A 141,828-nucleotide genomic window follows, 5' to 3' on the forward strand; every position below is an offset into this window, starting at 1 on the left:
CAAACTTCTAACTACTAAACATCTGCTCTTCTTATCATCCTGCAAAGAAACTTTGAAGTCTCCAAGGCTCCTCACCTCATCCTTAGCTCAGAATGCCATATCTACCTCATTTTAACTCTGTCTTTGAACCGCTCAGGTATGTGAGGGTCTCTGATTCTTTCATGTATGTGAGGTTCCCATACATATGTAAGTAATTAAATTCGGTTATTTTCTTTTGATAATCTGTCTCATGTCTACTTGATTATTAGACCAGCCAAAAGCACCTTGAGGGTAGAGGGAAGTTTCTTCCTCCCCCACAAATTATGACAAGGATTATATGATAAAATGTATATGAAACTTTTAAAAGTACCTAGGACATAGTAACTGCTCAGATGTAATATTAGTAATTGTGGTTGCTGGGACAATGGCAGTGATCATTGTAGGGCCATGGTTATTGTTCATGTTGTTACACCAAAGAGAGTCGCCTATAGCTAAACCAAGGCAGGCTACATGCCCATTTTACAGATGGCAAAACTGAGGCCCAAAGAATCTGAGAAATATCTCAAGATCACACAAAAGTCTGATACAAAGTTGTTAATTAAAAGTATATATATACTAATACAGAACTTGTATTGTGGTCCCTGGATGCCTGGTGGCTAATTGCTTTGCCTAGGTCAACAGAGCTATCAGAAATATGCTCTCCACCTTCAGGGCATTTGAGCCCTTTGTAAAAGGCAAAGGAAATGGGTAAAACTTTCAGTTCTGTCTGAAAAAGCAAGACTAATTTTCCTGGTGGTTCCTATTAACTTGAAAAGAGCAGATCTGCCCATCAAATGGCATTTTACCAGCTGATCAATTTGGTGTCATTCTCATTGAATTAAATCAAATTGAAATGTAATTCCCTTCCCGGAACAAATCCCCCTACAGGGACTCGCTGCGCAGAAGTGTTTGACCTTGTGCTGGCTGCCTAGAGGGCTCTCCAGAAAGCGGAGGGTACAAGTGGAGTCTACAGAGCTCATGCCCCGGCTGGCACAACCTTCTCAGCTGACGTTCGGGCTTGTCTGCTGCACACTCCTGGGTCCACAGCGATGCCCAGATAGCTTCTGTTGACCCCTGCAGGGGCATGATCAAGTGCCTGAAGGTGGGTTTATGCCTCAGAAAGTGAGTTGGCATACACAAAGGAGCAAGGAAGAGTCACAACTGGAGAGCTCCTGATACACAGGGAGCCTCTGTACAAAATAGGAAAAGACTCCCCCTCCAGGTAGAGGAATTATAAAATGGCACCCCTCGTGGTTGGGAGAAAATGCTCCTTCCTGCAGACTATGGCATCCGCAAACCACAGTGCAAAGGTTGGTGAGTGGGAAGTTCAGCTCCTCACACCCACTCAGATTCAACCTACGCAACCACAGGCAATAGTGTTAGTCAGCTACCCACTGGGGCCACCATACCACGTTTCCCCGAAAAGACCTAGCTGGACCATCAGCTCTAATGCGTCTTTTGAAGCAAAAATTAATGTAAGACCCATTAATTAATATAATATAATATAATATAGTTAATATAATACCAGGTCTTATATTAATTTTTGCTCTAAAAGATGCATTAGAGCTGATAGTCCGGCTAAGTCTTATTTTCGGGGAAACATGGTAATAGGCTCACTTCTGAGAGTTTCCTGCAGCAGAGGCTCAGCTCTGGCAGAACATGGGTACAACTCAAAGTATCCAGTGGCTACTAGCTGAACTGGCTGCAATTGTCCCCGCCAAATCCTGGGAGATCCTATGAAAAGGCCCACAAAACATTCTCTCCGCAGAGCTCCCCATGGAACCTGAAATTGTACGACTCTGACCCGTGGCCTGCCTGCCCTTTATTCATCCCTCCACTCCCTGCCTGGGGAGCCAGAAGACCTGGCATCAAATCTCGGCTCTCCTGACCAGATGACCTTGAGCCAGTGACTTAACCTCTTTGAGCTTCAGCAGAGCAGTAATAATACCTGTCAGCAGCCCCTGGAAGTAAGTGTGAAACCTGGAAACAAAGATGTCTTCTGCGTTAGGTTAGTAAAATCCATGCAGAAGGATGAGCTATGCCATCTGTTGGCATGAACCAAGAGATGGCCTGGAAATGTGACTGAAGAATTTGGGAAGACCCCAAACGCCAATCAGGGTATGGTCACAGTGAGACAAGACTGAGGGGTGATGGCAATTGAGTAAGCAGAAACGTAATTAACTAAATCAGTTGGCAAGACTGTATGAACAGAGAAAGCATGCCTAGCCTGGAGCAGGGATAAGGGGAGCCCAAGGAGCTAGAAACTGGCCATATTTATTCTGCGATAAATTCACAAAGTTGATGCCAAGCTCAGAGGCCTCTTAGCAGCCAACCACTCAGTCTTCTCTTGGAGAATTTCGACCTCTCATCAACCCTTTCAAGCTGCAACAATCCTTAGTCCCAGGGTTGTTATAAGGATTAAATAGCAAAGTGCCTGGCACATAGCAGGTGGCAAATGAAATAACATTCCCTTCTCACTCGGTTCCCTTTTATCCTAGAATAATAACCCATGTCAAGTCTTTCTGGCCACATAAGCATTTCCTCCTGGATTCTCCTGACATCCCTGCTCTTTCCTCCTCTGGTGGAACAACCCTCCCCAATATGCATCCATCATATTCCTTTCCTCTATGCCCAGTGGAGTGTCACTGTTATTGCCAACGAACTGCCCTCTGTTCCAAAGTGAAAGGGAAAGGCAAAATGAATGAAATAAGCACGTAAATATCATGAATATCAACTTGTAACTGACGAGTGCTATGAAGGAGAGGTGAGTACACACGCAGTGAACGCTGTGGTGTGCCTCTAGACCTCTCTTCAGGGCTGAGGCACTCACTCCCCCAACTGCCAGGAGTGTTGGATGGAGAGCAGACAGCTCTCCCTTGAGTCTTCCCCAGGAATTGCACTCAGCCTTTAAAAGCCACCTCTACAAAGGTCACACTCTCCCCTGGAGGCAACCCCCGCCAATGACTGGTCCTTGCATCCCTATTGCCTCAAGGTGGCAACTCTGAAGGACCGTCCCAGCTCCCCACTCCTGGAATGGACTAGGGCCTGTTATCTCAGAATCAAACCTCAGCTCCTTCAATGCCCGCCCCCCTCCCCATGGGTATTGATCCCATAGATACTCCCCAATAAACTTCCTGCGCACAATTCTCTGTCTTGGGATCTGGTTCCCAAGGAACCCACCTACGACGACATATCACAGGAGGACTGATCTAGTTAGAGGGGTGGTGGCAGTGAGGGAGGGTGTGAGGGTCACAGAAAGCTTTCCTAACTAAGGTACATTTGAGCTGAAATCTGAAGAATAAGGAGTTGTCTGGAGAAGAATGTCCTAAGCAGAGGGGACAGAATGTGCAAAGACCCTGAGAAAAGAAGCAAGTTTAAGGCCAGCTTGGATGCACTACTGAGAGTGAGCAGGTGGCATCAGGAAAGCGAGACATTAGGATGGAAACGTCGGCATGGCCAGAGCAAGCAGAGACTCACAGGCCAAGTTAGGTTATGGTCTAACCAAAAAGAAAACTTTCTGATTCATGAGTGCATTAGTCAGCTTGGGCTGTCGTACAAAATAAACAGCCTCCCAGAGGCTGGGCTCCTTAAACAACAGAAATGTGTTTTCCCCCAGTTCTGGAGGCTGGAAGTCCAAGATCAAGGTTGGGCAGGGTTGGTTTCCTCTGACGCCTCTCTCCTTAGCTTATAGGAGGCTGCCTTCTTGCTGCCGTGGTCAAACCTCTATGCACAAGCATCCCTGGTGTCTCTCCTTTGTGTCCAGCTTCCTCTCTTACCACTCGGATGGGGTGAGCGCTCACCCTAATGACGTCATGTTAATTCAATCACCTCTTCCAAGGCCTTATCTCCAAATACGGCCACACTCTGAGGTACTACGGATTAGGGCTTCAACATACGAATTTGGGGAGGACACAACTCAGCCCTTCACACTGATGTTTTCTGTATGCAGCATCCTACAATGCATAAAACCTAAATTTCAACAAATGGATAATTTAAGTAACCACCTTTGTTGAAAATGAAAAATAACGTTATATTGGACCCGCCCCGGGAAATACGAAATGTATGGTCGCCATATATGTAAGTCATTTCAACCACATCCTCACCAGCACCCTCCACTGCCCCTGAAGCTGCTATCCCCCCACATTTTATTCACAGATCCTTCCTTCCCCTCTGCTCCCATCCCAGGCCAGTTGTCTGCCAAGTACTGCTGGAGAAACTCCAATAAGTGTGTTGATCCACTCCAGTACAAATCAGAGTGTCCAGCTTCTGCTGGGCTCTCCGCTGCCCTGCAATCCTCCTGTTTATTCCTGGTCTAGTGCACGTCCTGTTCTGTTCAGCAGTTTTGCTAACCTTCCCATCCTCTATCAGCCTTGTTGACCAACCCCCACCCCGCACTCTCAGAAGACCGTTTGCCCTCCCTTGCAGAGAAAGAAAAAGCCAGTTTCTTTTCTCACCCCCTCCCAATCTTCCCAAAGCTAACTAGAGGAAGGCGTATGGTGTGGAAGACAGAGAACAAGGTTTGGCTCCAGCCAGAGAGTCTATCATGTAAGACTTTCATTCTTGGGCAAGTTCACCTCCTTGCTGTTCAGTTATCTGTGAGAGAAGGGTCACTGCCGCAAGATGGCACCGTATCACACTTGGAATAAAATCCAAATTCCTTACCATGGTCAGCAACACTGGCCCTGTGTGACCTGACCTGTTACTTCTCTGCTACCCCTCTCTCCCAGGCTGAGCTGCTCCATCATCATTACCTTTTGGCTATTCTTGGAACACACCAAGCCCATCCCCACCGCAGGGCCTTTGCACATGCTGTTCCCTCTGCAGGGTCTTGGCATGGCTCATTCCCGCACAGGCAGTTCTCTTCAGATAGGCCTTCCCTGATTACCCCATATAAACTAGTACCTCCCCCCATCTTTTCTAATCTTTTTACTCTACCTTACTTTTTTTGGTTTCACTTACCACTTACTCCCTGAAATTATAGTTCTTTATTTATTGTCTGTCTTCCTCACAAAACTGTAAGCTCCAGGATGCAGGAACTGTGCCTTGGTGATAGTAACCTGCAATGGTAAAACAATGCCTGGCACATAGCAAATTTTGTTCAATGAACATCAGAAAAGACCTAAGATGGTTGCCTAGGGACATTTCTGTGCACCAATACCGACACCACCAACCATTCCTCCGAAGAACAATTACACCGAAATTCACATCCCAGTTTTCACATTTGGTGGAATGGGAGCTACCAGCCACCTTCTGACATGACCTTCCCCTTGGCCAGTGATTGTCAAGAAGTAGGCACGGGACTTGGTCTGAACCAATTAGAGTCCTTTCCTAGGATATTTTACACTACAGCCAGAAAAGAGTAAAATTTCCCTGGAGAGACAGAATGGCGAGGCGGAGAGCAGTTGGTGATCTTTTCCCACACAGCATGAAGAAGAGAGTCCTAATGCCCTGTCAACACAGCCCTTCCTGTAATTTAGACACCTGAGCCAATAATCGCCTCATTGTCTAATCCAGTTTGCATTGTGATTCTGTCACTTGCAACCAAAGAATGCTGCTGCGATAAATGAATCGATGTATGCCAAACGCCTGGACCAGTGCCTGGGTCACAGCAGACGCGCAGTGTTGTTAATTCCCTTCAGGCTACCCCTGTGATTTCAGCCTTCTTTGCCTTCTCCCTTCCCATCTCAGGCAGAGATGTCCTTCCTCCTGGCAAGGCCACCTCCACTCCCCTCCACTCAGAACCCTGCTCCTTCACATCCAGAGGTCGTGCTCATCTTGTAGGAAATAAGGAACCTCTACAAACAAGGTCTATGCTGACTCATCTCTGTGCTCAGCACCCAGTATGTGCCCAAAATGCCTGTCTTGGTGGCAGAGTCAGAGCTGAATAGAATGAAGCTTAAGGCTCCTTATAAACTGAAGGGAACTCCATAAAACGTGTAAAAAGGGAAGGGTTGCCTGTATGTAAGGGATTGTGATTGTGGTTTTATTAGCCAAATAGATAACCCTCATCATGAAAGGAGCCTTTCTGGAGTGATGGATGGCTCTGAGGCCCCAGAGGGACGTGGGTATTTCTCAAGGCCTCCAGTCAAACAAGTTAACTGCATAACATTTTTCTCTCCATAGCAACTGGCCGGGCCTCCTCTGCCGGCCCCAGCACCTGTGCCTCTGGAAGACCATCAGCCTTCTGCAGCCCGCCATCTGCTGGGCATATTCACTCACACTGCCCAACCCCATCTTCAGGACGAGAAAGGACCAGCTTGGAAAGTGGCATGAGGGGGAATCCACAGTCCACAAATGGGCCAGACCATGGGCCTCCTGCAGCACTCTGCTCAGCACTGCCTGGCCTCTGTCATCCTCCAGCAGACCCAGGGAGTGGGCTCCCCCAGTGAGACCGAGGAAGAGGGTGTGGGAGCCTCCTCAGTACCAGATGCTGAGAACTGTCATTGTCACAATGATGCAAAGGCAGGTCATCTCCGCCCCGTTGTGCAGATGAGAAAACTGAGAGGGTCAATGAGGCGAACGGACCAACCCAAAGTCACAGTCTAGCAAGTGGCAGGGTCCCCCGGACTTGTCTGCTGCCCCAGCCTGTGTTCTTCCATCCTCATGATCCTACTTCCTTTCCAGCTCCCTACATCATGGATGAACATAGCAGGACTAGAAGCAAGAGTGGTGGGGGCTGGGCATCCCACAGGGAGGGAGGGGTCTCAGCAGGTCCCTCCTTCTGTTCCTAGGCTCCATCTAAAGAATGACCATGGAGCCTGGGACGACAGACACCCTAACCCCACAGAAGGCCTCCATGGGTTGGCAACCAAGAACTGCAATAGAAACAATCTTGCAACAACCATTATTCTGCTGGTTTTATGCAAGAGGAACTTGAGGCACTGAGAGGTCACCTGAGGCCTAAGCAATTTGATTCACTCCTCCACATCACGCCAGGGTGATGACCTCAGCTGCCGCCAGGACCCGGGCCTATAAGATAAGCAGGTCAAGCAGGCTGGACATAAATGCCAGGTATATGGATTGTGAATAGAGGAGACCACGGCAAATGGAAAGGATGGCTGTCTAAGGGGAGCAGTCATCAGTGGCCAACCACTTTGCTACCACGCCCAGGAAGCTGGGAATGAGGGCCTAAGCTTGCCAGATCTTCCAGTTTTGCAAGAGAAATTAGGATCCAGACTTTTAAGCAAAACCTGATTTTTGGAAACAGACTCAAATTTTTAAAAAATGTTATCAGGCTAAATAAAACATTGGCTGCCCAAATCTGGCCCGTTAGTTACCAGTCTGCCTCCACCCTACCATATATGGTATTTCTACTTTTCTCATTAAATCCACAGACCAGCTCCTATAAGGCAAATAATCAACATCCCCATTTAACAGACTCAAAGGAAGGAAAGAGACTTGCCCACAGTCATTCAGCTGATAAGTACCAAAACTGGAATCTGTGCTTTCTGCCAGGCCGTGAACCAGCCAGTCAATGCCAGATTGCTCACCCAGATGGTGAAAGCCTGACATGGGTGGTTTCCCATATCCCTGGTGTTGTCATTCAGTTCTGCATGTGGGGTAAGTGCTGAAGCTCTGATGTAGCACCCAGAGATGCTACTCCCCAGCGTGGTTCCTTCAGCACCGGATTTCACTCCTACTTAGGCTCAGCTGATTTTGTCAGCCGTTTCCCCAGGGCCGTCACTGACTGATGGGGGAGACAGTAACCTCGGGGAGCCTGAAGTCAGGGTCACTGAGAAAATGGTAAGTACACCAGGTGGCCAAGTGCCCCAGTTAAAACAGAAACAATGGGAGCCCAATTCTCCATCCAGAACCCGAGCTTCTGCTTCTGAGAATGGTTCCCCTTGACTGAGCCTGGATGTTAAAACCATCTGGTCCAACTTTGTTTTATGAACTTTATTATAAACTTACAAGAGGATGTGAGCTGAATGCTAGTTCAATTAGGAGAATTTGTAACTTGTTGAACCCGGTGATCAAACCTGAAAGAAGGTCTCTGGCGACCAGCCGCAGTTCTGGCCTCAACTTTGACCTGTACAATATTTTTATTAATGACCTAGTTGAAAATATAAAATGCCTGTTTACCAAATTTGTAGTTGAATTTAAAAAAACAAAAAAAAAAGATAGACAGATTGCAAAAACATCAACAGGAACCAGATGGCTCTAGACAGGCTGGACTGATGGGCTGAAGCTAATAAGATAAAAGAAAACAGAGATAAATGTCAGGTCCTGAACTTGGCTTCAAAACAATAACTGCTCAAGGACAGGACTGAGGTGGGCAGGACAGTAATGGAACCTAGTAGCAGCAGGTGTTAATAAAATTTAGAGCTTTACTCAACACAATCAACACGGCTATCGCACTAAAAAAAGAGCCCAGGATGTTCATTACAGAATTATTTATAATAGCGTAGTGTTGGAAACAATCGAATTGTCTAGTTGGTATGGTTCATCTGTACAACTGACAACTATATACCCATTAAAAATAATGATGGCCTAAGACCATATGGAATGGATGCGAAAATATTATTAAATGAAAAATAGTAGGTTATACAGCAGTATGTGTTTGAGCCAATTCTTACGTTTAAAAAGGGATTCTTTGGGGTGCAGGGGGGAATATTGGAGAACAGTGTGTTTTCCCAGGACCCATCAGCTCCAAGTCAAGTGATTGTTTTCAATCTAGTTGTGGAGGGCACAGCTCACTGGCCCTTGTGGGGATTGAAACGGCAACCTTGGTGTTATGAGCACTGCGCTCTAACCAACAGAGCCAACCGGCTGCCCTAAAAAGGGATTTTTCAAAAAGCTGTGGAAATACACACACTAAAATGTGAACCTGGCAATTTCCGGGTGGTCTTAAGGGTTACTTGGGTGAGGGAGGAGGAGGAAGATCTCAGTAAGTGTGTAAAGTTTAGAAAGGTTTTAGAAAGCTAAGGCAATAGATATGCAGAATTCTAGCGTCTAAACAGTTGGAGAAAGAGGTCCTTCTGTCACATGGCACAACCTGGGGGCTTGAGCCTCGCTCCAGGTGCCTCCCTTTACAAAGGACAACTTAGGTGATAGATGGTGAAAGCAAACATTTTGAGTCCTTACCACGTGCCTGGAAGTGTGTTAAGTTCTTTTCATCAGTTATCTCATTCAGTAGTTCTACCAGTGTTTTCTCCATTTTACAGATGAGGTTCCGGGAGGCCAAGAAACTTGCCCAAGGTCACACAGTGAACAGCAGCACCAGAGTTTGCTGGGGACCTTAGACCCAAGGAAAGGAGGCTGCAAAGAAACAGACAGCTCCCCTGTAGATATTGTTAGAGCTGCCAAGCTCCCTGGGAATCCTCAATGGCAGGGCAGGCCAGCAGGGGTCCCTCGTCTTCTTAGGAGAAATTGGGAAGGCACCATGGGAGCTGAATGTTGGGGCCTTTGGGACTGAATTTCAGAACCCCAGACTCTGGAATTATGATCCTCAACTCATAGGTGAAGAAGGTTCAACTCTCAGGTTTGGAGAAACCAAAGAATATGATATTGGGTTGGGAGAGAAAACTAGGAAAGTTTAGAACTGGATGATGTAAAAAAATTAGTCACATCCCCCACCTCAACCCCGCCCGGCCCCTAGGAGACTCGGTTTCAGCTCCTTATCAAGAAACAGAGGACCTAAAAGATCTGTACCTCCTTGGGTGCCAGCCCATATTAGGTCAGCCAAAGGGTCTGACATACCTTAGGAAAATCTCCATTTGGGGAGGAAAGCCTGTGGCAGCTGGCCAGAGAGCAGATCAGCAGAGCAAGGCCACCTGCAGTCCTAGGAGAGGGGCAGGCAGCTCTAAGCACACCTTTCCCCCGGGAAAGCAAGCACGCTGGGATGGGGGCTTTTAAATACCCGCTCCCTTCTTGAAAACACATGGGTTTTCTGGAGGAGGGAGAGACCTGTTCAACATGAACCCAGAGGGCAGAGCCAGCTTTTGTGTCAAAGGAACAAAAGAGGCACATGCACATGGCAGCTCCCAGCCGCTGATGTCCTGCAATGGAGTAGCACTGACTCAGAAATCTGAGTGATTTCTGAGTGGTGGTCTCCCTGGGGCAGATCTCCCAGTGGACATTGCATGGTCACTGGAGGGGCTTATACCCGAAACTTTGAAGGTATTGAGGGTCAGAACTTTGGGTTGGCTCGACATTTTTCTCCAGGTCCTTAGCACATACCTGTACTATAGTACACGCTCAAAAAAAAATTATCTATTGAATTAATTAACTAATCAGTGAGATGAAGGTTAGACCTGATTACCACTAAGGGCACTTTGGCAAAATGAATCTACAGTCTATGGAGAATTTGTAACCAATGTCGATCGGGTCCTGATTATTTTCATCATGACTCATTTTTTCCTATGTCCGTGCCCTCATTGAACCCACTGCAGTGCCAGTGGGCAGAGCACCCTGTACCCTTTTCAGGCCATGACATCTAACCCTGGTTGCTCCATCTTGAGGCCCCACGTAGCACCCCATGATGCCACCATGCCACTAGGCCACTTCACCAAGGCCTAGAAGTTGTTCATTTGGTTTTTTTCAAAATTTTACATTTACAATTGTAGGTAGCTTCAAACTCAAGTATTCAAATATTTGTTCATTTTCCTTCTTGGTTATTTCCTCGGAGTCTACTTTGCAAAAGGAAATCATTTGATGTCTTTGCCCAGTTGGTGACTAGCTCCTTTGACAGATTTGGGGCCTTAAACTCGAGTTCTTCCAGCCACTATGCATTATAATGATTTCCTCGTCCCACAGCAAGCGGACAATGGACCAAGAACCTTCTAATTCAGACACGTAGTTGTACTAGAACATCCCAGAGATGCCTTAGGATGGAAGATCCACAGGGTTGTTCTTCAACTCATTTCTATCATATCTGAGTCACAAGAGCCAGGACAGATGTCCTCCCCCTTCACACATCCTTTCCTGAAGCTCTTCCAATATAACACCACAGTCTGGGAGATGTCTCCTGGCACAAATCAGTTCTCCTGCAGTCCATTGTTTATTTCCTTCCTCCTTATAGTTTGTCAGCGGTGGGAGGATGTGGGAAGATTGTAAAACAAGACACGCAGGCATTTGGACTTCTGTGAGAGGGCTCAGTTCAGATAGTGATGTGTATAGACCTCAGACACCTCATCGGGAAAAGTGAGCATAAAACTGTCATGTCTGGGTTTCCTAGCCCACTGCAGTCACACCTGACTCTGCCCAGCAGAGTAACTTGGCCAAAAACCTAACCGGTTTCCTGGCACTTCCAAGCCCTCTGGCAAGACAGACCGATTTCTAGGACCACCAGCAGGGTGCGCATGCGTGCCCCTCCTTCCCCAGCTACCCAAAGTCAGCTAGTAGCATGGCCTTTCTTGCTTGCTAGTTTAAAGGCCGCATAATAGAACCCACAAGGTGCCGGAATGTGCTGTGCGGGCGTCTGTGTACTGATGGATTGCGTGCATTTCCCAGCAGATGGGATCGTTACACATGGGGACAGACCCCCCTCCACGCTGAGGCAGTGAGCTCACGGTGCTACTCATGCCCTGCCTTCCCCTTCATGATACCTTCTCAGGTATTTTGCTTCATTACAATTTGTCACGCAAAAGGTTTTTCTTGCAGTATATTCTGGGCTAATTTTAGAAATTTGTTTTCACCTTCCGACATTGATTCCTGGGGCAGCTTGCAAGCTGCCTGGAACGAAAAATCAATGGTGACAGCTGCGGAGTGGGACCGGTTCTTCATTAACCTGGAGTTCCAAGCAGCCCCAGCCCTGTCTCCTCCCTCAGGGCTAGCCCTAGGCGAAACTGGGTAGCCAGTAAGTTTTTCTTTGGTGGCCTTGGCCTTTCTGTTCTGAGCCCTTTCGATCTGCCTGCTCTCCCTTTCTCCTTTCCCAATACTTACCCCACCAAGAGGGGGAGGAGAGAAGAAGTCAGCAAGATCCACTGAGTGTTGCACATACACCAGGCACGAGGCAAGGCAGTTTACGTGCGTGATCCCATAGAAGCCTACCGATCACTCTCAGAGGCTGGTATCACCCCCACTTCACAGAAGAGGAAACTGAAGCACAAAGGGATCAAGAAACAAGCCTAGTGTCACATAGCTAACAAGGAGGACCTGGGACCAGAGCCTCTGTGACTCCAAGGCCCATATTATAGCCATTGCGAGCCATTACGCGGATCACCACCACAGAGCGGAAATCTAAGAGCAGGTGTTTGGGGAGCAGCATCCCCCAGGGACACAGCAAGTGTACTTTGCCCTGCATCCTGCCACCCCTGCTCAGCTGAAGGCTCTGCTGAGTTCTACACACAGGAACTGGCCCTAATGAAGTCTCCAGGGACATCAGGCTGTGGTCCTGAGCCCAACTCCACCCCAGGGAGGTGGCAGAAGGGGCCAAGGAAGTTCTAATTGAGAATTCACAGATCCCAAAGTTCTGGACCAAAGGTCATCCACAAGATGTGCAGCAAAAAGTAGATGCTGGAGACCTTTGAAATGAGTTTTTAAAAAAATCAAGGCAGAAACAGAGGCAGTACATTCTTGAGTGGAGATGGAGGTAATGCTAAAGAAAGTGTAGATCAGTCGTGTGGGCACAAGTACAGTGCAAGCCACATATCTAATGGTCAATTTCCTACCAGTCACATTTTTAAAGGTAAAACGAAACAGGTGAAAATTAATATTAATAATATATTTATTTATCCCAACAGATTTCAAATGTTATGTCAGCAGGGGATCAATATAAAAATTTATTAATGAGATGTTTACCCTTTTTCTTGTATGAATGCTTTGAAGTCCCATGTGTATTTTACACTTATAGGACATCTGAGTTTGGACTGGCCAATTTTAGGTACTCGATAGTCACATGTGACTTAGTAGCTACTATATTGTATAGTGTAAGGCTAGATCCACGGTTTTTTAAGTATGTTCCATGGAACTTAGCACTCCTCAGAGATGTTCCAAGGGTTCCCTAAATGTTTGCTTGTCGTTTCATTTATATGGATTTTAATTCTTTAAATTAATAATATACATTTTTAAAAAATCACACTTAGATGTCCCATCTCAAATTTTAACACATTGAAGGGGATCCATAGGAAACCTTGTATTTATATTTGAAATAAAATATTAATTCATCTTCTTATAGAATAAGCTTGTAGTAAGAAAACATCTTTTGGTCTGTTTTAAATATTAGTAATACGTTAGATTTCAATGAATAACAATAACAACCAACATTTATTACACCATATGCTAAGTGCTTTTATACAGGTATCAGCTCCTCAAATTCTCACAACAGTCTCACGACAGGTAACATTATTCCCTTCATTTGCACAGGAAGGTACCAAGACTGGGTTGTTCAACAACTTGCTCAAGGTGGCAAAAGGTAATGTCAAGATTCAAACTTAAAGGTGGCCAGTTAGCTCAGTTGGCTAGAGGTGGTGCTAATAACACCAAGGTTGCCGGTTTGATCCCCACATGGGCCACTGTGAGCTGCACCCTTCTTAAACAAAACAAAACAACAACAACAAAAAAGAGATTCAAATCCAACACTGGCTGTCTAACTTCTGAATCAAAGTTCTTTAAGAATAAGCTACAATTAAAAACAAAACAAGATTTTCCAGTCAAGTTGGTGGAGTAGGTAAACACTGTGCTTACCTCCTCTCATGACCACATCAAAATTACAACTAAACTACAGAACAACCATCACTGAGAATCACCTGAAGTCTAGCTGAACTGAAGTCCTACAACTAAGGACATATAGAAGAAGCCACCTTGAGACTGTTAGGAGGGGCAGAGACACAGAATAGGCTGGTCCCACACCTGTGTGTGCCCATTAAAAATTGGAAGGGATATCATGGCTGTGGAGGTCCTCCCTCCCCCAGGAGGGAGGATCCCCAGGCCAGGGTTCCAGTGCCAGGGAGAGAAGTCCCCATAACTTCTGGTTGTGAAAACCAATGGAGATTGTGGCTGAGTGAGATGGAGGGCAGCAGGAGTCCCAGGCGCTCCTACTAAAGGGCCCATGCATGGACTTACTCACTGATGGACTCACTCACTCTGAGCTCCAGCACTGGGGCAGCAGCTAGAAAAGCACCAGGGACATATGGGGAGGAACTGAGTTATCTGGCCTCAGGATGAGGGCTGAAGGGGCAGCTTTCTCTTGGACAGATGAGCTGGCAAAAGCAAGTTTCTTTGTTGAGCCCTCCCTGCTCCCAGCATGCATACATAAGTGATCACCATATCTGAGTCTCCATCAGCCTTGCTAACACCATTGGCTCTGCCCTGGTGATTCTGAGACCACACCCCACCCAACTTTTGGGCATACCCAAGCAGTTTCCAGTGGCTTTTTCATACAAACCGCCTGCCTTGGCTCATGCTGCAGACTTTCCTAAAGTCTCTCAAATATTCACAAAACCCAGACAAAGAGCATCTGGCTTCAGCATATTCCATACCTCTGGCTGAGCAGCCCCAAGTGCGGCACCAACGACAGCCAGCCTTGGTTTACAGCGTGGCCTTTCAAGGCACCTCCAAGCACAATGCAGGCAGTGGCCATCAGCAGATTGCTTTGTGGCTCATGCCAGGAGGCCCCAAGCAGGGCCTCCTGACAGGCTGCAGCTGAACTCGGACTGCAGTGGGTCCCCTCCTAGGTGGCTCTGGGGCTGGCACACCCAGTGGCCAGCTTTGACTGAGCCAGAGCATCACCAGGGCACCTCCAAGGACAACACACTCAAAGGGCAGACTGGGCAAGCACCAGAGCCCTGCTAAAGTGAATCCTTCTCCATAGGGTCAGCCCCTGCAGTACAGTTCCTCCATTGTTGTCACAGCCACTCCTCACAACCAATGAGCCTGAGGGTCAGTCCCTCCCATTGACATGCAACCAGCAATCAAGGCTCAACTACAACAGGAGAGCACACACAACCCACAGAAGGGACAAACCCAGAGCATACAGCTTTGGTGACCAGAGAGAGTGAGTGACTGGGACCCACAGGACACCTTCTACATAAGGCCACTCTACCAATACTGAGAGACATAGCAGCCCTACCTAATACATACACAAGGAGGCAAACAAAATGGGGAGATAAAGAAACATGTCCCAAATTTAAAAAAAAAACAAAAAAAAAAAAAACAGAACAAAGCTTTAGAAAAGAACTAAACAAAATGAAGACAAGCAATTTACCAGAAGCAGAGTTCAAAACACTGGTTATAAGGATGCTCAGTGATCTCAGGGAGAATTTCAACAAAGAGAAAGGAAATATGAAAACGGAGATAGAAAACATAAAAAAGAACCAGTTAGAAATAAAGAATACAATAACTGAAATGAAGACTACATTACAGGGAATCAATAGATTAGATGGAGCAGAGGATCGAATCAATGATTTAGAAGATAAGGTAGCAGAAAACACCCAAACAGAATAGCAGAAAGAATCCAAAATATAAGGACAATTTAGGGGCCTCTGGGATAATATCAAAAGTATCAATATTCGCATTATAGGGTTACGAGAAGGTGAAAAGAGAGTGCAAGGAATTGAAAACCTACTTGAAGAAATAATGACAGAAAACTTCCCTAACCTGGCAAAGGAAATAGATATTCAAGCCCAGAAAGTGCAGAGTCCCAAAAAAGATGAACCCAAAGAGGCCCACACCAAGACATAGCATAATTAAACTGGCAAAAGTTAAAGACAAAGAAAGACTCTTAAAAGCAGCAAGAGAAAAGCAATTAGTTACCTACAAGGGAGTTCCCATAACTATCAGCTGATTTCTCAACAGTAACTTTGCAGGCCAGAGGGATTGGCAGGAAATATTCAAAGTGATGAAAATCAAGGAACTACAACCAAGATTACCTAGCAAAGCTATCATTCAGAATCGAAGGGCATATAAAGAGCTTCCCAGACAAGAAAAGGCTAAAGAAGTTTATCGTCAACAAACCAGTATTACGAGGAATTTTAGGGGATTTCTTTAAGATGAAAAAAATTAAAAGTATGAATAATAAAATGGCAATAACTACATATCTATCAACAATTATTTTCAATGTAAATGGATTAAATGTTCCAATCAAAAGATATAGGGTGGCTGAATGGATAAGAAAACAAGACCCATACATATGCTGCCTATAAGAGACTCACTTCAGATTGAAAGACACACACAGACTGAAAGTAAAGGAATAGAAAAAGTTATTTCATGAAAATGGAAACAAAAGGAAAATCTGGTGTAGCAATACTTATACCAGACAAAATAGACTTTAAACAAAGGCTATAACAAAAGACAAAGAAGAACCTAGTAATCCCACTTCTGGGTATTTATCCAAAGATTTTCAAATACTACTTTAAGGGGATATGTGCATGCATATGTTCATTGCAGCATTATCTACAATAGCCAAGATATGAAGGCAACCTGGGTGTCTCTGAATGGATGAATGGATAAAGAAGAGGTGGTACATATATGCAATGGAATATTACTCAGCCATAAAAAAGAATAAAATCTTGCCATCTGCAACAACACTGATGGACCTAGAGGGTATTGTTCTGAGTGTAGTAAGTCAGACAGAGAAAGACAAATTCCAGAGTGGACACGTGGCTCAGTTGGTTAGAACAGGAGCTCTGGGCAACGGGGCTGCCGATTCAATTCCCACGTGGGCCAGCGAGCTGCACCCTCCGCAACTAGAATGAAGTCAATGACCTCCCACTCAGCTCCCGGGTGACCAGATGGCTCAGTTGGCACGGGTTCTCAACCCCAAGGTTGCCGGTTCGACTCCCGCAAGAGATGGTAGGCTGTGCCCCCTGCAACTAACAACAGCAACTAGACCTGGAGCTGAGCTGTGCATGCCACAGCTAAGATTGAAAGGATAACAATTTGACTTGGAAAAGTCCTGAAAGTACACACTGTTCCCCAATAAAGTCCTATTCCCCTTCCCCAATAAAATCTTTAAAAGAAAGAAAGAAAGAAAAAGAGAGAGAGAAAAGACAAATGCCATATGATTTCACTTATAAGTGAAATCTAAAGAATAAAATAAACAAACAAACAAACAGGATAAAAGCAAACTCATAGATGCAGAGAACATTTTGATGATTGCTGGATGGGAGGGGTGTTGGGAGGGTGGAAGGGGAAGGGATTAAGAAGTGCAAATTGGTTGTTGCAGAGTAGCCATGGGGATGTAGGGTATAGCATAAGGAATATAGTCAGTAATGTTGTAATGACTGTCAGTTGTATTGGGTGGGAACTAGATTTATCAAGGTGATAGATGGAATTGGGGCTGGAGACAGGGTGAAAAAGGTGAAGGGATTAAGTACTAATTGATAGTTAGTACTTAAAATACAAAATAGTCATGGAGATGTCAAGTAAAGCATAGGGAATATAGTCAATGATATGGTGATAACTATGTATAGTGCCAGGTGGGTACTAGACTACTCAGGGGGATCACATCTTAAATTATGTAAATGTCTAACACTTTACACCTGAAATTAAGATAAAATAATATTGAATTTCAACTGTAATTGAAAATTTTTTAAATGTAGGGGAAGGTGAAGGGGAATAAGAGGTCAAATTTTCCAGGTATAAAACAAATAAGTCATGGGGATGCTATGCACAGCATAGGGAATACAGTCAATAATATTGTGATAGCATGGTAAGGTGTCAGATGGTTGCTGGACTTATCATGGTGACCACTCCTTTAGGTATATAAACGTTGAATAACTATGGTGTATACCTGAAACTAATATAATATTGTATGTTAGCTATATTTTAATAAAAATCTTAAAAAAAAAAAACACCATGTCAGTATAAATCCTGAGCCTTATCAAACTTCAGGCTACCTCCTATTGACTCCCCCTGCACCCTGACTCACAGCCTACATCACCCACCATTTCGTTGGACTCTTACACACATGCAAGCACACCACAGAGCATTCTGTTTAATTCAACATTTACTGACACTACTATGTATCAGTATTAGCTGTGTTCCCTTTATAGCCAAGATAATGCTCTTTAAATCCTGCTTAGCCCCCAACCATGGTGGGGAGGTTGAATTTTATCCTGTGAATCATATGGGTTTAAGCAAAGGAGGTGACAAGAAACATCAGATTTGCATTTTAGAAAGCTCATTCTGGTAGCTGCAGTGAAGGTAGTTTGGAGGGTTTTGGGACTGGAGAAAGGGTACCAGTTAGAAAACTGTTAGAAAACTGAGTAAATATGAAAGGGGGCCATGTATGAGAAAAGGAGACTGGGTCTTAGTGGTTGAGTAAATCACTGAGTGGGGGCAACACAGAGAAAGTTGAGGATGCTTCTGGTTTCTGGTTAAAGTAGTTGAGATAATGGTGGGACCATTAGCTAAAAGAGAAAGTACAAGAGGAAGATGTGGGTTAAAGGGAGGAAGTAGACGTGATGAGTTTAGATTTTTATATTGGGGTGACATTGTAATTTACTGCCCAACATCCTTTTAACCTCTCTTGCATCTGCCACGAAAATGGAGTCTAAGGAAGTCATTCTAGATCAAGGATGGGTCCTGACCCATATAAGTCAATCATGATAAGCCCAAAACACTTGCCAATAACTGGTTTGGAGCATGGATCTAAGCTCATGAGCATATAGCATTCACCTTGTGACTTTATTGATGTAGAGGCTATGTATAAGTTGACCCACTCAGACCATGGGAAAGCATCTTTCTTCAGCAGTTTTGGGAGAGGAACGCTCTCCCAATGAGAACAAAAACAGTCGTCCTGATTTCTACTGACAGCACTTCTCCAACTCAGGAGGCTGGGAATAGCAATTCTGAGAAAAGAGTATAATGGAGAGATTTAACAACCTGGACCCTAGATGAATTCATTGAGCCACTGGACCAAGACAGCCAGAAGCTCAGTCTATCCTCCTTTGTGAGTCAATACACTTCCTTATTGCTTAAGCCACTTTGAGTTGGGTTTTCTGCTACATACCTCTGTTACATAGCCACAAGCCTCCTAACTAATATGGATAAGTTGAATTGAAGTGACCCCGTACATGGAACTCCCTGGAGTTGCGCAAGGCAGCATCCCCAGGGTAACCTGTGGGACACTAAAAAAGAGGTACCCATGACTGATGACCCAGACTCTTCAATCTGAAGCTCAGGAAAGAGGCCAAGCTGGAGATACAGATCTGGTGTCATCAGATGGGATGTCAACTAAGAATGTAGATGAGACTGACCAAGGAAAAACCATGGAATGTGGAGAGAGGAGATGAGCAAGATCAAGGACAGAACCTTGGGAAATGCTAGCGCTGAAAGGGCTCTAAAGAAAACAAAGGAGAAGAAAAGTTCTGGCTATGGGGAGGAGACTGAAAGAATATGGCCACAGAAGTAGGGAAAGAAGAAAAATAAAGGAAGAAATGAGAGCGGAGGGATGAGGCAACTGCTAAATAGTGAAGAACACTATGGAAAGAGACATAGATAGGGACAAACGGGCAAATTAATTAAGGGGCAGGCTATGCTGCTTTAAGAATGAGACTATAAATTTGGTGGCTTAAATAAAATTGGAGTTCATTTGTCTCCCACATGACAGTTCAGAAGGAGAGACGGTCCAGAGCAGTAGAAAGTTCTTTTCCACTGGTCTCAAGGGATGCTGGTTTCTTCTGTCTGATTGCTCAGCCATTTCATAATGCCTTGCCTTTGTCCATACCATGTTTCCCTGAAAATAAGACCTAGCCGGACAATCAGCTCTAATGCATCTTTTGGAGCAAAAATTAATATAAGACCCAGTATTATATTATATTATATTATATTATATTATATTATTATATTAATCGGGTCTTATAGTAAAATAAGATTGGGTCTTATATTAATTTTTGCTCCAAAATATGCATTAGAGCTGATTGTCTGGCTAGGTCTTATTTCAGGGAAACACGGTATAACCACAGCTGGTTCATCACTGGCACTTCCAAGTTCCAGCCCATGGAAAAGAGTTTCCCTTTCCAGTGTTCAGTGCGAACAGCTTCCATATATGGAAGTGATCTGGATAGAAGTTGCACACATCCTTTTGGCAAGAAACACATGGCCACACATAGCTGCAAGGGAGGCTGAGAGAATTCAGACATTTGGGGACACTTAGCAAGCTCTGGCACTGGGTTCTAGGAAGTTGTTGCAGGTATTACAGGCAACTAGCCCTCTACTCCTCAAGTTTGTCACCTCGGCTTATCTGTATTAATACCATAATCAAGTCAAATGGACGATCTTATCAAAAAGGTCTGAGAATCTAATGTATGCATGGTGACTATAGTTGATAGTACTGTACTGTATAATTAAATTTGCTAAGACAGTAGCTCTTAAACATTCTCATTAAAAAGGTAAATACGTGAGGTGATGGCTGTGTTAATTAACTCCATTAAGGGAATCTTTTCACAATATATTCACACATCAAATCACATTGTACACTTTATAGTATCATTTTATTTGCCAATTATACCTTGATAAAGTTGGGAGGGAAACTTAGAAGGGGTAAGAAGAAAATTTTTAAACTATAATTCAGAGGGAGAAAATGGATCATCTTAAGACTACCGTGAAGAATTTCAGGCTCACAGCACTATAGCCGCCACTCCTTTGCCCACTAAGCAGACGACCTTGCAGCCCAGCCATTCCTGCACGACCTGCAGGCTCTGTCCAGCCCCTCCCTGCTTAGCTCTGGGAATGTACACTGGACCCAGGCAGAAAGGGACATTGTCACAGTCAGGTGCTTGGCATTATGTAGGTCATGATTCCCCTTTTTATTTTTAATCTCCTGACCACTGACTCTCTCCTCAAAATTCCTTCCCTTGGACTGGCCTCCACTTAAAACTATCCCTTTGTTTCTCTCCCTTTCACCTATACAACCATCCACTTGTTGAAACCCCCTGCAATCTGACATCTACCCCTTCACTCAGCTGAACCCGTCACTGAGGTTATTTAATGGTTTTTTTTCCTCAGCCCTCTTCCTCCTCCACCTGGCTCGGTCTCATTAGACACAATTGACCACCCCTTCCTTGAAACTCTACTTCTCTTGTCTGCTATGAAGTGTCACTCCACACACCTGCCCTCCACCTTCTCCATCTCTTAGTCCTGGCTCAGTGTCTTTACTTCTGTGACTCCTCAAAGACAGACAAAGATTGATGTAACTTCTATATAGAGAAGTCACCCTGCTAGCTTGGTATAGTGGGAAAGAACTAATCTGGGCTCAAATCTCAGATTTGCCACTTATTTGCTCTGTGACTTTGGCAAGTTACTTAACATCTGAGTTTGTTTCCTCCCAGGAAAAACAGGGATACAAATACCCCTCTTTTAGGCTTTGTACTATCAGGAAAGGCAACTGCTTAATAAACAACTCTCCAAAACTCAGTGGCTTAACAAACATGATGTTACAGTCCAGTGAAGGGGTGGCGGGGGCTACTATACAAAATTATGTAGGAATTCGGTCCAGTGGCTCCACCATCCCCTAAGGCTCAGAGTCCCCCACTAGATTTTCTGTTTCAGCAGACCACATGGGAAAAGAGTAAGCAAGTCTATAGAAGATTGTGTGTGATATTTTTAGGGGACAGACATAAAAGTGGCATTTATTACTCTTACCCACATTCCATTGGCCAGAACTCAGTCACATGACTCAACCTAATAGCAAAGGAGGTTGGGAAATGTAGTTCCAGAAGAAAGGAGAACGGTCATTTGATGAACATATAGTATCCTCTCTATTACAGGATTGCTGTGAAGATGGAAATAATAGAAGTGACTCCTGTGAACTTTCTGGAACATAGTAGATTCTATATGAATAGTAGCCATTAATGGCGATTTTTGTACTGTTTGCAAACTTTCCCAAATGTTTAAGTCTGTACAAAGGCTGAGATAAATAGGGACTGAAGGAGCAGACAGAAACAAGGAGGGAAGCAACGGTGGTAGACAGAAATGGAAGTGCAGGCCAGGTCTGGGGTATAGAGTTGTAGTAAGAGCAGGCAAGGGTGGGCAGGGGGCTCCACAGGAAACAGGGTCCCAGTGGGCTGAGCGGTACCTCTGATTTCCTGACCAGCCCTGGCTCCCACCTGAGCCAGAACCAGCTTACAAAGATCTGAGTTTCCTTGGAAACCATTTCTCTGGCCCTCTGCACGATATCAGCCAAGTTGGTTGTAATCAAACCCCCACGGGGCAGAGATGAGCTCTCAAACTGCCATCCTGGGGTTCTATCCAAATTGCTTGCATTCCTATTTAAATTGGTAATTTCCCCATGAGTGCTCCCTCTGCCCATCCTGAGATGTGTTGGGAAGAGGAAGTTCTGGACACGCACCCAGACACAGGCAGGGTCCCTGGGAGTGCCTCCAAGCAGTCCTGAGTCCTCTGGCAAACCTAGGCCCAGGACAGCCACACCAGGCCAGGCCCCTGTCCTGGGCCCCTCAGGACCTCAGAGGGAACAGCGCAGACATTAGCAGTGGAGAAGGGCCTACACGGGCCGCAGTGCGGGACTCCAGGGGTAGTGGGCACAGCTGTCCAGACTGAATCTGGGGGAGGCGGAATGACGGTTGTATCTTTTGCGGATACACACTTTCCAAGGAAAAGGAATGGAGGCTGGGCCAGGGAACCAATCTTAAAGTACTCAGAGCCAAGGCAACAGGAGTAGGGAGAGTGGGGCAGTCCCAGAGTGTTAGGCAGAAAGATTCCAGGAAGTTCTGAAGCCATTCACCTCCACTGTCTTGGTCAACAGCCAGCCCAGTCCCCCAGTGGGACAACCGAAAAGGAGACTGGACCCTGGTCCTCTTTACTTGCAGTACGCGCAAAAGGACAAACACTCACAGACATACGCTAGCTAGCTACATACACACATTTGTACACACGTACATACGTATTGGAGATATCTGTGTGTATCTATATAGATAGACACATACGTGTGTACAGAAATGTCATGCGTCCTGAGCCCTCCAGGCACAGCAAGCGCGCTCATGCTCAGGGTGGACGTAGGGTCAGGCTGCAGCACACCGTGCACAACTACATGTGGATGGCCTCTGTGCACACTGGCACAGTCCCACCCCCATTACGGCACGATCACTGACCCACGTGTGTCTTCAGACACATACATGTGAGACTAAGAAGAAGGGAGAACCACCGTTAGATGGACCCTGCTTCACAGGGGCAGTTTTAGATTGCAAATTACTAGATAGATTCAAGGACATGTGACTACACTGAGTCTAATCCAACTGCACCTGAAAGTCTAATCTGGACATGGATACAAAAGCAGGTGGGGAGCACCTGGGTGGGACAAGGTGGGACCTTCCTGGGTGAAGCAGGTTCCCAGACTGCAGTAGGGATCAGCAGCCAGGAACTGCCGCTGGGGCAGGGGGCCTTACTGCCAAAGGTGAAGCTGGATGTCAAGGCCTTATCCCAGTGGAGAAGAACAGATAAAACCAGGAACCAGTCATGGGCCTGGGCACCTACATTTGGGGGAGTGACTGGGCTTGTGAGCCTGGGTGCCCAGGGTCCCCCACTCTCAGATACTGTATTCAGGGAAGCACAACTGTACCCCACCCCTGCTATGCTGGGCTCCTCACTCAGAGCCAGGCTGCTCAGGGTGAGCTCAGGGGACTCAACAGGCAGGGTCTGCAGGCTCTATCCGGATCTAGAGCTGAGGAGACTGGGGGAAGACAGACCCCAACTTCGAGCCAGCCAGACCCCAGACTCTTATTCCCTATGCTGCCAAGAAGATAACTAGAAGACCCGTCCTCCACCTCCAGAAGCTGCCCTCAGGGCCTTACCTCCACCCACCTATAAGGTCTTGGTCACGCACGCTCCTGGTCTCTCCTCCCACTGCTGGGAGCTGGGAGCTGAGCTGCACAACTGAGGGATGGGGAGCAGGTGTTGTGTTCTGACGCCCTGAGTGGCTGTCCCCACCACTTTTCCTCTAGCCCCCAGCACTGAGAAGAGTCCCACAGAACTTCACAGCCCACCCGCTCCTTTCTAAGAAGACAGGAGTCGGGAGAAGAAATGAGAACTCCAGCAGGGAGGGCACAACCAGCTCTTTGCAGCTGCCACTCTCTATATCTTCTGGCAGTCTGCTACTGGGAGAAAAGACAGGCAGGTGAAATTTCAGACACTCGGAGTTTCCTACCGCTCAGACTTTCTCTCTCTCTCTCTCTCTCCCTTTCCCTCCCTTCCCTCTGCTACTCTCTCTACTCTCTCTGACTGGAACATCCTTCCACCTCCTTGTTTCTCAGAAAACTCTTATTTAACGTTTAAAACCCTGTTCAGGTAGCCCCTCTTCTATGAAATCTTTCCCTGGCACTTGCCCTGTCTGACGAATAATTCATTCCTTCCTCTGGGCTACCTGCATCATAGCATGTGTTACGTTATTCATATCGGGGTGTCTGTCTCCTACTTGACTATGACCTCCTTGAGGGTAGGAGCTGTGTGCTACTTGTCTCTGTATCCCCAGCACCACCTCAGGGGCTGACACAACACGTCCAGGAGAAACAATGTAATCTAACAGTAAAGACAGTGGGCCCTGGAAATAAGCCATACCTGAGTCTGAATCCCAACTCTACCTCTTTTAGCTGTGGGACTTGGACAAGTTGTTTCAACTCTCTAAGCCTCAGTTGGCCTGAATGCGAAATGGGAAAAAATAATCACTATCTCATGGATTATCATGAATAAGTGATATAATGAAAATTGAGACATTATGAGCCCAGAACCAGGCACATTAATTCCCTGTGTTATTATCCCATGAGCACCTACCCAGTCGACTCTTCGCTGAAAGGTCGTAATGACTCTTATACAGCTCTTTCCTCTAGAAAATCTCACCAGCAAATGAACACAATTAAGTGTGGTGAGTTCCATGACAGGATAGTGGTGCTCTGGAACCCAGAGAAGGAACTACTGATTTTAGTGGCCATGTATGTGTTCCAGGGGTTACATTCATTGGCTTTGGTGTCAGAAAGTCCCAAGTTCAAATCCTGCCTCTGACAGTAACTAGCTGTGTGAACTTAGGGAAGTAATTTAAACACTCAGAAACTCTGAAATGTATGGAAATTTAATTCTACAATAATACAAAATGATATTTGTCAGGGGATGAGCAGGAAGACTTCCCAGAGAAGGTGACATCAGACCTTGACAAATGCATAAGAGTTTTCTAGGTGGAAAAGGGAAGACAGGGCATTTCCAAAAGAAGGAGCAGCAAGTTCAAAAGCTCATGAGCCCAAAGGGGCAACAGGCAGTGTGGTGATTCTAGATCACATTGTACGAAGGGAAAGTGGCAGAAGAGGACCTAGAAAGAAAGGCAAGAGCCAGGTTGGGACAGACATGGAAAGTCATGCTGAGTGGTTCCTCCCAATGACAAGAGTCCCTCATCTACGATGTGTCTCACATGTCCCCAGGGGCTCAACAGACAATTATAGGGAAGACAAATAAATGAGTTAGTGGCACCGAGACCCTGACCTCACCCCTTCCTCTCTGCTGGAACTCCAATTCTGCCGTGAATTAGCTACAAGGTCTTGGGCAACTCACATAACCTCTCTGAGCCTTGTTTTCATCTGAAAATTGGAAAGAGGCCAGGCAGAGTCATCATGCCCTCTCAGGAGGTTGTCCTGAGGGATAAATGAGTACTTGCCATCAGTGCTTGCCACAGTGGGCTCTCAAGTTCTTGGTCATGATTTCTCTCTCTGAAAGTAACTCTTGAAAACGAATGACTTACTCCATCACAACATCTTCATGCCAAACCCCATTCTAGGAAACTCTCATAGATTATTATTATTTCATTTGGTCTTCCAATATTCCCATTAGGAAGACTTTCTGATCCCATTTACAGGTAACAAGCTCAACGAGGTTACGTGATGTGCCCACCTGTGTACCTAAGTCACACAGCTAGTCAGAGTCAGAGCCAGGACCAGAACCCCAGCTTTTCTCACTCCAAAACTTGCCACCGCATTGAAGATTTTTTTGAAGCCATAAAAAAAATTTTCTTTTTTTTTTTTAATAAAACATGACACTGATGGAAACCCAAATTTATAAAACAATGAAAAGCAAAGCTTCTCTTGATAAAGCGGGAGCAGGGGTGCAGTATCCCCGGCTCACTTTTCTTGGTGCCCCACTCACCCACCCAGCCACCCACGTCCCACTGATCCCTGGTGCTCCAAGGAGCACAGCCTCAAACCAGGGCACTCCACTCCCTCCCATCGAAGCCCACAGCCACGAATTTACACAAAACTTAAACCCACCGATAGGTCCAACATCAGAAAACAACTCCTGTGCTCTGCAGCTCATAGAATAAAAATATTCCTTCTGATCCCCCTCCAGTCTCCTGAAAAGGCAGGGTTACAAATCTTAATATTACTCCTGCTAAGGTGCCTGAAGTTCCCTCGATGTCTGTTCCAGCCTGCTAGTCTTTTGAACTTGAGACGTTCTAAGCACCCCGTAGTCAACTTAATAATTCGGGGAGACGTGAAAGGTGATCAGGCAGGAGTCAGCCAGCTCTCCTCCACAGAAAATCTGGATGGGCTGGACGCTCTCCCCAAGGGCTCCTCTCTAGGGATGGCTGCTTGAATCAAAGAGTTAGGGGTCGTGGAAAATTCATTTGCAGCCACAATAGGATCCTGTTAGCAAGCTGTCCTGGGGATGGGAGGTGGAGCAGCCCACCTATATCTCTATCAGAAGCTGTGTCCTTGGCTACTTAATAACCAGCTCTGCTTGGCTTAGCACTATCAGAGCTTGGAATTGAGTTTTGTCTCAAGGCTTCATGGCTCAAAAACCGTGTCAGAAACAGGCTGCTCCCCTGCCCTCTAGCTGAGGACAAACCACTGCAGTTGGAGCTTAAGCAAGTCCCTACTGCCCTCTGGCCTTCTTGTGGCCCTGCCTCCCTTCCTGAGAAGACGGAGGAGCCAGAGGAGGGCTCACCCTCCCTCCACTGGACAATCCCCACAGCCTCACCTCCATATCAGAGAAGAACGGGCCCTCCTCCCGCCCAAGGGCAGCATTGCAGTCTAGTTCCAACCTCTTCACACCTCCTCAAGGATGTGCCCCAAAACCTCTCCCTTGACTCTGGCACAGAACAGGCTCAAGATTGCCCCATGCTAACAGCAGCCCTCCCAGGGTGGCCCCCAGTTTGCACCAGGGAGATCTGCATTCAAGTTCAGGCTTTGTCATTACCAGCGGTGTGACCTTGAGCCAGTCATTTCATCTCTGCATCTCAGTTTCCACATCTGTAAAGTCGAAATGCTAGTCCTTGTCCAGAGAAAGGAATGTTGTTAAAATGAGACAGTTGTGCCTGGAAAGTGCTTAGCACAGTGCCTGTCCCTTCATCACTCAAGGAAATGTAGCCGTTATTGTAAGTATTAGCTCACTAGCCCATCAAGATAAGGGTCTAGCTCTCTTCTTCCCTGCACTAGCAGACTTCTTATAATTCCGAAGCACTCAACACCCCTCTACACCTTAGCCCATTTCAGACAGTGCCCTGTCCTCATACCTCTCACCCAGGTCCCCAATGATGCCTGGTGACCTCATTCAATGGCTTCTTCCCAGCTGCTAATTGAGACACTTATTGCTAGTGCTACCTGTCTTTTGTCCTCAAATTCTCTCCTCCTTTGGCGTCACAGTTCACTCTCGTGATTCTCCTCCAACCTTTATGAACATGCCCTCCTTTCTGACCCCCCTAGATCAATGACTGCACGTGAGAATCATCTGGGAAGTTTAAAATACCAGTCCCTGGCCCTACCCTCCGATGACTGTCATTCAATTGGTCTTGGGAAGGCCCAAGTGTTGTAAGTACAACTGGCTTGAGAACCACAGCCCTGAAGGAAGAATATGCCCTGGGCCTTTCCTTTTGTTGATATTTTCAGCTTACAGAAAAAGAAAGAAACTAACAGTTCATGTGTCTTGCAGGAATAGGCTTTACCGGTCCAAAGGAGTTTGGCAGCTCCACAGATATCAGGACTCAGCTCATGCTACGGCTCATGGCACAAAACAGTTGCTTGGCCTTCACATCCTCATTCCAGCAAGCAGGAAGGAGAAAGGAGCAACGAGTGGTAACGGCATGCAGGGATCACTTCCCCTCCGTCCTCACCAAACGCCACGTAGCACATGGCCACACCCAACCTCGTGGGAGGTTGGGAAGTATAGCCTTATTCCAGGTGGCTGTGTCCAGCTAAAAGTGGGCGATTCTGATTACTGAGGATGAAGAGAGTGGCTTTCTGTGTTGCCCTCTTCGCTCTCCACATCCTATCGTAGAGCAATCCTAACCTTAACCACTGCACCTGAGCATTCTCCCCCCAGCCCCAACAGGGGCCCCACAGATGCATTATGTTCAATGAGAACTCGTCTTAGTAGACACATGAGGCGACAGGGGCTCTTGAGATTAAAGACCTGGCTGTAACACTCGAGTGACCATGGATACATGCCTTAGCCTTGTGAGCCTTTGTTTCTTATCTGTAAAATAAGGTAAGGAACATAATTTACAAGTTGTTGGGAAGATCAAACAGTTGGCTTACTTGAAACACCTGGTATAGTGCCTTATATACAATAGGAGCTCAGTACACATTGATTTCCTTTTTTTCCTTTTTTCTTCCTACTCTAGAACCATTCCCTTCTCCATTCTGTGCTGCCTCCCTCCCCCCACTGAACTGGTATATATTTGACCATCGACCCTGAGGACAAAACCCCAGATGTGGCACTGATCTTATATCTCCTTGTCAGGATCATATGTCAGATGGGGGAGGGGGGAAGAAGAGAGGAAGGAGGAGAAATGTCCTCTACAGAAACGGAGCTGATTTTCCTATCCATTCACTTCCCAGGAAATAGGACCATTCCTCAAGAACTAACCAACCTAGTGGCTTGAAATCCTTCTATCTGATCTGCACCCCCGCCTTTACCTCAGGGAAAATCTTTTCTCCTCACTCTTTTGTTAGGACTCATGGCTGTAAGGTTGGAGGACAGATGCTGTGTCGGCCAAAGTCAAAGTATAGCCAACATATAGGTCACAGTTCTCCCGGTTTGAACGGCCCAATATCCTCAACTTTGACTGAGCCTGGACGCAGTCACAGATCATTCCAGACCCAGCCACAGACTGCCGTAGGTGAACTTCCCTCCACCTTTGCTACTCAAAGTGTCGGACCCAGTAGCATCGCTATGACCTGGAAACTTGTGGGAAATGCAGAATCCCTGGCCCTCCTTGAGACACACTAAATCCGAATCTGTATTAATACCTTAAAAATACGTGTGTCTTAGGTACAGGTAGAGCCACAGCACACTTAAACTTCCAGGTCTTATCTCCTCTCCTTTCAGGAGAGAAATAATTGACACGAATGGAGGGGCGTTCTGCCCTGCATCTCCCCTTTCCTTCATCTCACCTTCCCAGTAACCCAGCATCCACGAGGTGACCCCTGGTGTCCTCAGCAGGACTCTGAGCTCCTGTTCTCCCAGTCATAACTTACTCCATCCGCTGAGCCAGTCTCCTCCAACTGGCATGCCTGGCAATGAGCACAGCTGGTGTGGAAGCATTTGAATGACATGTTGTAAGTTTATTAGGAGGACTGGAAAGAAAGCATGTAAAATATCTTCTTCAGGGATGGTCAAGATCATACATCTGGTAATAATAATACTACCGTTTATTGGCTATGTGCCACGTTTCAGGTACCCTGAGCATACCGGAGCCTCCGTTTCATCACCAACACCTGACATACAGCTCCAGCATAGAGTGGGTCTTACAATGTGAGTTCAACCTGATTCTCAACTCAGTGGAAGGAAAGATGATCAAGTCCAGAATTGGCCAATGAAGAGAGGAGAGTAGAGACAGGGGCTATGAGCCCAGATATAAGGACAGGTAAACCAGGACCAGTTTGATGAACAAGGGAAGATACCAGGTTGGCATGAACAGAAGACATGCAGAGAAGTGGATGACACGACAGAAGGATGGGGGAGGCCAGTGGTGGACCTTGAAGGCCAAGCTAAGAAGTTTGGGTTTATGCTGAAGGCAATAGGAAACCACGGCGGCTTTGGATCAGGAAGTATTATGTTAGTGCAAACGTAATTGCGGTTTTTCATATTTTAACCTTTTAAACCGCAATACTCTTGCACAAACTAATAGAAGAGAGGCACAAAGTACAGGAAAAGACTAATCGAGGGCAGTCCTGCAATAGGAAAGAGGAGGGAATGGATCAAGAGGTATTGCTGGCGTAAAATGTATAGCACTTGTTGACCAAAGGGATGTGAAAAGAAGGACGATGAAGGATCAGTTTGACAATAATGATGGTGAAATCAGGTGACAGGCAAGGCAGCCCAAAGGTGGCATCTTCGTCCAAGTAAGAAGTGATGGGTTTTGGCTTAGAACTCCATTCCTTCATCCAATCAGTATTTCTTGAGTGTCTGTGCTAAATACTGCATGGGGCTCTGAGTATATCATGGTGTGCCAAGCAGTTGTCTGTCCCTATGAAAGGTACAGCCTGTGGATAGAATGACGCTGAGGATCTATGGGACATCCAGGCTAGAGATATCCAGGAGGCAATTCGGAGAGAAGCCAGGGCTGGAGAAGGTTTTGGAATCATTCATTCTCCCAACTGCCCTGGACATACATTTAGAAAGTGTCAGAGCTGGAGACATCATCAGGAGCTTTCTTCAGGCCCAGATTTCAACCTTGCATTTCCCCAGATATCCAGCCAAAGCCACTGCCACATCCGCTTCCTTCTGGCAGGGCTCTGCTCCAAGGTAAGTGTGGCAGAGGCAGCTCCCTTGGAGATGGATACCTTGCCCAGTGGACTGGGGCTCTGGCCTCTTGTTACATGCTGGTGGGAGTCGCATGATGGCAATCATCTGATCAGGGATCATGCTCTCAGCAGGGCTGAGCAGAGACACAGGCCAAAGAATCTGGACCAGGTAGACTAGTCTTAGTTATACTGTGATGTAGGTGAGGTTTGTCCTCAGCACTGCCCACCTTCACCCTCACACTTCCCTCCTTCTGTATATTCTGTTCCCTGCACTTCTCCAGAACTCCCCACTGTGCTAACTGGTCTCCATTGCCTCCACCCTTCTAAACTCAGACTCTTATCTCCCTCTCTACCCCCAACCAGCCCCTGTCTTCCAGCTCCCCACCCCCAGACTCACCAACACACTCCTGGCCTGTAAGCCCAATTAAGTCAACAATCCAGTTAATTAAATATGAACACTTAGTATAAGGATATATCATTTGGAGGTAAATTGCATGAATGATACTATGGGATTATATTTTTGTGTGCTCTAATTGTGTGGGTACAACTTATAATTTACTGTGGCTTTTCTGTGGTCAGTGGGTAATGGATGTTTTATCTCCTTTACAGAATTCAAAGGCTAATATAGTAGTATAATGATGTAGAAGTTTAAGGCCATCTCTCTCTTTTCTGACATTGGATAGTTAGAATTGCGATCTCCTGGCATTCATTTTTTGGGCAGAAGCAATCCCTAGGTAATACAGCACTCCACTGTAGAAACACAATCTTCTTTGTTGCCATCTGTTCTGTGATGTGGTTTCCAGGAATACACCATGGGAGGGACTCCCTTTCCTTCAAACCTACTCCTCCAGCGATTTTGTCAGCCTGATCAAAAGCCTTAAAAATATGCATTTTCTTTGACTCTTTAATTTTACTTCCGGAAACTAATTCTAAGGAAAATGTATATGCAAGGATGTTTATGGAGCACTGTTTAAAATAGCTACACAGAAAAATGGAAAGAACCTAGATGTAATGTATACACAGTGAGATGCTATGTGAGTTATTTACCTGATGTCTCTCAGCCTGAATCCACTCTTCCACATTCTATTCCATTGCCAGGGCCAGGACTCTGCACACTCTACTTCCAGGACCAGCTGGTTTCCTGTTAGGTTCCGGCAATAGGAGGTACTCAAGGAAGATTGGAAGGCAGGGCGAGAGAAGGGACTGAGTTCCTGTTTCTTCCTTTACTGCCAGCACACTCCAACAGCAGCAGCAGTTGGCTCCAGCCCCCACTTTCTTTCTGCACTTCCAACCCAGGCCTCCTCAGACTCCTCTGAGATGCCAGCAGCAGCTGGTGGCATCCCTTTTTCCAAGGTTTGAGCACCCTGAGCCCCTGCCTCCGAGCTCCTAGGTTTTAGTGTCCACCCCCCCATCTTTCCTTTTGCTCCTCTAGCCTTTGGATGGTATCTGCTTTCTGCAGTTATTATCAGAGTCATCTCTATGTTCCCTTTCTGCTCTATCAGCACCCCAACACCTATGCAGCCAAATCCCTGCATTGAATTCCCTGTTTGAACTACCTTATGTGGTGTCCGATTCCCTCACGGGGTCCTGTCTAACATAGATGGCATTTCACACCCATCAGATGGATATAAATTATAAACGTAACAACGCCAAGGGTTAGTTAAGATGTAAAGCAACAGGAAATTTTATACATTGCTGATAGAAAGAAGTGTAAAATTATATAACCATGTTAGAGAGCAGTTTGGCAGGCAATATTAGTAAAGTTAAAGGTACGTACACCCTTCAACGTTGTAATTCTGATTCTGGGTATGAACTCTAAGGAACTCTTACATATTACACAAGAATATGGCATCATTTTTATTTTTACTGTGAGTAGTAAATGAATGAGGCAATTGTGGAATACTCATACAAGAATACTAGACAGCAGTTAAAATGAATAAATAAAAGTTACATACAGCAACATGGATAAAACTTAGAAGCATCATTTTGAGTGAAGAAAGCAACATACACAGGATGTATATAGTAGAATATCATTATATATATAAAGTTTTTAAGCCTACAAAGCAATACTATACATTGCTAATAGAGACATTTGGATATAGCAATGAGAATATATTCATGCATAGGAAATGAAAAGCACTAACCCTAGAATAATGATTACTCAGGTGCAGAAAAGAAATGGAATCAGGAAGGAACACAGAGGCCTTTGGCTTTATTTCTTAAGCCTGGTGGTGGATACCATTAAAATGGAATCTGGAGGGCAGGGTCTTATACAGCGGGGTGGAATATGTGTGTAGGAAGGCGGAAGAAGTTAGTATATCATGTATCAACATCTTTTAAAACGATTATGTAAACTATGATTTACTGACATGAAGAGCTGTTAAGAACATACTAAGTAAAAATTAAGGGTACAAAACAGTGTGTATTTCATTACCCCCTTTTCATAAGATACTATATATGTGTCTGTATGAGAAAAAAGGCTAGAAAAGAATACACCAAAATGGTAATAGTGCCTACCTCTGAGTAGGAGGATTATAGATTACTTTTATTTACTTCTTTATATTTATCTGTATATTCTATTGTTTCTAAAATGAATGTGAATTTTTATATAATAAAGTCTTAAGGGTTATTTGTAGTTTTTTTAGCTTACTTTTATAGAAAGCCCTTTCTCATCTGTTGCTGTGATTTGAACATCCCACTGTGGGATGTAAGATGATTTCAGGTGGTTTAATGCAGATTAAGCATTTCTTATTTTCATAAGTATATGTTTATTTTAACATGTATCACAAAAATAAATTCGTTTCAACAAATGGTGCTGAGACAGCTGGATATCCACAAGCAAAAATAAATAAATCTAGACAATGACATTATAGTCTTCATAAAAATTAACTCAAAATGAATCACAGACCTAAACGTGAAATGCAAAACTGTAAAACCCCTGGAAGATAACACAGGAGAAAAGTAAATTAGCACATCAAACCTATGATTCGATTGATAACTCAAATTTTTTTAAATGGGAGTCCTGCATGCAGCTCATGAAAGAGGGTTGTCTTTTCAATAAATGGTGCTGGGTCTGCAGGATATCTGTATAGAGAAAATGTAATTTAGACCTCTCTTCACTTTACACAAAAATCAGTTCCTGGTATCTAAATGTTAAAGATAAAACAATAGAGCTTCCAGATGGTAAATGTGGGAGAATCTCTTCATGACTTTAGGGTGCAAAGATTTCTTAAACAGAACAAAAAAATTACTAATCATATAAAGAAAGAAATGAGAAACCACGCCATAAGACAAGGGACTTCTGTTTATCAAACGACACTACTGACAGAGTTAAAAAAAAAAATCAGAGTAGAAAATGGTTACAATATTTATAGTCAACAATAAACTCACTTCCAGAATATATAAAAGAGCCCTACAAACCAATCATAAAAAGACAGACTGCACAATTGAAAAATGAGCCAAATACTTAAACAAGCACTTCACAAAAGAAAATGCTCGAACATCTCAAAAACCTATGACATATGAGCAGTGTTTGTGGAGAACTGGCAGCATTCTCTTTCTTAATCTGAGAGGCAGTTATATGGATACATTCTCTCTTAGAGTTTCCAGATTTTTAATTCATGGAGCAGTACACTTAGGATTTGTGTGCTTTGCTGTATGTCCATTATACACCAATAAAAAGATTACTTAAAATGAAATTTGGGTAAATAAGTAACATGTTGGTCCTTTTGTTGATCTAAAGAAAACTTAGAGACATAATAATGCATTACATAACTTTAAAAAAAAAAAACAGAACGGTAAACACATGTATATGCTGTCTGCAAGAGACTCACTTCAGATGGAAAGACACACATAGACTGAAAGTAAAGGGATCGAAAACAAAAATAAATTTAAATGATTACCTTTGGGGAAAAGGGTGAGAATAGGAGGAAAGGAATAGGAACAAAAATTAGACTACGCGTGGGCCATGGCAAGTGGCAGGTGGCCACAGTGATCTTGGGGTGTTTTGCAGAACCGCCACAGGCTCTGCACTGGCTCAAGAGCTGACTCCGCATTAACTTTGTAAAAACTACTGACCACACTGCTTGACTCCCTGGGACCCTGCCCCACTCAGCTAGAGCAGCATAGGCGGGGACACTCTTGGCTCCTAAGCGACGGCCCTGCCCCACAAGCTGCTGGAGGCTCATACAGCAGCAGGCAGCCAGCAACGGCCTGGGAAATTTTCAATGGAGGGCAGTCAACCCCAGCTCATCCTGCAGCCTCTCTTGGGCAGCCAGTCCTCATAGCCTGAGTGTCAGTCCCACCAACTGAAGCACCAAAAGCAATTAAGGCTCAACTACAACAGGATAATACACACAACACTCACGAGGGACACTCATGGAACCCATGCACAGGTGATCAGAGAGAATGCGCCACTGGACCACACAGGACACATACTAAATAAAGCCACCCAGCAAAGACTGAGAGACTTAAGAGATTTACCTAATATATAGAAGCAAACACAGAGAGGCAGCCAGAAGGAGGAAACAAAGGAACATGTCCCAAATAAAGAACAAGAGAAAACTCCAGAAAAGGAACTAAATGAAAGGGAGGCAACCAACGTACCAGAGATAGAGTTTAAAACACTAGTTATAAGAATGATTAAGGAACTTAGTGACAATGTCAACAAAGAAATAGTAAGCAGAAAGAAGGACATAGAACCCATGAAAAAGAACCAGTCGGAAGTGAAGAATAAGATAACTGAAATGAAGACTGCACTAGAAGGAATCAACAGCAGATTAAATGAAGCAGAGGATCGAAATCAGTGATTTAGAAGACAAGGTAGCAGAAAACACCTAATTGGAACAACAAAAAAACAAGAAAAAAAAATGAAGATAGTTTAAGAAACCTCTGGAAAAACATCAAGCATAAACATTTGCATCATACGACTACCAGAAGGAGAAGAGAGACAGCAAGGAATTAAAAACCTATTTGAAGAAATAATAACTGAAAACTTTCCTAACCTGTCAAAGGAAATAGACACACAAGCCCAGGAAGTGCAGAATCACAAACAAGATGAATCCAAATAGGCCCACACCAAGACATATCATAATTAAAATGCCAAAGGTTAAAGACAAAGAGAGAATCCTAAAAGCAGCAAGAAAAAAAGCAATTAGTTACCTATAAAGGAGCTCCCTTAAGACTATCAGCTGATTTCTCAACAGAAATTTTGCAGGCCAGACGGGATTGGCACAAAATATTCAAAGTGATGAAAAGCAAGGGCCTCCAACCAAAACTACTCTACCAGCAAAGCTATCATTTAAAATTGAAGGAGAGATAAAGAGCTTTCCAGACAAGAAAAAGCTAAAGGAATTCATTACCACCAAGCCATTATCACAAGAAATGTTAAAGGGACTACTTAAAAAAGAAGAAGGGGGAAAACAAACCAAAAAAAAAGACCAAAAATATGAATAATAAAATGGCAATAACTATGTATCTATCAATAATCAGTTTAAATGTAAAAATGGATTAAATGCTCCAATCAAAAGACATAGGGTAGCTGAATGGATAAGAAAACAAAACCTATGCATATGCTGTCTACAAGAGACTTATTTCAGATGGAAAGGTACACATAGACTGAAAGTAAAGAGATGGAAGATATTTCACTCAAATGGAAATGAGAAAAAACTGGGGTAGCAATACTTATGTTGGACAAAATAGACAATCTTGTTTCACAATCATGTAAATAATCAATATAATTTTTAAATAAATTAATTTTTAAGTAATATTGATCAATTTTAATAATCAAGATAATATACAGACACAATGTAAATTATTGTGTTGGTAACTTGCATGACTGAAAACCATGCTATGTGAAGGTAAGATTTCCATGATTGGGCATGTCACAAGCAGGGCAGACACTGATAATCTAATAGAGATCTTTCCCACAGAGACTGGATTGCACCCCTGAATCCAACTCCACACAGCACTCTAGGCAGCATTGGCACAGGAGTTAAAACTGGGTGCTTGCCATCCCTATTCTATGATCGCATGTCTTGAAGAAGAATGGTCAAAGCAGTCACAAATCCACCCAGATCACAAAACTCCTCATTTCACCAATGGCAAAAAGTGAGGCCAAGAGAGAAAGAGTGGCTTTCCCAAGAACACACCAGGAGTTTCATTTTCCCTCTGCTAAACTTCCACTTGGCCTTAGCATTCCATCCTAAAGAATGAAGTCCCCTGCTCTTCTGTCACCCAGTACACCTGGGCGTAGGAGGCAGACAGAAGCAGTCGACCGTGACAGGCTCTCCAAGAACTCCTGGGTAAGAACATCACAACTTGCCCTGGCATCAAATCTGCTCCTGAATCCAGAGTTTTTCCCTTCCCTTAATAACCAGGCCACTTTCTTCCCTAACCACCATCACAGACATTCTGCTGAATTACGGTACTGATCCTGCCATTTCCCTGCTCAGAAATTTCCATGGCTTCCTCTGTCCTCAGTCCTGACTCCCTAACCTGACATTCTAAATAGTTTGTGATCAGACCACAAACTGCCTTTTTTTTAATATCAGCTTACTGCTCCCTGTGAACTCCATCCAGCTCAGTCTTATCTCCAGATCTTTGTCCATGCTGTTCCAACCACCTTGTCCTTTCACTGAGTCCCAGAGAGTGAAACTGGGACTCCTTAAAGTCTCCCTTCCGTGCTCTGGGATGAAGCTGACCCATGGGTTGCAGTCAAGAGACTCCAGCTGGAAGGAAAAAGGGCTCCTGGGCTGAAGCCAAGTCACACAGCTAAACTGTTCTCTTGAGCATTCTCAACCTTCTTTATATAAAGAACCCTTTGAGAATCTGATTAAAACAATGGACCCCACTCCTAGTTAAACACACAAAAATACATTTTTCATTTAATGTCAAAACAAAAAGCAGGGAAGAAGAGAGCCCAGCTTAAGACTCCTGTTCCATGATGCTATATTGGCAGTCACCAATTACTCTGTGTTTATTACATGTCAGACATAAACACTACATCCATTAATCATGCCCTCAATACCGCCATGAGGTAGAAACCATAATTGCCTCCACTTTACAGATGAAGAAGGCACAGAGAGATGGCCACAGAATTAGAATTCAAACCTAACTCTCTTGCTCTTAACAGTTCACCAAAGTTTTTGATCAGTACCAACTATATCAGAATTTCCTGGGCCACTCATTTGAACATGTAGATTCTCCAACCCCACACCAAGTCTAATGAATCAGAAGCCTCTGGAGGTGAGGCCCAGGAATCTGCATTATTGAGAGCTCCAGTGGATTCTCAGGTACCTTAATGTTGAAGATTGCTGCACTTTAATGGACTGTCTTCCCCAATGCATGGTGGTTAAATATTCCAGTTATCACAGTTGTGTAACTGTAATAATTACCCCAAAATTTAGTGGCATAAAGCAATCACCATTTTATTTCACTCCCAAATTGGCAGTTCAGCAATTTGATAAGAACATCACTTCACCAGACTCTCTTGGTCAAAGCATTCCCAAGCCTACCCAGATCAAGAGGAAGGAATTAGAATCCACCACTTGATGGGGCATGACAAGGTCCCATTGTGCACAAGCATATGCGATAGGAGCTGGGGTTGCAGCCATCTTTGCAAAGGGCAATTTGCCACTCAAAGCCTCTGCTCACATGCAAAATCAGGTCAAATCAACCAGGCTGATCAGCGTGCAGCCTGGAGAGATCAATGCTTAACATTCATCAAAGTCACTTTTTCAACAGACCTTTTTCGTGCTTCATGGTTCATCCTTTCTGCTTTGGAAAGAGTTGTGGCAGTTGTACCACACCTCTCAACAGCCACCCTCAGGAAGTGCCCTCAGTGACAACGCTTTCTTGACAGCTCATAATCTCATGGACTAATAAAAAAAACATGTGTTCACCCAGCTTCCCTTCTGCACTCAGGTGACATCACTGGGGCATAGGGTAAATCAGATGGGAGACTCAGACACAAAATGAAAAAAAGATTCAACAAGAAGATGTCATGGCTAGAGACAATGTAATTGGTACAACATTTCCAAAGAGCAGCTTGGCCATATGTATCAAAATTTAAAACATGCATATTCTTTGACCCAGGATTCCCACTTCTAGGATTTAGCCCAAGGAGATAACAGCCCAAATACAAGAGGACATATGCATAAGCAGGTACACATGGTGTTGTTTACAATAGTGAAAAATGGGTAACAACCTTCATGCCTACAAGTCAGTGACAGATGAGGCAAATAAATTGTAGCTCATTAACACTAATTTTCAAAGAATGAAGTAGACCTATATGGACTGATATAGAAAAATCCATAAGATATATGGGTAAATGGGAAAAAAAGTACCTGAACGATATATATCATAAATCACATTTAGAGGCGATCCAAGATGGTGGAGTACATAAATGCTGTACTTGCCTCATCCCATGAACACATCAAAATTGTAACTAAATTATAGAAAAATCAACCTGGAGAACCATCTGAAGTCAAGTTGAACAGAAATTTTATAACTAAGGATATAAAGAAGCCACGTCAAGACTGGTAGGAGCGGCGGAGATGTGAAATGGGCTGGTCCCACACCCATGTGTGGCGAAAATCAGGAGAGCTATCTCAGCCACACACGTTCCCCATGAAGAAGTGAAGGACCCCAGCCCCCCACATCAGGCTCCCCAGCCTGGAGTACTTGTGCCAGGAAGAGGAGCCCCCACAATTTCTGGCTGTGAAAAACAGGGGGGATTCTGACCATGTGGGTGGGATGAAAGGCTGCAGGAAACCCAGACATCTTCTTAAAGGACCCGTACAGGTACTCACCCTGGGCTCGGCAGATAGACGTGACTCTGGGAGTGTCGGAGACATATGGGGAGAGAATGAGTTGTGTAATTTTGGGGAGAGCACTGGAGGGACAGTCCCCATTTTCCCTGCGTGGGGCCCTCTTTCTCTGCAGCTGGCAGGCAGGCGCCATCTTTCCCATGTTGAGCCCGCCCCCCACAGGCCAAATCTGAATCTGATTGGCCTGGTGAGCTCTGCTACTCCACCTTGCTGACTCACTGAGACCCTGCCTCACCCAACTTGCATACTGCCAGAGGCTTTACCAGTGGCTAAACCTTGCAGGAGCTGGCAGGTGGCAGCAGGCCTCGAACTGTCCTAGCTTTTTTCGGAGCTACCCCAGACCTAGTACTGGTGACAGTCATCCTCAGTTCACAGTGTGGCCTCTCCCACATGCCTTCAGGTACAGCACAGGCAGCGAACAACTATAGATTGCTTTGTAGCTCCTACTAGGTAGTCCCCCACGGGTCGCAGGCAACAGCTGGCCTGGGCCTGCCCTGGAGCCCCTCCAAAGAGGCCCCAGAACCAACATACTTGAAGGTTGGCTTCAGACCACAGCAAACTACGACCCAATTAGCTCCACAAGACTACAATAACTGAAATGAAGAATGTACTAAAAAGAATTACCAGCAGACTAGGTGAAACAGAGGATTGAATCAGAGTTTGGAATTAGCATAATACACTCAATCAGAACAGCAAAAAGAAAAAACAATACAAAAAAAATGAGGATTGTTTAAGAGACCTCTGGCACAACATCAACTGTAACATTTGCATCATAGGAGTAGCAAGAAGAGAAAAGAGAAAAAAAGGGATTGAGACCCTATTTGAGGAAATAATGACTGAAAACTTTCCTAAGCTGGTGAAGCAAATAGACATATAAGCCCAGGAAGCGCAGAGAGCCCCAAACAAGATGAACCCAAACAGGCCCACACCAAGACACGTAATTAAAATGCCAAAGGTTAAAGACAAAGAGAGAATCCTAAAAGCAGCAAGAGAAAAACAACTAGTAACTTATAAGGGAGTTTCCATAAGATTGTCAGCTGATTTCTCAACAGAAATTTTGCAGGCCAGAAGAATTGGTACAAAATATGTAAAGTGATGAAAAACAAGCACCTACAACCAAGGGTACTCTACCCAGCAAGCTATCATTTAAAATCCAAGAATAGATGAAGAGCTTCCCAGAGAAGAAAAAGCTAAAGGAGTTCATCAACAACACCCAACTAGTATTACAAGGAATGTTAGAGAGACTTCTTTAAGATGGAAAAAAAGATCAAAAATGTGAGTAATAAAATGGCAATAAGTACATATGTATTAACAATTGCTTTCAATGTAAATGGATTAAATGCTTCAGTCAAAAACATACAGTGGCTGAATGGATAAGAAAACAAATCCTTTACATATGCTGTCTCCAAGAGACTCACTTCAGATTGAGGCACCCAGATTGAAATTAAAGGATGGAAAAAGCTATTTCTTGAAAATGGAAACAAACGAAAAAAACTTCTGGGGTAGCAATACTTATACCAGACAAAACAGACTTTAAAACAAAGGCTATAACAAGAAACAAAGAAGGACCCAGTAATCCCACTTTCTGGGATTTATCCGAAGAAACCCAAAACACTACTTGGAGGGGACATGTGCATCCATATGTTCATTGCAGCATTGTTTCCAATGGCAAAGATGTGGAGGCAGCCTGGGTGTTCGTCAACAGAAGAATGGAATTGCTCGGCCAGGGAAGGAAATGGGTTCTTGCCATCTGCGTGGGCATGGATGGATCCGGGGTGTATTGTGCTGTGAGTGGAGTATGTCAGACAGAGAAAGACAGATGCAATGTGATTTCGCTTATATGTGGAATCTAAAGTACAAAATAAACAAACAAAACAGAAACAGACTCATAGATACAGAGAACATTTTAATGGTTGCCAGATGAGAGGGGGGTTGAGGAGGTGGGTGTAAAAGGGATTAAGAAGTACAAATTGGTTGTTACAAAGTAGTTATGGGAATGTAGGGTATAGCATAAGGATTATAGTCAATGATATTGTAATAACTACATATGTACAGTATCAGATGGGTACTAGATTTATCGGGTTGATAGATGGGAAGGAGGGAGTTGGGGGAAGGGTGTGAAAAAGTTAAAGGGATTAAGAAGTACAAATTGGTAGTTACAAGATAATCATGGGATATAAAGTACAGCATAGGGAATATAATCAATAATATGGTAATAACCATGTATAGTGCCAGGTGGGCACTAGACTAGTCAGGGTGATCACTTCTTAAATTATATAAATGTCTAACCATATGCTGTACACCTGAAATTAATCTAAAATAATATTGAATTTCAACTGTAATGGAAAAATTTTAAAAGGTAGGGGAAGGTGAACGGCAATAAGCAGTCCAAATTTCCAGGTATAAAACAAATAAGTAATGTACAGCATAAGAAATATAGTCAATGATATTGTGATAGCATGGTACGGTGCCAGATAGTTGCGAGACTTATCATGGTGATCACTTCTTTATGTGTATAAATGTCGAATAATTATTGTGTATACCTGAAACATATAATATTGTATGTTAGCTATATTTTAACAAAAATCTTAATAAATCATAAATAAATAAATAAATCACATTTATATTAGGTTGGCACAAAAGTAATTGTAGTTTAAAAGGTTAAAAATAATTGCAAAGCTTTATTTACGGTGGTTAAGACATGGAAACAACCAAAATGTCCTTCGATAGATGAATGGATAAAGAAGTTGTGGTATATATACCAATGGAATACTGTTCAGCAGTAAGAAAAGATGAATAGGACCATTTGTGACAACATGGATGGATCTTGAGATTATAACGCTAAGCGAAATAAGTCAGACAGAAAAAGCAGAGAACCATATGATTTCACTGATATGTGGTATATAAACCAAAAACAGCAAAAGAACAAGACAAACAAATGAGAAACAAAACCTCACAGACACAGACAATAGTTTAGTGGTTACCAGAGGGTAAGGGAGGTGGGGGTGGTAGATGAGGGTAAGGGGGATCAAATATATGGTGATGGAAGGAGAACTGATTCTGGGTGGTGAACACACAATGGGATTTATAGATGATGTGATACAGAATTGTACACCTGAAATCTATGTAACTTTACTAACAACTGTCACCTCAATAAACTTTAATTTAAAAAAAAAAGTGCAAGAACCTCAATTACTTTTACACCAACCTAATATAAAACTATGTGTGCTTCAGCCCAAAGAGAGATGGCTGGAAGAAGGTCCCTTGGGTGGTAGCATTTGGTGTGAATTTTGTTTTCTTCTGCATTGTTAAAATGTTTAATAATGATGGTGAGGCTTCTATCTACTATGTGCTGTGGACTGTTGTCAATCCCTTACATATGTTAGCTCACATTATCCTCATAAGAACCCTGTGAAGTGGATACTGTTATTATCTCCATTTTAGAGGACAGGAGGACTGAGGCACATAGAAGTCAAACAGTCCCACGGCCAGTAAGTGACAAAGGCGGAAGCAGTCAGGCTCCAGAAGACATGCTCTTAGCCACGATGCTATCCTGCCTCTCCATGGTGATTTGATACAGCATTTTTACCAAAACAATAAAGCCATTTTTTCAAGTCACCAAATTGGCCTTAAGATGCTTAAGTTTCCAGAAGGAGCATCCACGGGTCCTTGCAGAGGATTTTCCTGCCCTTTTACTCAGCTGGATTACAACTAGAATTCCTACTGGGACAAGTCCAAAGGACATGACAAGGTCTGCCCTAGGTGCAAACAGGATATGATGGAGACCCTATAGGAGGTTTATACTATTGGGTTGGAGTCTGGGATCCTTCAAGTCTGCAGCTGAACAATGGTCAAGAAAGAGACCCCTAGAGCCTGCAGACCCAAGCCACAGCTCCTGCACCCAGCCCCCACGCAAGACTAGAAAATCTTGTGATAAAAAGCTGTTTCAAATGAGACCCCAATAACTAGAAAATGAGTTCAATGGATAGGTAGTATCAAAAGATGCAGGGGTCCCAGCCTGAGTCCAATGTCCGTGCATCCTTGGATTCAGGCATGCCTGCAGGAGGGCGAGGCAGGCCCACCAGGAGCTGTGGCATAAAGAATGAAAGGTGTCTCCAGGGAAAACTCATCTAAAGGAAGAGACAACTGAGGCCCAGAGCTTGGTGCAAAGGTGAGGGTAGAGGAGATTCTGAACACAGCTCTGCTGTGTCATCTGCTGCCCGGCACAACCCCAATGGCCTCTTGCCTAAAACCTGGTGGCCTCCATGAACACAAGTTGAAGTTTGAGGAGCTGTTTCTTTTTCACCTTCATGAGTTCCTGTAAGAAGTTGAGTCCGCAGCAGTCCCTCAGAGCCCTTAGCACACACAGTGGCACAGGGGTTGTGGCCCCTTCAGCCTAGGGGACACATCTGACACTTTAGGCTTCAATCAGGGCAGGAGGAAAGTGGCAAACTTTTGTGGTTGTCAAAGCACATGAGGTGTCCTCGGGATGCCCACAATGACTTGAGAAGGGATTTATGGTACAGGAGTTGCCTCAGGGCAGTGAGGGGAACGTTGCCCTGGGAGAATGCGTGGTGTGAGAAGCAGGGGGCCAAGTGCAAGTCCTCAGACAGGAGAGAAAGACGGTATGCAAGGAGACTGGGTGAGCAATCCTTTATGTGCTGGGCCTGCTCTAAGGAGCAGGGGGTTGGGGTTCTTCCCACCTCATTGTTCCCACTCCCACCACAGCCTCTACCCCGCCTCCTCCACGTCCAGAGTCTCTCTCCTCAGGTCACTTTCCATGCCCCAAACCATAGTTTTGGAACTCAGATCTGTGTCTGCCTTCCATCAGGAGTCCTGAAAAATCAGGTGGGGCTGCCGAGCTGGAGGCAGGAGGGATCTTATTCTGGAAACTTTCTTTTTAAAGAGGAGCAAAAAACAAATGGCTCTGCAGTCCGTCGGGATCGCCTTGGGTTGGAGATTTAAAATGCATTTAAAGTTGAGAGACCTATAAACATGTCCTAACACGCTCTGCAAGCTGCTGCCTCTGTGACTTGCAGCATGGGAGCCCCAGAGGGCACAGGCAAGCACATTCACTGCACACAGATGGGCATACACACCCATAGGCACCCATCCCTGGAACATACTCCTTCAGAAGTGTGCACGTGTGTGCATGCATTCTCCCCACAGCCGGACACACAGAGGTACACAGTCCCCCAAGTAGACGTGCATACCTAGACCCTGCACACACACTCGCATAGTAAGAGATGTGCAACCACATTTAACCCCCCTTTGTGATAAACAGACACACCTGCTGCACCCACACATGCACACACATTTGCACACAGTCACCCCACAAACATTCCCACACCTTCCCAATGCACACACACAGATACATACACACCCACCTCCTTATTTATACACATATCACAGAGATAAACCCAGGCCCAGGCTCACCCTGGACCAAAGACAGACATTGTCATCCCACACACAGACACACACACACTCACACACACTGATCCCACCCACATCTACACCATGTGTCTGCACGTTCATACACACTTACCCAAAATAGGGACATTCGGATGCATACACACTCATCCCACACCAAACGTATGCATTTACTTTACCCAAAGCAAAGATGTTCACAAACAGGAATGCACAGCCACCCCCATGGAATGTGTATGCAGCCCACAGAAATGCAACGTAATCAAATAAATGTTCAGCATTCCTGCCGACGTCAACAACCATCTCAGTGACCATCCCACAGCCTGGACTCTGGATTTTTGTTTAAGTTTCTCTTCTCGTGAAAAGGGTGCCACCATTTGCCCAGCGGCTGAGGCCAAAACCTGAGTATCACCCTTGATTCCATGATCTTTCTCACGCTCCACACCCAGGACATGTGTAAAGCCCATCGTTTCTCTCGTCTCTGAAGCCATCCTCCGCTCCATGGCACCATCTCTCATCCGCACCACTGCTGTAGCCCCCTCCCTGATGGCCTTGCTCCCACTGATGCCACCTACAATCCACCATCCACTGGCAGCCTGCGGCAGAAGACGGTGTAGGGGCTTCCATGGCATTTTAAATCAAAGGCAGACTCCTTACCCAAGCCTACAAGTCCACGTGATCAGACCACTGAGTCATGCCAGACCTCACCTGGCACACTCCCTCCCCACTCTCGGCACACTGGCCTCCCTTTGTGGTCTCAACCATGCCAATCCCTTCCTCCTTCAGGGTTGTTTCATACACTGCTCCCTCCGCCAACGAGGCTCTTTCCCTGGCTCTTTCTGTGGCCTCTACTGAAACGTCACTTTCTCAGAGAGGTCTTCCCTGATTATCCAAACAGGATGCTCCTCATTATTCTCAACCCACTGTACCTTGTTTCCTGCATAGCACTTACCACCATAGCAATTTCTTTATGTTTACTGTCTGTCTTCCCCTCTAAGCCTGTGCTGCCCAATGGAGTAACCACAGGTGGCTATTTAAATTCAAGTTTACTAACATCAAACAAAACCAAACATTCAATTCCTCAGTTTTCCAGGCCCCGTTTTAAGTGCTCATTAGCCACATGTGGCTCGTGGCTACTCTACATAATCATGCATATTTCCCAGAAGTGCTACGAGTACAAGAGAGAATGCACCCGGAAGATGTCGCAGGGTGTTCCCTTGCAGGGCGTGGCCTACCTGAACAGAAGTAGGACTCATTGATAACCTGCCAGCTATGTGCAGAGTCTTGTGTGGAAACCTCAGTTTATTCCACCAATGTCTGAAATCCTTTATAAATGACTGTCCGGTCACTGTCTAGATGATCTAATGATTAACTAGGCCCTGAGACTGGCCTAGTGGTTGAAATTCTCAAGCAAAACAATCAATGGTTGTGTCTCAGTAATTAGTTTATATGATATTGAAGGACTAGTACTCATACCAATATTTTGTTAAAAGCAAGCTATGATTACCCCACACATGGTCCCCAGATGTTCTTCCACCCAAGGTGGGGCAGGGTCCATAACTGAGCTGCTTTGGTCCTTACGGTTTGAGTCTCTCGAGGGAGGACGATGGGTAAGAAGGTCCTGGCCAAACGAAATGATCAGAAAGAAAGGAACAGGCCCCATGAGGAAGCAGCTGGCTCAGGAGGAAAAAGGAGGGGTGCTCAGAGGGAGTTTAGCCATCAGGCAAAACACAGTAGCATGCAGTAGTAAACTTACGGGGCTGACGCCTAAAAGCCTGGTCCAATCCCAGTCTGCTCCCTCATGGCTGGGTGACCTTGACCAAGTTACGTGTCCTCTCTGTGCCTTGTCTGTGAAGCAAGGATAATGATAATAACTACTTCCACGAGTTGTGTGGGGAGTGAATGAGTTAATATTTATAAAGTGCTCAGAATGGAGTCTGGCACGTGTTAAGTTCCATGTGAGTTTGTTCAATAAATTGGTGAAGAAAGCAGAGGAGTGCTAAGAATTAGGTCTGGGGACTCTCCCTACACTTGTGCCCTCTCTTCTTCCCTAAGTCCCCTTATCAAACCTTCTTCCCAGTTTCTTTAAAGTCTTCTGCACCCAACCATCCCCACTCCCCGCTCCGATTCTAGGAAGATTCCATCAGAGACCCAAAGTGGCATTGAAGGATATACAAGTGACCAAAATATGGAATAAGATGCTCAAACACTCATCCTCATTATTATCTAAGGTGTGGGACTGTGGGCATTAAAACTGCAATAAGAGATCTTGAATGGGTCTCACAGAGAGCCAAGACGTGCTCAGAACCCTTTCTGAAGGAGTGTGCCTTTGTTCAATTGGAAATCTTAACATGACATATAACTCTCTGCGTAGGCTTCAGACATCCATGATTCTGACTTTTTAAAATACTGAAATAATATTGGTATACTAACAAAAATGGCCTGCATTTCAGTGTTAAACAAGAATGCAGTATACCAGAACACCAGAATATTAAATTCTAAAAAGTCTTAGAATCCCCTTATCACTCCCAGATGTCCTGGTCCAGAGCTGTTTGGGAAGACAACCCATGGCCTATCCACTGAGGCAGCCCCTCAATATTGGGAAGCCTGAGGCCAGGGATGTGGGACCGTGCAGTGGGGAAGAAGGAGGAAGTCAAAAGAGCATAAATCATTGAAAAAGACAGATGGGCATCCGGCCAGTGGTAGACAGCATAACAGCCCCCAAAGTTGTCCACATTTTAATCCCTAGGATTTGTGCATATTACCTTACAAGGCAAAAGATTTTGTAGATATGATTAAGTTAAGGCTCTTGAGGTAGAGGGATTATCCTGGATTATCCAAGTGGGCCCATGTAATCATAAGGATCCTTATAAGAGGAAGGCAGGAGGATCAGAATCAGAGAAAAAGAGAAAAGAATGTGATGATGGAAGCAGAGGTCAGAGTGATACAAGGCCACAAGACAAGGAATGTGGGAAGCCTGTAGAAACTGGAAAAGGCACGAAAACAGATTCTCTCTTAGAGATTCTAGAAGGAACACAGCCTGCTCACCCATGTTAGACTCCTGACCTCTAGAACTATAAGATAATAAAGTTGTTCTAAGCCACAAAGTTTGTGGTAATTTATCCCAACAACAATAGGAAACTAATACAGAATCCGTAGCAGATATGAGGGTGATTAATGCAACAAAGATTTATTGAAGATTTACTATGTGCCAGGCACTGCTCTAGGCACTGGGAAGTCAGTCAAATCCACTCTCCTGGAGCTCCTCATTCTACTGGGAAGAGACAGACCATAAATAAGTAAACAGATGGATGATTAGTTAAAAGTACCTGAAGAAAATAAGAAAGGGTGACATGATAGAAAGTTACTAGTTACTAGGGAGGAGCTGTCTCAGGTTGAGTGGTCAGGGAAAACCTCTCTGAGCAGGTGGCTAGAATGATAAAGATCTAGCTAGGTAAAGATCTGGGAGAAGAGTATCTTACACTGTATGATTTAACCTTTGCTCCATAACAAACCACTCCAAAACTTGATAGTTTAATCAATTTATTTGCTCCCAATTCTGCAACTTTTGCAGAGCTCAGTGGGAACTCTGCTTTATGGAGCACGATTTGGGATGGTTGAACTGAGCCTAAAGGATATACTTCAATAGGATTCACCCATATGGCCTAGCAAGTTGATTCCGATGTCAGCTGGGAACTCACCTGGGGCTGTTAGCTAGGTGCGAAAATCAACCTCCACATAGAACTCCACAAGGCTGCTTGGGCTTCCTCACAGGATGGCAACTGAGTCCCAAAAGGATGAAAGCAGAAGCTGCCAGTCCAGAACTGGCACCGTGTCATTTCTACTACATTTCTACTACAAAGTATAGTCATTTCTACTACATGTAGTCATTTCTACTACAAAGCAATCGTAGCCCAGCCCAAATTCAAGGGGACAGAGAAATAGACTCCATCTCTGAGCGAGAGGAGGGATAAATAATCTGTGGTCCTCTTTAATCCACTACATATACCAAAGGCACTGTAGTTGCAAAAGCCCTGGGGTGGGAATGGCTTTGAGGACAGAAGTGTGGCTGGAGAAGAGTGAGCAAGTTAGCAAAGTGGAGAATGGTAGATAAGGTCAGATAGGAGGGCAGCTACCGGATTGGACAGGGCCTACAGGCCATGCTAATGAGTTTAGATACTATTCCAACATAATGGGGAACCACCGGAACAGGAAGTGACATACCTGACTGAGGTTTTTTAAAATATCACTCGATGCTGAATGGAGAGGGGATGGAAACAGGTTATTGCAGTGGGAACATCCATGGAGGTAGAAAACAGGAGGGGGCACAGGGCTCAGTTTTTGTTGTTCACTTTTTCATTTTTTAGCAGTGATGGAAGAGAGAGAGGGAAGGGAGGATGATGGGTCAATTTTAGACTAGTTTGGGGAGCAACAGAGAGTGGCAGTTAAAAGCCCAGGCCTTGGCCATTGCTAACTTGTGACCTTAAAAAGGTAACCTATCCTTTCATAAACTTAGTTTCCGTTAAGTGGGTATAATAATATCTATCATATAAAGTTATTGGGAAGATTAAATGAGGTCATTAATTCATTCAACAAATGTATATTGAATACCAAGTATGCACTTGAGAAAGAGTACAAATGACTCTATTTCCATGGAGTTTATAATCAAATGCAGAATGATGTATGGAAAGAATTCAGTGTCTGACACATAATACTGCTCAGTAGCTATTTTTATTGCTGCATTTGAGGGGCTTATGGCACCCCCAGGTGTAGAGTTTCAATAGTCAGTTGGGTATTCGGCCTGGCTATCTCAGGAGCAGCTCAACTGTCATTTACTGAACACCTACTATATGCACCAGGCACTATAATAGGCTCTTCCATATCTGCTAACCTCTCTCATCTTCCCAAGAGTGGAGCTATTAAGAAGTTGGCATCTCAGATGCCAGGCTGAATAATTTATACCAGGGACCCAAAGGGCTGATGTGTCCCACACAGGTGGGCAGTTTGTCACCCCTGCTTCTTCTAGAACTCAGATTGTGGGAGGTACTTCCTGTGTGCCAGACACTGTTCTAAACTTTACATATGTATTATCTCCCTCTATCCTCCCAAAAACTTTATGAAACAGGTTCTGTCGACATCCCCTCATAGATGAGAACTCTGAGACCCAGCAGCATAAAGCTCATAATCAATAAATCTGGAATTTGAACCCAGGTAGGTTGACTCTACCCTACACTGCCACATAGCCATCCTTTAGAATCCCCAAATCTAAGGATGGCAGGAGACCCTGTGGTCTTCCCTCTCATGAGCAGCAGTCCTCTGTGGAGAGGGGCGTGGACCAAGGCAGCATGATGCTCCAGGAAGAGAACCAGCTTAGGAATCAGGTCACTACGGGGCCAGGACTGGCTCAACCACTTCCTAGCTGCACACCTTAGTGAAGAACCTTAGGTTCACCTAGCCTCAGCTTCCTTTCAACAATACAGAGATCCTCATTCATTCATTCACTCACTCATTCATTCAACAGAGGTATTGAGAGTCGTTTATGTGCCGGGAATTGTGCCATGAATGAGACACACACTGTCCCCTGTTCTCATGAATCTGACATTCTAGCTAGAAAGACAGATGAGAAAACAAATGAACAGACAGAATAATGTCCAGCCATAATGAGCGCCATGAAGGATATTAGCAAGGGGAGAAAGCAGGGGAGGGGACCTACTTTGGGGAACAAGAGTGGTCACCTGAAGGGTAAGAAGGAGCCGCCTATGCAGAGAGGAGGAGCAAGAGCGGCCGGGCTGCAAGGTGAACACGTGCAAGGAACCCAAAAGTTTGGGAACCAAAGGAGTCCAGCATGGCGGGCGTGCAGTGAAGGGATCATCGCAAAGGATGCCCGTCACTCTTCCAGGCTTGTCGTGAGCATGAGAGAGGATCGTGCCTGTACAGCAGTGGGCAATGGCACCTGACGTGTGGTAGACACTTAATAAATGTGAGTTTTCTTTCTCCGTCCCGAGTGGGTGCTCTGGGTGCAGAGAAAGGCTCCTTCTTGAGGACAATATTCAAGCCACAAAGCCCTGATGGCTCCTCGGAGTCCCCGAGCTCCAAGACAGTTTGCTACCATTCAAGTGCGCACTTTCTCCCATTGTCTAATTATTCCTAATTGGAAGAAAAATTGTTTGGCAAGTCAGCTGGCATCTCTTCGGCTCCGGTGTCCTAGCAACCCAGCTCTCAGGGGTGACACCGGAGAGGAGGCGGTTTGCCACATCCGCAGTGCAGGGAGCGCCAAGTAAGGGCGGGCGCCAGCATTGCGCCCCCAGACTGGCGGCTCCCCTCTCTGCTGCACCCGGTCCACACACGCACACACGCACGCGTGTCCACGCACACACTCCGCGGAGGCCACCAGCGCTCGGCCCTCCCTGAAACGTAACCTCAGCCTTTCTGGAAAGCAGAAGGTGTCTCAGAAATAGATTTCTAATTTTCCAGCCACCTGCTCGGCTGAAAGATATTCTGGAGTTTATAATTACTTTTCAGGCACTTAACTAGAGTCTCGTTTCTAGGGCAACTTGATGCATCTCTTAATATGTTTGTGGATAAATCGCACCTTCCAGCTCAGCCAGGGTGACCTGAGAGTTTCCCAGCCAGGCCCAGGGGAAGGAACTCCCTCCCAGGGTCAGGCTTTTTAAGAATAGTCATACTGATCTCGAGGGGTTTGGGGAAAGAGAAAAGGAAGTATGTGGGGACAGCTCCTGGCACAGGCTACGGGAAGTTCTCTGAGAATATTTAGCTGCGGTAGTAACAGTTCTAATGAAAACAGATGGTATGGCCTCCACCTTCTGGGAACACGTAGTTCAAGATCCAGGCCTCAGATGCAGAAACAACCTTGGTCACCCGAGAGTTTGTTGTCTGGACCAGGGTTCAAATCCCAACCATGCTATTTCCTGTCTGCTTGATAATGGCAAGTTGTTCACCATCTCTATGCCTCAGTCTCCCCTCCTGGGAAGTACAGATACGTAATGATGGTACCCACTTCAGACGGTTGTGACGGGGCTTTACAAAGTTAATTCAGGGAAAGTGCTTGGCATGGTACCCAGCGCATAGCGAGCACTGAGTAAGCGTTCTATTACTGTTACTATCGACAAATCACAGAACAGCCTCCCCAGAGCCAAGAAAGTCCTGTGTGGGCTACAGGAGACAGAGATGGCTTCGGGGAGCTTACAAACTAGAGCAGAGGTCTCCCAGGAGAGGAAAACTACATACATATTGTAACTTCTATTTGTATTTTGATCTCATTCTTTTCAATTCATATTTTGTATGTATCTTATGATGGGTATATTTTATAAATAAATATATACTGGGCATGCCAAAAATGTATACACCTTGTATTCATCTTTTGTTATCAGTATATGTTGAGTATTACAATTTTACTACAGTTTTTTCCTTTTTTAAAATGTGTATAATTTTTTTTTTTTGGCACTCTCTGTATTGAGGGACCTCACTCAAGAAAATTTTAAGGACAGGGAAACATAATTCAAAAAAGGGTAGGAGATAGCTATAAAGAAGAATGAAATTGGGGGTGGCCGGATGGCTCTGCTGGTTAGAGCGCGAACTCTCAACAACAAGGTTGCCGGTTCAATTCCCGCATGGGATGGTGGGCTGTGCCCCCTGCAACTAAAGATTGAAAATGGCAAATGGACTTGGAGCTGAGCTGCGCCCTCCACAACTAGATTGAAGGACAACGACTTGGAGCTGATGGGCCCTGGAGAAACACCCTGTTGCTCAATATTCCCCAATAAAATTTTTAAAAAAGAAGAAGAATGAAATCTTACCATTTGCTACTATATCGATGAACGTAGAGAACATTATGCAAGTGAAATAAGTCAGCCGGAGACAGACAAATATCATATAATCTCACTTATATGTGGAATCTAAAGATCTAAATAAAGGAGCAAAGTAAACAGAAATAGTCTCAGAGATATAGAGGAAAAACTGATGTTTGCTAGAAGGGAGGGGGTGGGGATGAGGGAGAAGGGGAAAGGATTAGGTAGCATAAATTGGTAACTACAATGTTGCCAAGGGGATATGAAAGACAATTAGAGGAATATAATCAACAATGTTGTAAAGATTTTGTAGGGTGTCAGATGGGCACAGGTCTTATTAGGGAGACCACTCCATGGACTGTATAGATGCCTGATCACTGTGCCGTACACCTGAAGCTGAAGCTGAACAATACTGAATGTCAACTATAGTTTAATACATATACACAGTCACAAGATGTGGAGTACAGCGTAGGGAATAGAGTCAATGGAATTGTAACAGCTTTATACGATGTCAAAGGGGTAGTAGATTGGGGGAGAGGGGTTATCACTTTGTGAGGGGTGAAATATTTAACTATTGCCTTGTTTTGTACACCTGAAACTAATGCATTTAAAAAAAAGGGGGGGGTAGGAGAGAGGGAGTAAAACAAAGTGTTTCAAATGGAGAGTGCCCTAGGGGTCATTCGGCCAACCTTCACCCACAGACCTCCGTCTGTGTGGGAACACACAGACGGGGTCTCACTTAACCCAGGGTCACACCAGAAAAAAGGTGCCAAAGCCCTGAGAGCTCCAAAAAGAGCTCAAGAAGCCGGAGCTGCAAAACTCAACAGGAGACAAGAGACCCACAGGCAACGTAGTCAGGAAAGCTTCCTGGAGGAGGGCACAGGAGGCAACCTTTAAGTGGAAGAGCAAGGTCCCATCCAGGCAAACCCCGAACAGAAAAGAGGAGCCGTTGCTTCTAAAGCCTCCCACATCGGGTTCCCCAAGGGTCATGACATGGGGTGAACACTCCCACCAGGACTGATTTAAACATCAGGGGATTTACACATTTCCTGCATCTGTAAGAGTCCGGTGCAAGTTGACACACCCTGGAGGGGCTGTCCCCCAGGTCCTGGTGCCTGCTCACTCTCCTCCAGATCCTCTCCTCAGTCTCCCTTCCTCTGCATTGGTGTTGTCTGCCTGTCTTTTGGAAGCAGTCTCTCTCTCTCTCTCTCTCTCTCTTTCTTGAGGTATCTGGTCATTCTCCAACCTGGGGTGAGGGACCAGGGAGGGGTCTCCTTCCTGGATCTGTGTTTCGGGGTCCCTATCTCTCCCCAGCTCTTCTTACATGTGCCTCAGTCTCAGCCCCCTCAGGGCCACGTCATCTGGGTTTCTCTGTCTCAGATTCTGTCTGTCTGTCTGCCTGTCTGTCCTTCTGTCTGCTGTTCCGTTTGACTTCTCTCTGGGCCTCTCTCTAGGTCCGTCTTTCTCTACGTGTAGCCCTGGGCCCAGTACCACTACTTTGGGGATTTGGTGGACATGCCCATTCTCGACCCCACCCCCACAAAGATTCCCCCTCCACCAAGTTCCATCAGGCTCCTCTGGGCTCTTTTTCAGTGAGGCCTTGATTTCCATGTTCCTCTCTGCATGATCCAATTTTAGCAAGAATCCTGCTAAGTCACGTTAGCCAAAATGCCCCACCTTCAACATCCCGATATCCGATCAGTTCCTCACCCTCGAGACCAGGGGTGTCCAAGCTTTTTTCAACGTTTTTCACCAAGGGCCATATGCGGTAAAACACACAAACAGCCGGGCCACTCACTCGAGGTGAAGTACGTATTGCCTCACCTGGTTTATTTAAGTAAACGAAATATATTTTTGGAATTTGCTGCGGGCCAATTAACAATGGATTGCGACTGCAGTTGGCCCGCGGGCCGCAGTTTTAATACTCCTGCTTTAGACCATCCCCGGGTGACGTCTGGTCGCCCTGGCCAGCCTTCAGCAAGAATCCCACCAGGTCGATTTAGCCAGAACCCCTCTTACCCCTGATGCTTCTTCTCAGTGACTTTCCATCCACTGACCCCCACCACGCCGCTTGGCTATAAGTTCCCACTTGGCCAAGTGTTCGGAGTTGAGCCTAACCTCTCCCTCGCTCCAAAATCCCGTTGCCGTGGTCCCTGTACTTGTTGTGAGAGCCTTCCCTCCCTGGCCCCGCCCTTGAATAACGTCTTCCTTACAGTGCCTTAACAAGCATCACAGGGCTTTTGTGTGTTTTTGCTTTTTTAATACCCCAGACAGACTGAATCTGAAACTCTGAGAGTGGAGCCTAGCGTTGTGTTTCTATAAGCCTTTCCAAGTGGCCAGGAGCTTCTGCAGGTCAAGTTCAAACCTTAACCCAATCTCTGTCTGGCTTTCTTGGAAGGTGGGGATAGAAAGGGGCCCCTTGTTCTAGGCCTCGGCTGTCGCTGTGTCACTCTCCCTACAGGGCCGTGTCCGTCTGTCACACCGAGGCCACTGGACAGAAGGCAGCTGCATCCCCAGGAGAGCACTCCACTTGCTGTCCCCTGTCCCGAACGGCTCAGACACAAACGCAGAGTGGACAGCTGAGAAAAGGAGAGCAGCTTAATTCGAAGCACAGAGCAGCTTGTTGAGTGACCACAAAGTCTGGGAAGGCTGCTATGAATTAATTGGGAAATAGCCACTGTTCCCGCTGCCGGAGATGACCACCCGGCTCTGGTCTGATCGTCTATTACAGGGCTCTCCCCTCCGGCCACACAGAGAATCAGCTGGGTGCTTTTAAAGCATCCTACATGCTCGGAACTCTTCCCAGAGATTCTGATTCAGTTAGTCTGGGCTGAAGCCCAGGTATCAGTGTATTTTAAACACTACCTGGGTAATTCTAGTGTGCAGCAGAGAACAAAGTCCTAATATAACCCTCATAATCCCTTTAAAGATGGAGATTAGGATCCCCCTTTTACAGATGGAGCAACTGAGGCTCAGAGAGGGAAAGTGCTGGACCAAAGTCACATAACTAAAAGTGTCATAGCCAGGGTTTGAGCCCGGAGCTGTGGTCCATGTTCTTTACCTCCCTCTGTGCTACCCATTTTGCAAGTAGCACTGTCATTCTCCATGGCTCACTCACTCTTGGTCTTCCAGACTGGCTGTATGCTGCACACTCCAGCCAATCCAATGGCACCTCCTTCCCACTCAAACCCAGTTCTCTGTGGCTCTGAAAGCATTGGCCCTGGGCAACCAACTATATGCCTCAAAAACAGCTGACCTATTACAGGACACCCTCCGCTCCCAGTAAGTGAACTCTCTTCCTTGGGCTGTTTGTGAGATTTTTATTTCCCCACAAGGGAAGTTTCCTTCCTGAAAACCCCCAGGATGCCTTCCTACATCCCCACCACCTGTAAACAGTCTTCCCCAGGCCCTGCCCAGAATCTGATCGCAGACTTCAGGTTATGTAAGGCTGGTGTTTGCTCTCTGGAGTCCCGACAGGCTCACTTCGCTAGTCAGTACTCGGTGCTTTGCAGCCACACACAGACAGTACCTGACAACAGTTTCCCAGACTCCACCACGGCGGTGCCCAGTCCATTGGAGCGACCCCAGACCTGCAGGGGCCGGGGCTGCAGCCCCCTCAAGCTCAAAATGTCTTTGAAGTTTCATATTTTCTCTTTAAAACCCAGGCAAACTTTCTATTCTACTACATGATGTGTCAGGATTTGTTTCAATAAAAAAATAATGCCTATTGATTGAATTTTGACAAGGAAGATGTATTACTTTTGTAATGTAAAATATTCACTTAATAAGTAAATATAAGGCTTCTAATTCCTTATCATCAGGTAAATTTGATGACCCAGGGAGATGCCAGGTTTACTCTGTGGCTTTATGAGTTCTCAAACACCTAGGGTGTCCTCAGGGACATCCATGATGCATACATTCTTTCTTTCTCTCATTCAACAAATATTTTTTGGAGGGCCTCCAGTGTCCCAGGCATGGGCCTGGAGTCTGGGGATATGAGTAAAAGAGAAATGTTCCCTGCCTCCAGGAAACTTCCAGTCTACTATGATGTTAACACACACACACACACACACACACACACACACACACACATAAAAGTATAACTTCTAATAAATGCACTTTAGGGAAAGGAAAGGATGCACTAAGTAAGAATAATTGGGGTACCAAAAGTGTTTCCAAGGAAGTGACATGTAACCTAAGACATAAAAGATGAATAGGAGTTGGCCAGGTAAAAGCAAGCAGTGGGAGAATGTTCCAGACATAGGTAATAGCCAACGTAAAGAGAGAAAGGAGACAAACCCAAACCTTTCTAGAGTTTCAGAGATGAATTCTTCATCATCTGCAGCAAGAGCTTAAAGGAGCCACCCTCCTCCCTGAGCCCTGGGAGGCAGCCAGGAGCTATGCCAGACCTAGTCCAACTATAGCCTCCTGGCACAAGACCACCTGTGATCACACAGCCAGCCTCCAGCTCAATGCTGGCCCTGAAGGAGAACCTGCAGCCAGGTGGGGTGAGGGCAGGTGGAACCCAGGGATTCAGCCCTGGGTGGGAAAGCATAGGACTGTGGTCAATTCTAGATCAGGGCCAAGTCCAGATGAATCCTCCAAGACTTTTCCACATCTTCCCTGATGTCTGGCAATAGAACCTTTGGGGCACCATGGTGCCAGCTGACATTCTGAGTCAGGCCTGATCGGACATTCCACCTGGTATCAAGGTCAACACCTCACCTTGTACTCCAGTTGAGGGTCCCTGGCGCCTGGTCCTTATTTGCAGTCCTGCCACCCTTCCTGGCAAGCCAGTCCATAGACAATGGGGGTCTGTACCACTCCTGTCTGGGCTGGACCCAGGTCCTGAGCCCTTTGCCACCACTTTGCCAATGAGCACAGTGGTATGCTCATTCTGGGGTCCAACACCACCTCCACCACACTGTTCTCCAGGAATCCTCCCACCATCTGCCTAGTGGCCTGGCCGATTCCTCGTAGACCCTGGCCTTCACCGACCTGGACTATTGCCACAGCTTCCTGTCTGGACTTTTGGCTTCCATCATCCTTCCTCCTGTAGCCAGAGTGACCTTTCTAAAAGCACATGTCTGATGTATTGCTTCCCTTCTTCAAACATTTCGGTGAACTTCCCCTTGTCCTTAGGTTAAGTCCAAGCTCCCTCATAAAGGTAGGACAAGTTTGTACCCCCCATCCAAACCCCCCGCCCCGCCCCCCCCCCCACACACACACACACTCATCTTCCAGAAAAAAGACTTGTAGACACCCTAAATCTTTAGCCTGAGCATCCCTCCACCAAATCCAGCAGAGCTGGAGCTGGAGCTGGCAGCAGAGACCACTTCTCCACGCTGACTGCCAGAGGCTGCAGAGGCTGGGGAGCTACAGTCAAGCCTGAACCTCTGCTGCCTCTCAGAGGCTGAATGGAGTAGCACAGGCAGGTGAGCTAGTCTTGCAGCAACCCAGAGGCAGAGCCCATCTTCCCAGGACTCATCAATGGTGAGCAAGATCCAGTTAAGGGTGGGGCCAAAAGCAAGGGCTTTAATCAGCGGTGACAGTGTCAGGATCCAGCCTAATGGGCCCAAACACCCTTCCATTATGCATCTGTCATAATACTTTGTAAATTACCTGTTTCTATATCTGGCTCCGTCCCTAGATCCTATAATCTGAGGCTCCTGCCCACAACATAATCCCATGGCCTTCAATCGTCCAGCCTCTGCAGCCTGTCATCCCCTCACTATTTCCCAGCCTCTGCCCAAACCCCTGGGTCCTTAGGAACCATCCCAGGACAACCACCTCTATGACAGCTTCAGCCTCTCCACATATATCCCCTCCACCACCTGCCCCAAATGGCTCCTGCTTCTCCTACCACCACATTTGCTCACTCATTCATTCATTCATTCATTCACTAAATACTGAGAGACTCGTAGGTGCCTGGCTCTGTGCTAAACCCTGAGGGGACAGCAGTGAAATGACAGACAAGATGTCCATCTCATGGAGCTTACCTTCTAGTTGGGCAGACGAACGATCAGATAAATGAACAAGGTAGTTTCAGGTAGGGACACGCTAAGGGATGTGTTAGAGAACACTAGGAGGATGGCAGCACAGAGAGAAACTGGTGGTCAAAGATGGCCTCTCTGAAGCCAGGTGTCATGGCTTTACAATATATCCACAAATTCTTTTAAAATGTGTCCACTGCCTTCAAAAAGTGGAACCTAATTTTCCTCCCCATAAGCCCTTTAGGGCAAGCTGTATTTAGTGATACACTTCTAAGGAAAAGAACGCGGCAGACATTATGGTATGTTGACCATGTATGACTTCCAAGATAGGGCATACAGGGCATTGTGGAGTCCTCCTGACTCTCGTCTCTCTAGGGGAAAGTCAAATGCCATGTCATGACAATCAAGCAGCACCGTGGTGAAGCCCACACAGCTGGGAGCTGAGGCCTTCTGCCAATAGCCATGTGAGCGTACCATCTTGGAAGTGGATCCTCCAGTCTCAGGCAAGCCTTCAGATGACTGCAGCCCATGCCAACATCCCGACTGCAGCCACATGAGAGACTCTGAGCCAAAACTACCTGGCTAAGACATTCAGGGCCAATTCACCCACTAGACACAATTGACACGCTGCCCAGGGCCCATAATACTTTTAGGAACCACAAAGATATTTTAATTTCTGTTAAAATTAGGAAAAAGAAATTTGAGGTTAAAGAGTGTTTTAATATGTAATGTTAATGTATCCATCTTTATATCAACACAATGATAAAATATAATTTTTACATTATTTTAAGAAGGAAGGGGCCAAAAAAGGCAAAAGTGCCTACGTCCCATGAAAGTCATAATGTGGTCCTGAAGCTGCTCTTGAATTCCTGACCCATGGCGTCTTTGAGATAATAAATATTTGTTATTTTAAGCTACTAATCTTGGGGGCAATTTGTTACATGGCAAGACAGCACTGGTACACTGGCTTTGTGAAGACTGGAGGGCAGAGGACTGTAGACAAGGAAGAGCAAATACAGAGGCCCAGGGGTAGAAGTAACCTTGGCATGTTCAAAATGAACAGAAAAAAAGTTGCTTAACCTCTTTATGCCTCAGTTTTCTCATCTGTAAAATGGGGGTGATGATCATCACAGCTCCTCATTGTTGTTTGGATTAAATGAATAGTATCTGACACAAAGCTTCCTTATGGCCTCTCTCCGTCCTCCCACATCCTGCTTGGACCTGATATCTGAAAGCCTGAGCCAACTTCTTACCAACTGTCTCAGTCTTCTCCTGCCCCTGGTCTCCACCAATGCGCCCAGCAGCTGGGGGCCCAGAGAGGCTTCTAGACAGGATTCTGAGCTGGGAGAAATAGGTGTTCTACAGATGAGGATGGAAGAAGGAGCTCAAATTTTGCAGCTCTCCCCTAAAATCACTGCGTTCCTTTCCCATCTCCCACTTGCTAACTTACCCAGATCAGGCAAGAGTCTCCTGCAATCCTAGAAGATTCCTGATGCTCAGACAAGCCCTTCATTCCCACTAAGAGCCATCAATTGCCCACACATGCACCTGTGCTCTGCTGAGACACTGTGAGGGCATAAGGGCCAAAGCAGGGCCATTGCCCAAGGTCTCAGCCAGTGCGGGGGAGGGAGGTCAAAATTATTACACACATACACACACACACACACACACACACACACACACACACACACACACACACCCTCCCGGATCCTGAAGGCTGAATTCTCACTTTCCTTAGGCTGAGTGCTTCACACGGGATCACAGACAGGTTAGGAGAGAGATTGCTGGAGTCAACAGTCCATGCACTGGCTGGGTGGAGCAGACATGTCCTTCACGGCTTGCCACACTCACTTCCCCTGCCAAGCAGACACACCATATTCTACCATGGAAATAATCATAATAATCAGTCGAAGGAGGGGCTTCCTCTGTGCCAGGCGCTGTCGTAAGACCTTTCTGCGCACTCAGTCCTCACAGCAACCCCATGAAGAGTGTACCATTATTACTTCAGTGATGAATTGAGAGCACAGAAAGGTGAAATGACTTGCCCAAGATCACACAGGGAGGAAGTGGGGATTCAAACCCAAGCAATCCATTAACAGAGTGCAGACTGAGCCATATCGGCCTGCATGCCCTACCCATCCAGGCCACAGCTGCCTGGACCTAAGGGTGGCCAGTCCATAGGAGGAGGAACTGAGCCAATCAGTTGTTCCTTCTGCACAGAGGCCAGAAAGGGAAGCTGGCATCATCACGAAGTACCGGGGACAGAACAACCTTCAGGGCCAAGTGTCAGAGAAGACAGAGCAGCAATGCAGACAAGAGCCAAGATGAGATGACCAAGAAGCCACAGGGAGAAGGGACTGGAGGCAACCTCAATCCTGCCAGCTCCCGAGTTCCAGGCTGCTGGATGCCTGCTGGTCCAGCGGCTCCTATCCTCATACAATAAGTCCCCTTCATGGATTGAGCTTGAAAAAGTCTCCCATCCTGGCTCTCAGAAGAGCTCTGGCCAGAACATGCTGTGTGACCTTGGACATTACCTAACCTCTCTGAGCTTAAGACTACTCCAGGCAATGGAATTTTGTGAGCATTCAAGTAGATACTATATGTGAAGCAGCTTAGGAAGCTGCTAGCACGTAATAGGTGTGAGGTAAATGGCAAACATTGTCAGGATATTTTAGGTGCTTTTCTCCCTACCCCCATCCTCCTGCTGAACTGAATTCTGGGTGAGCACAGTTTAGACTCAGGCTGGGACCCTAGTGACACGGCCAGTGGGGCCCTAAGTGAGTGGTGCTGCCCTAACTGGACTGCCCTCATGCCACGAACCTTTGTGTGCCCCATCTGGGTGAGAACGCCGCTGTGGGGCTCCTGCGTCAACTTTCTGCACCCCAGCTCCCATCTGGGGCCCTGACCTCTGCCCAGACCTTATCAACGCCCTTCCCGGCCCCCAAACAGCAGCTAGTGTCTGCTCTTGTTGTTTCTCTTTAATAAACTTATTTTGGGATAATGTGAAAATTACCAATATAGTTCAGAGAGCTCCCATGGGCCCTTCATCCAGCTTCCCCTCAGGTTAACATCTTACATAACCATGGTAACTTTATCAAAGCCAACAGATTAACATTGGCACAGTTATGTAAACCAAACTGCTAATGTGTTCAGACTCCAGCTCCACTAATGTCCCTTTTCTGCTTGATTTTTAAATTTACTGAGCATTCTGTGCTAGGATAGAGATCGTGCAGGCCCAGCCCTGCCCTTAAGGGCTCATGGCCTCAGGGGAGGACAGATATGAGAGTGAAATAATTACTCTTCCACGAGATCTAGAGAGAGTTAGGAAGGCTTGCTGGTGGGGCACAGGGAAGCCCTTGGTTCCAGTGGGGGAGGGATCCCAGCCGAGCTGAGCTTGAAGGACAAGTAGTGCTTGCTCCCTCTTCCTCCTTCACCCTCTCCAGAAGTCAATGCTCTCCCCCCAGGTACCGGCTCAGGGTTTACTGCAGGCCCATTTCCCTGACTTCTCAATTAAGACAAAGGCCAGACCACAGCATGAACTAAGGCCAGGTGCTCTGGAGACAGACAGGGATCAAACGCCACTTCACTGCTGTGTGACTCTGAGCAGGTAGCTCAACCTCTCTGGGCTTCAGTTTCCTTGCCCTTTGCCTCCATCTCTCTCCAGCTCTGTTTCAAACCCTGCATCTCAGACACTTTCTGCCAGACACAGTGTCTTCCGATCTCTAGCTCATCTCACCTCAGCTTCTCTCAACCATGGCCCTCCCCCACCCCCAAACCCCTTGGAGTCCCATTAATTTTGAGAGGCTGTCTTTATGGATTGCCGCCTGGCCCAGTCCTGGGGCTCAGAGAGCTATGTAATTATCCACTTGGAGCCGAGGGGAAGCGATAACCAGTTCTCCCTCCCTCCTTTTCTGCCTGCCTCACTCTCATCCATTTCGCTCAAACATCCCCAGGGAAGCCGATTATGGAGGGGCCTGCTGGGTGAGGGGGGTGGGCATCCTCATTACCTTGCAGAAGGTCAGAGAGAGTGATTGAGGGGTTGCGTCTGTCCGGTCTCCACCCAATACTAAGGTCCTGACCCCCCAGGCCTGGGTCCTTTTGTCTGACCTAGACATCACAGCTTCATCTCTAGACATTATCTCTAGTGTGGAGCTCTCTTCTGTTCTCCAGCCTCATTCAGCTGACTCTCCCTGGACATCTCCCCGGGGACATCCCACAGGCCCTCAAACCCAACACCTCCAAACTTGGACACACCATCCCCTCTATCAGACCTGCTTTCCTCATCCCCACCCTCCTCCTCCCCTACCCCACTCCTGGGAAGCACCAGCCACCCAGACTCTCACCAAAACACCGACATCATTCTGGCCTCACTCTCTTGGCTAATCAGCCACAACCATCCATTTCTGTTTACCTCAGCCCACCAGGCCCAGCTTCCACGTCCTAAGACAGCCTAGGGTCCCACCAAAGGGGCAATGTCCAAGTTTGACTATATCATCCTGCTCCCCAAATCTCCCTGCCTCTATCCACGGCACCCCCAACTTCCCATCACTGATAAAACCTCTCCACCGCCTCCTGCTCCCCGCCCCATGCTGCCAAACAGTCCCCATGCTATGACAAGAGAATGGACTTTCGGATCAACAAGAACTGAGCTACAATCCCAGCTCCATTATTCCTGAACTGTGTGACCCGGAGCAGCTCGCTTCATCTCTGATCCTCCGTTTTATCACCTGTAAGGGTACCCACCTTGCAGGGCTATTGGGAAGGTTGGTTGAGAAAGTCCAGGATTACAATCTTAAATGACTAAGGACCAGGCAAGTAACATACATGAGTGAAGGGGCCTGGTGGGGTCTGTGGCAAACTGGAGAGTAGATACCCCATCGAAAGGGGACAGCTATTGATCACTCCAGCTGTTGATGCTACAAGAATATTGTAGCATCTGGCGCCATGTTGCCAGAACTTCCGGTTTTTCAAATGTAGCCCTCAATCACATTTTCATGGGAATCCCCAGATTTGTATACGGTGGCAATTAATTAAAATGTTTCTTTAGCACCATGAAGGCCAAACAAAACATTGGCCTCCAGGTCGCTAGTTTGTACTCTGATGTATGCGAGGAGCTGGGCCCAGTGCATACTCATAACAGAGTCAATAAACATTTAATTCCCTTCTCTGCCTTTTGTATCGATTCCTTAAAAAGAAAAAAAACATTCTCTCCCATCCTAGCCTTTCCTCCCATTCCACTCCCATCATTACCATCTTCATGCAGCCCTCCCTTGCCACCAACTGCTAAGTCCTGTCCACCCATGGACCCAGGCAGGGCACTGACCACCCAAGATGCCTCACCCTCCTCCCCAGCAAACTGGGCTCTTTGCTTGGATGAGATGCTTCTGAGTTGGCAAAGCCCTCTCTCTTTTATTTTCTCATTTATCTTTTCAACAACCTATAAGGCAGTTATTAATGACCCCAATCCCCAAAGGAGGGAAGTAAAGTCCAGACGGCATACATCAGTCAACTAACACCTATTAAACACATAAACCTGTGCAACAGGCTCTGTTAAATGACAAACCCAAGGTTCCTCAGAGTATCTTTAGTTGCAAGTGACAGAAACCGAAATTAAACAGGCTCAGGCAAAGGGACAATGTAGTGACCTACCTGCATGCAGAAAGGAAAACAATGTTGCTGGGCTCCAGAGATAAATGGAGCTGGGGACACAAATGCCTTCGGAGCACTCACGTGCTTCTCTCTTGTTTCTACTTCCCTTTCTGTCCCAGAATTCTTTGTCTCATCAAGCAGAGCAGCATTTCCAAACAGCAGACCACCAGTAGGTCCACGCCTCACTTCTCATTGTATTTGTCATCAGATGGACACTCTCCTTGTCCCATGTTCAAAAGTCCCAGGGAAGAATCCTTAGTAGATCAGTACGGGTTACATTGTCACAATGGGCCAATCAACTGAGCAAGGGAAGTATAACTGATGAGCTGAGTTTGGGGCCATTCCCACCCCTGAGCCAATCAATAGTCAACAAGAGCACAAGCTCTGTGAGGACATGTGGCTGGGTAGGATAAGAATGGAGAGTTCTGCAGTAAATAGGATTACTATCTGTTCAAACAAGAGGTATCTTACTTTGGACTCTTCAAAAGCCGAGTCTGAGACCTGGACTTGCATGCAAGTTGTTTATTCGGGAGGTGACCCCAGGAAATTGCAGCATGGGAGGGGAAGTGTGGCCGAGAAGGAAAGGAAGTGGATGAAGTGTGTGTAATGGAGCAAGTTACCTCCATGGGCAACTGAGCTCAATCCTGCTGGGACCTCTGGGGAAAAGTAGGACATGGGCCTCCCAGTTATCTCAACAGGAGGCTGAGGAGGCCAGAGGATTTATCCCCTAACTTCCACCAGTCATTGGTTGAGAACTGTTCCCAGTGGGACATCAATGCACTTTTCTACCTCTCTTGAGTAGAGTGAATGGGAACCACCTTGGCCCCACAGGCAACTTATCTGGTTCCCCAGGACCAAAAGTTTCCTCTCCTTTGGAAACAATCATTTTGATGGTGGGGTACCAGGTCACAGGGCTATCCTGCCCTTGGCCTGCTGCATTCAGATAGGATCCGGGGGGGAGGGCTGGTCTCCAGAAGACAGTTCAACCCCCTCCCCACCAAACCCATTAACAGGGAGAACAGGCAGGGAGCAGGGAGACCAGGACCTTCTCCTGAAGTTGGGGCTCAGGGGAGAGTCAGTCTGGGCCAGAAGAACACGATGAAGACAGTGATGGGAGTCAGAAATGCCTGGGCTGAGGATCAGGGGGACATAGAGAGCACAAATGGCTCTGCAGCAGCTCCTTCCCTTCCATCTAAGCATCTGATCCTGTCTCCCTGGAAGAAGCAAAGTCTTCTTCAGCCCTGATCCCTCTGCCCACTGCCCGGCCTTTCTCCCTCCCTTGCAATCTTCCTGAAAAAGATACAATCTGCACTTTCTCCCCCCACTGCCCTCTAGCGTCTGTCCCCACCGCTCTGCTGCATTACTCTGGCAGAAGTCACCAGGGACTTCCACGGGCCTCTCTGCAGATGGGTTTCCTCGATCCTTCTTTCATGACATTCTCCCCTCCCCGAACTGCCCCGGTTTCTCTGTCCGTGGCTATTCTTTCTCTTCCACAGACAACTCTTTCTTGCCTGCTTCCTAAAATGTCCGTGCTCCCCAGACCGCTGCCTGGGCCTGCTTCTCTTCTCACTCAACACACTCTCCCAAGGCTGCCTTGTCCCACTTTAGGGGCTCCCACCACCCCCTCGGGGCCGAGGACTCCAGCCATTGCTACCAATTGCTGGCTGTCCTCCACACCCTGCCACTCAGCACATGCTCCAGGGAACTCACTAACTCCCAAACATCTGGGGGAAACCTATACACCACATTCCCCACCCCCAAAAAACCTGCTTTTCCTCCTGTGTGCCTTACTTCCATCAGTAGACCCATCACCTGCCAAATCACCAAAATTAGCAACCTGGGAACCATCATGGGCCTTCCTCCTACTTCCGCCTTCACCCGTCAGAACCCAAACACCGCGAGTTGTAATTACCAACTTTCCTAAATCCATCACCCTGACTCATCTCCTGCCTAAATCATTGCAATAACTTTTTTTACTGGTCTCACCTGCCTCCTCTCTCCAACAGAGGGAGCTTTCTAAACACAGTTGATCCTCATTTTTTATGGATTCCATATTGGTGAGTTTGTATACTCACTACAATGTATTTGTTTAGCCCCTAAATCAATGGTACTTCCGCAGTCGTTCATGGACATGCACAAAGCAGGGAAAATTTTGAGTCACCCAATGTGCACGTTTCCAGCTGAGGCTGAACAACGGCGGCACTCTGCCTTCCTGTTTCAGTGTTCCTACTGTAAATCAGCATTCTATTTCTGGTTAATTTATTGCCACTTTTTCACACTCTTGTGCTTTCAGAAAGTGATGTTGCTGTTTAAACGGCCCCCAAGCATAGTGCTACAGTCTGTCTAGTGCTCCTAAGTGCAGGAAGGCTCTGATGTGCCTTAGGGAGAAAGTACGTGTGTTAGACGAGCTTCGTTCAGGCACGAGCTATAGGAATGTTGGCCCTCAGTTCAATGTTAATGATTCAACGGTATATATTAAATAAGGTGTCTTTAAACAGAAACACACGTGAAACAAGGTTACGTATTGTCCCGGTGATGAAAATGTTGCAACCAGAGGCTCAAAACCGAACCCTGTATTTCCCACCCGGCAAAGTTTCAGTATTTGCTAATTCAGTGTTTGTTATGACTTTACGCAACTTAACTACCATGAATAATGAGAATCAACTGTACCAATCTGACCACGTAGCTTCCTCCATCCCCCCCCTGACCCCTCACCTCCCCAAACCCCCCACTCCCCCGCCCCCCACACACACACAGATACATCCAAACTCCTTAGCACAGCGTTCTAAGTCTTTCATCGTCCAAAGGTCCTTGCTGACCTTCCAGGCACCTTGCCCTTTGGTGCCCCCTGGGCCCCCAACTCCAGCCAACTCTCTGAAGCTCTCTAATCGTCTTTCACAGAGGTCCTCTGCACACTCTGTGCCCTCTGCCTCAAAGGCCTCTCCGCTTCATCTCCTCTTGGTGAACTCCTACACATCCTTCAAGACCCAGTTTCAATGTCACCTTCTCTGGGTCTCCCTGGGGCAGAACTTGGCACTCCCTTCTCTGTTAGATGCCTCATAGCACTTCTCACAATGTTGTACCTGAGCCATTTGTGTGTCTCCTTTCTTCTGTACTTGGCAATAGTTTTGGAGGGGAAATGTGGGAGAGGGATAGATGTATCCCTCTTGTGACTCTCTTCGCAGGGTGTGTGCATTTCATACATCCTTCATTCAGTAAACATAAATGGAGGCCTAACTTGGCAGCCGGCACCATTCTAAGCAGCAGGGGTACAGCAGTGAACCAAACAAAGCACGGCCCCATGTGTGCCCATAAGTGTGGCCTGTGTGTAAGTGTGTACCTGAGTGGCTGTGTTGTGCTTTCTGTGGACCTGCGATGTTTGTGGCTGCTGGCCCCATGTGACCTGCTGATAAAGGGAATCTTAGAGTTAATTAGGCCAACAGGCTGTGTCTATGCACTAATGTGAAACCCTCCCGGGGTGCTCCCTGCCTGCCCTCCCCACCTCTCCAACAGTCACTGCCTGGCCCAGGTTTTGCCTTTTTAACCCAAAGACAACATCCATCCACATGAGACTTTTCTCTGCTGAGTATGTCAGTCTCCCCCTCCCTTCTCTGCCTTCCCTACATCTCAGAGAGAAAAAGCATAGGGATAAGGGAAGGGGAAGGAAGTGTGTTTTTATGAGTACCCACCAAGTGCCAGGCATACTTGGGCAGTTCACATATGTCAGAGGTAGTCATAGAAAGGGCTTCCTTTGTGCCAGGCACTGTTCTAGTACCGTACCTCTGTTGGCTGGGGCGACCGCCACATCAATCCAGTGAGGTACGTGATGTGATTGGCCGACTGTCCAGATAAGAAACTGAGCATGGAAGGTGAGGAAGAGATCGAGCTGGGATTCAGGCTCCACAGCCTGTGCTCCCTCGCTGCACTGCATCGCGCTCAGTGTCTTCTCAGGACACCCCTCACGGGCATCACCTGTCTCGTGGTACAGCAGAGAAACTGGGAGATTGCCTAGAACTAAAAGCAGCAGAGGTGTGGCTGAGGCTCCAGATGCAGGGGTGTGGGGCCAGGTTCACGGGCGTGAGGCCCAAATGCAGAGGCCCCCTGCATTACAGCCGTTCCCTGAAATACCCCTCCCCACCCCACCCCACCCCATCAAATGGGGAGGCACCTTCTCTGGACAGGACTTGTGTAGTCCAGCCTCTTCCAGCTGGAGCTCACCCTTCTTACCTCAGTGTGTCCCTGGGCCCCTCCTCTGTGTGCCTGTCCCCAGCTGGGAGACCCTGCCCAGACTCGTCTGGTCCTCTCTTTATCTGGGTAGCCCAGCACCAAGCACAGCACCTGGCACACAGCAGCGTCTCAGAGATGATTCCTGAATTGAAGACAAGGGTTAGTGGTGTTGGGGTTTAGCCAATGTGTGTGGTGTTGGAAATCGGCTGCAGCCCCCTGGGGGAAGGGCAGTCATCCATGCAGGGTTTGGGGAGGGGCTTGGTGTGTGTGTTTTGGGGCAGAGTGAGGCTGTGTATGCAGAAGAGAGGATGGCTCTCTGTGCAACCCCTCATGTATTCAGTGCTGGGGTGCAAAGACGGAACTGGATTCTGGCAGTAACAGGATGGCAGGGGATGCGGAGACTGTTCTGTAACCTCCCTGCAGTCGTGAGAGGCTGTGCAGCTGGTGATCAAGGCCAAGCTGGTGAGCTGCTGGGGGTCAGGGGCTGGCCTGCCTTCTGGTCGGCTCACAACAAACCCCTAAAACGTGGACTGGAAAAATTCAGCTAAGATCAGCTATTCCAATCCAGTCTGAGGAGGATGTGGAAGTTCAGGGCCACGGAAGCCCGGAGTTGGGGCCTAGGCCACCTGGAGCAGCACAGTCAGGGAAGCCTTCGAGGAGGAGCAGACCAGGTGAGGAGAAAGGCGAGAGAAGGGCATCCAGGTGGGGGCAATTGACGGAGCAAGAGCATTCAGGCTGGAGACAGAGTTTGGGAGTCAAAGCATTTCCAAAGGTAACTGAAGCTGTGAGAATGGAGGCCACTGACGAGCAACCAGAGAGAGAAGAGTCTGGAGAGCAGAATCCCCAAAACGAGCAGTGGGGAATTTCTAGAATTTGAGGGATTTCCAGGTTCCTCCCACACAAAGCCAGGGATGGGAGGACAAGCCAAGGGTCAGAGTGGACCTGTGGATCTCCCCTGAGAGGATGCTAGGATTCTGGGCTCAGCACCCTGGAAGGAGTGACCACTAAGTTTCCTGGGTCTCATCAGAAGCAGCCTGGGGAGTCTGGGACCCAGCCAATGGCAGTGCTAGGTGCGGCTCCTCCTCCTTCTAGGCCCGCGGCACACCCAGGCTGTCTGCTGACTTGCAGGCTCTGTCCCAGGAATGGGCCTCCCCAAACACCTTCTCTCCTGACATGAGTTCTAGCTGCCTGCTGAGTCGACTGCCAGCTGCCAGGAGCCAGTACCCAGAGAGCCCTGAGGAGTAGCCACTCAGGTAAGGTCGTCTGAGTCCCAATGTACTCTGCCTCTCAGCACACTTAGCAGAGGGAAACTTCTCTGGTGGAGAGACGAGGGAGGTGGCCTGGACACATCCGCCACCCTAGGTCCTGGTGGTAGAAGAATTAAGGGCTCCCCGCTCCTCAGCTCCGGGCTCTATCTGCTCTCCCCAGCTGAACAGAGGCAGGAGTCACGGACTGAGTGGAAAGAGGTTCACAGGGGAACCGAGAGCTGAGCAGGCGGAGCAGCTCTGCCTGGGCCTGTGCAACCCCACCCTGCCCCACCCCAGCTGGGCTGGGCCAAGGCCCCTGGAGACTAAGGCTGGAGCCTCCTTAATTATTCCGAGAAGCTGCCAGGAGTTCCACCCACCTTAGGCAGGACTGAGCAAAGACTAGCTGATGATTCAGAGCAGGGGCCCCACATCCGAGTGATAAGTGGTGTAGACAAAACAGTGGAGAGGCAGAGTAGGGAGCAGACACACCCCTACCCCCCTTCAGATGGGACCCACTTGGTGGACGAGGGAGTAGGCACAGACCAGATGTTTAGGCAGCTTCCGGTGACATAAGGAAAAGGGTCCAGGCCCAGAGTGTGGGCTCTGGAGCCAGCATCCCTGAGTTCAATCCCAGCTTTGCTGTTTACCAGCTGTGTAACTGTGAGCAAATTAATGCTCCACTCTGTGCTCCACTTTCCTCATCTGTAAATTGGGAATAAAAACATATCATACCTTTTCATACAGTTGCTGCATTGATTCATGCAAAATGCTCAGAACAGTGCCTGGCACTGCATAAACACCTAATAAATATTGGTTCTTATCACTACCCTGCTCAACTGCTGCAGGTCCTGCAGGGGAGCAGGACAGCATGGTGACCTTCAGCGTGGACCAACACGCAGAAGGCCATCAGGAACCCCTTAGTGCAACAGGCTGTGCGGACAGGCTCCCTGAAGTCCTGGGGGGCCCAGTAGAGCAGGACCACTACATGGTCCTGAGAACCAGCCAGAGGAATCACGGCAGTCACATTCCTTAAATGGAGGTAAAGTTCATTCCTGTGGGGAGGGACATCAAACTCACCAGCAGAAGTGAGGAGAGCAGCATTTCCCGTTTTGGTGTCTTGACAAGGACGTTACACAACATGATGAGAAAAGGTTCTGTGGTCCAAGGAGTTCGGGCACTGCTACGTATTCTGTCCTCCTCTTGGCGATCACAGTGTGAATTGATTAGCCTGATCAAGTAAAGGGGCCTTTTTCACTTTGTCAAACGCAATGTTTGCCTACGTTTCTTGAACACAGATGCCTTTTCTCTCATGACTCCTCCAGTCAGACTATGGACAGGGTTCCATGGAACACCAGTTTGGGAAACACTGCAATATCAGGCTACTCTAGGAAGCCTATTATATAAAGAGAACCATTTGCCCCCTACGTTCTCTTTCAGCTGGATCGCCATTAGCCTTGCTTCAAGTGAGTCATACCTTAGCAGGCCATGGACACGGCCTGGATATTTACTGAGTGTTAGACCAGGTTCCAGCCTCGTCTCCAACCGCATCCTTCAAGCCAAGTAAAAGGCAAAGAGTGGGTTCGCCTTGGAAGGGTCTGTCTAAGGGGAGAGAGCAGTGCACAGAAAGAAGTCTTCCCAAGGCCCAACCCCCTGATGAGGGGGCCAGGCTGGAACCGAGGGAGAAAGCCAAATGTCCCACCTACTTAAGCTTTCACTCTGCAGGACTGCAAGACCAGAGCCGCAGGCCCTGGGAGGAAGGAGTGGCTCCCTGGACCCGCCTCACCCACTTTTATGGGTAAGAGTTGGGTTCTGGATTTAATTACTTGTGCTCAAATCCCAGCTCTGCACCTAAACAGTGGCGTGACCTTGTATAACTCCTCCAAACCTCAGTTTCCTCCGACTATAAAATAGGACAATAATGGAACCTAGCTCCTCTGTGGCTGGGAGGATTAGATATGATGCCATGTTTCTAGAAAGTGCTCCGAGTGAGTATTCTGTTAATGTGGGCAATTATGATTACCATTCCCCTGCAGTGACAGCCGACACCTGGGCCCACCATGAATTGGGGGATCTTCGAAGGGCTCCTGAGCGGGGTCAACAAGTACTCCACTGCCTTTGGGCGCATCTGGCTGTCCCTGGTCTTCATCTTCCGCGTGCTGGTGTACGTGGTGACGGCTGAGCGCGTGTGGAGTGACGACCACAAAGATTTTGACTGCAACACTGAGCAGCCAGGCTGCTCCAACGTCTGCTTCGATGAGTTCTTCCCTGTGTCCCACGTACGCCTCTGGGCCCTGCAGCTCATCCTGGTCACGTGCCCGTCGCTGCTCGTGGTCATGCATGTGGCCTACCGGAAGGCACGGGAGAAGAAGCACAGAGAGTTGGTGGGGGAGAATGGCGGGCACCTCTACCTGAACCCGGGCAAGAAGCGGGGTGGGCTCTGGTGGACATACGTCTGCAGCCTGGTGTTCAAGGCCGGTGTGGATGCCATCTTCCTCTATGTATTCCACTCACTCTACCCCAAATACACCCTCCCTCCTGTGGTCAAGTGCCACGCAGCTCCGTGTCCCAATACCGTGGACTGCTTCATCTCCAAGCCTTCGGAGAAGAACATCTTCACTCTCTTCATGGTGATCACGGCTGCCATTTGCATCCTGCTCAACCTCATGGAGCTGGCTTACCTAGTGAGCAAGAGGTGCCGTGAGTGCCTGGCAGCGAGGAAAGCCCGGGCCACCAGCACCTCATCCTACAAACAGAACGACCTCCTCTCAGGCGACCTGATCTTTCTGGGCTCAGACATTCACCCTCCTCTCTTACCAGACTGCCTTCAACACCACATGAAGAAAACCAGCCTGTGAGGGGCTGCCTGCACTGGGCTGATGGGGGAGGCCTGGGTTGGAAGTCCCCAGCATCTCTCAGGGGTGCAGCCGTAGGGGTGGGAAGCTGTGGGTCCAAAAGCCCAGGAATAAATCCATGTTCCTCAGCCCTAGCCACCTGCCCCAGCTATATGCCCTGGGTGCCTCAGTTTCCTTTTGTGTAAAATGGAGACGATCAGGCCTACCTAATAGAGTTGTTGCTGTGAGGAGGTGTTCAATTAGAGAACGGATATGCGAGTGCCTTCAATGTGTGGGACTCACGGTCAGGGCTTAATAAAAGTCAACTCCCCCAATGATTCAACGTGCCCTTTGGTCCTTCAGCTTTTGTGACCCCTGACCCTTATCAGGTCACTGGTTCAACCTCTCGGCCCCTGCACAGGGTTACTTGGTCCCGCCAGGTGAGGGGCCATTCTCTCCCCTAGAAAGGGTCCCAGCACTCCTGGGGGTCATGCTGCCTGCTCATGCTCCACTCTAGTCTTTATCCTCAGTTGCAATTTTAGGCCTAAGGGTGGTCTGCAAAGAGAACGGAGCTTAGTATGTGGGGAGCTACGTGTGGCAGTGGAAAGTCCATGGACTTTAAGTCAGAACATTTGCATTTCAACCCAAGTTCCACTGGGATTCTGGGAAAGGGGTTTCAGGCCCTCTCCAAAATGAGTTAATAGTACTGAGCCTGTGGGGTTGTTGACAGGACTGGACGAGCTCGTGGCTGTGGAGGGGGTTAGCCACCTGTAAAAGGCCACATAAATGTTAATCATTGGTATTAGGAAGTACTCAATAAATGCTGTGGGAAACGAGGCAGAGGAGCCCCACCCTGGCTGCACATTAACCTTCACTGTCCCAAGGTCCCTCTGCAGCCCCCACTGAGTCACACGCCGACTTCTCTGCAGGCCTGGCCCTGCGCCAACTGGGGCATTTCATGCTCCCAACCTGCATTCCTCGTCTCCACTAGGGCAGTGGGATACCCTTGTCTAGAAGAACCATAGTCAGCCTCTCCCATCTCCTACGCAACTCACCAGGAGCCCAAGCTCTAGTCCTCAGAAATGTCCCCATGAGGGTGGGGTGTGATCCTAGGCTCAACCAAGGGTGCCCCTTTCCATAGATGTCAGCTGCTGAGGACATCGGAATCAGTCTTCCAGAGAAAAGGGTAGGAGAGAGGCCTGGGGACAGGGGGCAATGCCATTGTCGCTGACCTGGACCCGGGAATGAGGATATCAGGCTCCTGCCCCCCCCTCACTGCAGTGTCACCCACATACCTGCCAGTCCAGGGAGCCAGACCCAGCCATGCCCAGCCAGGCTGGAGAGAAGGCGTGGGCCAGGAGAGAAGAGCCGCAGGTGTTTGCTCGGCATAGGTGCCCGGGGAAGTCCGCCCGCCCGCCTGCCCACCTGCTCACTCGTTTACCTCATTGGCTCAGACAGCCCCACCCAGCAGGGGAGTAAGGAACAAAAGCTGCCTTTGGGAGGCCCTCAGGCAGACAGAGAAGCCCAGGGACCAGAGAGCACCTGCTGGACCCAAGAAAGGTGAGGACCAAACTGGGCAAGAAGCTGGACTGGGAGGCAGGAACTGGCAGAGCTGAGGATCCCCAGGGAACCTCAGGCTGGGGGCCAGGCTTCAGGAAGAAGCAGAGGGAACTTAGGACCCCTGGAGAAACTCCAGGGCAGCCCCAAGGAGGGGAAGGAATGTCCTGCCAGACCAAAGGGAGGACAGAGGACCAGAGAAGAGATGAGGAGGGATCAGGAAGAAGTGGGGTATCAATTTTGTTTAGCAAACATAGTGTGTGTTCACTGGGCCAGGCCCAATGCCGAGTCCTGAGGAAACAGACGGTAAGATACAGAGGCTGCCATACAGTAGCTGGCAGTCTGGCACAGAAGACAAGTCAACAAACCATTCAAGGATTGGTGATGCATGAAAGAAGGAGGAAGGTGCTCAGAAAATGTCCCAGGAGCATGAGGTCTGAAGATGCTGAGATCCGCGTCAGGGACAGAGGAGGGGCAGGGTCAGAGACGGAACATGATGGCACTCCAGATAAGAGGGTGTGGCGGATGGAGCACACAGGACAGGGGTCTGAGTAGAAATAATGGGAGATTTGGCTAGCAAAAAGCCGCTGAGCAAATGAACAAAGGATGTCCCTGAAAGAAATAGTCTATGGTGGGGGAAGGACAATGCCAGAATCCTGCCTCTATCCCTTCCCTCGTCCCTCCCTAAAGCTGGAATGGTTGGAATTCCAGAGGAAACAACTGTGATCAGGACAGTCAGTCCTGGGGCCCACATCCATGGTGAGATGGGGGCGGGGAGGTGGTAGGATGATGCCAAGTCACATGGTTCCCAAGTTTGGGAGGGAAAGTCAGGGCAGGGATGTCCAGGAGCCAGAAAAGAGGAACGAGGATGGATATTACTCGGGAGTCTGCCCAAGAGGCTGATACGAAAGCACCCAGCTCAGGGCCGGACTCATGTTGGCTCTCAGTAAAAGTTGGAGGAAACTGGAGGATAAAGATACAGGCCCTTCCCCTCCTACCCTGGTCCAGCCCTGGAGCTAATGGGAGAGAGGACCATCCAATCCACAGCTTCTTGCTCTCTCTTTAGAAGTCGGGTGACCCGCAGGGCTGAGGCTTGAGGTCAAAGGGGTTTTCAGGCACGCTCATGCAGGACCCTTATCTTTCACATGTGTCTATTACTTTATAGAATAAAATAGTCCCAGATTTTGGAACTGGAAGACAGAAGTTCAAGACCAGCTCTGCTACTTCCAAGCTGCGGAGCCTTGGGCAGGTGCCTCTCTAGGCCTTAGCTTACTCCCCTGTGAAATGGGGATAATGGCAATCCCTACCCCGCCAAGTCATTTCGAGTGAGGACATGATGATGACGCAGCGGTTTTGACACGGCGTTGCCAATCGCACCTTTATAATAAAGGACACCCATTTCCAGATTTGGCCAGGCCTGAGTGGGTGCACACGGGTGTAGGCTGCCCACGTGAGGAAGCATCAGCATGAACTGGTCGTTCCTTCAGGGCGTTCTCAGCGGAGTCAACAAGTACTCCACGGCAGTGGGCCGCATCTGGCTGTCGGTGGTGTTCATCTTCCGCGTGCTGGTGTACGTGGTGGCCACGGAGGACGTGTGGGATGACGAGCAGAAGGACTTTGTCTGCAACACCCTGCAGCCGGGCTGCACCAACGTGTGCTATGACGAGTTCTTCCCCGTGTCCCACGTGCGCCTCTGGGCCCTGCAGCTCATCCTGGTCACGTGCCCCTCGCTGCTCGTGGTCATGCACGTGGCCTACCGGGAAGAGCGCGAGCGGAGGCACCGTCGAAAGCATGGGCCCAACGCCCAGTCCCTGTATGAGAACCCTAGCAAGAAGCGGGGCGGACTCTGGTGGACGTACTTGCTGAGTCTCGTCTTCAAGGCCGCCGTGGACTCGGGCTTCCTCTACATCTTCCACCGCCTCTACCATGGGCACTACGACATGCCCCGCGTGGTGGCCTGCTCCGAGTCGCCTTGCCCCCACACTGTGGACTGCTACATCTCCCGACCCACAGAGAAGACGATCTTCATCTACTTCATGGTGGTCATAGCTGTGATATGCATCCTGCTCAATCTCACTGAGGTCACCTACCTGGTGGGCAAGAGGTGCCTGGAGACCTTCCGCCGCATGCGCCGGCAGTCTCGGCGCCAGAGTCACCTGCCTGATACGTGCCCACCCTATGTCCTCTCCAAGGGAGAGCACCCCGCAAATGGGAACTCCGACCTAATGAAGGCGGGCTCAACTGCTGTGGATACAGGTGGGTATCCCTAACCTGCGATGTTGGCAGCTGGGACCACCAGGTCCCCCACCTCCCTAAGGCAATGGCAGGACAGTGGCCTCTTTTCTGCAGCAGGGCATGTGAGGAAGGTGCTTGTGGGGCTCACAAAGCCCACCCAGGGGTCAGTACTGGGGGCAGTTCTATCTCGGGGTCCTGAGCCCCGGAGAGGGAGGTAAATGGCTGGTGGGGATTTTATATATGGTAATATGTTTTATAATATTAAGGTCAAAACCCTTAATAAATATGCTTTTCTCAGTACCTTGCAGACCAAGAGGGAGTGATGAGTAGGAAAGCAGGGGGTTCACAATGGACCTCAGAGAGGAGGCCACAACCACTCCGTGGGCATCTGAGCCCCAGCACCTCAGATCCAGGTGCACTCGTCACGTACACCACACACACAGAGTGTGCCAGAGTGTATCCCTAGGATGTGGCAGAGAATACTCAAAGGCAGAGGCTGCTCCAGGGGTCTCTGGACTCTGCGACCAGCTGGCCATGGCAGGAGAGGGTCCCCAGGAGACCCTGTGCTCAGGATAAGTCGGTTCTCCGCCAGTGTCCCTCAGATGAATGTGTGGCTCAGGAGGCCCCTGCCTCCCCCATCCAGGCCTCTCTAGCCCTGCCCAGCGTAGGTCTCGGGTGGGTGAGTCTCCTCTGAGATGGGAGGGGAAGGCCCAGTGGGGGGTGGGGCGGTACTGAGAGCAAGTCCAGGATGAGGGTCTTCCAGGCGGTCTGGATGACATATCCCCACAGGCCAGGGACCCACTGAGAGCATCTGAGCCCTCATGGATCTTCCAGTCTGAGGAATTTCCTGTCCCTTTACCAGATGCACATTTCCTCATCTTCCCCCACTCCCACCCCACCACGCAGACCTTGGCAACGCCCAAAACCCCACCTCCAGCCTGGACCTGCCTGAGTCCCAGAGCCCCCACCAACTGCCCACAGGACAACCCTCCAGGAGGTCCCAGGCCTCTCCCACTCAGCAACTCCCAAACCTGCCTTCCTCACAGCTCACGCCCCACCTGATGAATGGCACTGCCATCCAGCCAGTCGTCCAAGCCAGGAGCTGGCCTGACATCCTCGTCCCCTCCCCCTTTCCCAGCCCCTCACACCCCACGTCCCAGTACAGCACCGAATCCCACTAACTCCAGCCCCTTAAATGCCTCCTGAGTCTGCCCTTCCTCTCCCACCCCACAGTCTTAACCTCTCACTGGGCCCTCCACTATGGGGACAAAGTGGAGTTTTTTCTATATATGAATCTGACAATATTGTTTCTTCTGCATTAAAAATCCTTCCACCATCACAGCCCACACTGCCCTAAACCTGGTCCCCGTTGACCTCCCCAACCTCACCCCCTGCTTCCTCCTTCCTTGTGCCCACCAATAATACCAAAGGGCTCATGGTTCCCCAACCAGACACGTCATGCGGGGTCGTGCCTCGTGCCTTCACACATGCTGGTCCCTCTGCCTGGAATGCCCTTCGTCCCTCCTCTGGGGCCCTTCCTAGAATCCCAGGGACAGCCTTCACCACCTTTGCCGTGCGCCAGCCTAGCTCATGCCTTGGTTATTCTCCCTGAACTGGGGCAGTGGGTTCTCCCCATCAGTCTGTGAGCCCTTCAAAGACAGGGCAGAGCAAGATGCTGAGTCATCCCAGCCTGGCTGCCTTCAATCAATATTTGTTAACTGAGTAAATGGGCTGTGAGCTGCTTGTCTTGCTGACCTGAATCCTCCCCCACACTTCAGCCCAGGGAGTTCAGCAAAGTGTTTTCTTTTTGTTTATTCGTATGTTTTGTTGTTATTGTTTTTACTACGTCTAGCCTAAAGGTCTTATTTATAGGTGAGGAAAGTTTGGCCTCGAGAGGGGAGGGGCCTTCTAAACCCACACAGATGGGCTGAGTCTGTGAGGGCTCTGGCCCCTGTGGTCCATGAAGAGTCTCCATGTCCACCCCTGATTATGGGACAAGATCAGAGTGTCACCCCGTCTTAGGCCAGCGTCCCTAGTAACAGCCAGCAGCAGGAATTTGGGTGCATGTGAAGGAAGGAGCAAGAAGCAAGATAGGGAATGGGCAGAGCTGAGCAGGATGTGGGCTCAGGGAAACAGCGTTAGCCTGAGCTCTGTGGGGAGAGGGGCTTTGGATCACAACCCAGCCCTAGAGCTGTCCCTGCTGGAGGCAAGGTCCTCAGGCGCTGGAACTCCCGTATCAGTCAGTCATTGGTTTCAGGCCACCTCCAGGACAGGAGGGCTGGCAGGAGGGGGTTGCTGGCTCCCACTCAGTCCAGATCAGTTCCCCAGGGGCAGCCATAAGCCATTCACAGCAGCTGGAGAATGAGTGTCCCTCAGTAAAGGGGACATGGGAAGGGCACCAATACCATCTACTGAACTCCAGGAATCAAGGGCAACTCACCCTCCAATCCAGACCAGAGCTGTGACCACCCAATCCCGAAGAACAGGATGGCACTTTCAACCAGTTCAGAGTCAGATGGCTCCATACCGCTCAGACCGAGGTAGCTCCTACATGCAGGCCAGTGGACGTGCCATAGACAGCTCCCTCTGAGGTTCTAGACTCCTCATTCCAGGGGCTGTGGCTGGGCCGACATATGGTGAGAGCATCCTAGGACCTGACTACTCCCATGGCAGTCCTCTTCATGGGTGCTGTACCCAGAGGTCTCCAGTCCTGAGCCATTGAGCCAGACGAAGACCTAACACTGACTAGCCTGAGGGCCCCCGGAGGAGGCTGCATAACCCTCTAGGAGACATTTCAGTCATCTCACTTATCCTCAGTTCTGCCCACACTCGCAAGACCACCATACTGCCCTCACTACCACTTTCAGACCTTCCCACCTCCACCTTCTTGAAAAGTCTTTGCTTTGCTTAGGCCCCTGCCGTCTTTCTCTTCCACTGCCCCACCTGCATTGCTGCCACCTACTTCTCTTCATTCATTAAAGACGTAAGCATATGACTCAGGATCTTCTGGTATTCTGCCACAGCCCAGGGCCACCGGGACCACCTCTGTATCACTCTGTCCTTTTCATTCCATGCCCTCCGCATCTCTCATGACTTCCTCCTCCACTCCATTTAACTATCCACTCACAGGACCACACCCCGGACTTTGTCTTCACCCAGAACTGCTCCACTTCTAGAATCTTCCATTTGCTTCAAGTTAATAAATATTTATTGTTCACTTTTATGTGATAAGCCCCCGGCTAGGATTCATCTGGGAAGCATCAGACAGTCCCTGATCTCATGGAGTTTACATTCTATGAAGAAGAAAGCTGCTAAACTCATGACATGCTGAGGAAGCATGGTGTGCTGGGGTAAGAAGGATGTTGGATCCAATATCCAGGCATCCAGAAAAAGGTTCCCTGAGACTTCTTAAGGGGACACCTAGAGAAAGGAGGATTTTCCCAAGCAAAGTGGGAAGGGGATTCTAGGCCGAGAGGATAGCATAAGAAAGGCCTAGAAAGGGAAAGCAAACCCGGTGAGGGGTCAGACTGAAGTAGACAGGGGTGGGGTTATGCAGTGCTTTCTTTATAAAGCCCTGTTAATTATTTTGGACTTTATCCTAAGGACAATGAAGAGTCACTGGAGAGACTTAGCACAGAAGTGACATGATCTAATTTGTCTCTGGTTGCAAGGCAGAGGAGTGAGAGCAGTGCTAACTGTTTGGAACCTGACACTAATAGTCCAAATGAGCAATAGCCATGGCCTAAACTATGGTGTGCGCAGTGGAGATGGAAAGAAGTAGCTGGATTTAAGAAATGTTTCCAAGATCGAATCAAAAAGATTTGGTGATTTGATTGGGTGTGGGGATCAGTTAGAGAGAGGAATCAAAGTGACACCCAAGTTTCTTGCTCTGGGTGGTGGCACACTTACCGTAGGAAGAGCAGGCTTGAGGGAGATACTGGTAACTGCAGCTTCAGACAGGGTTGAGTCTGAGATACAAATAAGATGTCCTGGATCTCTCATTCATGGACATTCTCAGCCCTTGGTTCACTGTCTTTCTCTCTATTATTATGCTTATTATCATTTGTGAGGACTTCGCATCCAAACTTGACCTCTCAGTTCCTTGACTTCCTTGCTTCTAACAATCTTTTTCTTTACCCATTGAACCCACCCACATGCATGCTCACACCCTAGATCTTGTCTGGACTGAGAACTCCATTATCTCCTGTCCAGCTCATTCACTTTAGTTCCCACTCCAGCAATCCTGCCCCATCTGTTGACCCGCCACTATTTCGCTATCCATCACCCCTGTCACATCCTCCCCTTCTTTCCCAGCTTGGATTCCATGGGCTCCCAGGTAATTCCTGACCCGCAGATATCCTCCACTCACCTGCCTTTCAGCGCTTCTCTAGTTGCTTACCAGGCAAGAGTCTAACTCCAGGTAAGCCCAGCTCTCCATGTGGTACCTGTTCCAAAGCACCTGGAGAATACAACTGGACTGACTGGTTTCGATGGAAACTTCTGACCAGAAAGCTCAAGTGGACATTCAGCACCTCTAAGAAATTCTATATTTTCCTAAGACTTTAACCCTATTTTCTCTCCAAGATGGCTATATCATACCTTCTGTTTCCCTAAACCTCCAGCCCTCATTCTCCTAACCTTCCATTTCAGCTAATAGCCAGGCATATGCTTCAGGAAAATAGAAGCAGTAGGCAAGCACTAACTTATCTCCATCCCAACCAAATCTGCCAACCTCCTGGCATGAGTACCTGGTCACTTTGCCTTCTCCCCTGTAACATGGATGAAGTGTCCCTGCTCCAGGTACACTCTCCACCACATGGACATGGGACTCCATCACCTCTCACTTACTCTGGACGGTATTCCACAGTTGTGGCCTCACAATCCCCTTTCTATAAATTTGCTCTAATATTTCCCTTTTTTAAACTCCCTCTTAACACCACATCCTTCTCCAGCTACTGCCCTTCTTATAAAAAACAAAATCCCCTAAAACTTCTCTGTACTTGCTATCTCTACTTCCTCATCACATTAACCCGTTCAAGTCAAAATCAACAATGGCCAACAAGTTGCCAAAGCAAAATGGTCAGTTCTTCATCCTCATCTTGCTCCCTCAGCAACACTTAGCCATTGAGAGCTTCCTCCTTAAACATTTAGCCAAGGGAGTCTTCCCTTGACTCCCAGGCAGCACTCTCTCCTGGCTTTCCTCCCACATTGTTGATAGGTCTTTCTTGATCTCCATCGATGCTCTTCTTCCTCTTGCTGATCTCTAAATGTAGGATTCTTTAAGACCCAGTTCTCTACCCCTTTTTCTCCTCTATCTACATTTCCCCCTCTGTAATCTTGTATAGTGCCATCTATACAACCATCTACAAACTAGTGATTCCCACATTTATACATTCAGACCCAACCGCTCCCATGAGTGTTAGACTCATGTGTCAAAATTCCTATTTGTCACCCAAAATAGAACTCCTAATGCCCCTAACAGAGAACAGATTTATGTTCCCTCCCAGTCTCCCTCACCTTGGAAGACGGCATCCCCATCCACCCAGCTGCTCAATTCGAAAACCTAGGCGTCCCTTTCCTCATGATCACATGCACCATTAACAAGTCATATTGGATATAATTCCAAACTCTGTTCAAAGTCCATTCTCCTTCCTCCCCCCTCCCAGTGGTTCCATCCCAGGCCAAGAGACCTCATTGAATACCTGGATACCTGCAGCAGCTGGCTCCCTTCCTCCACTCTTGCTCCTCTGCAATTCTTCCTCCATGAGGCAGCCTGAGAGATCGTTCTATCATGTAAATGAGATCAGTCAAGTCACTCCCTTGTTTAAAACCCTCCAAGTGGCTTTCCATCATAGCCATAAAAATGGAAAGTAAACCAAACTTTTTCGTGGCCTGTAAGGCCCTACATGGTTAGACCTTGGCTACCTCTCCAAACTCATCTCCCTGGGCTCTCTCCTTCCCGCATGCCCTACCCGCACTGGCCTTCTCCCATCTCAGGGACTTTGCCCTGGCTTTCGCTGCCAATGCTCTTCCCCCAGAGCTTCACATGACTGTTGTCTCCTTGGCATTCATATCTCCAAACATTCTCTCCTCCAAGAGGCCATTCTGACCCCCCAGATGAAGCACATATGCCAAACACAGTCACTCTTTACCACGCAACCCCATTTTATCTTCTTTATAGCATTCAGGAAATATTCTAGTTTATGAAATATTCTTGTTTAGTTACATGTTTATTTTCTTTTTTTTTTTAAGAGGAATAAAGATTTTCTTAAAGCAAAAGTACAGCTCTCTCATGAGAGGGGGTACCAGAAACTGGGATGCCCCTACATGTTTATTTTCTGTGTCATCCCACTAGGATGAGTTCCTTGACAACACAACCTTTGTCATATTCCCCCCTTTATCTACCAGCACCTAGAATGGTACTTGACACATAGTAGGCACTCAATAAAAATGTGTCAACTGACTGAATGATTGGCATCCAGGTGGAGCTGTCTAGTAGACTGTTGTATAGAAGGGGGATAAAAGACTGGGCAGGAGATAGGGGTTTGGGAATTGTCAGCAGAATGCCTGAATATAAGATTTTGCTCCAGAATTACCCCTCAAGTAGGAAGGATTTGTCTTATATTCAAGTACTTACAAAGTCTCCTATATAATGGGTCATGTTTTCAATTACTGCCTTTTGAATAACAAAACACTCTTTGGGGAAAACTCATTTGCCTGACATAACCTTAATGAATGAAGTTGTGGATATTCATGGAGGTCTCTTGGCAGAATCAGAAAAAAGTGGAGACAAAAGCATTACACGCAGATTCAATCTTTACTCCTGGGGGGTATGGACCTTACAATTGCAAGTATTATTTTTGAAGCAAGTCCTTTTTTAAAAAATCCCTTGAAGAACAATAAAGGAAGTGGTTATGTTATGGAGATCACAAATACATACCTACCAGATGACTTGTTTTTAATTTATGCAACCTAATATTATGCAACCAAGCTCTAATGGCAAAGAATAAGTTCCCAGAATCATGCACAGACTGGAAAAGTGCTGTCACAAGTAACTTGGGCAAAAATAAAGTCGGTATGTTCTGTAAAAGTTAATGATAACGAACAAAACTTTAATGATGTTGATGCAGGTGTTAAAAATGTTAAAAGCTTAAATAAAATTGCTTCATAAAATATGAGGGGAGAAAAAAATAATAAGTCTTACTACATTGTTTAAATAATATGTGATTTTTTTAAATGTATGGCAAACTAAGTTAATAAATTATCATTTCAACCATGCTAAAAGCTTATGTATTCAAATTAATCCCCCAAATTGATTTTGGAGGGTCTCCTCATTGGAAATACAGGGGGTTGTTTTTTGTTTGGAGTCATCTTATATCTGGGCCTCTATGGTACGTAGTAATTTAAGCCTTGAGAGTGGCTGATACTGTACAGAGATTGTGAGGGCAGAGATGAGTAGATGCCCTAGGATGGAGGCTTAAGGCCAAGTAGAGTGGGAGGAAGCCAGCAAAGAGGACTGTGGGGTACATTGATATCATAGAAGCCAAGGAAATGTGATGTCACAGAGGAGGAAAATGATGCCACAGAAGCCAAGAGACAAGTGTTCTAGAGAAGTTTCTAGAACTTCTAGAAGTTTCTAGAAGAGAAGTCTGTAGACAAGGAGAAAACGATCATCAGGGCCAAACACTGTCCTGGGTCAAATCAGATAAGGACTGAAAAGTGTTCATTAGATTAACAAAGATCGTCGTTAGTACCCATGGCAGGAATATCATTGTAGAGAACCAGCTCCCCGTGAAATAAGGGGACAGTGAGGGCCAAGCAAATGGAGATGGCAAGTGTGGACAACTGATTGGAAAAATGGTAGCTGCGAGAAGAATAGAAAATGAAAGCGCGTTAGTTGCAAGGGAATGGAGGCAGTCAAGAATTTTTATTTTATTTTTTTTACAATGAGAGAATTGGGAATATTTAAATAGTGGTGCGATAAATCCAGTAGAGGAGAAAGGAGGTGAAGGTACCCCAGGGAGCCAGAGGGAATAGGATGTAGAGCCCTATAAATAGAGGATCAGACTTCAATAGGAAAAGAACCGGTAGGCTATTGTAATGCGAGGGAAGGAAGCAACTGTGAGACAGGTCATCCCATTCTCTAACCACGGCTTCCCCCCACCCTCTCACTGGCTCCTCCCTCAATATCTGTTCATGTTCATTCCACGATCAACAGCTGCCCTCCTATTCCCGACCTGCCCCTGCAACCGGCTCCCAATCTGCCAGCCCCCTCCACTTGCTTCCCTCTGTATCCAGCCTGAACTTGGGCTCTACAGTCTCTCCCACTACCCCCATCTCACATGGGAGCTTCCAAATGGACGTCTGCCCGCCCTACTAGACTGCAAGCTCTGTAAGGGTCAGAACGGTACCTGTCAGGTTTGCCAATGGACCTTCAGGCCCTGTACCATGTCTGATAGGCAGTGAAAGGGTGATAAATAGTTGCTGAGATAATGACTGGAATGAATTGCTGTCCTGACAGTATCCCCATTGTCCCTCTGCCCCTCCTGCTTAGCAAAACTCCAGGCCCAGATCAATCCTACTGTGCTTTCCCTCTGCACCCTGTGCTAGGGTGACTCAAATGACCAGAGTGAGGCCGCTGCAGGCTCATGTTCTCCAGCACAACTTGACAGTTTTCCTTCTTTCCTGCTTTGCTCTCTGCTGGTTTTCATCCTGGTAGGCTTCTCAACCTTCTCCACTCTCCTCAAACCTGCTAGCCAGTTCCATCTTGTCTTCATGCGACTTCTCAGAGAAAGCAGAAGCTATCTGAGAAGAGTGCTCTCCTGTGAATGGCCAGTAGACCTACAGGCCAAGCAGTGTCCACACTGGTCCTCTCTCCTTTCCCCTACACAGTAAAAGAGGTGAGCCTACTCCTATCCATCATCTAATCTCCCCACCTGTTCTCTTGGTGCACTCTCTCCTCGCCTCCTTACTCTCTCCTGTCTTTTCAACCTCTAACTCTCTCCTGGCTCTTTCAGCGTTTAAAGATGCTCACATCTCCCCCATAAAAAAAAAAAAAAAAAAAAAAAAAAAAAAACCCAACAACGCTTCCTTGACCCCATGTGTCCAGCAGTTCCCTCTTTATCTCTCTCTCTGGCTTTCACAACTGTGCCTCCTAAAACAGAGGTCTGGACTTACTAACTTGACTTCCTCACCTCCCACTCACCCCACCAGTTAAGACCCAGCCTCTGCCCCACCACGCCACTCAAACCGCCCTGCCTTTGCCAAGCACACCTACGATTTCTTTGTCTCTAAGCTCAGGAGGTGCTTCCAGCGCTTGTCTTGTGCAATGAGCCATTTCACAGCGTAGACAGCCTTCCTTCTTGAGCTCCTTCCCTGTGCCATCAATACCTTATGTGTTCTGTCCACCCAGCACTTCTCTCCCTGTAAACTGGGATGCTGAAGGAGACTGCCAGTCACGCCTCCCGGGCCCTTAACCTCAGGGTGGATATGTGCTCCAGATGAGGCCACTCGGGGTGCTTCCCCAGGTTATTTGATGGTTTCTAAGGGAAGCACGTAGCAGCAAAACTTGGGAAGATGTGAGCTCAGAGCTGCTGGTGACTGTGAGCAATAGCCCATTAGTACCTGCAGAGAAGGAAGCTGACAGTCAGAGGAGGAGAGGTGGGGCAGGCAGGAGAGAGTTCCTAAACACATCCAGACATGACTCCAGCCAAGTATTTCTGGGATCCTGAGGTACCCCTGCCCTTCCCATGTTCCTACAAACCAGTCAATTCCCCTTTGTGCCCAAACCAATCCAAGTTAGATCTCTGTCCTTTGCAATCAACAGCGCTAACACACCCCAGCTTCACAAACACCATTCTTCTAGTTTTCCCTCTGTGCCAACCACTCCCTGTCAATCTCCTTTAGCGACCTCCCCCACAGCTTCATTGAGGGAGGGCCTTAGGCTCTTTCCTAGGCTGTCCACCTTCCTCAGTGTCTACCCCCTCCCTGCGAGCTTGTCCACTCCCATGAGCTTCATTACCGTCTGGATACTGTTGACTCCCAAATTCATATTTCCATCCCTCTTCTCTCTGTCTTTTAATTTTTTTTATGGTGATAAAATATATATAACATGAAATTACCTTTTTTAACCATATTTAAGTGTACAATTCAGCAGTGTTAAACACATTAACAATGTGTTGCAACCATCACCACTATTTCCAGAACTTTCTCATCACCCCTAACAAAAACCCATTAAACAATAACACACCCCGCCCCACACTGCCACCTAGCCCCTGGTAACCTGTAATGATTTACTGTTCTTGTGAATTTACCAACTCTAGATTAATTTCATATAAGTGAAATCACATAATAGCTGTACTTTTGTGTCTAATTTATTTCACTTAGCATCATATTTTCAAGATTCATCCATAATGCAGTATGTATCAGAACTTGATTCCCTTTTATGACTGAATAATAATCTATTGTATGGATATATCATGTTTCATTTATCCATTCTTCCTTCAATGGGCACTTGTCTTGGCTATTGTGAATAGTGCAGCTATGAACATTCAAATACGAGTATTTGTTTGAGTCCTTATTTTCAGATCTTTCAGGTGCATGCCTAGGTGTGGACTTGCTGGGTCATATGGTAATTCTACATTTAACTTTTTGAGGAACTGCCAAAATGTTTCCACAGTCGCTGCACCATTTTGCATTTGCACCTGTAATGCACATGCGTTCCACTATTCTTCTCTTTCCTGAGACCCAGCCCCATGCATCCAGCTGCCTACAGACATCCACACACGTGTCCCTCAGGGAACTCAGACCACCCCAGCTGGGCATTTGGATGCAGAGACCATTTGGGTTGTGAAAACAACTAATCCTGCGCCACACCCCACCTCCGAGGTTCTGGGAAGGCTAGGCATTGGGAGAGCTAGGCGTTGGGCATTAGGTGAGGCTCAGGGATGGAGTGTGGGACGGGGCGAAACTGTCTATTTGCACTTGCATAATCACAGAGGGCTTTTACAGGTCATGTCAGAAGGTCCTGATGGCCTTGTCAAATGGCTGGATTAGAACAGCATTTACAGACACACATATCATTTAGCAAATTCCAAGCACAATGATCCCATCTTTTCTTCTGCCTCTCCAACCTGCTCCTCTTCTTGTGCTTCTCAGCTCAGCTAATGGCAAACCATCTACTCAGCTGCCTATGTCAAGACTTCTCCAATTTATAGGAACAGCGAGCTCAGGAACCACAACCCCGCAGCCCAAACCCAGTCTAGTTTCTACTCACTGGTGCTCAGTGACCATCACCTCCTCAGCCCAGGGTCAAGGCTCCGGAAACTCCCACACCGCAGGTGGCAGGCGGATTTCAGGGATATTACACACTCTTCACTCCTGGGTGGCTTCCGCAGCCACCCCGATACCACACACCCTTGCAGCTTGAAGGACAGCCCAAGCAAAGAGCCTCCTGCAAACCAGAAGAGAGCAAAGACTGGGTGAGGACAGAGAGACTCAGCGAGGCGGACAGCTCACCCAACCCTTGAGTACCAGGGGTTTGGGCCTGGTGACAGGAAGGAGGGAAAACAGATGGGGCTCAGTCAGTAAAGCCTTCCTGGAAGGCAGGTGGTCAGGGAGGGACTCCTGGAGGACAGAAGGATGGGATGCTCAGCTGGAAGGGAACTGATTAAACAGCTGCTGCGTGCTGGCCTGCGCCAGGAGCTTGGTGTGTTTGATGGGTTTCATTCACTCATTTGGCAAACACTTTTGTCTACCAAGTACCAGGCACTGTTTTAGGCACTGGGAATACACCAGTGGACACAACAGACAAAAATGACTGTCCTCATAGATCCAAGTGACAGGGAAGACAGTTAACAAGAAAAATAAGCAAAATATAAAATATGGTACATGATTATAGTGCTAAGGAGAAAAATAAAGCAGGAAGAGGAGGAGGGAGTGTTGAGAGGTGAACTGCAATGAGAGATGGGAGGCCAGAGAAGGCGAGGGAGCAAGGCAGGCAGAGATCTAGGGGCAAGTGCACCAGACAGAAGGAAGGGCAAGGCCACAGGTGCTGAAGCTGAGGAAGACCCTGTGAGCACCCGGGATAGAAAGGAAGCCGGTGAGGCAGGGCAGCAGGAGAGCTGAGAGGTGCGGTAAACGAAGCCACGCAGAGCTTTCGGATGAGGCCTGCTAAGGACCAGCTTCCAAGCCATCCTGATACCTTTGACTGGCACTCCAAGTAAGCAGGAAGCCAGGGGAGCATTTGGAACAAAAAGAGGCATGGTGCCCTTGGTGGTTGTGTTAGCGATAGATGGATGGGGGCAAGGGATAAAGCAGGGAAACCAGTCACAAGGCTATGGCAATAATGCAGGGAGGGGGAATGGCAAGAACGCAGGGGGAAAATGATTCATGGCTTTATTGTTACCAGGATAACATGAATGGAGCTGGTGAGAAAGGCCAGATTCTGAAAATATTTTGAAAGTAGCACCAAAATGATTCACTGACGTTGAGTGCAGGATATGAGAAAACATAGAGTCAACAATGACTCTAAGGTTTGGGGCCTGAACAAGTAGGTGAGTAAAACTGCCCTTTGCTCAAAGAGTACGTGAGAAGAGAGGGTTGGAGAGGAACATAAGGACTAGGTTGCCAGAAAAAAATACAGAACATCCAATTAAACCTGAGTTCCAGATTAACAACAAATAATTTTTTTGAGCATAAGAGTGTCCCGCGCACTATCTGAAATTCAAATCTAACTGAGCATCTAGTTTAGGGGTTTTGTTTTTCTTTGCTTTGTTCCTAAATAAGGAAGGAGCTTAATTTGGGACAAGGTAAGTTTCTGATATCTACTAGTATATCCATAGAGAGAGGTAGAGAAGCAGCTGCATACAGTGGCCTGGAGTTCAGGGAAATGTCTGGGCTGAAGGTAAGTAACTAGGAGTTGTCAGCCTAATTTTAATGTTTAAATCCTGAGACTTGATGACATTACCAAGAGACAGAGTGAGGACATAAAAGAGAAGGAACCCTAGGACTAAGGCCCAGGGCACCCCAGTATTTAGAAGTCAGGGAGGTCTATCTAACCACTATGCTGTACACCTGAAATTAATATAAAATAATATATGTCAACTGTAAATTAAAAATTTTAAAAGGGGTGGAAGGTGAAGTGGAATATATATCCATATATATATACACACACATATATGCCATGCTTCCCCGAAAATAAGACCTAGCCGGGCCATCAGCTCTAATGCATCTTTCGGAACAAAAATTAATATAAGTCCCAGCCTTATTTTAATATAAGACCTTGTATAATATAATATAATATAATATAATATAATATAATATAATATAATATAATACTGGGTCTTACGTTAGTTTTTGCTCCGAAAGATGCATTAAAGCTGATGGTCTGGCTAGGTCTTATTTTCGGGGAAACATGGTATATATAAAAAGAAGTCAGGGAGATCTGAAGGAACCAGCAAAGGAGACTAAGAAAGAAGAGCCAGAAGGAAATAAGTCGGGAGACTGCGATGTTCTGGCATCCAAAAGCTGCTGGAAGTGCAGGGAAAGATGAGGCTTGAAACCTGACTGTGGGATTTAGCTATGGAAACCTTGGCGAGAGTGGTTTGGGTGGAATATAAGAAGCAAAAGCCTGATTAGAGTGAATTCAAGAGAGGAGAGAGGGGGTGGGGAAGGAGATAACAAATCAAGACAACTCTTTTGAAAAAAGAAATGGAAAAAAAATGAGGCAGATGCTAGAAATGGGGTCAAGAGAAGTTTGTTTGTTTTTGTTTGTTTAAGATGGAGAAATACCAGCATAGTTATAGAAATGGGAAAGATCCAGTGAAGAGCAAAAGGGTGAAGAGATGGAGGAGAAAAAGAGGTAGAGTGAGGTGGGATCCAGTACACATGTAGAATGGTGGAATCCTGACAGCAGCACAGTAATGTCATGTATTACCTCCTTTATTTGAGGATAAAGTTGTGCGGACAGAAGTTCCAAGTAACTCTGGGTGTCTTGGGAGGAAAGTAACATTCTAGCCTGGGTCCTGGGACATCTCTTTGTCCCTACCCACAGCCCCAGACATGTTGGAGCAGGGCTGGAAAGCCCCCATTCCTCCACCAGACCTGTTTTCCAGTGGGTTCTACCTGCTCCACCACTCTGCTCAAGAGAGGAAAAAGGGCCTTGGAGCATGAGAGGGCCTAGGTCCCTGCCGCACACACACAAACACAGGAGAACTACCAGCTGGAGAGGGAAGTCCCTGCCTCTTCCCAGGAAGCCCCTGCCTGAGGCCTGGACCGAGTTTCAGACACAGGGGTGGCCAAGGTCTGGGCCGGACAGGCTTAGGACCTGCCAACCCCACAGAGCAGGTGTAGGCCCTGAGGGGAGTGGGGGTGGCTGGAACGCTGCCAAGGCCCTGCTGCAACACAGCGTTGTCCTGGGGCAGAGGGATGGCCTAGATGGCCTCCCACACACTCGGGAAGCAGAACTCGTGTGGGACAGGAGGGCCTTGAGGTCCTCAGAGTCTCTTTCTGGAATGGAACCTCTTCCAGTTTACTCCAGAACAGGCAAAGGCCCATTGTTGGCGTCACTGCTTGATGTCAGGAGTGGGCGGGGGGGGGGGGCAGCACCTGACAGGACCAGAATGACCAGACCTTGGCAATAAACTCACCTGGTCACCAGAGCAGAATAACCCAACGGCACACAGAGATACCACCACAGAGCCACACAGACACACAGTCTCACAATACCCTACCAGCCACCTCTGCAAGCATACACATTCACAACCACACACACCAGTCGTACACACATCCTCCCCATGCTGCCCCCTGACGACACAATGACCCAGTCTCACACACAAACCGTTCTCACGCAGAACCTTATGTGCGTCCAACATTTAGTTTACAAATAGTAACTGGGTGTCAGTTACATTCCAGGCCCTGGAGATGCAGCAGGAGCACAACCTGCGAGCTCCCTGCTCTCCTGAAGATAATTTCAGAGAAGGTTCTGAAGAGTGACTGCTGAGGAAGCAGAGTGAGATCACTTCCGATGGGGTGACCAGGGAATACCTCCATAAGAAGGAGGTATTACCTAAGACCTCCGTAAGACCTCAGTTGGGAGGAGGAGCCTGCCAGATGAAGAGCCGTCCAGGCAGAGAGAACAGCAAATGCAAAGGCCAGAGGCTGGACTGCACAGAAAGGAGACCAGGGCAGCTGGAGAATAGTGATCAGGGTGACGTGAGGTAGGAGGTGAAGCAGGACTCGGTCATTTGGGGCTTTTGCATGCCAGTGTCAGGAGAGTGGGTGTTACTATAAAGGTAATAGTAAGTGACCGCAAGGTTTTACTAGGGGACTGACGGGATCTGATTTATATCATTAAAGCACTACTTTAGCTAGAAGAAACCAAGGGAGAAAATTGTTTTTCAGTTCTCAGAGTCGGGAAGGCATTTCTAATTATGAGCAAACTCAGAGGCCATAAAAGATAAGATTTGACTACAATTTGACTGTATAAAAAATGTTTAATTCTCTACAAAGTCAAAATACAAGTGTCAAGCTGGGGTCAGGGGGATCCTTTCTATTTGTACCATTAACAGAGGGCTGGTTTCTTTAATATGTAAAGAGCTCCTAAGAAATCAATAATTTTTAAAAATCAATCATATTATTGAAAAATGGGCAAAGATAGAGGACAGTTCACAGAAAAAGAAACACAGGTGGCTCTTGAGTATATGAAAAGATACTCATTCTCACACAGAAGAGAAATGCAAAAGAAAAATAGAATGAGCTACCACTGGCAAAGATCATTCAGCTTGATTACACTCTCAATGTTGGTAAGAATATTGGGAAACAAGCCCTCACATATCTGCTGGTGGAATAAACTACTTTTTCTACGGAGGAGATTTGGCAAAATTTTAAATGAGCAAACAACTTTAACCCAAAATTCCACTTCTAGGAATATATCCTATAAAGATAATTTCAAAAATGTGTTAATGATGTTTGTCCAAGGATATGTATTACAATGGTGTTCACAACAGAAACAAATACAGGATTGGGATTGGAAGGAATGCCAATCATTACTATGGGCTTGATTAAATACAGGGAACCCCCGGATAACACGGCACTTCTATAACATGGTTTCGCTCTAACACGGTTCGAGAATTGGGGGAAACCCTCATACAACACGGCATCCTACAATACGGTTTCACTCTAACACGGTTTGAGAATTAGAGAAATTCCCGAACAACACAGAGCGCAATAAGAGCTTTGAAGAGCAAAAAAATATCTCATTCGAAATTAGGGAAATCCCCAAACAACACGGAACGTAATAAAAGCTTAGTAGTGATGACAAAGAAAACATTATTTAATACATATTAATATGTTATACTTTTGGTGAAAATTGCGTTAATAAAGATGTTTCTCTTAATTATAAAAATATAATATTATAATTTTTTAATTTTTGGAAACTAACCCCCTTTTTAGTACTAGTTCTTTGTTTCGTACAACACGGATTTGCATAACATGGTATTTAGGAAGCTAACAACCGTTAGCGAGGTTAGCGTATATGAGGTTACCTGTACATTATAATACAAATACTATTAGGCTGGTGGTTTGTTTTCTGTTGTTTTTTTAAGAGACAGCTCTACATCTCCTGATAGGGAAAAATGGAATACTAGTCAGCTGTTTAAAAAAAGAATGAGCTAGCTCTATATTACCGAGAGAGGAAAATGTCCTGTATTTTGTTAAATGTAAACAGCGAAGTGCAGCAGTGTGTGCCTACCTCCATGGGGTAAATGTAAAAAGAATATCTATATATTCAAAGATACATAGGTCATCTCAGGAAGGACAAACTAGCAACTGGAAACCTGGCGGGCAGATGGGCAGCCCTGGCCGCGTGATCTGGTGCTCAGGGAGAAGTCAGGAGCAGCACTAAAAATGTGGGACCCATCAGCAAAGGGGTGGTATGAGGAGCCCCAGGACTGGAGGGGCTCACCCAGGAGAGAGGAGGGAGTCTGAGCACTGGGACCCTGGAGACCGGGGTGGGGGGCCTCCGCAACACAAGGAAACTGGGAGTGTGGTGTCAAGGAAGCCAAAGGAAAACAGTGTCAGGTGCTTCTGAAGGTCCAGAAGGATGGGGACAGAGCGGTGACTGTTGGATTGAGCATCATGGAGATTCATAGTGACTTGGATGGCGCTGTCTTTAGTGACATGGTAGGGACAGAAACATTGTTCAAATGGGTTGAAGAGTGACTAGGACGTGAGGAAGTAGGGAGCTGGTTTTGCTTTAAAATGCAGCAGAGCTGCAGATGGTAGGGAGCAGGTGGCAGAGTCATGGGCTCCCCACATTCACACAGCTCCCCACATTCACACATCTCCCCACACCAACACATGCCCAGAACCACCCTGACCAGCTCAGCACTGTTGAGTGTCAGCAGTGATTTTCAAGGCCCTCACCCAGTGAGTGAAAGGCGGCCTTTGCCCTGTGGCTCTGCTCTATCCAGAAACTCCATATGGCTGAGGCCTCCAGACCTGGGTCTGCTCTGATCATCTGTGTGACCCTGGGCAGGTCACCTTACCTCTCTGTGCCTCAATTTTCTCATTCATGAAAGCAAGAAGGATCATACCTTGCTCATGTGGCACTGTGAGGATGAAATAAAGCCTGTGGGACAGTGGCTGGTACAAAGATGTTCACGAGCCCCCATTGTCGTGTTAGTTCTCTATCACAACGAGTAGTAGATAGGGTGACCATGTCATTGATTTTCCCATTTGGGGGCACTTTTGAGAGTAAAAGGGCTGCTGCTAATTACACCAGGGCCGCAGGCGTGAGTGAGTAGTCCTAGGAAAGTTGGATGTGCAGTCACCCTTGTGTGTCAGTAACATGGTTGTTATTGAGAATGGAAGGGCTCAGGCCCTAGATGACTAAGATCCTGGGACTCCCCACGTAGACTGGAAGCACTGGGGTTCCCCCCCAAACACACACACACACACAAGGCTGGGGGGCCAGGGCTCCTCATGGTGACTCACTAGTAAATGAGACAAAGCGTCCTTGTCCCCAGAGCCCAGCCCAACCACAGCCCAGCCTCCGTTGCCCCCCCTCCCTCAGCAGGGGGTCTAGGGCACAGGTCCTGCCCCCACCCACCCCACTCATAGGATCTGTCCCTTGTAGTAGCTCCAGGCCACAACATCCCCTCATCCCGCCCTCACCCCTAGACAAAGGATCCCCCATCTCCTTTCCAGGCTCAGGATTCGCTGCGTCCCATCCAGGGTTCAGGGTCTGCCCCCCACCCTGGTTCTCCAAAGCGCACATGTTTCATTCGAGTACACAGCCTGAGCCCGCGCGGCTGCCTGAGGACCTGTCCTGCAGGGCGGACAGGCCCCTAAAAGTGCCTCCATGCAGGTTCCAGGCTAGATGCCGGGCGGGGACGGTGACCTGCAGGGCGGGGGCGCAGTATCCGTAGTAACGCGTGTGGGCGAGTCGTGATTGCAGTCGGTCCCAGGGCTACAACACTTAACAGTTTATAGAGTTTCACGCCCCTGATCTCATTGGAGCCTTTGCAAAAGCCCTGCCCATGGTCACCGATGCCTCTATTTACACGTGAAGAAACCGAAGCTGGGACAAGTGAAAAGCCCCTCCGAAGATTGCCCCCAAAACACTTGGCAGCGTCGGGACTAGAACCCGACCCTCTGCCGCCCCTGGGGTGTGCCTGCCGCTGAGTGCGCTTCGTGGCGACTACAGAGCCCAGGCTCAGGCCGCCCCCCGCCTCTGCTGCTGGCCTCGAGGACACCGGGACCCGGCCCCGCGCTGGCCGCGCCGCGGCGGGTAAGTGCTGAGCGCGCCCGAGCCTCCGGGGGCGCTCCGCGCTCCGCGGCGACCCTCGGCAGTGGGCTGGGGCTTGATCCTGCCTTCCCGCCAGGCTGAGGACTGGGGACGAGAGGAGGTGGGGTGACGGAGGGACAACGCCACCCCAGCCTCCCCACTGTCTTCTAGTTCCTCGATTCTGGGCGGGGATGGGGGCTCCAGCTGCTGGAAGCTTCCCAGACACCCCCTTCTATGTCCGCAAGCTCCCAAGCTGTCTGAAATGGAAGGAAAATGTGGAGTGCGAGTGGTCGCAGGAGGGAAGAAGTGTAGTATTTTAGATTCGGCTGGGAATCTGCTTAAGCGAAGGGCCGACTCAAGTTATACGCGGGTTTTCGACTGCGCGGGTGGGGGACAGGGGGTTGGTATCAGCGCCCCTAACCCCGCGTTGTTCAAGGTCAACAGTAATTCTGTGAAGGGGCATTACGGAGTGGGTACCAAAGCTGGTTGCTGCTCGTACCAGGAGCTGCGGAAAAAGCGAATGGCTGGAAGATGGTTTGGGGAGAGCTGTAGGGGGCACCAGAACTGGCTCCACCAGTCCCGTGCCTGGGCCTGGAAGGAAATTCTTTGCCGGTGAGTCGCCTCCTTGGGGTGTGTCAGGCTTGACTGAGCAGACCAGGGCCGGAGGGTGGCTGCACCTGGGTGGGCTGCCAGGGGCTGCCAGGGCTTCAGGTGGAAGCACATGCCTGGATCCCTCTTCTCCCCAGGCTGGCAGGCGGGCTCCACCCTCCCCCTCAGTGTTCTTGAACTATCACCAAGTGAGTGGCAGGCCAGGGAAGAAATGGTCTCATGCTTCTTAGGATAGATCAAGAAAGTAGAACTTATTTCCCTTTAGAGACAAGGACACCGGGTCAAGGAAATTAGGGAATTCTTCAGGTCACCTAGCTGGTAAGTAGCATACGGTAGCTAAGGCTTGAATCTAGCTATGACTCCACACTCAGTGCACATTCCACCACTTCTCCCCAAAGAAGGAGCTGAGAAGGGGGAGAAGAGGAGTTTGTCCAGGGATGGGGTCTTCCCCAGACCCCCCATCATGTCCGAGATTCCCAGAGAAGAGGCCTCAGGAGGGCTGAAGTGCTGAAAAGGAACTGTGCCTTCTCCCTTGTCCAGACTGCCCTCAGGACTCCTGCCCACCCCTCCATGCTGCCTCTCTGAGAAGTCAGCATTCATTCGTTTGTTCATTCAACATGTATTGAGTGCCTACTATGTGCCAAGCACTAGGCACTGATTTAAAGCAGTCAGCAAGACAAAGTTGACGTTCTAGTGGGGAGACAGACAATGAAAAAGAACAAAAAAATAAATAAACAGATACTTTCATTTTAAATGGTGACTAAATGCTGTAAAGAAAAAGAAAAACAGACAGGAGCAGAGTGACTAGAAGGGAAGGGGCTCCCAGATTCAGTCTTATCTGGGGAGGCCTCCGAAGAGATGTTTGAGTCGAAGCCTCAATGATGAGAAGAATCCAGCCATGCAAGGTTCTTGGAGGAGGAGCATTCTAGGCAGCAGGAAAAATGACAAAGCCCCTTAGGTCCCCAGGGTGGCCAGAGCAGAGATGCAGGGTGAGAATATAGGAGAGAAGGGTCAGAATGTAGAATCTGGGGGTTAATTCTAAGTGTAATGAGAAGCTAATAGCAAGTAAACAAGGGATTGATGTGATCCAATTTAATGGAATTGGGGTGCAGGAGCAGGCACTGAAAGGCCAGTGAGGAGGTTGTAGCAATAATGCCAGCAAGAGTTGACGGTGGCTTGGACCAGGGGGGGTGAGATGTGGTCATTCAGGGGGCAGACTGATAGGCATCATGCATGCTCGGAGTCACAAACCCAACTTCCGCAGCACTCACATGTGCACACAGGCCCACACACCCATGTGGGGAAGCACAGGCTGTCCCACCCACGACAGTACGAAGACACTAGGTGTATTCAGGCAGACCCACTGGTCCACACCCTCTGAGTCACTCCAGGACTGGGAGGAAGATGTGTGATCTGGATACCTGAACAATACGTGTCTCCCCACCACAAAGCCCTGGCATCTGGCATGGCTGGGGCTCCCCCAGGCCCTGGCACAGGGAGCAGGAAGTTCTATCTAGCTGTTTTCTGGATATGATATCCCCCAGAGCTGGATCATTACCCACCTCCACACACACCCCAACCTGAATCGGTCTACCAACTTCACCACCTATTGGCTGTGAGACCTTGGGAGGTTATGTCCCCTCTCTGAGGCTCAGTTTCCTCCCTGTAGATTAGGATTCAAACCCAACTTCACAGGATGGTAGCAAGGCATCAAGGAGGTAAGTTGCAAGAACCCAGTCTGAGGCAGACATCCAGCAGAGAAGGGGAAAGGAAGTGATGGACAGCACAGTCCTGGCATCCACAGTCCAGCCTTGAATCTAACTCTTGTTTTAAACGAGTGACTTGACCCCTCTAGATTTCACGAGTGGCCAACATTTATTGAGCACTTACTATGTACTAAGTGCTTTGCAGCCCTTATCTTCCTCTGTAAATGAGGGGCATCAATAGTGTCTACCTCGTGGGGTCATTATAAGGATTAAATGAAATCCTGCACATAAAGTGTGTAGCTCCTTGCCTGGCTCATAGCAACTACTCAATAAGTGCTCATTGTTATTGTCGCCAGCAAATGCACATTCCCTTCCTTCCCGTATACTAACTGGGGGACTTTGGGCAGGTTACCTAACCTCTCTGCCTATTTCCTATCTGTAGCTTAGAAAGCATAGTCCTGATCTCATAGGGTCTTTGCAATGTTCAGATGAGTAGGTCCACATAAAGAGCTCAGAACAGCACCTGGCGCATAGTAAATGCTCAGTAAATGTCACCTCTTCATTACCGTATGTTTTTTCCTATTATTCGGTCAGGTGTGCACGGCCCCCGGCCTCCCTACCGGGCACCATGGACTGGAAGACGCTCCAGGCCCTATTGAGTGGCGTGAACAAGTACTCCACGGCATTCGGCCGCATCTGGCTGTCGGTGGTGTTCGTCTTCCGCGTGCTGGTGTACGTGGTGGCCGCGGAGCGCGTGTGGGGGGACGAGCAGAAGGACTTTGACTGCAACACCAAGCAGCCCGGCTGCACCAACGTGTGCTATGACAACTACTTCCCCATTTCCAACATCCGCCTCTGGGCCCTGCAGCTCATCTTCGTCACATGTCCCTCGCTGCTGGTTATCCTCCATGTGGCCTACCGGGAGGAGCGGGAGCGGCGGCACCGCGAGAAGCACGGTGACCAGTGCGCCAAGCTATATGACAACGCAGGCAAGAAGCACGGCGGCCTCTGGTGGACGTACCTGTTCAGCCTCATCTTCAAGCTCATCATTGAATTCGTCTTCCTCTACGTGCTGCATACTCTCTGGAATGGCTTCTACATGCCACGCCTGGTGCAGTGTGCCAACGTGGCACCTTGCCCCAATACCGTGGACTGCTACATCGCCCGGCCCACCGAGAAGAAGATCTTCACCTACTTCATGGTGGGAGCTTCAGCCTTCTGCATCGTGCTCACCATCAGCGAGATCTGCTACCTCATCTTCCACAGGGTCCTAAAAGGCATGCGCAAGAACAAGCCCCCAGGCGGCCGCAACCGCAAGGGCTCCGCCAGTCGAGCTTCCACTTGCTGCTGCCACCACAAGCTAGTAGAGGCTGGGGAGTTGGGCCTCGACTCATGCAATGACAAGCTGCTTGCTTCAGCACCCACCCAGACCCCCATCTGACCACGGCCTGGGGAGCGACACCCGGGCTGCTACTGGGGGCAGGTGGGGAAGTATTGCGCCGGTGTAGGAGTCCTACAGGTGCTGGGTGCCCCTACTTTGAATTCACTAAGTTATCCATTTTCATTGTTGTCAGATACTTTTTGAGCACTGGGCACTGTGCTGAATGCCTGGGTATATATACCACAGACCCAGTGCCAGCCCTGGAGGGAGGCAGACATTGAAACAACAAATTACTGCGCGCAAGGGACTCTTAAGACGCTTATAGCAGGGCTTCTACCTAACCCAGGAGGGGGTGGTCGGGGGAGGCTTCCCTGAAGGAGTAATGTTTAAGAGAGGTGAGAAGTGCTTCCAAGCAGAGAGAATGGCAGGTGCAGAGGCCTGGAGGCTACAAAAAGAGAGATACTTGCCCTGGGTTAGATTCACCAGACCAAAGAGATTCTTCCTTCCCTGGGGAGAAAGCACCCAGATTTCTGCAGTGGAGAGGAAGGATTCTCCCAGCAGTGGGAGGTCTGGAGACCTGAGAGTGAGCTTAGAAAGAAGAGGACGAGAAGGCTCTGGTGACACCAACCAGACCTTGGGACACCCAGGAATCCTATGAGTCACCACTGCTCTCGGGGGAAATCACCCTCCCCTAGACTCTACTCTCTCAGCCTCTAGAAGCTTGGCTCCCATCTTCCTCCCTGCAAATGTTCTGGAGAGGCTGGTGCCAGCCTTTCAGACCCTGCTCTGTGGGAGTCAGGGTGGATGCCCTGAGACGAGCATCCCCAAGGCAGTTTCCTTGAAATCAATAAAGGCTGCGTTTTATACAGGTTGGTTCCGTCCTTTGTTCTCCTACACTCCCTCCCATAAGACCCTGAGGCCAGGAAAGGTAGCCCTCATTAGGGGAGAGAGCTCCAAGGCTGAGGTGAAGCTAAGCTGGGGCCTGTGGCAGAGGCTGGAGCTGAAGTTAAGCTGGGGCTGGGGTTGACAGGTAAGAGCTGGGATGGAACCTGATACACATGTGATTGTAGATGTGGTCACAAGAGGGCGCTGTGCTCCCGCTACAACACGCTCCTAGCCGTTTACAGGGAGACCCAGCCCTAAGCACACAATCACTATCCTCTCTTTGTAGACAAACCGCACGCACTTCGCGGTAGTGAACCAATCCCAGCAGTCCACAACCGCATCCCCACCTTGTGTACACAAAATCCCTGTTAGTCACACTCTCACTCCTTATATACGCTCCCAACAGGCCAGGTGTGTCTAAAGGCATGTAATACCAGCGTCACCCAAGCGTTATTCAGCTCCTTCCATTTTCCCTGAGCATTTTTTCATACCGGGCTCCTGGCAGAATGCTGGGGCTGCACAGGGAGCAGGAGCTGAGCCCAAAGGGCTCAGAGCCTGGGGGAGACAGGAACACAGTCATCTGAACTAACCACCCCTTGGGGGGCTCACAGCCCCACTCCCAGCTTTATGATGACCTGAAATTTAGGGGACACCAATATCCAAGCCAGACAAGAATGGGAAGCAAAAGGGGTGCAAAGGCTATCCTGACCTAGAGGAATATTTAGTGGCAATCAAGCCAAGACCAGGAGCCACAAATCCAGGAGACTGAGCCAAGAACCAATGTAGGCAGCGAGCGGTTGTGTCATCATGTAGACAGAATCGGCTGTAGTTCACCTTTGCACTCAAGTGTGGCCATTTGCGGGGTGGTTAAGCCATCCAAGCGTAAAGGCCCAGGGCTGGGCTGGGCTGGCACCCACCCCCCAGGTCTGAATCACAGCTTAACCATTTCATGATCATAACTTTGCCATGCTGCAACTTGGCAAGCTTTCAGAACCTGTCTTGTCACCAATATAATAGGAATCTTGGTATCAGTGAGGATCCTGGTTGGAAACAGATGGCACATTCAAGCCGAGTAACTGAAGAGTTCCCTGGAGGAACTGTTTTAAGAGGTTTGGGTATGATTAAGGAAACCCACAGAGGGTAACTGGGGCTAGTGCCATAGTAGCAATGGACAGAGTTACCACACAGGAGCTGCAGGATGCATACTGACCAAATAAATACCTCACCTTTACTTTCGCCTCTCCTGCTCACCTGCCAGTAGCTCCCACTGATCCAATGCACCCAGAAGCCAGAGGGCAAGGGAACCTGTTGAGGCAGTCAGCCTCTCAGGGCACAGAGCGGATGGACAGTAGGTCTGAGAGGCAAAGGGAACACTCGGGACAGTACCTAGGATTGTTGTAGAGATAAAAGGAGACACTGTAGGTAAAACATTAGTACAGTGCCAAAGTATCCAGTAAATATCCAGGCACAACCGTGCTTACAGAAGTCTCTGCCGGCTGCCATATGGTACGTTAGCCCCAGCAAAGGTCTCAGAGAAGGGTGATCTCTAGCCATGCTTTCCAGCATCTTCCAGGGCGTTCCAGCTGCCTGACCAATGGTGGCTCAGAGGTCAGAGCAACCAGAGCACATCATTGGCTAGCCCAGAATGGACTGAGCTTCCAGTCCTGACCCTGCTTCTCTAGGCTGTGGGCCAGGACCATGGAGGAACGTTCCAGCCTTGCCTTTGGCCTGAGAGCGAGTCCAAGCATTGCAGCTCACTGTTCTCATTCAGTTTGTGTTGGGCTACTACTGTTCACCACCCAGAGTCCCCAGCCCACCTCACTGTGACCACAAGGTGGCTCTCATATCCCCTTGGACTTCTTTGCTCAGGATACACATCTCTATTTCCTCCTCCTTCATTGCATGAAAATTCACTTGCAACCTTCTTTCAGTCGTGCATATGACAGATTTCTATTTCATACACACAGCCTTCAAGTCCACCTCTACTGCATGTTGTAACAGCCACCCTGCCGCCCTAGGTAAACAGGAGACTACTTTGTAATCATCACCCTGGTCCAAGCTTCCTGTGATTCATATTTGAAATCCCAACCCCCAATGTGATGATATTAGGAGATGGGGTCTTTGGGAGGTGATTAGGTCATGAGGATGGAGCCCTCCTGACGGGATTAGTGTCCTTAGAAGACGAGACATGAGAAGGATGACCCTTCTCTCTCCACCATGTAAGGACAGCAGAATGAGCAAACAACCATGTAAACCAGGAAGAGGGCCTACACCAAGAACCTGACCATGCTGGCACCCCAATCTCAGACTTCCAGCCTCCAGAACCATGAGAAATCAATTTCTGTTGTTTAAGTCCCCCAGGCTATGGTATTTTGTTACAGCAGAATACCTGAGCTGATTAAGACACCTGGATTACTGCAGCAATCTCTCTACTGCCTGCCCCTGGGAAGCAGATTCTGAGGAAGAATTAAGAGGGCAAGGGTGTACTGGGAATTAATACCCATGAATGGAAAGGGGAGAAGGTAGGACTGAGCGACAAGTACCGTGGCAGGGAGCTCTGTGTCCGGGGACCAGACATTACAGGAGTCCCGTGTTGGGTGGAAATGGCTGGGCCCCTGAGCACTGTTTGGCTCAGTCATCACTTGGGGCCACCCCCAGCACAGCTTGGCCACCTGGACAGCTGAAGCCAACCTGAAAGTGCTAACAGCTGGAGGCTGTCCGCTGACCAGACTCCACACAGCTGGACAGCAAGTCCTGTATTGAAGGGGGGCATCTGTTGTGTGCCACCCACCCCCATAGCCCATTCGCAGCACAGTAGCCAGGGTGATGCTGTCAAAACCTAAGTCAGGCCATGTCACTCCTCTGCCCGAAGCCGACAAAGGCCCCTCATGCAGGCTTTTAGGGGACTATAAGCTCTGCCTCATCCCACATCTCGGCCATTCCCTTTCTGAACTCCTGTCTCCTCTTTGCTCACCTCACTCCAGCCACACTGACCTCCCGCCTGTTCCCCAAGCAGGGAACACCAGCCACACTCCTGCCTCAGGGACTTTGCACTATAGTTCCCTTAGTCTGGAATGGTCTTTATCCCAGAGGACCACAGGGCTCCCTCCCTTCAGGGCCTGTGTCAAACTTCAGCTCCTTAGTGAGAATTTCTCCTCTCTCTATTCAAAATTGAAACTGCCATCCCGTGCACCCTCAATCCTCCCTTCCTACTTTACTTTCCACATAGCATTTATTACCATGTAACAGGTTCTACATTTTATTTTATCTGTCTCCCCCCAGCTAGAATGTCAAAGCCACAAGGAAGGATTTTTGTTCCCTCGTTGCTCTCCAGGGTCTAGGCAGTACCACAGCTCCAGGGGCAATAAATATTTGTTGAATTAATAAATTCATACATGGGCCAGGTGACCTGCTAGGTGCTAAGGTAGACATGTAAACTAGACCCAGCTGCCTGCCCTCCAGGGGCTCACGGCCTAATGAGGGAAGAGTAAAGACAAGTAAACAATGCACCAAGGGTGGGGGAGGAGAAATGGGGTGTCGTTTGATTGTATAGCGTTTCAATTTTGAAGGATGAAAAAGTTCTGCAGATCTATTGCACAGCAGTGTGAATGTACTTAACACTACTAAATGGTACACTTAAAAATGGTTAAGGGCAGCCGGTTGGCTCAGTGGTTAGAGTACAGTGCTCATAACACCAAGGTCGCCGGTTCAATTCCCACATGGGCCAGTGAGCTGCGCCCTCCACAACTAGATTGAAAACAACGACTTGACTTGGAGCTGAGTTGACATGGATGGAGCTGATGGGTCCTGGAAAGACACACTGTTCCCTAATATTCCCCAATAAAATTTTTTTTAAAATGATTAAGATGGTGAATATTATGTGTTTTTTATCACAAGTGAAATAAATTTATTTTTTAAAAATGCACCCAGGGACAATAACTGAGCCACTGAGATCACAAAAGCACAACTAACCCAGTGGAGGCCAGCCGGGGGACTTCTGGGAGGAGGCGGTATGGAGCAAAGTCCTGAACAACTTGTAGGGTTCAGCACACGAGGGTGCTCCAGGCAGAGGGAACGACATGGAGACAGCAAGAGTGCACAGGGAACCACAGTAAAACCTAGTTGGGTCGTGGAGTAAAAGGGGAGAGGGATGAGGTTGAGAAGTGACCAAGGCCAAGAGGCAATGGGGAGCCACAGAAGGGTTTAAGTGGAGCAGCGTTGTGGTCAGGGAAGGGTGGAGGCTGGTTTGGAGGGGGCAGGGATGGAGGCCAGGATGAGCTGGGAGGCCACTGAGATGGTGGCCTGAACAGAGTCGGGGCAGTGGGGACGGAGGGCGGGATGGGGTTTTAAGGATGTTTCCAGGTGGAATGGCCAGGTTGTGGGGATTCCTCTCATAGCTGATCCCAGCTCCTCCTTTTCCCAGGAAGGGCCTGGGTCATTCAAACCCTGACCTCCAGAGGAAGCTGTAAGAGCTGGGGGAGGGGAGCCTGTGTCTAGTCACAGGAGAGGAGCTCTGGAAGCAGAGGCTGCAGTGGGAGCGCGGCAAGAAACCGCCTCTAGGGACCTTCGTTCTCACGACCTCAGGGGTCAGAACCAGGGCTCAGTTGTCAGTTTTGAGAATCCAGAAGGCTGGGCTCAGATGATCCTGAAGTTCTGAGGTCTGAGCCAGGCACACCCCACTTGCTGCCCAGAAAGTTCAGTTAGTCCTGCTTAAGGTAGGACCTTCGGGGACCCAGGGGCACTAGGAGTCTAAGAACTAAATCCTGTTGCGGAGAAACAGGGACCTTTTTGCCCCAGGCTTTGGCCCCCACCTGCCCCTCTCCCCACCTCTACTCGGCTCCTGAGCTTCTTCCCCTCAGCCCTTTCTGTGCTGTCATCATAAGAAACATCCAAACCTGTAGACAATTTTTGTAAGAGTTCAGTCACAAGATTTTCTCAACAAGACCTCAACCGGCTGAGAAAAATGCTTCCAAGAAATGACAGTTTACAGCTTCTTTTATGCATTTGGAATTAAGGAGGAAACTTAAGGAAGATTACTTGTAAGTGGCAGAAATCAAGACAGGGATGGGATTACAGGATAGTTAAGGAGACTATGTGTGCTCTTGAGGGTGGTCACCCTTTAGAAGTAGGGGTCTGAAAAAAGGCATTCACATAGATGCACAGAAAAAAATGGACAGCGCTTGCTTAAGGTACAGCTAAGCCTTTTACTAAAGAAGTTATATGCCTGGGCATGACTACCCACCATGACCTGCCCAGTTAGGAATTTATGATCAAATCACCCTGTGAGGTTACATTCCAAAAACCCTCTTTTTAGTCCACAGCTTCCACCAAGACCAACTGACAGACCCTTTTTGTCACAAGCATTTTGTCACGTGTTTTTAGCCACAACTCACTTGAACTTTCCGTGTACCAATATTAGGCTATGTGTGCTTTGATTGGCTCTCCTATCCCTACACAGTAGGAACCATGACTATCCCCATTCTACAGAGGAAGAAACTGAGGCACAGCGATTTATGCAACTTGCCTAAGGGCACAGGGGTCAACAGCAAAGTCTCAACTTCAACTCTACTGCCTCCACCACCAAGGCCAGTGACATCTAACACCCTGTGGGCAGTGGCCAAGCCCTCAGGACCTGGCAGCCAGGTCCTTGAGCCTTTGCTCTTTCTGTTCCTTCTGCCTCGAACGCTCTCCCACCCACCCCAGGAAACATTCCTAACCAAGCCCCTGTGAGTCACCCAGTCCTTCTCAGAGCTTTCCACATTTATCTTTTCACTGCTTCCTATGGGCTGATGTGCTCCATTCCTGCCTCCCACACCAGTCAGTGAGAGCCTGCAGCCAAAGACCACCTCTGGCTGCTTTCTGGTCAATCCCCAGCTCCTCCTACATGCCTGCAGCACAACAGACCCTCGTTAATGTTCATCAATAGGACGAAGCCTAAATGAACAAGGGTAGGCTCTGCTCACCCCACCTCCCATTTACAGGCATAAGAATGGGATCCAAGTGAAAGGTGGGGAGAGATCCCCTGCCCAGTGTCAAGTGGCCCATGGAGTTACTTAGTGACCTCTGATTGAGTAGCCCCCCAGGAGTGGGGATGTTTGAGAATTCTGCAAGGATACAGGCTGGGCTGAGACCCCAGCTCCAGAACAGACTCTAGGAAGGGCACTGTGGGTCCCCATGCCCTGGTGAGCCTTGATTGAACAGTCCTGGCACAGGGCTGAGCACACCGTGGCAGCCTAAAAAACGAGTGGTCTTCTCCCTTCTTCTAAAGAAGGTCAATAGGACCCCAGCTCCAGGGATAGGCCCTTCCCTGTTATGTAAAATTTCCCAGCCTCAGAGGCTTACAACTCCAGCATTAATTACATCAAGAGTTTATTAAGGGACACCTTGTGCAGCAGGATGAGGGGATATCCTCCACACATCATGGCAAGAGCTAAGGGACTACACAGGACAGGGTAGGATGGAGGGGGGTGCGGGGACGTGACCTGGGCCCGATAAGGCTAAAATGCTTTACAGGTTCAGTGGGGCAGGGCAACTGGCCTCTTCCTGGAACCAGCTGCTGTGGGGCACATGGGAGGAGTCGATCAGAGTCTCTGAGGGGATTTAGGAGAAGAGATCTCCACGTCCAGCTGTATCAAGTCACAGGATCTGGCAACAGTGACATCATGGAACAGTCTCGACACACTCCCCATCATCCCCCTCTGCTCACCTTCACAGCCCCTCAGGCCAGTCGCTGAGATCAGCAAATTCCTGCTCTAATCCTTTCAAATTCCACCACCCTGAAAAACTTCACCTTGGAGAACTCCTGTTCCAGCACCAAAGAAACTCCGGCTAAGGGAGGGGAGAAGGAAAGAGCCCCCTTCGCCACCCAACTCCCAGTGCTACCTCCCGGGCCCCTTCCTTGAGAGTCGCCTGAGGTTAGTCTGCACCTCCGGGTCCCATCGGCCGGCTCTGAAAACTCAGCGCCCTGCTGCCCTCCCGCGGGTTTCCTGCCCCCGCCCCGCCCCTCCGTGCTATTTAAGGCGCCCTGCCGCCAGGCGCGGTCCAGCAGGGCTCCCGAGAGTGCCGCTCGGCCTTTGTGCGTCCCCACCGCCACCTGGGCCGCCAGGCAGGCAGGCGGTGAGTTGTGATTGCGGGGTGGGGGTCGGGCTAAGGGTTGCTTGCTTCGAAAGTGGGGAGGGGTATGGGGGAGGCGAACCACCGCAGAAGCACTCACCCAGCCTGCCTGTGGCAAGGCTCTATGCTAAGCGAGGTTCCTATCTTCTTTCATTGTACCCTTACAACCCCAGGAGGCAGGAATATTATTTCCATTTTACAAGAGAAGAGACTGAGGTGGTAAGAGGTTGTCACTTAAGCAAGGTCACCGGTTTGTAAGGAGTCAGCATTGGAACCCAGGTCTGGTTCCAAAGCCTGTCTCTAAACAGCTTTGCTCCCCCTTCCCCGACCTCCCTTCCCCTCACTCCGTCCCCCAAGATGTTCTGGGAACTTTGTGGCCTGTGCCTCCACCCTGCTATGACGATTCAAGAGTCTAGAATTTGGCAACAACAGCTTGGGGGGTGGGGCCAGGAGGGATGGAAAAAGGGGACAAGATCAAGTGTCAGTACTTAAATTGCAGGTGGTCGTCATTGCTGGCAGGTGGAGCTAATGCAGGGTGTACTGCCTTTAGGGTGTACACCCCTCCTACCACACGCTCAAAGGTTAGAGCGAGATAGGATGAGGAGGGGAGCAGGGACCTGAGGCTTTGGGCCCCCTGAGAAGCTGACATAGCACTACCACTACCCACTGTCTGGGGAAAACCTGTCATAGACAAAAGGGGGGAAGGAGATGTCACAGCTGTGTGACCTTGGATAAGTTCGTCAAATTCTCTTTTCCCATAGGCTCAGGAGCCTCACGTTGAGCCAGATCTTTTTGGGCTGTGGTCATCGTGGGACTCCGGCTGGGAACAAGAGGGACACAGATGTGTGACTAGACAGGACTCTAGCTGTACCCTTGCGAGAACTTAGCAGTCATCGTCCAAAGACCTGCTTTTAGTCCTGACCACCCTGCTAGGTGTGAGCCCCTAGTGAAGCCTCAGTTTCCCCATAGGTAACAAGGATGCGGCCGACCTCCCTGCAGGGCTTGTTGCTAGGACAGCTGAGAAGGATGCCATGCTGACAGTGTCCTCTGTCTCCCTGCAGACGGATGCCCAGGAGCCATGGGCGACTGGGGCTTCCTTGAGAAGCTGCTGGACCAGGTCCAGGAGCATTCGACTGTGGTGGGCAAGGTCTGGCTGACGGTGCTCTTCATCTTCCGGATCCTCATCCTGGGCCTGGCCGGTGAGTCTGTGTGGGGCGATGAGCAGTCGGATTTCCAGTGCAATACAGCCCAGCCGGGCTGCACCAACGTCTGCTACGACCAGGCCTTCCCCATCTCCCACGTCCGCTACTGGGTGCTGCAGTTCCTCTTTGTCAGCACCCCCACCCTGATCTACCTGGGCCATGTCATTTACCTGTCGCGGCGGGAGGAGCGGCTGCGGCAGAAGGAGGGGGAGCTTCGGGCACTGCCACACAAGGACCCACAAGTGGAGCGGACGCTGGCAAAAATCGAGCACCAGATGGCCAAAATCTCAGTGGCAGAAGATGGCCGCATGCGGATCCGCGGCGCGCTGATGGGCACCTATGTGGCCAGCGTGATCTGCAAGAGCGTGCTGGAGGCAGGCTTCCTGTATGGCCAGTGGCACCTCTATGGCTGGACCATGGAGCCTGTGTTTGTGTGCCATCGACGACCCTGCCCTCACCTCGTGGACTGCTTCGTCTCCCGCCCCACAGAAAAGACCATCTTCATCATCTTCATGCAGGTGGTTGGACTCATTTCCCTGTTGCTCAACCTGCTGGAGCTGGTATACTTGCTGTGCCGCTACCTTATCCAGAGGATAAGAGCCGGGCAGGGCCAGGATGCCTCCCCACCCCAGGGCACCACCTCAGAGCCTTACGCTGACCACATCTTCTACCTCCCCATGGGAAAGGAGCCCTCATCCGAGCCATGCCCCACCTACAGTGGGCTGTCATCCACTGAACAGAACTGGGCCAACCTGACTACGGAGGAGAGGCTGGCTTCTTCCGGGCCCCCCCTCTTCCTGGGCCTGTCCCCCCAGAGTAACCGGAAATCCCCCAGTAACTCCAGCAGCTCTGCTTCCAAGAAGCAGTATTTGTAGAGGCCTGGGACTTCTGTCACCCAGTAGTGACAGAAGTGGGGCCTGGGAAGTCTGGCTCGCTTGGCTGCCCCCTCCTTGAAGGCTCTGCAGAGATGGCTAGGGCTGGGGGAAGTGGGTGCTTGCTGGTCAGAGAGCCTCACTGTAGGTTGTTCTTGAACATCTGGGGCCTTCCTGGTGACCAGAGGACACCATGGTTTCCCCTCCAGAACGTGGCTTTACCCCAGGCACAGACAGAGCCAGCTTGGGGTGGCTCTTGGCCAAAGGTGTTATGGGCTCTCTGGTCTTTTTCACTTGGTTCAGAGGGACCTGGAGCCAAGTTATTCCACCCCCTCCATGCAGGTTGTCCTCACAGGAAAGGGCTGGTCAGGGCTGCTGGGTCAGCCTTGGTTACACACACAGCCTGTGCTGGATCTGGCCCTGCCAAGGGGACTGGTGTCTTGTTCTCATCACGCCTTCCTAGTTCTGCTGTTTATACTTGTAAAATAAATAGGACTTGATCACAAGCTAGGTGTGTATATTGATGCTGTCGTGACGTGGTTCAGGGTGGGAGTTAGGGGGTACAACTGCTTTGCCAAGGTTTTCTTTGCTTTTCCAGCCTGCATAATCTGTCTTTGGCCTCTGTAACCCCAACTCCAGCTACCACCTATATCCTGCCTCTCAGCAGCCCTGAGTCCTAAACATCCCACCTTTTGAAATGCCTCAGGCACCATCCTCTTCCCATCCCCACTGCCCAGCCCCTTCAATCTGCCCATTAATCAGCGGCCAAAGCAGTGTCTGTCCCCATCTCCCCATCCTGCCCCATGGCCATCCAGGTCCCCCCTGCAGTATGCTTCCTTACTGGACACTCTGCTCCCGAGGCCTGCCTGCCAGCTGAGCCCTTCATAGTCCAGCTCAAATGGGCCCTGCACCCATTCCACTTCATCATCTATTTGCGAGGGCAGGTTTAGATCAATTGCCCCCTCCTCCCTTGGCCCTTTCTAGTCTGCCCCCCAGAAAGAGCAACTCAAAGGCCTATATCATGTCTCCTCTCCCTGCACCTAAAACTCACTCGGTGAGAAGAGGCAATGGCAGTACAAAGAGGTGGAAGGGAGTGTGGAAGAGCAGAATCTTGCCTCTGAGTCACAAAGGTTGCAGGAAAACAAGAAACAATTGCACTGGATCTTGACCAGTGAATAGGAGTTCACTGGGGAAGGGAAGACACTGAGTATGTGGGCAGAGAAAACAGATCGTGCAAAGATGCAGGAGGGGAAAGGTCAGGGGGAAGAGTGGAGGTGCTTAGGGCCTGAGAAGCCTTCTAGGAAATGGGAGGCATAGCTGAGGATGAGCCCAGTGTTGATAGAGTTGATATTTGTGTGGAAGGTGACCCAGGTAGAGAGAGCACTCAGGTAGTGGCCCTTGGAGGCAAGCTGGTTGTCCTCCCCTACTCGGGGAGATCTGGGGCGGGGGTTGGAAGAGGGAATGGGGTCCACCTCACACGGCCACATGCTTCTCTCTGAGAGCCTTCACAATAGGTTGGCAACCTGTCCCCTCTCTCATCAAGTTTCCAAAACACCAGCTCTGTACCCCTCACTGCAGACAGAACTCGCTCACTCACTACTTAGCCATCAAGTGTGAATGCTCAGCCTGATAAGCTACCAGCTCTCTTACTCTTCCAGCTTTGGTCCCCATTGTTCCCTCTGAATCCCTGAGATCTAATAGACCAGCCTCCTGGGGGCTCCCCAAACTCACCCGGTATGTCCCCACCCTGCTCTTTTGCCAACCTGGAATGCCTCTTCCTCCACACTTCCCAACCCCACCAGTCCTTTAAACACTACTGTACCCTGGAAAAGGCAGAGCCTGAATGCAGAAGAGTAAAAAGAGCTTTAATGTCAAGGGGTCCTCAATTTAAATGCTGCCTTAAGACTGTACAAAGCCATGCGGTCTTAAGTCAATCATTTCACTTCCCTGAGTGTCTGTTTTCTCATCTTTAAAATGCAGATAACATCGCCTGCCTCATAAGTGACAAGAAATAAAAATAAGAGAAAGTATATGAATGTGTCTGGCTCCTAGTACTCATGCAATAAAATTCAACTCACCTCCAGCCAAGGCCAGCATAGGTTCTTCCTCCAGGAAGCCCTCTGTGATTTCTCCAGCCAGTCTCCAGTGATGCGCTCTACCGCTCCGGAATCTGGACCACTGCTTAGTATGAATCTATTTCATCTCCTCAGCAAGTCTCTAAGAATCACCAGGGAGACACTTTTATTCCCCACGGGCCTAGCCCTGCATTCACTTTGGCTATGAAATGAGGGATTGAGTTAGTTTGGGCAGAAAGGAAGCTGTTCATGCATTGGAAGGGCATGATCCAGGAGACTGAGATCCTCTTCGAAGGAATTTGCCCCCAGCCTGGGTGAGAGGCCATATCTGGCGGTGTCTTAGAGCCAGCCCAACCTGAGGGCCCGGGGAGCCTGCATTTCTGATATTCCTCACCTGTCCTGGCTTGTAAAGGTAGGAGAAGGCAGCTTTAATTGAGTGATGAGACAATCCTTTCCCCCTCTCAAAGCTCACCAGCTCTGAGCTTGCTGTTGGAGCTGGGGTCAGGCTGGGGCCCAGGGACTGGGACCTTTAGCAAGGCTTGAGGTTGGGCCTAGACTGGTGACCACACAAACACAAGGGCAAATGGGCTGGGGGCTTGAGGGTAGGAATAGTGTAGTGGGGATGGGACCACATAGAGTGGGGCGGGGTGGTGCGGTAGGGTGAAGACTTATGCAGTGAGGAGTGGCTGTAAGCTCCATCCCATCTGCGTTCGTTTCCTAGAGCTGTTGTACCAAAGCCCCAAAGGCTGGGTGACTTCAACGACAGATATTTATTGCCTCATCGTTCTGGAGGCTGGAAGTCTGACATCAGGATGTCTGCAGGGTTGGTTCCGGGGGACTGTGAGGGAGAATGTGTTCCAGGCCTCTCTCCTAGCTTCTGGTGGAGTGCTGGCAACATTTGGCGTCCCGCATCTCTGCCTTCATCTTCACACAGTGTTCTCCCTGTGTGTATGTCTGTCTCTGTGTGTCCACATTTTTTCTTTTTATAAAGACACCAGTCATATTGGATTAGGACCAACCTAGCGACTTTATTTTAACTTGAGCACCTCTGTAAAGATGCTGTTTCCAAATTAGGTCATATTCTGAAGTACAGGGGGGGAGGATTTCCACCTTTTTCGGGGTGGGGGCACAATTCAACCCCTACCACCACCCCACCAGCCCCATCTGACCTCCAAACACTTGTTGTGGGAGACAAAGGAGAATGTTAAGTAAATATTGGACTCAGACATCTCCCTGGTGACATGGTCAGGATGGAACACAACAGATTCGCATTTCACTTCTTCCTTTGCCTCCTCCAGCCTCTCACCAGCCTACCTCTCACACTACCCAAAATGTGAATTGGGAACACGGGCAACTCTCAGTCACAAAAAGAGCCACAGGAGGCTTGACTCCTGCCTCCTATCCTTCCCACTCACTTGACTGCAGCCCTTTCCCCTCTCTGGCCCTCAGTTTCCCCACTGTGAAATGAAAGGGTTGGATGAGAAAAGGTATGTGGCAATTAGGTATGAGGAGAATTTCATGGAGTAATTTATCACTAATCATTGATCTGAAGCTCACAGGTGATACGCTCTTTTTCATAAATCAGAACAGATTCAAGATTATTTCTACAGTAGGATAAATCCCCGTCACTTGAATTCATATTTCTTTCCTCATTGGGGAAAAAAGGGATGAGGTTATGTGGAGTGCACTGGGAATTCTGCACAACACAAGGTCATCTTATCTGTAACCCATGGGACTATGTGAACGTCATGGGCCACGCATAAACAAAGCCGACAGCTGTTGGGCTGGGTGACATCACAACTTCTTCCCAACCTAATGTGCTGGCTCACTGACCACTGGGTTGCTGACTTTATGATTCACCCCCTGACCTCCAGTGCCTTGACTGGGGGTCCTTCATTTCCTTTGCACACTAACCTCAGCATGACCACTGATGTTTGCAGGAAAAGGAATCTATCACAGGACTGCTGCAGCTTCTCCTTCTAGCCCTGGCTCTGACCCCAAGGGCCACACGAGGCTTATCCGTTCTGCTCTGTCCACAAGCACTGCAGCCACAAGCAGATAGCCACCAGGCTCATCCTGAGCCTGGTCTTCTCCTGTTCCTCCAGTGGACTCTGATTTCCAGAAGTCTCTGGCCAACCTGCAGTTTGTCTACTTTCCTCTTAACATGTGTCACCCTCCCCTGGGTGCTAGACATGATACTCCAAGTGATCAGAATCCAGATTATCTCCTCTCTTGCCTCAAAACTTCTACCTCTATTAATGCAACCTAGGATTACATTAACTTTTCTATTTTCTTCTCTTTTGCATATATAGAAATTTTATTTGGATTATAAAGGTAATGCATGATCATTGTAGACAAGGAGATCCCACCATCCAGGGGTAAAAACTGTTAATATTCAGAAGTAATTCTTTCCAGCCTCTTCCAGGCATATTTTTAAATAAAATCTGAGTCAAGGTCTATCTATAATTTCATACTCTGCTTTTTTCATTTTACATTAAATTATGCCTTTTCCCCATGTCATCGAGTATCTTTAGAAATACCACTTAATGACTTTATCATATGGCTTTATCATTATCTACTTAAACATGATCCCAATATTGAATTTTTTAAATTGTTTGCAACTAATTATCCTCTATTATCAATTGTACTGTGGTGCAGTTGCCTGTACTTAAATGTTTTCCAGATTGCCTGTTTCCTTAAAAGAAAGGCATTCCAAGAAGCAAAATTCCTGGGTCAAAAGGTAAGAAATTTTAAATCTAAAAAGTTAGGGGCTTTCTTCTGATTATGAAAATAATTCATTGTGGATGATTTAGAAATGCAGAAAAGCACACGCAAATTACAAGACATGAAGGCACCAACAACCTCTGAGAGTGAGAGAGAAGGTGGGGCTGAAACGGAATTGCTCACTGATGGCAGCCGGTGCATGGATCCCCTTTTCCCCGCCACCGTGTAGAGGGATGGAAGTTTATTCTCTGGAGAAGATAAAACAGAGGTGGATGGGGAAACACCATGCATAGCAGAGGGTGGGAGTACCATAAAGAACATAGAGGCATTAAGCAGAAGTTCACATACTGAATGGCGAGACCCTCAGCCTTCACCACCACCTCCCCCAGTTGGCTCCGAGAATGCTGGCTGATAGATAAGTCTATAAAAGAGGCTCTGATCTAGACTGTAGGTTGTGGAAGGCTGCCTTGAGAAGGTGAACTTCAGCACCTGAAAGGTGAGGAAGAATGATCCAGCAAAGAGATGGGAAGAGCGTCCCAGGCAGAGGGAACAACATTCCCCAAGGCTCTGAAGAAGGAAGGGGCTCAATATAGTCATTGCTCAGGGTTATTTCTTAAATGGACTGCAAAATACTGTCCAGAAAAAATTACTTGTATGTTCAACAGCACTGTATGAAAGTGCCCATTTCAAGGCACCCATAGCAGCATTATTTTAAAATTTTCAATCCTTTATTTATTATTCAGCAGGCAAAAAATTTGGTATCACCTTTCAATGCACAAGCATTGATTACTAGTGAGGCTAGACATTTTAACATATATCCTCAGCACTTGTGTTTCTTCTGTACGTTTTTTTTTTTGCCCATTTTTCTCTCAGGTTTTAGTGTTTTTTGATCAATTTGTATAAGCTCTTTATCAATTTGTATAAGATCCTTTTATCTCTCTATAAAGATAAAACTTTTTATCTGACATATTTGTTATAAAAGAATGTCTCAGTGTGTTTTTTCATCCTTTTTAATTTCTCTGTAGTCAAATTTGTCAATTTTTTCCTTTCTGATAGTTTTCTGCCTATACTGTTTTCCCCTTTCTAAGATTATTTTTCATCTTATACATTTAATACTTTAACTTGTCTTGAACATAATATGAAACAAATAATTGTTAAGTAAATATAAGAACGAACAAATAAATTAATTTTAGCATATAATGTAAGGTGAAGTGCTGACTTTTTTCCCCTCAATAACTGATTCCAGCAATACTTACTGAAAAATACTTCCAACACTAATTTATGTTATCGGCTTGACCATATACTATATTTTTATACATAAAACAGTCTATTTCTGGGCTAGCTAAGATTATATTCCATTGCTCTATCATTGGTATGAAACTATCACTTTTCTCATTAGTGTAGCTTTGTAACACATTTTAATATCCAGTAGAATACATTCTCCATTTCTTATTTTTACTTTTCTTGAGAATCCTGGAAGCCAAGTATCTGTCTCTAGGCAGATGTTTGAAAGAGTCTTCTCAGTGGAATCTGACAGACCCAAAAGAAGAGATCTAGAGATCCGGGCACTAGCGATTCCTCAAGGAAATAGCTAGATAGTCAGGCAGTGAAGAGCAGTCAGGAGACCCCACCCACTTCCTCAAAGCATCCAAACAGCTTTTGATGACCCCCTCTTAGACAGGAGCACACGACCAAGGATCGGGGCACTTAAGGAAAGTAGCTTATATAAGAGAGTAGGAATCAAAGAACAAAGCTTTTTAGAGAATAGAGATTATACGTGAAGAAGAAAACATTTTTAAACTATTACTGCTTTCTTCAGAAAGATGAATGAAAATATTGTATCCATGAAATAACATGATGCTCTCCGAAAGCAACATGCAAAGGAAACAACAAAATCAAGTTCTTGGAAAGTAAAACCATGAGAGAAGAATTGAAAACTTCAATAAAAAGTTTGGAAGATAGCTAGGCAATCCTCCAGGAAATAGAATAAAAGAGAAAGATATAGACATTAGAAAAGATTTTTTAAAAAGTAAAAGGACAAGTCAGGAATTCCAACTAACAGGGATTCGAGAAAAGATGATCAGAAAAAAATAGGAGTGAAACTAATTGGAGAAACTTCTAGATTGAGAGGGCTACTACGTGCCCAGCCCAATGGACAAACATAGGTCCACACTACTGAAAATTTTCAAAACACTGGAGACAAAGAGATGAGCCTACAAGTTTCCAGAGACAGAACATAGCTCCACATACAATCTCAAGAATCAGAATGGCATGACACTTTGCAACAATATCAGAAGCTACAAAACAATGGTTCAATAACTTCAAAATCCTGAGGACAGTGATTTTCAACCTGGAATTCTACACCCAAGCCAATGACCAGTTAAAGTGTGAGGGTCGGCTATACGTTCTGCAATTGACTTGCTAGCATAATTCCTTGAAGGTTTAAATAAACTTGCATGTAAAACTATCTGGACTCACTACCTTTTTCCTGTCATTCTTCAATTTTTTTTTCACTCTCTTCAGCAACTATCTGTCTATTCCAATTTTCTTCTTCATGAATCTATCTTAGGAATTTATATTTCCCGACTCCCCCCCCAAAAAAAATTTGCCCATTTGAATTAAGTGTTCAGGTAGCCTGTGTCATCAAACCATATATTCTCACTTTGTTTACACTTTGATTAAAAGCCCTCAGTAAAATTTTTCCTGAGGTTCATTGTGTGCCACGTGGAGGCGTTTTGTAAACAGGGTTATGCTAGTTTGGTAAAATCAATTGGAAAGCTTTTCAGCTAAAACTCCTGAGCCTTTTACATGTGGGCTGCCACTAAGCTATTACTAAGCATGAGCTTATGTAACTGGGAATTTGGGCAATAAAAGTGACAAATTTGACATCTGCACCAGTGAATGCCATCATATCCACTTCAGTCCATTGCTCCAAGTTACAAGAACCACACTTTTTTTTTCTTTTTTAATAAGCAACCTTTTTTTTTTTTAACTTTTATTTATTTTTTAAGTGTGTTTTTCCAGGACCCATCAGCTCCAGGTCAAGTAGTTGTTTCAATCTAGTTGTGGAGGGCGCAGCTCACAGTGGCCCATGTGGGGATCGAACTACCAACCTTGTTGTTAAGAGCACAGGGCTCTAACCAACTGAGCTAACCGGCTGCCCCATGAACCATACTTTTAAATCTGGATTCTGTTATCTACAGTATTAGCCACTCCTAGCTTCAATAAATTGGATTTATTCTTCATTTGATAAATCTGAGAGTTTAATGCAATTAAATGGCCTTCCCTGGTGGAGATGATTATTCCTAGGTCTGTATGTTTGGGGTCTTTGTTAAGTACAAAATACTCTTTCTAAAAGGCCATATCCGTCGCTCCATCCCACTCCACAGGAGGGGAGGCAGCAGAGCAAAGTGTCACAGAGAACCAGAAGGTATGGAGAACCTGATTCCCTAGGCCATGCCCTGAACTCAGGGAACCTCGTCAGTCCAGCTGAGCTGTGACCCAGAGGGATCTCTAAAACCAGAAACAGGAACTCAAGGGTGGATTCTTATAAGGGAATGAGAGGCAGACACAAGAAGTCAAGCCCAGCACAGGGCCCAGAAAGCTTCCCGATGAGATGCCCAGGCATTAGGTTAGGACCGTAGGTGCACAAGCCAAGCTTTAGTCATGGGAAGAACCATCTCTGCCTTACAGTTCCTGCAGTAACAGAATGCAGTAAGCCAGGGAGCCCAGGACGACTTCCCAGGATTGGCTCTAGAGAGGCCTCCAGAAGAACTGAGAAGAAAACAGGGAGTGTCAGAGCCATACATATATCTGAAGTAGAGCTAATGAGGGGACAGACCAAGACGGAGAATTCTACCGACCCCATAGCAACATCAATGGGAGTTTTGACATTATTTCTAAATGAGGTTATACATAGAGACAAATATTCTTCATAAACATAGATGCAAAAATCCTCAATAAAATATTAGCAAATCAAATCCAAAATTATATACCAGGACCCAGTGGGATTTAACCCACAGTATGCAAGACTGGTTCAACATTTGAAAATGAGTTAATATACTCAATCACATCAACAAGCTAAAGAAGAAAATTATGTAATCATATCAATAGACGCAGAAAGGGCATTTGACAAAAACTAACACCCATTCATGAAAAAAACTCTCAGTAAACTCAGAATAGAGGGGACTTCCTCAATTTGGTAAAGACTATCTACAGAAAACCTACAGCTAACACCATACTTAGTGGGGAGAAAGTAGATTTCCCACTAAGATTAGGAACAAGACAAAGATGTCCCCTCTCACCACTCCTTTACAATGTTGTACTCAAAGGAGTTGAAAACTTATGTCCACACAAAAACTATACACAGATGTTTATAGCAGCTTTATTCATAATTTCCAAAACTTGGAGACAACTAAATGTCCTTCAGTAGTTAAACGGATAAGTAAACTGTTTTACATACAGCCAATGGAATATTATCCAGCACTAAAAAGAAAGAATCTGTTAAGCCATAAAAAGATATGGAGGAATCTTAAATGCATATTACTTAGTAAAAGAAGCCAATATAAAAAAGCTACATACTGTATGATTTCAACTATATGACATTCTTGAAAAGGCAAAATTATGGAGTCAGTAAAAAAATCAGTGGTTGCCAGGATTTAGGGAGGAAAGAAGAATGAATAGGTAGAGCACAGATGATTTAAGGGTCATGAAACTATACTGTCTGATACTATAATGGTAGATACGTGTCCTTATACAGTTGTCAAAACCCATAGAATGCACAACACCAAGAATGAACCCTATTGTAACCTATAGATTTTGGTTGATGATGATGTATCAATGTAGGTTTAACGGAGTTTCGAAATACATGAAGCAAAAACTGACAGAACTATTAAAAAACACAAGACAACAGGCCCCAAATGGAGTCACTTATGCTGAGCTCAACATCCCCAAGCCAAGACTTAGTTTCAGATCTGCCAGAAATGGAATCTTACACCCGTCAATCATGAATCACCTGAATAGCACTATTAGGTCATCTGCCTGATAGACCCCTGTCATCTCCTAAAGGAATGTAACTTGCAATAACCAATCCACTTTTTTTTTTTTATTTGCCTAGAATAACTTCCCTGTTCCCACTCTGTTCTGCCTATAAAAGTCCTCCGTTTTGTACAGCTGCTCCAAGTTCCTTTCTGCCTGCTGGACTGGATGCTGCCCAATTCATAAATCATTGAATAAAGCCAATAATACCTTTAAAATTTACTCAGACGAATTTTGTTTTTTAACAAGGGAACAATAAATAAATATATAATTATATCTGAAGAGTTCAATCTTCCTCCTTCAGTAAGTGATAGAAAAGAAAGACCAAACAGTAAGGATAGAAGAGCTTTTAATAACACTATGAACCAATTTGACCCAATTGACATTTATACAACTGTCCACCTCACAACAGAATTCACATTACATTTTAAGTGTACTTGGATCATCAGCAAGATAGATCATATATTGGACCATAAGATCAATATTGATGAAGCTTAAAGGGTTGAAATTATACAAACTTTGATCTTTGATCACAATGGAATTGAACTTGAAATCAACAATAGAAAAATATCTGGAAACACCCAAAGTATTTGGAAAATAACACACCTAAAAAAGCCAAGGGTCAAAGAAGTCACAAACAAACTTTTAAAATATTTTAAACTGAATGAAAATGAAAATACAGCATAACAAAATTTGTGTGATGCAGCTTAAGCAGTGCTTAGATGGATATTTGTAGTTTTAAATGCTTCTGTTAGAAAATAAAAAGTTCTAAAATCAGTATTCTAAACTTCTACTTTAAGAAGATAGAAAAAGATCAAAGTGAATCTAAATTAAAGAAAATAAATAATAAATATAAGATCAAAAGTCCATGAAATAGAAAATAAATGAACAATAGAGAAAATCAATGAAACCAAACTGGTTCTTTAAACAGACGTATAAAATTGATAAACCATCAGCCAGATTGATCAAGATAAAAAGGAAGACACAAATTACCAATATCAAATATGAAAGAGTGGCCACTATAGATCCTACAGACCTTACAAGATTGATAGGGAAATATTATGAAGAACTTCATGATGACAAATTCAACAATTCAGATAAAATGGGCAAGTTCCTTGAAAGACACAAACAACCAAAGCACACTCAAGAAGAAACAGATAACATGAACAGCCTTATATCTATTTTTTTTCCTTTTACATAGAAACATTAGCCCTATATCTATTAAAGAAATAGAATTTGTAGTTTAAAACCTCCCCACAAAGAAAACTCCAGATCCAGCTGATATCACTGGTGAATTCTACCAAACATGTAGGGAAAAAATATCAACAATTCTACACAAACTCTTACAGAAAATAGAAAAGGAGGGAATATATCCCAACTCAATTTATGAAGAAAGCATCACCCTGATAAAAATGACAGATGAGAGAGAGAGAGAGACAGAGAGAGAGAGAAAGAGAGAGAGAGAGAGAGAGAGAGAGAGAGAGAGAGAGAGAGACTGAGAAAGAGAAATCAATGAATGCAGACTAATAAGCCTCATGAACATAGATACAAAAGCCCTAAAAAAAGATTAGGGATAGAGAGAAAGGATAATACATTATGATGAAGTGGGCACTATTCCATAAATGAGAGCTTGGTGTAACACTAGAAGAAAAAACCACATGATCATTTCAATAGATGTAAGATAAACATTTAATAAATTTCAACATGTATTCATGATTAAAAATTCTCAGTATCCGAAGAATGGAAGATAACTTCTTCAATCTGATAAAAAGTATCTACAAAAAATCTACAGCTAACACCACACTTAATGGTGAATTAGGCAAGGATGTCTAATCTTGCCACTTCTATTCAACATTTTACTGGCTGAAGCAATGAGGCAAAAAAAAACAAAAAAAGGCATACATTTTTATAAAGAAAGAAGTCAAATTGTCTTTATTCTCAGACATAATTATTTAGGAAATCCTAAAGAATTTACAAAAAAAAAAGAGATACTAAAACTAATAAGTGAATTTAGTGAGATCTCAACTTGCAAGGTCAATATTCAAAAATCAACTTTATTTTCATACATCACAAAGAATAATTAAAATTGGAATTTTTAAAGTACCATCTGCAATAATATCAAAACTATACAAAATTAAGAATCAATTGAACAAAATGTGCAAGATCTGTGTCATGAAAACTACAACACATTATGGATAGAAATTAAAGAAGATCTAAATAAACAAAGCGTATACCACGTTCTAGGATAATAAGACTCTAGGATAATTATTTTCGAGATGTTAATTCCTCTAAAATAGACTTATAGATTAAATACAACATACTTTAAATATAATATCGATTAAATACAATCACAATCAAACTCCCAGTAGGCTTTTTGGGTAGAAATTGACCAGGTGATTCTAAACTTATATAAAAATGCAACATACCTAGAAAAAGAACTAGGTTGGAGGACATACACTACCTGATTTCAAGACTTACTATTAAACTACTATAATCAAAACAGTGTGGTATTGGTAGAAGGATAGACATAGAGATCAATAGAACAAAGTAGAAAGTCCAGAAATCTACTTACATCTTTTTAGCAAAGATGGCAAGGTAAATAAGTGGGGAAAAGATAGTTTTTCATCAAATGGTGCTGGAATTGGATATGGAGGGAATACAAAAGGAACCTGAGCCCTTACCTCACACCATACACAAAAATTAACCTAAAATAGGTTACTAATAATATAAAACTTCTAGAAGTAAAAAGAAAAGAAATTCTTGAGTTGAGAGAAGGTTTGTGAGCTGAGGTTAGGTAAAAAATTCTTAGATAGAACAGAAAAAACACAAGTCATAGAAGAAAAAATTGATAAATGGGACTTGATCGAAAATAATAAATGAAATATATGAAAAGATGCTTAATAATATTAGTAACTAAAAAATGCAAATTAAAACCATAATGAACTACCACTACGAAAACCACTAGAAAGGCTACGGTGAAAAAGACTGATCATACTAGCAACATGGACAAATATCAAAAACATGCTAAGTGAAAAAAACAAACATAAAAGACAATGCACTCTATGATTCCATTTATATGAAATTCTAGAAAAGATGGGTGGCCAGTTTGCTCAGTGATTAGAGCACAGGGCTCATAACACTAAGGTTGCTGGTTCGATTCCCACATGGGCCAGTGAGCTGCTCCCCCCACAACTAGATTGAAAGCAAAGACTTGACATGGAGCTGATGGGTCCTGGAAAAACACACTGTTCCCCAATATTCCCCAATAAAAAATTTTTTTAAAAATTCTAGAAAAGACAAAACCTCAGTGAGTGTAAGCAGATCAATGGTTGCCAGTTTCCTGAGCTGTAAAGTGGGGAGTCATCTCCATTAGTACCTACCTCACAGGGTTGTTGCAAGAATAAGATACGCTCTACAGGGAACTTAACACAGTATCTTACACATGGAAAAAGTTCAGTAACTATTAGCTATATTTTTTAAATCATTGATATTTTTGTGGTGGAGCTTGGTGGGGCTCACCCATATCGTGTCAGCCTCTTCTTCCTGGACACACTACTAGACCCTACTTTTAGCCTCCTTGCATCTAAGTATGACCATGCAACTAGTTCTCATCAATAGAAAGTGGACGAAAGTGGCAAGGCAGTTAAGAGTGGGTTGCCTCTCCATGCTCTCTCTGCTGAAGGATGGAGAGAATCCAGTGAAGGACTCTGAGACCCTAGAAGATGATGGAACCACAACATGCAAGGAGCCTGGTTGGACTGGGAAATAAGCCAAAAATAAACCTTTATTGTATTAAGCCATAAAAAGTTGGGTAAGTTTTCATTGTTGGTATTGTTGTTACATTAGCCTACTTGACTAACCCATCATATATATATATATATATATATATATATATATATATATATATATATATATATATTTATATATGTATATATATCCATGTATAATATTGCTCTATCCTTATCCTTCCTACTCTGAACACTTGGAAGTACTCTGAGTACTTCCAACTATGAAGTAAGATTCAGAGAGGTTAAGTAACCTGCTAAAAGTCACACAGCAACCGTGTTTGATCTTTTATTGACTTAGTCAACAAATCGTTTCTTCCATCTGCTGTGTGCCAGGCCCTGTGCTGGGTAAAGACACAAAGATGCAGGGAGACAAAGTCCTCAAGGTGCTCAAGGGAACAAACCCATGACTCGTGAGCTACAGCCCCAGGCAGAACGGAGCCTGTGCACTGTGGTCCCTCTCTGGTCCCCTCCCCCAGCTCTGCTAGCTCCCAGAGCTGCAGAAGCCCAGCAACAGTCCAGAGACGTTTCCTGAGGCCTCTGTTTTCCTTGGCCCTGTGGTGGGAGACAGTGTGGCCAACAAGGTGGAAAACAAGAGCAGTAGGGAGGTGAGGGGGGCGCAGACCTCTCAGCAATACATCCCTGTCGCTGATGGGAGCAGGGAACAAGGGGGCTGCCCTTCCCCCACCCCCTCGCCCATCCAGGCCATTGTTCCCTTGTTGTGACAAGGGGCTCAGCTCAGGCCCGCAGACCAGGGGCTTCCTCCCAAGCCAGCCATGCTTGGACAGCTGGAGGAAACAGGCAGCTGGTGAGCCAGGTCTCCACTCCAACAACAACAGGCTGCCTGCCCGCTGGCGGCCTTGCTGGGGGGCCGGCCTGGAGCCAGAGAGGCCACCCCACTCCACCCCGCCAGTGGCAAAACATGTTTTCTTGTTTTCTGAGGGGGGAGGTGGCTCGTACCTATCCTGAGCAAACATGGGAGCTGATAAGCCTGGAGAGGCCTGGCTGCCAAGCCGTCAGCTGGGGCTATGGAGGCAGGGACAGGGCCAGGCCTCACACTGGAGGTCACACAGGCCAGAATGCCAGGTTCAGAGTCAGTGGGGGGACAGCCAGGTCCTGGCCACTCTGGGAATAAAGCATCCAATCCCAAGTCCTCCTTTACTGAAAAGGGGAGACCCTCGGGGCTGCCAGGCCACAAATGCCATCACTGCCCTCTGAAGCACAGCAGACTAACCAGTGAGGAGTGTACCCATCGACTGGGTGCCTGCTTCTCAGCCAGTCCTCTTTCCAGCATCACCATGTCAGTGCTCACAGAGAATATGAAAAGTAAAGATTGCTGCCTGTCACCTTTTTCAGATCAGGCAGCTGAGGCTCAGAGAGGCAAAGTGACTTGACTAAGGCCACACAGCGAGTGGTCCACAGTTGGGTTATAAATCTACATCTGCCAGATCATAAAGTCCATGTTCTTTTTATCATGCCCTAGCCAGCCCCATAGCCCTTCATGTTTGTAGAGGTCTTTAGCTTACCAAGCATTTACCAGACTACTGTGTTCGTTTCCTAGTGCTGCTGTGGGAGCCATTATCAACTTGCCATAGCTACCCCTCATTTTTTATCAGGAAGCTCAAAACAAACCCATTACGTTAATGTCTTTGTTTGCATTCCCCCCAAAGTAGACCCTGAGGTAAAGGTTTGAGTGGAAAGCAGTTTATTCCGGAGTTGATCCCAGGAAGTGCATCCCAGGAAGTGCTCATAGGGAAAGGAGAAAACTAATACAGGGTCCATCCGTGGGCGGGGACTGCTGTGGGCCTCTGAGACTCAGTTTCCCTGGGGACCTCTGGGACACAGCATAGAACAGAATTGTCCCTTGAGATTCAAGAAAGCTACAATATTTATCCAGCACTCCCACCCATCCTTAGTTAAAGGCTGCTTCTGGCACCTTAACTCTCCAAGCTTCCAGACTGCACTGTGAGGGGGCTGAACGTGCTCCTGTAGCCAGAGAATGTCCTCAGGCAGAGACATGCAAATCACCGTGACAGCAGATGCAGGAGTAGTCGATGCCAAGGGGACAGGAGTGGGGTACGGACCGCCCCTGCTGCCATTAGTAAAACAGGCAGCATCACTCCCGTTTTGTAGACGGAACCGTTGTCCCCGTAGGCCACACCGTCCCACAGCCACATGCACACTGTGACCCTGTTCCCATAGGCCTCTCTTCAGCTCTAAGAGGGATGACTTCTCACCAAGCATCACAGCCCCTGCAGCCAACCTCACAGGATCTGAGCTCCACCAAGAGATTACAAGTCCCATCATCCTCTCCAATTCTGACCCCGTCCACAGAGAGTCCGTGTCCTTTGATTCCTCCCACTTCTGCCTCTGCCTTCCACCCCCCCATAACCTCCTCCTCCAAAAGGCTGGGGCAGTATTTACTTCCTCTCTTTTTGGGGAGAAGCACTTCATATTATTATCCAGGAGCCACGTAATCAATCCTCAGATACGCTTCATCGTTTCTCCCACTACGCCCAGGGCGCTTACACAAACGAGACCCTTGGTGGCCTACTCACCAATGTCAGAGTGCCCAGTGCAGGCATGCAAATGAGGCTGCACCCAGAGTTTCACTGCGCAGATGAGGAAAAGCTCTAAAATCAAGCGATTTGTCCAACTCTCATGCAGCATGCTATCTTCTAATTCCAAATCTTCGGAAAAGAGGGAGAGTACCCTGTCACTGGAGGTTTATGATAGATGCTAGAAAACAGTGCTCTGGTCTGCTTCTGTGCAGGATGTACCAAGGTGGGGGGTGGGAGTGGTCCACCCCAGGTGTGGGCAATAAAGGGGTGGTATTATTTGTAACAGATTTAAAAAGAATGGTAAAACTGACTCAAATTCAGCCTGCTTCTTATTATCACCATGCACTGGTACTTCTAGATAATATCAGGGATAAAATAGCCCTCCACCCAGGTGGACTGCTCCCTCCACCCCATTAATGCACGGCTTCACTGTACTTCTTTCCTATTCTATGTCCACAGCAGACTTTATGAATCAATTAGGTCTCTCCTTTCCACTGAAGTGGAATGCTGCCTCAAAACCCACCCTCCATATTTTACTGAGCAACCACGTTCTGAGCTGGCATCTAAGAACTGATCCCTGGCATCTAAGATCCTTGGGACCGTAAGTTTAGCCAAGATGCTTCCTGTTCAAGAAGTGTTTTACAGGCTGTTCTCTGGATAGGGGTCTAGCCTGGACCCCATCCTCTCGTACTTAATCCAACTCCCCACCTCCACTTCTCTGATTTTTTACAGTCCTTACTAATCTTCCCTTACTGTTCACAGCTCTATTTTTGCTCTACTCCATATTTTGTCTATACTTGCTTCCTGCCCCTAGGGCACCTAGGACCCTGGCTTGAGAATTGAATCTGAAAAGGCTTGGCCTCCTGCCTACTTACTTCTGGGACGTTATCCACCTATGGTCACTGCAGCACAGAACCACGGGGAGCACTGGAAGGTGACTTCTTATCTGTACATTGTGTCATCAAACATAACCTTAAACCTTCTGGGAACTCCCCTTAAGGGAGACCTGACCTTTAGCACTTATCATTACCTGAAGTTATATTAAGGCTTTGTTTGGAGGTTTGGCATCTATCTCCGTTCATGGGAAAGTAAATTTCAAAAGGTCAGAAACCTGGTCCATCTTATTCCTCACTGCATCCCCAGTATCTAGAGCTGTGCCTGGGATATCGTAGACACTCAGTAGCTGGCAGTTGAAAGAAGAAGCAGATGAGATTTCCTCTGCCCATACTTTGGCCACAAAGGCCCAGACCTACCTGGGGTAGCCTCAACAGTCAGGATGGCTCTGCCTCCAGGATCTCAAACTCTGAGCCCCCACGGAGCACACCTGCCCTTCACCCTACAAAGGTCCTTGAGTTCTTCTGCCACTCCATCCTCTGTCCATCAGCCCTGCTGTGCTCTCCTGCCTCTGCCTGTGCTCTCACCCATCCTCTGGTTCCTGAGATCTGTGTCTTTCCCTAGGGCCTGTTCATCCAACCAGCAGCCCCAGGGAACGGAAACACAGGAGGTAGAAGAACAGAGTATTTGAGAGCTAGGACCCTGAAATCAGAGTGGCTGAATACCACATAATGCACACTTTTTTGCTCAAATTTGTGAGGAAAAATAAGGACGCACATTATACATGGGTAATCGTAATTCCATATCTATGTAAATGTTTTTAATTCTTTTATTTATGCTTATGAGTTAAAAGTGTAACTCTAGAAATCAACACTGATAACCGTATGCAAAAATAATACCCTGGAACATGATAACCGGTTTTGCTGAACTTACGACGAGCTTGCAACAACGAAGAGGTCTTCGCTTACTATGGTGCGTAAATATCATAAATTTGTTACCGGTACATAAAATTTCTTGTACTTTGTACCTGTTCTTCTGTTTTGTAATTATTTGTTACATAGAATGTCTTGTACCATAATATGTTAAAAAATAAATGCTAAAATTCCTTTATAATACAAAAAACAAGTACCTAAATGTAAACTAATAAAAATTTGAATTAAAAAATTAAAACAAAAGATTTTTTCCCCTGAAAGTTTGGCCCAAAAACATTGGTGTGCCTTATACACGGGAGCACATTACACATGGCAAAATACAGGACTTAGCCTCTCTGAGGTTCAGTGTCTTTTCACCAACAAAATGGCAAAAGCAATACTAACACCCATCGCAATGGTTTTTACAGGATTACATAGGGAGCTAAAATACACCAGATGGTAGTGAGCCTTCAACCATGTTTACCATTATTAATACCAACTTAATGCATTATTAGCACCATGTTAAAGACGCTTTTATAATAGTCCAGAAGAGAAAGTACAACCCACTCAGCCAAGCCTTATAGGGATCACTGAGGAAACTATTCAAAACTTAGGTTTGCATAGAACTCAGATTGAAAAACACTGGTCTAACCACCAACCATTTTGTATTGCATTAATGACACTAATTCTTCACCCCTTCCTGGACCCAAAGCCTTTGTCATACGACTCTGTAGATTTTCTCACTGCAGAGATGGGTCTACTTCCCTACCCTGGTCTTGTGGCCTGCTTGGGGCTGGTCTTGTGGCCTGCTTGGACCAAAAAAAAAATAACAACAATAACAACAACAGAAGTGACTGTATGCCAGTTCTGAGCCTAGGCTCCCAGAGGTCTCACATGTTTGCATCTGCTCTCTTTCATCGCCACCACTCCAAGAGAACATGCCTAGGTTACCTGCGGAAGGATGACAGACAACTGGAGCAGAGCAGAGCCATACCAGTCACCCCAGCCGAGGCAGTCTGGATCAGCCGACAGCCAAGAACCCCCACACATGTGAATAAGCCCATCCAAGGTCAGCAGAGCTGCCTAGCCAGCCCCCAGTTTACTCTAGACCTGTGAGCCATAAATCCTTATTGTTGTATGTATACCACTGAGATTATATGGATATTGCACAGAAAACGCTGACTGATACACTACGCAAACAGGTATTAGACCGTTGTGCTCTAGCCTTTCTACCAATGGCTGAGCAGCTTCTGCTCATACACCTCCATCAACAGGAATCTGATAACCTTCAAAAGCAGCCCATTCCCAAAATCTTTTCATAGTTTGGGCTCAAATCTCCCTTTGTGTCCTTCAACCCTTGAAACTAACTCCTAGATCCAGACGAAAGTGGCCCAATCTCTCTCCCGGACCTATCTGCATGTTTATATGGACGTCCTCCAACCACGTCAAAGTCAGCACATCCAAAACGAAAAGCTTCTCTTTCCTCTCTCTGTTTTGCACAGGGCAAGAAGAACCTCTGAAATCTTGCTCTTCCTCACCCCCGACATTGAAATAGTTGCCAAGTCATGAAGATTCTGTTACCTCAGAGTCACACATGACTCTCCAGCGCTGGCCTCTTATCTATGGTCTAGATCCCTCCAACAGTTGCCCCCCTGCCAGCAAGGAGTGTCACCCCTCCATTCCCTCTTCCACACCAGCTACAGTGTTCCATGAATCCATATTTCACTCAAAGCATGTTACCTTCCACCTACTCTGTCCTAGGAGCTGTGCTAAGGATAGAAGATACAATGCGTAATCCCTACGCTCAAGGAGTTCATCTAGTGATGGGGCTTACCTTTCTAGCACAGGGATCTGATGGTGATATTATCCTTTACTGGGTGCCTATTATTACATGCCAAGTACTTTATATCATATATCTCAAATCCTTCCAACAATTCTATTGAGTTTCATTGTATCCGTTTTTACAGATGAGGAAACTGAGGCTCAGAAAGTTCAAGCGACTTGCTCAAGCCATCACTCATAAGTGGCAACATTGGGCTGTTGCTACCCAAACCTGGGCTCTTCCTATGGCAGCAAACTGCCTTTCAGGCTGTCATCATGCCCCTTCCCTACTCAAAAACCTCAGCAACTCCCAAGGCTGACAGAAGAAGCCAATGTGTTTAGCACGGACTCCGGGGTCTTGCTTGTTGCTATGCTCGTGTCAGACCAGCACGCTTCAGCTTCCTCACCTCAGTTGGCGTGTGCTGTTTCCTTAGCCTGGGATGTTCTCCTTCACATCCTGACCTCCCCATTTCTCAAAACCCAGCTCAGGTGCACCTTCTCCAGGAAGTCTTCTCATTAGGTAGCAGGACTTTCCTGTGTTTCTTTGGCACTCTGTCTCCCACAGCAGACTTAGGGGTCTTTGTAGACAAAAACTGAGGCTGACCCATCTCGGGGCTCCCTGGCTGCAACCCACGGAGGGTTTGTACTCCGTAGCCGCAGAACCAGACAACATGAATTGGATTGGATTGCTGCAAACAGGAAGTGGGTTCAATCATGGGGCAGAAATTGGTTGTGGGCTCAATGATGGGGCAGAAATTCATTTAACCAATATTTACTGAGCACCTACTATGTGCTCACTCAGGATTTTTTGGTTGTAATAGTAACAACCCTGGCTAACATACATGGGAAAAATTATTGAAGGATATATAGAGTAGCAATAGGAAGCCTTAAAAACAATGTTCAGAGAACCACCAGGAATCCAGGCATGTTTGTCAGGAAGAAATTTCATTTTGGAAGTACAGGTGAGGAGGACCTTAGAGATTACGTATTCCAACATTTCCCGATATATTCTCAATGGAACACTATGAAGACAGCAGTATGAGAAAGGGTAAGTGAGCGATGCTGGCTAACTCCGATTTCTTCATTTCAGGACTTCTCAGAGCCGTTGATACGCCAGCATGCACTGTGAAAGTCCAGGAGTACGTAAGGTCATCAACTTTTCCCTTATTGGACCACGCAATCCTTTTCTCGGGGAGTATTCTGTAGGATTAATGTTCAGCAGACCATGCTTCGGGAAACCCCAATCTAACTCAACCTTCAGTTTCAGACAGGGAAACTGAGGGACTTTCCTGGCCTTGGTAGCTCCTGGTCTCCTGACTATCAGCCCAGAACTCAGGGCAGGGACCCATGGCCAGGAAGAGGAGACAAAGATGAAGGCAGAGACCTGGGCCAAGGGAATCCCTCAGGCCCTCCTCTGCCTGATGCTGCCGGCTGCTGCCGGCATGAGCTCACCCTCCAGGTGCAGCTGAACAATGCATACCCTCTAGGCCTTCGGGGCCCACTTCCACCCTCAGGAAACCCTTCTGGGGAAGCAGGGAAGAGCAGTCATGGCAGTACTAGGCAACTCAGGCCCAGCTCCCAGCAGCCTCAGCACCAGAGGCAGGGAAGGGGGCAGAACACCCACAACTAGCAGGAGCCCAGGGCCTGGCTAAAGAGCAGGTGTGCTGCAGTCCAGCCCCAGCTCTGCCACATGGCTGTGGGATCTGGGGCAAGGTTCGTTAATTCTCCAAGCCTCAGTTTCTTCAGCTAAAAAACAAACGTTCAGTTGAAACATTACAAATGATTCAGTAAAGTGTGAAGCATTCTTCAGATATGAAGAGTTATTGTTATATTGGAGATCAGTTAAGAAACAAACTTTCCTCTTTTTCCTCATGAGAGACCCTGAAAAAGCCTTCCCCAATAGGTCATGGCAACACTGGTGGGACTTCCACAAAAGAGGTGTCTCCCATTTAGTAATATCTGGCAGGGCCATGACTTACCTAGAAACAGATAGAAGACAGCATTAACACTGAAGTATTCATTCCCAAAGTGTTTCCTGAGTGCCACTAGTGTGCCAGGACCTGAACTTAGTGTTATTTACACACACACACACACACACACACACACACACACCCTATATGCTAGCTTATAACTTCATCTTCATGCCCTTGATCTGACGCCCAGGCTGCCTAGAATATGTTTTTCTATCTTCACCTGGTGAATTTCTATTCATCCTTCCGAATGCAGATGAGGTATCACCTCCCAGGTCTGCTCCGCCTCTCCTCCCTCCAGGATAAGTCGGGTGCCGCCTCCTCCTCACTGATCTTCCTCCATCACTATCCTATCCTAGGATAGTCTTACCTGTCTGTATATTTGTCTCCTCCAGTAGATTGTGAATGACTTGCGCGCTATGGGCCTATAAGCCTAGGCTGGCACATACAGGTTGAGAAAATGAATGTGAAACCCAGTTTCCAACTTTTTCTGTTGTGGAAAGCCTAAGGTTTTTCCACGTATCACCCTTGAAGCATGAGTCTACATGTCTTCACATCTCCCCCAAAGAAAATACATTCCACAAAGCAGCTGAGTGCTGGAGATTTTGTAAGGAAGACAGAGGATATCCACATCCCACGGCAAGATCCCCCAAACAGTTATCAGACACTTTTCTTCCAGGCTTCCTGTCACCACCAGTCGTCCTCAGTGGTAGGCAGAAGAATGGCAAAGGGGAATTAAAGCTGCAGATGGAATGAAGGTAGCTAGTCCTTTGACATGAAGATAGGAAGATTATCCTAGATTATCAAGGGAATCACTATAAAGTGGAAGAGGAAGGCAGAAGTGGTGGTCAGAGGGATGGGATATGAGCACTGGAGCTGGCTTTAAAGATAGAGAAAGGAGAAACGGGGCCACGTGCCAAGGAACAGAGGTGGCCTCTAGAAGCTGGAAAAGACAAGGAAATGGATTCTCTCCCAGAGCCCCCAGAAAGGAATGCAGCCTGACAACACCTTGATTTTGACCAATGAGACCCATTTTGGACTTCTGACATCCAGGACTGCAAGAATACCTTTGTGTTGTTTTAAGCCACTAAATTTGTGGGAGTTCGTTACAGCAGCAATAGGACACTAATACATCCTCTTGTCCTTGCCCCTTACCATGCCCAGACCCTCCTATCTCAGGCAATTCCACCGTGGCCCCAAACTTGCATGGTTCCCTCAGCTAAACATAAGCCTTGCAGGTGCCCAAACCCACCCTTCTAAAAAGGCAGTTTAGCATCCATCTGCTGTTTTCTAAGGATATATCCCTTGACAAGAGGGCTCACGACCTAGCCACTAGTCAAAATATTCCTTCCAAACAGAGCCCTTTGTGCTTTGTCACCTTCCGGATGGCTATGGAATTCTAGTGGTGAGCTCTTCTCGGTTCCAAATCTCCCTCTGTTGGTTGAGGTTCAGAGCTTTTATTCTTGGGTCCTCTGATATCAGTTTTTGTAATGGGGATCCCTCTTTCTAAGTCTGTTATGGAGGTACAACCCCATGCTAGAACACCAGCTGGATTTATGGTGCATCCCCTGCAAAGTTTTTGTCTCAATGGACTTCTGAAAAGGACAATTTGGAATTATAGTAGCCACTCTGGGGATCATTTGAGATTCTGAAATTAGTATATTTATATGCCCTATAGAGGATCTCAGAAATGTGAAACAAGATGAGTGGGAGGCATTTTTAAATTGGTATTCAGAGGCCTCCAAGGACTTAAATAACTCAAAGATAGTCTCCACATCTCTTTTGTCTTTTTGTCCAGCCAACAGCTTTCAGGGGAATTTATCTTTACCCTGGGATCTTCACCCTCTAAAAATTCCCAAAAAGTTCCTTCCTTGGAAACTCTAGCTATTTATGTGTACCAATTTTGGTCCTTCCTCTTGTGCCTTCTTAATAAAATGGACCAACATAGCCAAAATAATTTAAAACTCTAATGGCCGTTAAGGAAAAACTTGATTTTAAGTCCACCTTAAGGGCCCTCCCTTCAAGAGACAATCCCATCCCAGTGGCAACCTTGTGGTTACCGATTGTGCTTTCTAATCCCCTCACCTTTTTCCTCATCCCCACCCCGCCTCCCATCTGGCAACCCTCAGTTTTTCCTCTGTATCTGTGAGACTGTTTCTGATTAGTTCATTCATTTATTCTTTTCTTTAGATTCCACATATAAGTGAGATCATAAGGTATTTGTCTTTCTCTGACTTATTTCACTTAGCATAATGTCCTCTACGTCCATCCATATTATTGCAAATGGTAAGATTTCATTCTTCTTTATGGAAAGTCAGTTTGGGGAATATAATCAGTAATGTTGTAAAGATTTTGTACAGTATCCGATGGACACTTGTCTTATTAGGTAGACCACCTCAGGGATGGTGTAGATGCCTGATCACTGCGCTGTACACCTGAAGCTGAAGCTGAATAATAATGAATGTCAACTATAATTTTATATATATATATATTTATATATATATATATATATATAGTCACAAGAAGTGGAGTACAGCATTAGGAATAGAGACAGTGGAAATGTAATGGCTGTGTGCGATGTCAGCGGGGTAGTAGATTGGGGGAGGGGGTTATCACTGTGTGAAGGATATAAATGATAAATGTCTAACTATTACATTGTTTTGTACACCTGAAACTAATAAAAAAAAAAAAGAAGAAGAAGAAGAAAAGAGAGGGAGAGAGAATCCCAAACCTTTAGGGGATAATGGAATGCAGTCTTTGATTGACATGCAGAAGCTTCTAAAAGACACATTGACATTTTAAAAAACAGTTCTAAGAGGAAACTTTGGCCATCTGAGCAGGTGCTTTAAAATTTCTTACTGTTTCTCCTGCATGAAACCCAACAAGATATTTAAAAAGATTTAATAATTTTTTATCAGAAATTTGGACAAATTGGAAGCTAAAGATTCAGAGTCTGGTAGGAATTTTTTTAATCCTCCTTCCCTAAACTAAAATAAAACTATGTACCCAGAGGGAAAGAAACAAATTAGGAAGATGTTTTGGATGAGTAGATCAACCTATAATGTCACTTAAGTTACAACCCAGTTCTTTGGGAAATTTAGAGCAACTGTCCTTATCTTAAAAATCTCTGCAAAACCAGAAATGGAACTCTAGAAGCAGTTCAAAGCCCACCTATCTTTACCATCTTCAATTGTTCAGACTGAAGGAAAAAAAATAGGAAACAAGGGTTCTGTTCTTTTTTTTTTTTTTTTTTTGCACAAACTGCTGCTCTGGCTCCAAGATCTCTTGCCAAAGACAAATGTAAATCTTAATTGTCTTCTCAAATATTAAACAGAAAAAGCCTTAGCCATCTGAATGAATAAACTTAACTTCTTGCAATTGTTATATATTAGTGGGGCTTTTGCCTTACTATACCTGTCTCATGGCTAACATTTTAAGCAAAAGTATCAGTTTTCTGGTTGTGTCTGCCTATGTATATGTCTGTGTCTACCTCCCGAGGATATGGCTAGAATTGGTTTGTAAAGAACTCTATTTAATTGGCTTAAAGGAATTAAGTGCTTATATTTTAAAGTTCTCAAAAATATAATAGAAACTAACCCAAATGATTTTCAGGATCTGGGAAAATGCTTGGTATTAAAACTAGTTTGAGGGGCCGGCCGGGTGGCTCAGGTAGTTAGAGCTCCATGTTCCTAACTCCGAAGGCTGCCGGTTCGATTCCCACATGGGCCAGTGGGCTCTCAACCACAAGGTTGCCAGTTCAACTCTTTGAGTCACACAAGGGATAGTGGGCTCTGCCCACTGCAACTAAGATTGAACCCGGCACCTTGAGCTGAGCTGCCGCTGAGCTCCCGGATGGCTCAGTTGGTTGGAGTGCGTCCTCTCAACCACAAGGTTGCCAGTTCAATTCCTAGACTCCTGCAAGGGATGGTGGGCTGCTCCCCGCCCCCTGCAACTAGCAACAGCAACTGAACCTGGAGCTTAGGTGCGCCCTCCACAACTAAGACTAAAAGGACAACTTGAAGCTGAACGACACCCTCCACAACTAAGATTGAAAGGACAACAACTTGACTTGGAAAAAGTCCTGGAAGTACACACTGTTCCCCAATAAAGTCCTGTACCCCTTCCCCAATAAAAAAAAAATCTTTAAAAAAAAAACAAAACTAGTTTTAGTTTGGTTTGGCGAAATAGGCATGTCTTTAGAGTTTCAGCGTTTCGTATGATACTTTTATTTTACCCGGGATTACAAAAATAACTTCATATTATCTGTTATAAAACTTGTCAGCAGGAAAAATGTCTTGGGATAAGAGTCAGTAATTACTATTGTCTGATATCTCATGGAGTTTACATGAGTTATCTAAACATAATCATTAAGAACTAATAAACAAAAAAGATATAAGTTGGATAAAAGGGTTTGTTAGGTAAAACTTTTTAACAATAATTTTATGACCTATGTACTTAAAAATAGTTTCCCAAAAATCTTTTTGGTAACTTGAAAACTTAGAGTTTTGCCAAGTTAAGTTAAATGATGAGTGAAGTTAAATTCACTGAGTATCTAGAACATTTCTACATAAGATAAAATACTGAAAGGTTAATTGTTAAATAAATTTATCTACTTTTGATTTCTTACAGAGAAATTAAAAAATAAATTTGGATCCATTAATGAGTGTTTTGACTTTGCTGAGAAAGCATATGTTTCTAAAAATTATGAAATATATTTGCCAGTAAAAGAACCTATGTTTCCAGAGGTTATGAAATATATTTATAAATTTGCCAGTCTAAAGAATGCTGACTGCTTACTTTTCAGTTGTCATTAGAAATTAAGGTTTTTAAGGGTTAAGAACTCTAACTAATATGTAAGGAAATAACACATGCTTTTAGTAAGAGAAGATATAAGGAATGGAAATGAATTTTTGAGGGAATTAAAAGTGTCCTAAAATAAGTTGGTTATTTCTGAATAAGAAGAGACAAATTAAAAAGGACAAGGAAAGCTGTAGGAGGTTTGTGAAAAAGGAATCTTGAGAAAGGAATTTTAAATAAATTTAAATAAGATTTAAATTGATTTAATTAAAGAAGTTCATTTAAATATCAAAAGTAAGTTGATGCAGAATTAGAGTTTGTTTCTCTCTGTTAGATGGGCAAAGTTTCCCTGTACAATTGGTATGTTCTTAATAAGAGATCATAAGGGAAAGCAAAGATTTTGTGTTTTATTAAAATTATTTCCTGCTCTGTTTCATCAGTCTTTGATTCCTTAGCTCAATCAAGTTTTCTGAATATGAAGAGCTAAATTTTGCTTACAACTATTTAATGTTCTGTATTTGCCTACAAAGTCTTTAATTTTCACCATGATTAAATAGATAATATTTTTTCATGATGACCTATAGATCCTATTTAACTGAGTGTTCTAAAACTTTTGCTGTTTGATAAACTTCCCCAAAATTAAATCATCTTTTCTTAACCTGAAAATAACTGAGATTTTTCAGAAGGCTCCCTGAAAATTTTCAAACGACAGCTCTCTCTCCTTATAAAAGGGGAATTAAACTAATTAGGCCTATTTGATATGCTAAAATTACATGGGAAGCATTGTCAAATAAGAAATACTAATTATGTTGTATTTGTATGCATACATTAGTGTTAAAATAAATGTTTTAAAAAGATACACAACATTTCTAAGAATCTACAATGTCCTGATATAATGTTTTTATTTGTAATTCTAGTTGTCTTAAAATGCTGTGTATTGCAGAGAAAAGCAAATGTCTTTGTCAATTGCATTGTGATCAGATCCTTAACCATCTCATTTTAAGTCTTTGTCATTAGCAGAGAGTCATTATTTTACTCTGACAGTTTTTACATACATGCTTAATCTTCACAGAGATTGATTCATGAAAAGGACTCTGACACTTATTCTAAAATACATGCTTCTGATAAACTTTTAGATCGTACCTTTGAGCTGGGTGAGGATTTGCAGACCTCTAAGAAAAACGGGATTCACAAAACTGCTAACAACAAGATCAAGACCAATAAAAATTAATAACATGGGACTGAATGAACTTAAGGGGATGATTAGAATTTTTATGACTTTTTATTTGAAATATTACTGGTTCTTAAATCTTTTGTTTTCCACATATTAGGAAACCTTTTCTCTTAAGCTACCTTTTTAGTTCCTTCAGCACTACTGTGAGTGAAAATAATAATATAGCTCACATTTGGGAGCACTTACTATGGGCCAAGCACTAGTGTTATTGCTTTACATGTGTTAACTCATTTCATCCTCCCAACAACTCACTGAAAGCAGGCAGTAGTCTCAGCCCCATTTTATAGTCAAGAGAATGGAGACACAAAGACTTTGAGTTGCCCAGGGTTACACAGCTGAGATTTTGATTCAGGCAATGTGACTCCAGAGTCTGGGCTCTTAACTGTTGTATCCTGACCCCAGTACACACGCAAACGGATAAATGAAGCATTACATGGATGCATGTGTGGACGTATGCCTGTGGGTGCAGATGCTGAGAAACAAAGTCATTAAGACAGGATACCTGCACTCAAGTTTCTCACAATCCAGCCAGGAGGCAGAGACACAACTCATCCACACAGTGCAGTGCTCTGAGAGCATCCTGCATGGGGTTCTGGGAACAAAGGGGATAAGAGGGTCAGGGAAAGCTTTCTGGAAGAGGTGGCACTGAGCTGAGTTTTGAAGGGAATGCAAGCAGGCAATCATCAAGTGAAAGGTGGCAAAGGGCATTGGGACAAAAAGACCTCAAGGAATACAGAGGCGGGTCAAGACACTGAGAGACAGAGAAATACTGACTGCAAATTATAGAGGCAGGGAAAGAGCCACAAAGAAAGAGGCAGAAAACAGCTGACTGTGTCGTGACTGGCTGCTCCCGGCCCAACCTCCCTCCGGTTCTGGGACAGAAAATAGCCTGGCTGACCTGTAGTGTGCAAAGCATTTCCTGTGCAGCCCTGGGGACCCCTGAGCTGTACTTTCTCAGGGGTGGGGCTGGTTGGGGTGGGCAGTGAGGGTAGGGGAGGAGGGAACAAGGAGTCCTGGGCCTGGATGAATTCTCCAGGACAAGAGAGACTGAAGATGGGCAGGAAGTGGCACGTACATGTCAGGATCCTTGCAGGTGAACGGGTGTGCGTGTGTACGAGGGTGCCCAGAGTGTGGGTGGTATACCTCCACCTTTGCACATGGCTTATCCTGGGGTTCTGTGTCTCTTCATAGAAAATGAAGCCTAGATGGACACACAGCTGGTCATGGTGGCCACCTCCCTAGCTCTGAGAGCCTTCTTGAGTACACAAGCCATCTCTTCTGGGAAGCTGTCAGCTCCAGAGTTCCTGGAGCAGCTTCCAGTAGACTACTATGCCTAGTTCCCAAGGACACCACTTCTGCATGCTCCCTCCAAGGGTCAATGACTTGCTCCCAACTTTTGCTGGGGACTGAGTGATCCAGCCAGAACCTGCTCTGAGGGCCTTTCCCAGGGAACAGGAGGAGAGGCTGGGGGACAGTTCGGCCTGGCTCCCAGAACCCAGAACCTCTAGTTGGGGAAGATCTCCTCCTATCGGGGAGATCCCAACATCCCCAGTGAGTCCTCCATGCCTTCAGCCTCTTCCCCAGCCTCCTCACTGGGTCCCTGTCCCCACCATCTTCAAGGCTGTTTTTGAGACTATCTTTAAACCAGCTCGCCCCATCTTGTCTTTATTCAGTCTATTTTACCCTCTATTCTTATTAGATTTCCCACATATGGAGATGTCTTTGAATCTAGAGCACGCCTTTTTCCTATTTGATGGACCTGCTTCCAGAAACATTCCAGCAGAGGCTGAGAGGCCATCTGTCGAGCTGCCACAGAAGGACTGCTACACAGGCAATTCCTGCCCAGGAGGGAGGCTGGACTTGCATTTTCAGCTGTGTAGACATGCACACTACAGGAGGTATTCCAGTTGAAACAGGGTTTTCAGGACACCCAAAACTTACGTTCCCTCATCCTGCTCCTAAGTCTGAGCTCTCAACCAGGATTACCTCTCTGTGACCCTTTGGCTTAAATCCTGACCACCAGCCAGGATCTTTGATTCCACTACATGGGGACCCATGGAGCTCACCCCAAAAGACCACAAAAGAGCTGCTAGGCTGGAAGTACACTGGCTTCATCTGGCAGGGCCATGCCCTCAGTGGGCCTGCTCCCCTGGCCCCCAAGCAGCTACACAAATCAGAGGTGTCACCATTCCCACCTTCCCAAAAGGAGACCAACGAACTCCTGGATGAAGGAAAAGGAAGTAACATTTGTTGAGTACCTCTCAAGTATCTCCTTTAACCGACATACCAACCCTTCTAAAAGGGAATTGCTATCGTGGTGAAGAAGGGTTTTCCGGATGATGCTAAATCAGGATTCAGTCAGCTTGTGTCTGATAGATGGAAAGGAGAGCGCCCTCCTCCCAGCATCCCTTCACAAGGGCCGTGTCTGACTTAGGCTGCAGTACAGGGGAGGAGGGCTCCTGGAGAAACTGGCTAGGGCAAGGTGAGCTTTCCTGGGGCTCAGCTCCCAAGATTGGGTCAGAACCTTAGGGAGAGAGAGGAGGAGCTGCTGGCAGAGCTGCTAAGGCTCACAAGCCACACTGCTTTGAAGCCCAGTGACCAAGTACGATCTGGATTTGGTGAGAGGAACCTTCTCTCCACTTCTTCACAGAACTCTAAGTGGTCCACTTAGGAAAACATAATGCCACCTGGCACTCAGCCTGTCTGTGGGTGTGAGGGCACTGGGGTAGCACTGGGCACAGAGCAAGCACTCTTTCAGGGGCCCCGTAGACTTTCTGTGGCTTGCAGGCCAGGGCCAGACATAAATAACAGGCTATGAACACATGTGAGATACGCTGGGGACTCTCTGAGTGGGTAGAAGTCTGGGGTCCTAGAGACGGGGCTCTATGAGGCAGAAAAAGTGGGGCATTAAAGTCAATGTGATTTCATTTGTAGCCACAGGTGGATGAGCCAGGAAAAGGTACATCTCATGCACTTTTAGAAGGGCAGGGGGCGGGGAAGTTGTCAAGCTCAAAGAGACCAAGTCACTTGCGGAGATGGTGGGGCTGGTGCCAAGCCTGGGTCTCTGGCTCCACAGCCATGCTCTTTCCAATATACTAGTCTACCTGGGCCATCTCCAATGCGCATTGCAATGCCAAGGTCCCAGGAATCCTCTTGGTGACTGCCATTTCAGTTCCATTTCTAAAGCCAGTTCACTTATAGGAAGAAACCACCATAGCTGAGAGGACTGAATCCCCATTACAAACCTCTGCCCTGCCCAAAAGTCATTCTCACACCCGTTCCCCTTGTAAGGTCATCTAAGAAACTGTCTGCCTTCTCTAGGAACGGTAGCCCCAATCCACAGGTCACTGCAGAGACGGCCATGTTCTCACCTGACACTTCTTCTTCAGCCACTACCTATTAGACAAGGGACAGATACCTGAGTCAATGTGTCCCTTCTCTGGAAATTTTTGGAATTGGAAACCAGGGATCAAAACTGGTCCTGCAGGCTGGCCCGGTGGCTCAGGTGGTTGGAGCTCCATGCTCCTAACTCCAAAGGCTGCGGGTTCGATTCCCACATGGGCCAGTGGGCTCTCAACCACAAGGTTGCCAGTTCAACTCCTCGAGTTCCTCAAGGAATGGTGGGCTCTGCCCCCTGCAACTAAGATTGAACCTGGCACCTTGAGCTGAGCTGCCGCTGAGCTCCCAGATGGCTCAGTTGGTTGGAGTGTGTCCTCTCAACCTCAAAGTTGCCAGTTCGACTCCCGCAAGGAATGATGGGCTGCGCCCCCTGCAACTAGCAATAGCAACTAGACCTGGAGCTGAGCTCCGCCCTCCACAACTAAGACTGAAAGGACAACAACTTGAAGCTGAATGGCACCCTCCACAGCTAAGATTGAAAGGACAACAACTTGACTTGCAAAGAAGGCCTGGAAGTACACACTGTTCCCCAATAAAAAGTCCTGTTCCCCTTCCCCAATAAAATCTTTAAAAAAAAAATAAAAAATTGGTCCTGTGACAGAACCTGTAATAGATCAAACTTGGGAGGTCTCAGCATTCCTCATTTTTTCCACATGGAAGAAACAGGTCTGCAATGAAAGGTTAGAGCTGTAGAGAGAGAGACAGAGGTGAGAGACAGAGAGAGAGAGAGAGACGGAGAGAGAGAGAACTGGTGACTCTCATGTCTACCACCAACACTGCTCTGCGGACTAGTAAGGTCTTTTTGCCTGAAAAGTATAAGTTGGATTTGGCCACTTGCCTAAGGCCCGGTCCAGTCCCCACATGCTCTGTCCATCCCAAAATAGGCAGGACAAAGAGCAGCAGCTCCAGGGGAAACAAATGCTGAGGGAGGTGGGGCACCAGTCAGGCTGTCCCTTGGGCTTCTCCCAACAATGGCACGGGCAGCACATTGTTTGTTTCTGGGTTGAGACACCTCCCCAGATACCTCCACCCCTCAGCTGGCAGTCGAGTGAGGCAGAGGCCAGAATGGGTGGCATAGGCAGTTGCCAGTGTCTTTGAAAACCTCCTGATGCCTGGGGATTACCTTTCTGACCACAACTCACACGGACAGGGAGGGCAAGCGGAGAGGTCAGACAGGGAACAAGGAAACAGCTTGTTCTGTGCTGAGGAGGGAGGGAGTGACCCCAGGCTTGGGGAGGGAAAGGGCTGGGAGACCTCTAACCAATGGAAGCAAGATGGATGCTTGATCCCTACTCAGACGCCCACTGTGGCCTTGAGTTGGCCATTTCTCTTGTCTTTCCCTCAGGGTTCCCAACTGTGAAACAAGCCATGGGAGCAGGAAACGCTGTGAGCTACAGAACCCTGATGTCTACCAAGTTTGGGAACAACCTGGCCTCATGTGTGGGATCCTAGACCTACTCCTAACCTTAGCACCTTCCAAGCTCCTCGGAACATGTAACTGCTGTGATTGCCTGTGTACCTTCCCAAGGTGGGCAAGTCCATGGGGCCACCACCAGTGGCCTCAGGGGCCAGGTTCGCTGGGACTTCACTGTTGGTGCAAACTGATGGGGAAGGACAGGAAGCTGGGACTGTGGTAGGGAGGACGAGCTCCTCCAAGGGCAGGATCCAGCCCAACACTAATGTCT

At 46.9% G+C, this 141,828-nt stretch overlaps 4 protein-coding genes across 10 annotated transcripts; all 4 read left to right on the forward strand.

Annotated features, from left to right (window-relative positions):
- Nucleotides 1-69,660: 69,660 nt before the first annotated feature.
- GJB5 (gap junction protein beta 5) lies at nucleotides 69,661-73,057 on the forward strand. Of its 2 annotated transcripts, XM_033114833.1 has the most exons (3): nucleotides 69,661-69,823; nucleotides 71,540-71,612; nucleotides 71,851-73,057. In XM_033114833.1, exon 3 carries the CDS (start codon nucleotides 71,875-71,877, stop codon nucleotides 72,670-72,672), a length of 798 nt encoding a protein of 265 aa, XP_032970724.1. In that variant the 5' UTR covers nucleotides 69,661-69,823; nucleotides 71,540-71,612; nucleotides 71,851-71,874; the 3' UTR covers nucleotides 72,673-73,057. The 2 variants fall into 2 exon arrangements, with proteins under 2 accessions (XP_032970724.1, XP_032970723.1); XM_033114832.1 differs by lacking the exon at nucleotides 71,540-71,612 and having other exon boundaries at nucleotides 69,664-69,823; nucleotides 71,851-73,051.
- A 1,018-nt stretch (nucleotides 73,058-74,075) lies between these two features.
- On the forward strand, nucleotides 74,076-87,672 carry GJB4 (gap junction protein beta 4). 2 transcript variants are annotated; one of them, XM_033115312.1, is made up of 3 exons: nucleotides 74,076-74,208; nucleotides 75,371-76,461; nucleotides 87,598-87,672. In XM_033115312.1, the coding sequence occupies exons 2-3, from the start codon at nucleotides 75,672-75,674 to the stop codon at nucleotides 87,654-87,656; spliced, it is 849 nt and encodes a 282-aa protein (XP_032971203.1). In that variant the 5' UTR covers nucleotides 74,076-74,208; nucleotides 75,371-75,671; the 3' UTR covers nucleotides 87,657-87,672. The 2 variants fall into 2 exon arrangements, with proteins under 2 accessions (XP_032971203.1, XP_032971204.1); XM_033115313.1 differs by lacking the exon at nucleotides 87,598-87,672 and adding an exon at nucleotides 76,739-77,691.
- Nucleotides 76,333-99,791, forward strand: GJB3 (gap junction protein beta 3). 3 transcript variants are annotated; one of them, XM_033115310.1, is made up of 3 exons: nucleotides 91,539-91,658; nucleotides 95,012-95,230; nucleotides 98,137-99,791. In XM_033115310.1, exon 3 carries the CDS (start codon nucleotides 98,171-98,173, stop codon nucleotides 98,981-98,983), a length of 813 nt encoding a protein of 270 aa, XP_032971201.1. In that variant the 5' UTR covers nucleotides 91,539-91,658; nucleotides 95,012-95,230; nucleotides 98,137-98,170; the 3' UTR covers nucleotides 98,984-99,791. The 3 variants fall into 3 exon arrangements, with proteins under 3 accessions (XP_032971202.1, XP_032971201.1, XP_032971200.1); XM_033115311.1 differs by lacking the exons at nucleotides 91,539-91,658; nucleotides 95,012-95,230 and adding an exon at nucleotides 76,333-76,461; XM_033115309.1 differs by lacking the exon at nucleotides 95,012-95,230 and having other exon boundaries at nucleotides 91,544-91,658.
- Nucleotides 99,792-106,811: 7,020 nt separating this feature from the next.
- Nucleotides 106,812-111,011, forward strand: GJA4 (gap junction protein alpha 4). 3 transcript variants are annotated; one of them, XM_033113226.1, is made up of 3 exons: nucleotides 106,838-106,924; nucleotides 107,683-107,854; nucleotides 107,983-111,011. In XM_033113226.1, exon 3 carries the CDS (start codon nucleotides 108,000-108,002, stop codon nucleotides 108,996-108,998), a length of 999 nt encoding a protein of 332 aa, XP_032969117.1. In that variant the 5' UTR covers nucleotides 106,838-106,924; nucleotides 107,683-107,854; nucleotides 107,983-107,999; the 3' UTR covers nucleotides 108,999-111,011. The 3 variants fall into 3 exon arrangements, with proteins under 3 accessions (XP_032969116.1, XP_032969117.1, XP_032969118.1); XM_033113225.1 differs by lacking the exon at nucleotides 107,683-107,854 and having other exon boundaries at nucleotides 106,812-106,924; XM_033113227.1 differs by lacking the exons at nucleotides 106,838-106,924; nucleotides 107,683-107,854 and adding an exon at nucleotides 107,415-107,502.
- The last annotated feature ends 30,817 nt before the right edge of the window (nucleotides 111,012-141,828 follow it).

Source organism: Rhinolophus ferrumequinum, chromosome 9 (genome assembly GCF_004115265.2).
Source record: "Rhinolophus ferrumequinum isolate MPI-CBG mRhiFer1 chromosome 9, mRhiFer1_v1.p, whole genome shotgun sequence".
In the NCBI taxonomy this organism is placed as follows: Eukaryota; Metazoa; Chordata; class Mammalia; order Chiroptera; family Rhinolophidae; genus Rhinolophus; species Rhinolophus ferrumequinum.

Coding starts and splice junctions, on each gene's coding strand:
- GJA4 (XM_033113225.1), top strand. CDS start 108,000: ATGGGCGACTGGGGCTTCCTTGAGAAGCTGCTGGACCAGGTCCAGGAG.
- GJB3 (XM_033115309.1), top strand. CDS start 91,552: ATGAAGAGCCGTCCAGGCAGAGAGAACAGCAAATGCAAAGGCCAGAGG. Junction 91,659..98,136: donor AGTGATCAGGGTGACGTGAG/GTAGGAGGTGAA, acceptor TTATTCGGTCAG/GTGTGCACGGCCCCCGGCCT.
- GJB5 (XM_033114833.1), top strand. CDS start 71,875: ATGAATTGGGGGATCTTCGAAGGGCTCCTGAGCGGGGTCAACAAGTAC.
- GJB4 (XM_033115312.1), top strand. CDS start 75,672: ATGAACTGGTCGTTCCTTCAGGGCGTTCTCAGCGGAGTCAACAAGTAC. Junction 76,462..87,597: donor CTCAACTGCTGTGGATACAG/GTGGGTATCCCT, acceptor TGTGCTTCTCAG/CTCAGCTAATGGCAAACCAT.